Here is a 109,811-nt window from a genome sequence, read left to right as displayed (position 1 = left end):
AATAAAGCTAGCAGTGATTTATATAACTGGGATCTCAAAGAATGAACTTAACAATGTAAAGGCGACAAAAACCAGGCTTTTAACTATTATATCCATTCCATTACCTTTCAGGGTTTGCAGGTTGGTTTCTTAAAATTTTATTTTCCTTGATCGATTCTTATTTTTCTTCATGTCTTCCATTTCAGGTCGTTTTTATCTTCTCTTTCAGAAAAAGTTACAATATGTTCTTCTTGACATTTCTGCTTAGATACGTCTTATCTACTTAGATATGGCTCTCCTCAGCTGGCCAAGAGGAAAAAAAAGCCAAAACTACTAATTTGTCCTGATGAGTGTTTTCATTCTTTCTTTTTTCAATGACCGGTTGTGCTGCGTCCTGGACTTCTGCAGGAGCTAATAAGTAACGCCTGATGCCAGAATAACTCCTGATTCCAAAGGTTGACAGATATCATTTGAGGTCTCGTTTCAGAGGTAAATGACAGCCCTTTAACCCAATTATAGTCCAGTGTGGCTCATAATTGGACTCATTTGTGATCCTTTACCAACTGGCTACTGCAGTTAATTTATGAAAAATGGGACAGTATTCCTTTTTCAAGGGGAATTAGAGTCTATTATGCTTTCATTTATACATTGTTTAGAATGCTCCAGACTCTTTCTACCTTAGCACCAATTTTTCCTTTTCTGCATCTGCTCATTGTTTCCTAATTCCCTTTTATTATACTGAAATCTATTACTTTTGTGTTAATATGCTTTACAGTACTTTTCACTGAGACATTTGGAATTTTTACTTTTGTCACAGTGTCCCTCTAATTAATATGGCCAATTTTACTATAATTTCAAATGCTTTGTGGAGTATATAACTGTAATTGTGACTATCATCTAAATCTGTTCCTTATTGCACTGCTAGCAATGCAGCAGACCACTGTCACTAGCATCAAACTTCCCTGTAATTCTGACACTGAAGTGAATTCCTTCCCAACTGGCAATAAGAAAGTCTTACAGAGCTCTTTCTCTGCTTGAGTTTTCTGTTTTCTGGATCGTGAAATTATCCTCTGCATAATTCAAGAACTGCTTCATGATCTATGTTTGGCAGAATTTGTTACCCAACAGATGTCTGGACAGTTAATGACCTCTGTAAGTACAGCCCTGTGATATCTTGCTACTGATGGTCCAAGAATTTTTAATCTATTCTGCTACAAGTCAGCACTTGAGCAGCATGTCACCTTTTATTATAAAACAAAAGCATAAAATGTGTATAAATATTCTTTTCAGAATTGTGCTGCCTACTCAGAAGTGGTATTTTCCCCTCATTTTCTTCTGAGTCTTTGTTCATGTATGTGTACATGCAATGCACAGATGCACATAGCTCCATATTTTCCCATGGCCAAAATCAAAGGACATGAATGAAAATCCCTGAAATTAATCAAAATATAGTTTCAGAGAAAAAGTACTCCTATAAATACAAGTCAGAACTCACACTGCACACCTTTAAGTTGGGGAAAGGGCAGATACCTAGAAAGGTCTATGATAGCAAAGCCTTTTTGACTGTCACTTTTACACACAGTCTTCTATGTCTTACAAGAGGATTTGAAGGCACTGGTGTGATGTGTTCACAGTATGAAATCATGCTGCAGCTGCACAACCATTCCTTCTTGCCTCTTCCCCATTCAGATCAGGTTCTAGCCCATCCCTGCATAGGAAAGTTGTCCTAGTTTCTCTTCTGGATTGTTTGTTGTTTTTTTGGTTTTTTTTTTTCTGTTCAGTTATCGGCACTTGTGAGGGGAAAATTGTCAGGCAGGATTGTATCAAAGAGGAGGTAAAGGAGTCCCTAACATCTGGCACTCATCTCCCACAGGAGGGAGTCAAGGAATTGAATGCTGATTGATACAGGTCCAGTCAGACATCCCTGTGGAGATACTCTGCAAGCCAGGTGCTGAAGTCCCTAGAACATAAATCTGCACAGTGAAGTGCTTGAGAGGATGGCTTGTATTTCAGTGTGTGCCACTGTGAAAGAGAGAAATTAGGCTGCCTGCATACAAGTGCTCCTCTAGCAGTTGGGGTCCTGGCAGCTGCCTGAGGCTCTCCCCACATCGTTTCTGAAGTGCCAGGAAGTTTGCTAGATACCTCACTGGTACGTACTTCTGCAGTGGAAGGGTTGTAGTGGCTAAACTGATGGATAGGAAGGCACCAAAACCCTGGAGAAAGGTTCATCAGCTGGATCCACACTGGTAAGGTTCAGAAGCCAATGCTCTTGCATTATATGCAGAGCTCTTGCAAATGATGTATAGGCAGTTTTCTTGGCAATTTTGGCATGAAACTCCTGGCAACCTTTCTGATGATACATGGACCTGGCTTGGAGGAGTCATCATCACTTTTGGGTGAAGAAGAAAACATTGGTTTGTTTGTTTGTTTGGGGGTTTTTGTTTGTTTGTTTTTTGTTGTTGTTTTTGTTTGTTTGGTTGGTTGGTTGGGGTTTTTTTGGTGGGGGGAGTTTGAGGATTTTTGTTTTGTTTGTTTAATTTAAGTGTGTGCCTACATGCATATCTACTTTTGGTTTCCTTCAGATGGAGAAACCTGTTTCCAACATTCAGTACAGTTTAAAGGGTCTTTACATGTTCTTAATTACTACCTCTCCCCTTCTTCAGCGTCTTCTCACTTGAACACTTTGGGAGACATGGCCAATTCTTATTGTTTCTTATCATGGTTCATTGGCAAATAGCTATTGCCCTTGTCCCCTCCTGTTACTGGGAACTGATCTAACATGCCAGACAAGTTCTTTTGATTTCAAGAGCATCGCTTTGCCTCCTATGGAGTCTTTTGAGCACCTTTGTCTTTTGATAGTGATACCTGGTTTAGAGACTCTGTTGAAAATTGTCCCATGCTCACATTAAGCATACAATACAGAGAGTATTCTGGGGCTAGTTAGCCTGAATTTTGGGGGCTAATGAAAACTACTGAGAGTGTAACTTTTTTTTCCCCTCTCTCCTAGCTGGACTGACTGAAAGGTTTTCTTTGTTTTCCCATTTGGAGTTTCCTCGTGCACTTTCAGAGGTACAAGCTGTACACTCATCAGTTCCTCAGTCTTCACAGAAGTATTTCTACTATCTTGTCAGATGATATTTTTATACGAGGAGGTCACTGAGTTACAGATGACTGAATAATTGGTTTTGCCCTCCAAACACATGTGGCGTCTTGTCTCTAGAGCATTTCCTATTTTACAATAAAGAGTATTTCTCCCACTTTCATGAATTTTCACATTTGGTGGATGTCCTGTGGTGGGCCAGTGCTTTTACACCCACTCTTGTCCCAAAGGAAGTCTCCCTAAAGCAGCTAAATTTGACTCAGATATGGTTCTCTCATCAAAATCAAAGGGCACTCTGTAGATTGTGACGATAAACATATGGGCCTACTACAGTGCAAGATGTTCAAAGCAATCAGACATTCTGGCTGCAATTTATCTAGAATAAGAATTAACAGGAGTGGCCAGGAGGTAATCAGAACCAAATGCTCTACAACATCATCCATGACAATGCCCATTTAAATGTGGCTATACTGGGATGTCTATGTGTGCTCACAGGCTGAGGAACCCCTTACCACAGTGAAGGCCAGAAATGGTGATTTGCCTGCTAAAGACAAGGTGGAACATAACACTGGCACAGAATAAGACATGCAGTTTGATTAGACAGTCTGGGATTCTTTTTTAACTCCAAACGGCCCTGCAGCAGTGAGTCATAAGTCCCTGTATAAACTGAAACTTCTGCAATTTTGCTCTCAAGCTGCTTCTTGGGACTTCTTTGCAGAAATAATTTTCTACCGGAGGGATGAGTTCAGCTGCCCTGCTTTAGGAACCACAAGCTTTTAAAGCGATCTTTTGTCACAGGTTTGAGTTGACAAAACTGGCAGTTTAGTGAAGGTTCCGCCTATTTTTCAAGGACTCAGATGCTTCTTTTGTACAATATGGAGCTTTCCATGCAATTGCAGTGAGGGGTAAAAATGGCTTGACTGCAAGAAAACTTCCCAGCTCCAAAAGCTTTCTATGTAAAAGTATGTATTAAAATGATGCCAGAGCTTTGTTAGCAGTAGCATTGCTAAGATCTTTTGGCCATAAGTTGTATCAGACTTTTTGTATTGTGTAATTATTCCTTCATTCCTTCTTCAAAGGCACTTTCAATATTAACAAGCAATAATTTTTCTACATTTTTATCAGTACTTTATATTTTAATAGTAGTTTTTGTGTTTTTCTCTTTGTACACTCAGATTATAGAATCACAGAATGGTTTGGGTTTGAAGGGACCTTAAAGATTACTGAGTTCCTAGCCCCCTGCCATGGGCAGGGACACCTTCCACTACACCAGGTGCTCAGAGCCCCGTCCAACCTGACCTTGAACACTTCCAGGGATATAGCATCCCCAACTTCTCTGAACAACATGTTAGTGTCTCACCACCTTCCTTGCAAAGTTTCTTCTTATGCCTAATCTAAACCTACCTTCATTTTAAAACCCTTGCTACTTGTCCTGCCACCGCAAGCCTTGGTAAAAAGTCTCTCAGTCTTTCTTACAGGCTCCCTTTATATATTGAAAGACTGTAATAATGTTTCCGTGGCACCCTCTCTTCTCCAGGCTGAACAACCCCCAACTTTCTCTGCCTTTCCTCACAGGAGAGGTGTTCCAGCCCTCTGACCATTTTGTGGTTCTCCTTTGGACCAGCTTTAAGAGGTCCATGTCCTTCCTGTGCTGGGGATGGCAAAGCTGGATGCAGCACTCCAGGTGGGGTCTCAGAAGGGCAGAGTAGAGGGGCAGAATTACCACCCTGGACCTGCTGGCCACACTGCTCTTGTCGCAGCCAAGTGTGTCTGGTTTTCTGGGCTGTGAGTGCACATTGCTGGGTCATATCTAATTTTTCACTCACCAGTATTCCCAGGATCTTCTCTGCAGGGCTGCTCTCAGTCCATTCATCCCCTGGCTTGTATTGGCAATACACTGATCTGGGTGCAGGACCTTGCACTTGGCTTTGTTGAACTTTGTGAGGTGTCAGATGGTTGAAAGCATTTTGTCAATCTAACAGCATAGACCCATGTGTAATAAAAGTGAGAATAATAATAATAATAAAGCCAAATGTACAAAAGTTATTGTAAGAAGTTGTTCCTTGATATTCCCTGGATATGTTCTTAATTGCACACTTTAGATGAAAGAAAAGGAAATACTTCAAAGCTTTCATATAGTTCATGCATTATGTAAGATAAATTTATTTACCTTTCATGCAGGTTACACAGGTGATTTTAATGCATTTTCCAGATACAAAATTGTGTTTGCTGATAATACTTTATGATTCTTCAATATCACAAATGGACGATTTAGGGAGGAAATAAAAAAGTCTTAAGTCCTGAGGCCTAGAAAAATATAATAACGAGCTTAGAAGAATTAGTGGTCAGAAAGTTCTACCAAAAAGACAATGAATTAAATTACAGAGTTTTTTTTTACAGAAAGTTGGGAGCCCAAAATGTGAGTAATACTATAGCAGGATCAATGAGGACAAAGGAAACAGCAATAAGACTGCATACAATGCCAGAACTGCTTATGGGGCAAAATGTATGAGCCAGGAGTTCTCATTTGCAGCCCACACACTGACACAGCATCACTTTTTTGTTCTCACATGTTCACAGTCAGTTACAAAGCCAACAGCACTTGCATGGCAGCTAAAAATGAGTATATATTTTCTCGAGAGGGTGCTACACAGTGGTACTGCCATGTTTATTTTTTAATTCTAATCTTTCTCTCCATAACTTGGACCCAGAGTAGATTCAAGCTCTGTTTCTCATAGGTCCTCATTTAATCAATAAATTGAAACTAATAAAATATAAAAAAAGCCCCTGACACAATGAGCATGTAGGGCTTATTAATAGAAATGTGATAGGTGTTACACTATTAATTGTGTGACTGATAAATACCTGGAGCAAAATAAGGAGCACTGATTAAATCTGAGGGTGCATTTTTGTAACAAGTTTCATATTTTTAAGCAAGATGGACAAGTAAATTTTCCACAGAACATTTTGGTACTTCATGAAGTTTGCCTTCCTATATAAAGAGCTCATCTATATTTGTTTCCCACAGTCTTCCAAGAATGATGTAGCATATGAAATTAAAAATATTTTCAGTAACTATTTTATGAAGGCTGTCACTGATGACAAAATAGGAGAAGAAGAGAATTTTAAGCATGCATTTTTGCAGTTGCACAGAAGTGCAGGTATAGAGGAAATTGTAAATCCCATATATTGTAAAGCTAGAAAAAATTTAGTTTACAAACAAGCAGAGAAGAAAAGCATGAGAGAGAGTAAAACACTGTATACAATGACTATCGAGAGGCAACTCTACTTGTTGCCAAGTGGTTTTTACCTTTTTTATGTGGTTATCTTTTGTGTATATAAGTTCTTTGATTTTGCATGGGTGATAAAGGAAGAGGCCTCAGAAGCCAAAATCTGGCTTGCTGTCAACAGAGTAATTTTAAATGTAAGCACTGAATCAGTTAAAGTGCAGTTTTGCTCCCACACTAGTTCCCTTCTTACAGGGTGAGAGCAACTGGAATCAGATTACTCAATGGCTCAAAAGGGCATGAATAATTTGGGCCGAAAAATTAATCACCATAAACCAGTTTTTCTTTATTAGAGGCCTCTTTACATGACTTTTACTACTACTTTTATTGTTGAGCACTTTGTAAAAGGGCTGTTTTTCATGGCATCCACAGAAAGATCAATCTGTTTATTAAATTGTCCTAGGCCTATTCAGTGCCCTAGTGCTTGACAGATACAGCTGAAATGTATGAGAGATGTCACTTACATTGGCAGATCATATAATGGTCATAGCTAGGCAGAAAAGTACAACTACACCAAAACAGAACATGTTGCTGTGGGTTTTGGTCAAAGCATTTCACCTTGTCTTGTAACAGGAGTAACAATCTTGCAGAACAGGAGAATCTATAAACACAGAGCTGACAGCAGAGCTGGGAACCTTCAGCTCCCTCCTCTCTGGGCCACTCTTTCCTTCCGCAGGTCAGGGTTCTCTCTGCTTGTCTAAACTGTCACACAAGAGGTGATTACCCATTTTTTAAAACAACTGTAGTATGTAAAACTTAGAAGAATCTCACCCCTGTATGTCAAAATAAATAGACAAACCAATCCCAAACCCAACCAACCAAACAGAAGATGGAGCCAGAGAGCAGCTTTTAAAGCAAATCGCCAGAGAAGATAGGGAATTCGGTTTGCTCCAACTCCTGATCTCCAAACAAGACTGCAGATAAGGAATTGGAGAAAGTCCTTCAAGACTCTGGTGCAGTACGAGGGCATGGAAAGAGGCTCCACCGTGTGTGAGCGCATCAGCCCGAACCAGCACAGCTGCTTCCCCTTCTGTCCTCAGCCTGCACATGAATAACATGAGCCACAACTGCTGCTTAGAGGCAGGGAACCTTATTCTGCTCTACCCCAATCAAAAAGGGGAAAGTCAGTCTGCCTCAAGAATAGAAAGGCCAAAACTAACAGAGGGATGGATGTTTCATTTACCGTGGTGTCATGCCAGAACACAGAGTAAGAGAAATTACACTAATAGCCAAGGATGAGGTGTATTAATTAAATATAAAGTAAGCTGCATTTTTCAGCTTGATTTTCGTTCAGTCTTACTGGTGGATACATTCTTTCAAGAAAGTTCACATAATCCAAGCATCCCTACTAGACAAGAAATAGAAAATTAAATGATGACATCATGTAATTTTTGAAATTTCCTGCAAAAAGAAAATACCAGAGGAGCATTTTATAATTCTTAATCCTACAACTTTTTTTTTTTTTTAAGGGCAGAAAAATAACTGAATAAGCTTGCTTTTCTTGGCTTCAGATTCAGATACTAAGTTGTCGTGTTTTCAGTCCTAGCAATATTTTTAATCCATGCAATCTGACCTGCAAGCTATGACAGAAAATGAAAAAAGATATTCTAGGAAGTATTTGTGAGATTTATTCGCTTGATTTTTCTTTTCAGTTAAATGGGGAAACACTTTTCTAAACTTTTGCTTCTCATTAAACTTCTCATTAAACTTGATGTCTACAGCAATTCTTTGAACTGTCACACAAGACATGATTACTAACTTTGTCATTATAGTAAAATTGTTTTTAAAAAGTTTTTGATTGTTTTGTGTGACAGTGGTAGACCTGGGAGGACACTCAGGTCTTGTTGGTAATTTCCATGCCTTTTCCACCATCACAATACTCTTTAAGCCTGTTGGGGAGAATGCAAGAGGAAGCTCCAGGTTCTCACTTTGAAATCTATTTCCTCTCTGTCTCCCTTACTCCTCTCCCCAGGTTTCCATACATTACTTTTCCTCCCATCAGTCATAGCAAAATTGCTTTTGTGTGCCATAATTTCCCAACCCTATTTCCCCATCTCATCAGGGAGAATAGAGCACTGACCCCAAGTTTGCACACCTGCTAAAATGATGTACTAGATCTCAGGACATGTTTCTATTATTCAAGTACTTTCCTGGTCTTGCAGAGAAAATCACTATTACAGATAAGCTTTAAAAAAATGCCCCTCAAGAATTTTATCTTGAATAGCCACTGGAATTCTGGAATCTCTCTTGCATTTTGTTGTCTTTTTTTTTTTTTTCTCCTTGCTTTCTCCCCAAAGGATAATTTATTTCCAAAGACCAACCATTTATACAGAGCATATATTTTATTTTATTTTATATTATTATTATTTCACTTCATTCCAAAATGTTTGCCTGCCTTTCAGTGTTTTCCTCCAAACAGTGTCTTAAAACTTGAAGGAGTAGTTGTCCCTGGAAATGTTTAAGGATATAGGCAAGACAAGATTAATAGGAAAGAGTGATGTTTCAGAAGGCAACAGGATAATCCAGCTGATGTGGGAGATATGTAGGACCACCTGCCAGTCCTGTGACCCACACCTTTGCCTATCAAGACACTAATTTTCTCAACTACTTTCTTCTTTAAAAGCCTTTTTGGAAAATATATTCTTGGTCTCCCAAGAGCCTGCAGCCCACTGTCTACAGCATACAGTCAGCCAGTGATCTGTCAGTGATGCACAATGCCTAATCTTGAGAGCAAACTACTGCAAGGTCAGTAGACTTTACTAGACTTCAGTTTGAAATACATTTTTAGATATATTCTGAAAACTAGCAAGTATATCAATCTTCAAAGAATACCCCACACCTCATCAAGTAGCGAGACCAGCATTTCTATCTGTACGGATAGCCTAGGACTGCAGGATCATCCATAGCAGTAAGAAGGTGGATCTTTGACTCTTCAGTAGTAGCTCCCTTTTAAGAATTATGAGGAAGAGGCATTATCTAGTCCAATCACACATCCTCAGGGAAATAGTTTGAGACTGCAGATTCATTTCCTGTAATCCAGGTGTTGCTGACCAGACCTTTCCCTCTACAGTACACTGGTAGACCTGTCATGTTTAGTTGAGAAAGCTTAAATGTCTTGCTGTGCTCCTGCAGACACTGTTTAGCAGAACAGAGATTACTAAACATGGTGAAATTTAATTTCTGCCACAAGGAATTGACTTTATCTTTCCTCTGTTACATCTACTACATAGGCAACAGAAGTGTGAGTAGGCAATCAGGATTTGTTCTGTTGCAGACGCTGTTGTATTCCACTCCTGGAGAGTAAATTTTTCTCTCTTGGATTTTTTCATACCTGCTTTTTCTGCTCCCTGTTTTTTTTCTTCCCCACGAGAACTGCTGCTCATTTGGCTTAGTGTAAATTTAAAGTTGCAGCTGAAACAGCGCTTTCCAACGACTGACAACTTCTGCAATGTAGGATAGCTGTTCAGACACTGAGCATGATTTTCCAGAATCTTTCGAGACGGATTGTGAAAGTTTGGCATATGCCTCGGGAGGAAGTTGCCTTTTCACTGGTTTCAGCGCAGAGCTTTGGGCAAGTGATCTGACTTTCTTGGAGCTCAATGAATGTGTCAGGAAAAGCGAGTGAAAAGAAGCCGCTCGATGAAAACGAGCTGCTGGAAGTCTGCTGCGTTTCCCTTAGGAATAAGCTTTCTGAAAGACAATTTCTGCTGGCGCCGCGGTGCAGCCCTGCCTGCCAGCGTCCCTGTCTAATGCAGCAGCAGCAATCCCATGTTTACCTTCAGCAAAAACTAAGACAGAAAAACGTCAACAGAAGGATGCAGCGACTTTCACAGCAACATTCTGTTTAATCTTTCCTCGCGTCGGGTTTTCTTTTTCGCCCGGCGGCCACATCAGTGTGGGACGGACCGCACGGTGCCAACAGTCCATAACCGGGTCCGGGTCAGAGAGGGACCCGCTCCCCGGGCTGTTCCTGCGGCGAGCCCGCGCCGCTGGGAGGGCAGCCCTGGCAGGAGAGGTGCGCTCATACCTCCGCCGGACCGCAAGCGTCCCTTCGCGAAGCCGCGGCTCCACAGTCCCGCTCTGCGAGATGGCGGCGGGCGGCCGCCATTTCCCGCCCCTCAGAGCTCCGCGCCCCGCCCGGCCCGGCCCGGCCCTGCCCGCTCGGGGGCGGTGCCGCCGCCGCCGCCGCGCTGTTCCTGCTTCCCGGGGGGCGCCCGGCTCCGGCAAGTCCCTCCTCCGCCTCGGCGCTGCGGGCCGCCTCCCTCCCCCGGCCGAAGCCTCCTCCGGCGGCAGCGGCGGTGTCCGCCGGCCCCATGGCGGCGGAGCCCCAGCCCAAGGCGCTGACTCGCAAGCCCCTCCTGCTCAACAAAGTGGAGGGCTCGCAGGAGGTGGTGAACATGGCAGCGATAGTGCCCAAGGAGGATGGGGTCATCAGCGTCTCCGAAGACAGGTACCGGGGAGCGGGTGTTCAGCGGGGCCGCGGCGGTGGTCTGTCACCTCCCAGCACTGCTGCCGGGGATGGGGGCAGTGCTGGGCCCGCGGCGCGGGGTCCTGGCTGGTGGTCCCCCATCGCCGGTGGCACCGGCGGGAGCTGCTGGGTCCCGCCGGCGAGGGGTGGTGGAGGCAGACCACCAGCATCCCTGTGCGACTGGAGACTCCACCACCCGGAGTCCTGGCAAGCGTCAGGGTGGCGGTGGTCCAGCATAGGGACATTGCTTTAGGCAGACACATCCCCTCCTGGAGGGGACGGAGCTCGGAGCAGGGGTCTCCAGCGTGGCGTCCCGCTCCTCCTCCTGCTCACCGCTGTGTGGGTCAGGACAGTGACCCGGCCGGGGCTCCGCTGAAACTTGCAGGACTTGAGTGACTTTTCTTAGCGTGGGTAAAATGGGATTTGAGATCCCCTTCATCACGAGGATTGCCGGGGAGTCAGTGGAGATCTTTGACCTTGCCTAAGGCTGAAACAGTAGTTTTGGTTCTCCTCTCCGTTTCCCCTCTCCAAAGGTTTCTTGGTAATTATTTAAAAATGCCATGTACCAGTGATAAGATCTTGGAGTTAAATCCCGTGTTGAAAAGCTGCCAAGGAGGAGAATGCGTTCAGGCCCTTTAGCAGGGCTTTTTCTCAGGGAATGAGTCTGCCCAGAGGCAACTCTGTCTCTTCTGAAAGAGCTCAAACTTCATTCAGCCCTGCAGCTGGAGCTTCAAAATTCTGTCTTGAAAATATTTTATTTCAAAATAAGTGCGTATTTTTCTTGCCATGTCCATAAATAGTTATTTTAAGCAAGGTTTCTTTGCGGCTCAGGTGTACTGGGTGTCCTGTGTCCTAAGATTGAAAGATAGATGTTCTCGACCAGTGTGTCAATATGTTTTGATACTCACGGGTATTTGGATGGACTGTCTCATGGATGCCTGCTGTTCTGTTGAGTGTGTGCTTTTATGTCTCTGCAAGCTTTCGGAAAAACTGGCAGTATTTTCTTTCATCTTTCTCCTCACTGTGACTTAGTTTTCAGCTGTCAAATATGTGCAAATTTAAGATCATTTAAGTTCACCTAAGCTGAGGTCTCCAAGTGAGCTGTCATATGCCTGGTAGCAAGAGGAGCTGAGCTACTTAAAGCAAGTATACTGTCAAAGGAACTTTAAGTAGAGTTTTACATTGTTATGTACTCACAATTTTATTGTTTTAGCATTTTTTTATGTATTTAAAGTGACATTGAATAAAGCTTGAGCTTGTTTTGGTTCATTGTAGCTTGTTAGGCTTACTGAGCCAATTCTTTTTACCTATAAGAAGGAATTCCTGAAATTTATTTCCTCTCATATAGATGTCTCTCAATCTCTGCATCTTCCCTCACCTTAGCAAAAACAAGTAGTTTTAGTTGTTGATAACAGGTCGATGCTCCAGGCTGATATTTCTGTGTAGGAAAAGGGGTTGATGAGACGTCTTTATTTTCACTAGTAACTGAAATGTCAGCTTGAAGACACAAGCAGTGAAGAAGAAGCCAGTGGTTTCATGCTAGGAAAGTCAGGAGGTTCCCAGGCTATTTTCTGTTTAAAGGAATTAAACAGGTAATGTGCCTTCTTGCAGCATCCTTGACATGCTATAAGCTATGATCCTGCCTTTTATTTCTTTAGGCAGGAAGATGTTGGTTGATTGGTCTTTCTATAATTTTCTACTTGCATTAGCATTTTTATTATAATTAAAAGTTTAAGAGTCTATAACTGACTTGGAAGGAAAGCAGACTAGGAGTCTAACTTGCAGGTTTTAGGCTACCTGAGGTGAAAGCATAATTTGCCAGGCTTTCAATACCTATGTATTGTGATTAGGCGTGTGCAGATCCTTTTGGCACCTTTTCCTGTTTGGACTTGCCTTCTCCTGTCAGTGTTGACATGGTTGTTTAATGGCCTTGGAATGTGGAGGGCTTTTAGAGCTTCCTAGAAACTGTTAAGGATGGTTATGGAGATGTCATCCATCCCTTTACTTCTTAACCAAATAAGTGATTTTTGTCCACATTTCCCAGTCTGTAATATGCACTCCTCCTATGAGGAAAACTTTCTGAAACCTCTGCAGAGAACTTCAGCTGGAATGACTTGCCATCTCCAGCACTTGCTTCAGGCTGGGACACCTTCTGTAGGGTGAAGGAGAAATTGTTTTGCTTGTTAATGGCTGACCACATCATTATTGAAGTTGCTGGTAGGCTTTGCATGTGCAACAGCTAGGTGCAACTTTAAAGGTTTCCTTTGCTGCATCATGTGGCCCTCTACACGTAAATCTTTAAAAGCAGGAGCTAGCTTGGTCTCTGGTCTCAATTTTGTATGGCACCAGTGGTGTTACCTGGTTTTAAAAGACACAATAATGGTTTTAGCTACAGCTTGCAGACATAGTCATGGATTATGTAGCCCTGCATGTTTGTAGCACATATGTTCATATATTTTAAGAAATAAAATGAGAAATAAACTATGTAATGATAGAGAGTGTGGTTATTCCTCATAAAGAAAGACAAAGGCGGGGGGGGGGAAGAAGGAATCGGTGGGGCGGGGGGAGGGAAGTGGGTTTACATATTTAACTAGATTCTCAAAACTCTGTATGCCCAACAAGGTTGGAGTTCCTTTTTAGTGTGTGTCATTTGTGCAGATGATGCACACAGATTTTCTCTTCTGAATCCTGGTCACTCATGATAATTGACTAATGCTCATTGTGTCCTAATCTTAGTGGGTTTTCTGATTCTATATCTGGGCAAAATAGACCTGAGCCTGTATCTACAGTACAGCTGGTTTGCATTGGAAGGATAAGATATTTTGTGTTTTTCTTCTAAGGAAGAGGATGCACCTGTCTAGACAGGTGAGAGGTAAAGTAGCGGCAAAATTTGATATCCAAGAATGTATAAATACAGTGCAGGATGACTCTAAGGAGTTACTAGCTTTCATCCATGCTCTTTCCCTGCCAGCAAACACGTGGAATCAACAGACATATATAGCCAAACATGTAGAGTCTTGAGTGATCCATAGCACTCTATGCTCATGTGAAGCGAGGGTGGGATTTTCCTGATGTGCACAGCTGATCCTGAGTTGTCATCAGCTTCCTCAGTATTAAAAGCATGCGCTACCGTTTCCAAATTGCAGACCATCCTTGTCTTTTTTTGCCTTCAGAGGGAGTTGTGGGTATTGGGCATGTCTGAAAAGTAGGTCACTGGCATGTCAAGTTCAGACATATCTAATTCCATGCTCCAGAGAAGATTTAGTGTCATTAATCTTACCTGAGCATGGGATACAGTGGGACAAGTGCACTGGCTCACCCAGCTTTCAGTGCAAGCAGTTCTGCTCAGTGCTGGCACACTTGGTGTTTCTCAAGAGCCTGCCTGTGCTGTGAGTGCTAATTCGCTGGGCCTCTGATGGTGAGACTGGCAGGAGGGGCTGGGTGTCATCCTGGTAAACCTGCACTTTGCCAATAGCCCTCCTTTCACCATCAACTGGTTTGTAAGTGAGGAAAACTGTCACAGAGGCTGATGTAAACAGCTTTCCTGGTCTTTATGAAGTCTGGTCTGTCTGTGCTCTGTTGTGGGTGGGAGTTCCATGCTCACTTCCATGCTACAGATCTTCTAAATGTAGGTGTTGCAGTCAAGTACTGTTCTCTTTGAAGTATTCGCAAGATGTAAAAGTTTTCACAGTCAACTGAAAATTGTCAAAATCCTTTCATTTTAAAAAATGGGCATTCTAGTCTCTTAGAAGGTGACAAGACCTAGGAGAAAAATATTTATCCCTTTATCCCATGGCTTTTTAAATTTTATTTAATTTTTTTGTATTTTTTTTTTTTTTTGTATTAAGAGAGTAGAGACCCTTGTCTTCTCCATTACTTGGTATTATCCTAAATTCTTTTTGAACTCAGATGTCTCAATGTCTTCATATGGATCACTGTATAAACAGTGAGCCCAGACTGCTTATCTTATTAGTGTTTTCATCTCACATTGAGAAAACTATGCAGAGCTTGTATTGCTAGGTTTGGTTTACAGTTTGAGGGTTTTAAATACAGATGTGCACTTCAGCTGTTGTCCAAGGCTTGTGTTCTGGGTGTGCTAACTAGCAGGGTTTTTAGGGAGCACCACAACTTAATGTCCATCTTGTGTAAATGAAAATCTCTTTGCTGAACTAACAGTGGACTAGGAATGGGAATATGCTTATGTGACAAGAAATGTGGGAGTTGTCTTTGGCTTTGTGCTGATATGACTTCTAGCATGGAGAACTGTGATCTTTCCACCTTTAAGTATATCAAAAGCAATCTTTTTCTCCTTGTGGTTTTCCTGTCCAGATCCAGAACATTGAGCATATAGCGTCACAGTTCATGCCTGTGAAAAAGCTCTAATGGAAAGGTGGGATTCTTCATGCAATGCTGCATTTAGGCAGCATGGAAGGAGCCACAGACCCTTAGTAAACTGAGTTTCCTTTCTCCTGTGGTGGAGTGGTAGAAAGTGATTCCTTTGCCCAGCAGTGTGGTTGCAGTACAGGTCTGTAGTTCTTATCTAAGCTCAGGGTTACATCACTGATGTCCGCTCTGCTGTATGCGTGACTGTTGGCTCACAACAGCAGAAGTGCAGGTGCTGTGAGAACTGATTTTGATGCTGTCTGTGTATGCTTATCAGTCTAAGCCTGTAGGTTTCACACCCAGGTGATTGCAGCATGAGCAGTAGCTCAAGCAGTGCAGAAGGTGGGGATGCTCTTCACAAGTGTAAAAGGACTTGTTCCTGCCTGGAGGTTCTTTAAATTTTGATAAAAACATCAGTCACCAATAAAATTGTTGATAGGAATTGAAGAGACCTAGTGCTGTAGATGCAATTTGGTTGCTTTTTTTTTTTTTTTTAACTGAATTTTTTGGGTATGTCGTAATTTGATGAGTGTGTGTTTGGAATAAAGGTTAGGGTGGAAGTTTGTGCTGGCTATTTGCAGGGAAGAAGCGGATGCTGGCAAGAGGCTTAAGACAGAGGATAGGCAGTCCAAAAGCACTTGGAATTAGACATTGTTGCAGATGTTGAAAAGTAATTGTTCCTGATTTGACTAACATGTATCCTGTTGAGATGCCAAAATCTGAGACTCGCACTTAAAATGTCTTGCTGAGTGCTTGTTGGGAGTGATAAACTCCACTTAGTAACTTGTGAGAGAGTTTGCAATGTTGTGCTTTTTTAACCCTCTGTGCCACTTTCTGCCACTGCTTGTTGAAGTTTGTCCAAGCTTGTGGATCCCTTGCCTTAAGATGCTCTCCTCCTGTGTGTCAGTTAAAGATTTAAAGCACAAGCATTTAGCCTCATCTCTCTGATTTGAGCTATCCTGAAACTACTCGCTCATGTAGGTAGTGCACAGATTGATGAAACTCCTGCAGTTGCATTAAGTTTGTGTCTTAACTGCAAGACGACTGCTGCAAAAACGTGCTCTGATGTGACTTGGACCACAGCTTGTACAGACCCAGCTTCAGCAGCACAGTTGGGCAGCATAACAGAGTGGAACCTTAGGTGCTTCAGCCTTTCGAGTTAGAGGTGCAATGGCTTTTACTCTCCTCTCTGTTTTAGAGATTATTCCTTCTATAAAAGATGTGGGTGCATATGTCTTGCCTTACCAACTTTGTTTGGAATAAGAAGAGCTACATAGTATACCTTCTGTCTGCCTCCTGGTAACCTCTTTTTCTGCCTGTTGCTGAGCAGTGCTCTTGAGTTGCAGCAAGTTTCAGGATGATGCAGCTTCTTCCCATATTAACCAGTTCTCATTTTTCTGCTTGTCTTCCCTGACCCCATCTTAATTTCCCTGGCATCTGCTTACAGAGAGACTGGCTCTCTCATCAGTGTGTCTCATGTCTGTCAGGCTTGGTGGCCTTCCCCTGCAGTCTCTCCAGCTCTGCAGCTGAACAGTGCTTCTCGCCAAGAGGGGACTGCACAATGCCACCTCTGTGTGTGGCCTGTGGACTCTGGAAGAAAAAACAAATGCCAGTTATGGAGTCCATGCAGTACAGAGATGGCGTATAACTGAAAATGCATGGTTGCAGGAAACTTGTTGGTTTTTCTCCTCAGGATGTCTAGATGAGGCAGTGATGCTGCAACACAAAATGGCTGCAATACCTTAAACTAAAGGAATTACAACAGTTTTGAAGCTATTGAGCTATTTAAGTAAGGCTGACCTTTCATTGTGGGTCACTTAGCAAACTGAAGGTCTCAAACAGCGTGTGACCATTGTAGCACAATAGAAATATGTCAGTAGCTTGTTTGAGCTACTTTATAGTATTTTGTTTACTGAGGCAGACTCTTTTCTTTCTCTCTCTCCAGCTGCGCTGGTGCCTGCATGGTATCTGCTAACACTAATCTGTGCATAGGTTTCCCAGCAACATCTTTCAGCTGTGTGATACTACGTGGAAGAGAATTGCTCAAAAGTGGCACAAGTTTTGTAAAATGGTGCTTGTAACAGCCCTGAGAGAAGTCAGAAAATACTTGGCAGCTCAGAGATCAAATGGAAAGGAGAGAGTAGGAGGGTGTAATGCAGGCACTGTGTTCTGTGGTCAGGAGCTCTAAAAGCTTCTTAAATGATGAGCAATGCCCTAAGGGAAGCAACTGGCTTTTGTACAAGCGTCTTCTATGCATCACTGTGTTCTCTGCACTGTAACCTCTCAGACACTGAAAGAATATTCACATAAAAACACTGCTTTGCTCTTTTGCTTCAGCACACACTGCCTAAATATGAGTGGGTTTGTATAAAACTTCTGGTATCTGCATGTACTTGCCCAGAGATTTGTTAAGAATTGCAGTAGTCCATAATGCAGTTTGCTGCAAGACCAGAAGCAGGAAGGTACCCTTGCAAGCTAGGTTTGGGTGAGTGGCTGGAGCAAGCCTGGAGGAGGAAAGAGACAATTTTGTGAAAGAAGAAGCAGGAGAGGCAAGTTTACCAGGTGATCCTCCAGGCAGGGACCTTTACATAATCACAAAGACATATGCATCTCTTTGGGTTCTTCATATGTCACAGTCTGCATGCCCGATGTCTTGAAACTGCACATAAATAATGGCCAAAATTGATATTGGCCTATCAGAAAACAAAAATAAATTTTACAAATTAGACTGTGCCAAAATTTAAGATGAACAAAATACTGCCTTCATCCTCCTGAGAGGGAGAACAGTTGTGGAGGCTGGGCTAAAAAATGTGGTGTTTCAATTTTTCTCTTAGTCAGGCTGCAGGAAATAGCATTGTGTAACTAACCTTGGCCAGATTTTGAACATATGGGCTTTGCTTGTCACATCATGTGTAGTTGCCACTTAAATTAAGTTTTTCAGGGAACTCTAAAGGTTTTGAGCACTGAATCGAAGGCAATGCCAAAGCACAGTCCGGGGTAGAAAGCACTGCTGTTCTGCTGCCAAGTTTAATGCAAAGTTTTGTCTAATGTTGTTTTCCATTCTCCATGTCCTGCACCATTCCCTTCTACTGTGAGGTGAAAGATCAATGTACTTAGCAGGTTTTTGCAATAACAGTAGTGATCGATCAACCCCAGAAAGAAATGCTTTTGGCCTTTACAGTTCTGTAATCGTGGTTTCTTAGGAGTTGAGTCCTGTGGAGAGAAATCTGAGAAAAAGCTGTCCTAATGCGTAGTGGCCTATTTTGCCATCAGGTTGAATTATCTGGATTCAGGTGATAGAACAAGAACAGTGCTTTGTCTTAAAGGGATATGGAGAGAAGATCCTTGCCAGTATTGAGAATGTAACAGATAATGAGATTTTACACTTCCAGCAGTGAGTGCAAATGTGGTAAATTTACCTTTGGTTTCAAATTCACTTATAATAGCAAATAAACCTTTAATTTTATTCTTAGGCAGGACGTGCATCTGCTTTGTGGGATACTTTGGGGCCTTAAAGTTTACACTCACTTTGTTTGTGTGCCAAATTATCCTTACTTTGTTTTCTTCTTAATCCTAAGTGTTATTAAGCTGTATTTTTTCATTCTCATACCCCATTCCTTTTCCCCATCCAATACAGAGAAACTCGGCCCTCCTCTCAGCTCTGTGTTTGCTGGAGCAGATACAGGCTGTGGAGTCATCCAGTGAGCAGTTGCGATTGACATTTCAAAGGCTTCATGTTTTGCAGCGCCGTGTGCATTCCGTTGGATAGAATGAAAGTAGGATTTCCAAGAAGATGCTTTCAGCTTTGATGGCCAGGGCATAGCCTGTGGTCCAGCCTAGCTTTTGCTGCATGCAGGGTTGGCTAAAGGCAGCTCCAACATTTTGATGGCAGTGGGGGTCCTCTACATGTCTTGTCTGGATTTAGGAATCTTGCCTTGGCTTCACTTGCTCCTTCAGCAGCTCCACCAACAATAAGCAGTTGTCAAAGGATGATTGCCCTTCTGCAGTTACTGGAAGTCCAGCAGGAAAGGTCATGCCTGTGCTGTTCTCCAACATCAGGTGTACAGCCTTTGTGCCTGTTCTTGTCACAATGCTTCAGACTCGTGTGGCACAGGAGTCCTTGATTAGGCCTCAGCATAGCTTGAATTCTCCTGGCCAGGAGCTTAATGGGAGGTAAAAGGGTCTTTGCTGAATAGTCTTGTGTGTGTCTTCTAGAGATAAAGATCTCTATGCTTTTGATCTGCCATGGGAATAATTTATTACAGCATAGGCAGAAGCAAATAATGATAAAAACTAGAGATCTAAATAGGGCAGTGTGGTAGTACTTATGTGGGGAAAAGAGGACTAAAACAGTCTCAATGTTAATTGTACTAAGGGCAGAGGGTGAAGAGATAATGTATTTGTCAAATCAAAATTGACACCTTTGACTTTATTGTCCCCTGATGTTATTTAATTACTGAAATTAAGAAGTTAATACTTTTTGTGGCGGTTAAGTGACATGTTTTATTCTGTTCCACTGAGACTTATGTCTCATTCAGTCAGAACAAATATAATTCACCCCAAAAAGAGTATTTTGGGTCTACCAAAGCCTTGCCTGGGCTGTTGTATGTGCTGCCTTAGCAGCTGAGACTTTTAGTGCTGTGTGATATTACCTCAAGTTTTCTAAGTTCTGTTGAATTTGAAGTTTTTGAGACTGTACAAGCTGGTGCTGGCAGCTAAGAATGGACCTATGCTGGATTCCCTCAGGCAGGAGCAAGCAGGGAAAGCAGTTGTGTAAGAGTGATCAGCTGCAATGGGTGGTAGACCACTGTACTTGGCACAGTGTGTTACATACAGGGGTTGGTTACACAATGTATAAGCACAAATCCATTTCCAAAGAAGAATTCAGTCTCCTCTCCTCAGGAAATGCATCAGATTTCATAAACTAATCTCTTCTTGGTAATTTCTGTGACTGCCAGTAAATGAGTGGGAATAAATTAATCCATCATCATTCTTTGAAAATATCAACTGATAAAGGATCCTGCCAGGTTTCCAGCAGGGACAGACCCATACAAACATTAAACTTCCAGCTTCACACTCTGATCCCTGTTGTTACCACGTTTATTTGTAGCCAAAAGGCAAAGCAAATAAAATTTCAAAGAGCTTGCTATGGTGCACCATGGGAGTCTGAGCTATAAAGCTCCAGCAGATGAGGAGCTGTTTTGGGATGGGCTGTTGCAGAGATCTTCTCCCAGCTGTCCTGCAGACAGGATTTGGGTCTGCTGCCCAGCTGCAGGCTTTGCTGTGGGGGAATCTTTGAGACCTCTGTTTGGCATTTCATCTTTCCCTTTGCACACTCTTTATGGTTGCTAATATGGTTGGAGAGCACAAGATTAGCGGGAAAGGAGGAAGACCCTCAGTAGCTTGTACCACTAATTCAGGTTCCAAAATGTTGATCCTGGAGTGGAAGATGAAAAGTAAGGGTAGGGGTTTTTTTGTTAAACAAGAAATACTGTGAATACTGTTGGTCACGGTCCTTCGGTTTCCAGCAATAAGCTTTTCCAAAAACACTGTCGCTAAACCGTATTATATACCAGAGAAAGCAGTAGGGAAAGGGAGCTATGAATGTACTAATTGTTTAAAAAAAATTACATGCTGTAGTGGCTGAAAAATGCATGACTTTTATCTGAATTCTGAAAGCTCCTCTGTGATTTCAGATGCTTCTGCTCCTTCTTTCCCTCCTTCCTTCATTCTTTAATAGATGAGAGAGAAGCCTGGTGAAGATTTCCTTAGTAAGTTTTTGTGACCAGGAAACCAAGCCAAGAAGTCATCATCCCCGGCTAGTTTCATCCACAGCACTCTTTTGATCACAGCTTAAATTCACTCTTTAAAAACCTGATGACCTAAAGGCTCTTCTTCAAGGAAGCAAGCATGAACATTGTTGTCTGATTTTTATGAGGTATGAACATACCTGAATGGATGGCCCAAGGATTGCAATTATTGAGGTCGCCAGCAGGAAGCATGGCTAAACATAACCAATAGCTTGGTCTGCCTCAGTCATTGTTTCCCGTGGTCTTTCCTGTGCTCTAAAACTGAATTTGCGTTCACATGCCCTTTTTGACATGTGACATGAACAGACATTTTTACATGGTGTTAAGAGTCAAATTCTTTTAGAAACAAGTGTAACTGTTATACAGGTGTTAAGCACAAAATCTATATTAAATGTGTAGGCAAGTGTTTTGTATACAAAATGATACAGGAGAGGTAGATAAACAACCACTTTGACAAAAATTCTGGAGATAGGAAAAGCAAGTGGGATGGGTAATTCCTTACTGATCTGTGTTCGTGTTTAGTATGTGGATTAAAAAGTGCAAACAGAGGTTTCAAAAAATAATGTGTGTGCATGTACTGACACCTCAGACTCAATGGTATTTTTCCAGAAATAAATGATACTGCCTGTGTTTGAAGGCAAGCTCCTAATTTGCAAGCTGGTTGTTGTGATATTCTGAAGCATTATCCTAGCAATGGTCATCTTTTTGTTTTGAGTTTCACGTCCCTTTATTGCTGTGTATGATAACTTCAAGCCAAAAAATGGTATTTATTCAGTTATTGACCAATGCCATCATAGTGACCTCAGGCTAATAAAAATGAAGGAGGAAAAGTGGGAAAATACAGACCACCTTGAGATATTATCGTGGTGTACAATGTAACAAGAAAGAAGAGCTCTTGTGAGGGTAAGCAACAAACCTGTTGTTCTCACTTTCCTGTTCTTTTAGACAAGCCCAGTATTGCACAAGATGGTTGATGTATACAGGGATCAATACTGTTTCCTTTTTTTAATGGCTCCATGAACAAGCTGGGAGAAATGGGCAGCTGAACCCATGGCCACTGGCTATAGTGAATGTATTTCTAATAAATCAAATAGTGCAAGAGTATGTTTCAAGCGTAGGGATCTGGCTGGCTGTGGTGTCTGGTTGTTGGTATCAGGCACTCTTCTTGTCATGAGCCAACTTGCACAGCATCAAACAGTGCTCACACAGGGTTTGGAAGTCAGCTTTTACCAGGGACTCTTTCCAGTACATAGCTTGGATGCAGCTGCTGGTTTCCCTGCCAGGTGGCCTCACTGCCAGAGGCTGGTCCCAGGCCTGTGTCACTTACTAATGTAGCTGTGTTTCACATCTCCAGAGCACCCAGGTCATGTGGCTGTTCCTCCTGGTGGGAGCATTGCCTACAGGAAATTGATTCTGTGATTAAAAAAACAAAACAACCCAAACCAAGTAAGCCACTGGTTTAAACAAGACACAGCCCTTGAAACTGTCATGCCTGTAAATGTTTCTGGTGGTTGGAGATCTGTAACAGTAAGTTTAAAAAACCTGAATTTGAGACCAAAGTAGTTTGAGATTAAGATAACTTCAACCAGACATCCAGAAAAGGACAGGTCTCCCAAGGCCCCTGTGCTGAGCAGAAGTGCATGTGCTTGCCAAATTCCTGTGTATGACTTTTGCCAGTGACCTGCAGGGCTGCAGCCAGGGCTGGAACTCAGCTGGAGCACTGAAGTTGCATTCACAGCCTCTGTGGCCAAGTTCTCCAGTCAGACATCTGCTCACTTCCTGCACCACGGGAGGCCCAGGCATTAGACCTGTAACCAGTGTGAATGCATCTTCTGGCATTCCTCAATAGCTGTCAAGATATGTTTTCTCATGAACCTTTGTTTCTGACACCCAGGGATGTATCTTTGGGCAGTCTGAGCAGAGCATTGCATGTCCTGTAGGTCTGGGAGATGGGATATGAATGCTTCCTTATATGCCAGGTCCTTCTCTGCTTACACCATCCCGGGGAGGCATCCTTCCAGTCAGCTTCGTGTCATTGCAGCTGCACTGTGCCAGCCAGTAAAAGTACCAAGGTTTGTTCTAAAAAGTGTGTCAGTCCCTTTACTGTTTCAGGCCACGTGGAAGCTTTGGTCCTGTATTTTTGAAGTCACAGAACAGTGCTAAGCTGTAGTAATGACCAGTTTTGAAATACAAGTCATCAATCATCTGCATCTGAAACACAGACAGTTGGATGTTAAGTGCTGAAGAGAGAGTTCTTCATCAGGGACATCCAAATCTAGAGCATAGCTTGGAGAAGATCAAGGAAGTCCAGAGACCCTCTGCTGTGAAGTTTTCCCTAAGCATTACATCTTCAAAAAGACCTTCAATCATAAAAATGACATTTGTGCTCCTTTCAGTTCTTAAAATACTTGAAATAAAATGGATGTACAGTGGTGAGAGACCTTACCCCAGGCAGTTTTCTGCCCATACATTTGGTATTGCTGCCAAATGATTATAGAAAACTCTACTAGGTTTTGTAGGTTGCACTGTAACTTCAAGGAGGACAGAAAATAAGAAACTTCCATTTCCTAGTAAAACCGGTGATGCCATATAGAAACTATAAAGAGGAAATAGGCTGCCTCAATAGCTTGTGAGCTCCTCTACCTGAGAAAAGCAAGAAAACTTCAGGCACAATGATTAAATTAGTCTTCAAAGCACATTTTCAATAGAAAGTACTTACAGCTAGAGATGCCTGTTCTATAACTATCACATAGGTCTTTCTGCCTTGTCCAGTTCACCTGACACTGATAATGTAACAGAAGTTAAAGGTGTTGTGGCAAAGTCTTGTGGAGAGTCTCTTCCATAATCTTACAGTTTTTGTACAGACTGTTTCCATTTCAGTGTCTGGTAGATGATTCACACAGTATTTCAGTCCTTCTCTTTTTTCTTCTTCTTTACCCACTGTTTTGGGGACAGTGATGTGTCTCCTATTAGGAAGAAATAGTAATTTCCTTTTGCTTCAATATGCAAAGAAACACCAAAATTGTCATGGCCAGTTTCATCCTGCTCCAGTGTCACTTGAGAGTTTTGCTGCTGACTTGAGTGGGATCAGCTGAGTGTTTCAAAAGGACAGGTAGTACTTGGATTACTGGAGGAGTGAATGCATGTGAAGCTGCACAAGGATTATAGGTTTCCCTTAGCTGTCACTGCCACAGCAATTGGGATGGGCCGCAGCAGAGTCAGAAAGTACATGTTGGATGTGGCCTCATTGCTTTGACACTCTTTGGCATGGTGCTGCGCTGTGGCAGTTGTGTTCTCCTCCTCTTCCTGAGCTTGGCCAAAGTTGTTAAGCTGGGTTTTGTATCTTGGAGCCAGGCTTTCCAGTGGCAAGGATTGTTGGACTTGCCTTGTCTTCCACAGTATGTTGTTCCCTCTGGGATTGTGAAGGAATTTATATATTCTATTTTTTTTTCCTTGTGTGGAGTGTCTTGTAGAAGCCTTTTGTGTTTTCTATGAAAACTTTATTGTTGAATTTTTAATATTATTTTAACTGTTCTCAAGATTGTTGATCTGAAATTCTCTGGTACCAGTCCTCTGATGCTGAGGAAATGGTGTCAGAGTATTTTAGCCCAGCCTGAGTTGTAAGATTATGATTGGTTTTTGAAGGCATCAGAGGATTAAGAAAGCAACAAAATCTCCTTTAAATTATGTATGCCTGGAATACCTGGGGCATAAGAGTTGTACAATGATTTTTATAGTACTTTTCTACAAAAAAAATGCTGCTTTTACTGTACCACAACATTGCACTGTCTTACTTTGGACACAAATAGAAATTCTACTTGGCCTCCATTGCATAAAATCTTGTAGAAACAACAATTTTAACCACAGACTAAGAGAGAGAAGCATATTTTGAGTCAAATAAAATTAAATTACAAATAGCTATCAATTATGTAGAAGTAACAAAAATAAGCAGAACATGATATCTAACTTAGCTCTCTCCTTCCTGTGAAACTAAATTAATACTCTTTTCTGAAATCAAATCAGAGTGACACTGGTGTTGCTATTTGGGAACATGATATGGTTACATATTATCTGAAAAAAAAATTGAAAAAATCATCTGCTGAAGCTGAAAGTTGAAATAGAAAGGCTTCCTTGTAGAGAGAAAGAATGGGATGAATGTGTGATTATCCATCCTGCCTTGCAGAGTTTACTTCTTGTTCAGTCAGTGCATATTCAGTTTTGATGCTATGACAAAATGTAACTACTACATCTTTGATAAGCTTGTATAGTGTGGGTTGGCTTGCACTGTGGTGTTCCATAAGAATCCCAATTTTTCACTACCTACCTCTACAGTGGAAGCAGAACTCTCGCAACTGTGCTCCTACCTTAGACCTGTTGGTGTTTGGTGTCACTGTTTTAAGTTCTCTTGTGGAACTGGATTGTGGTGCTGCTTTCTCTGTATGTCCGGGACTGATTTAGAAGCATCTCAAACAGATGGTTTTTATCTTCCACTAAGAGTAATTTTTGTAAATATTTCCTAAACAGAACTAAGTTTGATTCTGTGTGTTTGTTTATTCAAAAGCTAAGCTGCTTTGAACAGAAAAATATTTCATTTTTGAGACCCAGTAATAACTTGACTCAAGTTGGGGAAGAAAAGAGAGTAGGAATTTAAGAGCCAGGGCTGAGACTTGAAACTTCCCATGAACCCTGCAGTGGAAGGTGAGAGAAGTGGAGCTTTTTCTCTTCCTTAAAATATGCACACATTTTGCAGTATGCAGTTGGGGAAAAAAACACTTGACATTGAATTTAAATAGCCTGCAATGGTCATAACTTCCTTTTTCAAACTGTTGTTTATTTTTCTCTATGCTCATTTCACTGCGATAGATAATGAACCTTTGTTTGTCTTAAATGCAAAAAAACAATTCCTGTCTCTTAAAGATAAACAGAACCTAAAGGATTTAGTGTCCCGAGTAACAGAGCAAGAACTTTGTATTTGTGAGGTATCAAGGTAAGTGCGACTGCACTTTGGGGAAAAGCCTTAATGTGAGAAATACTTTGCAATTTACAAATTTGCAGGGTAGCTGTTGGAGTGCAGCTGTAGGGTTTTCATTGCCATGTATGTCACTAGGCTGCTTTGTAAACGCACAGTGTGGAGCTGGACTTCTGCCCTTTCTTCTGGTGAGAGACAATGAACGTGCACAAAGCTGCCCTGATACCACAGTAACTGGGGTGGTGGGAGAGTCTTGGGATTTGAAGGATTTGTTTTCAGCCTGTTACCTCCATTTGGATAGACCTGTTATTACCAAAACACCGTGCTCTTTCAGTTTCCTTGTCAGAGTGTTACTGAACCAGACATTTGCTGCCATCCTTACTGCATATACAGGCTTTGTATAGCTTGTACTTTATATCCTGTTTCCTACTGCTGTTCTTCCCGTTTGTGTTCTAATTCCTCTCAACTCACTTTCTCATTTCCTCACCTTCCTGCTTATTAATTCTCTCAGTGATCCTCCTCTTATCAATTTGGAATTCAAAATAGGCAGGCTGTCTCCTTCCTGCATGAACTTGGAGCAGCTGCACATCCTTGCTAATGCTATTTAATATCAATATCCAAGTCAGCTGATATGAAAGTGAAATGGGGCAGCTTGGATCAGAAAAATCATAGCATCAGAAATTGGTAAAAACCACCTTGTGCATTGGTCATGTGAAAAGGCATTTAGTGTGTTTAGCTGGTTCTATCTGCCAAGTGTTGCCTTCTGAGAACCTGAAATGCCTCCTCTATGCTTCTGTGGTCCAGCAGCAGGCCACAGTAATTCCTGGTTTATTACTGGTTTTTTTAAAACTTGTTAAAGTATTATTAACATGCATTGAATTGTTATGCGTAATTGAGAGACGGTGGATGTGTGATGCCTCCCAGGCATGAGCGAGTGGGATGGGATGCTACAAGCAGTAGAGAAATGGAAATCAAATGGGAAGAGATTCTTTCATTTGCAGTGGGTGGGGGGCATGGCAATATTTCCCTCTGCCTTGCTGCTTCAAAGCTGACTTGATGAGGAAGGCAACATCAGCTGCTTGGGCAGGAACGTGGGCTACCTCTGCAGTTGCTTGTGGGGCTGCAAATGCTGAAGGCTTGCTACTGCCAGGGAGAGGTGACCTTGGTAGCCTCATACCTGCTGGGGAACGGGTGTTCCTGAAAACAGAAAAACAGGGATGCAAAGGGAGTATCTGCACCTTTCCCACAAACACATACGCATCTGAAGCTTAAGTTCTTGCCAACAGCATGAGTAATTTTAAAAGGCTAAGTCTAGCAGGACTTGTAAATTGCTGTCAGCTCTTGTTGAACCAGATGCTGGAGGCAAAACTCTGGGGAGAGAAATAGAGTGGTTGAAATGTGTGTAAAAATGAAGGGTGCCAGAGGAAGAGACAGTGTGGGAAAACTGATGGGAGTACAGAAAAATGTCCCTAAGCTTTTAAGTGCATGGCTTGGAAGTAGGCTACTGGACTGTTTTCTTTGGTTCCTGTGTTATAAATAGAGTAGGTAGTTGACCACTGGGAAAGGTAGGACATAGATCCTCAGGCATTCACTGGCTTTTTAATTAGCATGTAGCTGCCATTTCATGAACCTTTGTTTCCTTCTACAGAAATATTTTCCTTTCAAAAATTGATCAAACAAAACCATTAAGTACTCTGAAAAAAAGAAGTGATTAGGAAAAGCAAAGATGAACCTTGATCTTTCAGATTTAAGAGTATGAAGTAAGTATTTTAAAGGTGCAGTGCCAGGGGGAAAAGTGCATTTGTGGAATGATATGGTTGTGCATTTCTAACAGCCTTTGTTAGCTTGCAGTTATTTCCACTGGGCAGTGTAGATGATGAGGATGTGCGTATTTCCAAAGCAACCCATTTGTTCACTGCAGTGTTTGAAGTTGTAACTGCTCTCCGTTTTTCTCGTAAACTTGCTGTTCCTGTCTATTGGTGTTATTTAGATCAAACTGTCCATCTGATCTGTTTTAGGGTCCAGATACTGTCCAAAGAATAACTCTGGCTAATATTTTCTCCCTCCTCCTCCCCTCCAACTGGAATAAAAATTGATTCCAAGTACTGGCCTCCGTGTGCACTGCCTCCCTCTGATGCTCAGTAGTTGGGACATCTCTCAGTTAAGTAAACTACTTAGCCTGCTGGAGATTGTTAATAATTACATTTCTTGATAACTACTCATAAATTGCATACATTCCTCCAAAGCTCACCGTGTATGCCTGATAAGGAGACACAATTTACTTCTGTTAGATATGACATGTGGAAGAGACTTACTGGACTGTCAGGTCATTCCACCTGAGTGTTTTCAGCATGTCTCAGATTCCAGGACAGGAGGAACTGCTTGACACAGCAGAACATGCATGGATTTTGAACCAACAGAGTGGGTTTTAGTCTATGGGACATGTATCTTGTGGCTTGAGGTAACTGGACATGTTGTCTCTTTGCATAGTAATTTAACAGTCTGTAAAGAAAGCTGTTCCTCCCCTCCCTGCCCTCTGTGTAAGAAGCAATCCTGTCTGACCTGCAAAAAAAATCAAGCCAGAATTACAAACATGATTTAGTTTTTCAGACAGTGCTGAGCCTGCAAGGCCATGGCATCAAAAAGGACCCTTCTCTTATTTACTGCCTGTACCCCATCTCAGCTCATTATTTTCCCCAGCAGATGCTGTGAGCTGATTTTATGCTTTACCGAATAGCACAAGGATTTACTAGCCCAGTGAGTTGTCTCTAGCTGTCTTCTACCTTGTATTACCAACTAAAATCTGGTGTCCTCTGCCAAGGTCAGCTATAGATCTGGTCTGCTTCAATCTGCTGTCATTCTCTGCTTCCAGTGGCCCGTCAGTAGGCCGAGTCATTACTTCAGACACTTTTCTTTGCACTACCCATGCCTATGCTAACTAGTAGCCTTCTGCAGGAAGCAACATCCATAGATGCAAAATGCATCCATAGATGCATTCCTCATCCCTGAAAGTGTTGTAGACCAGGCTGGATGGGACCCTGAGCAGCCTGCTCTAGTGGAAAATGTCCTTGCCCATGGCGGGGGGGTTGGAAATAGGTGGTTTTTAGCTCTCTGGTAAGGAACTTCATCTTTATTCAGGATGGGAAAAGTTGGTCAGGTTTTTCCAGTGATCATGTAGAGTTACTATTTAAATCAGCAATGACTTTGAAAATCCTTGCTTTGAAATTATTCTGTCTTGAATCCCTGATTCCTGTAAATATATAAATACTGACACCTTTATTTTAATTACTATGTCCAGTAGCATCACCTAGTAAGTACTTACTACTTTTGAACCTGCGGATGTTATGTTTTGTATTAGCTTGAAATAAAATTTACAAGTGTGAGGCTGCCAAGCAGAGAAGCAGATCTTAAGAGATGACTTTATCTCTACAGCCTCAAATCTCTTTCTTCCAAGATAATACTGATATTTCCCCTTTGTATGGCAGCAGTAAAAATCTGGAGGATGCAAGCAGAGAGCATCTGGACAGGAATTGCAAAGGACTCTTCTTGTAACCCTCTAAAGAAAAATGCCAGTAAAGTAAGGTCATAATAAGGTGCCAGCAAAGAGGTTTTTTCAATATTTGATGCTTTTGCCATGAACCAGAATCTGTCCCTTATAGCAAAGAGGAAGTTATTTGTGAGACAGTGACCAAGTAATTAAACAGAAGTTGCTACAAGCTTTATTGGTTTGGTCAGTCACATAAACGGTGGTCTCCTGTCAGGACACAGTTCCACCAGGCATCTTTACAAGATTGCACTGTAATATGTTGCACCATTTCACACATTTAAAGAATGTATTTTTTTTTTTGTACGTGAAGAGAGATGCTCTTGTGTCTTCCCTATGCTGCTGCAATAGACATGGCTTTCCTGTCCTGTTTTCACAAGGGGAAAGTTTGATGCAAAGGGTCAAGGTTTTTCTTGGTATTTGATAGTCTCTGCCTATTGCTCTCCTTTATAATTTTCTTTCCACCTCTCTTACCAGAAACATGTGGTTCTGGGATTGCCCCTGAGAGCTGTGGCTGATGAATCCTCTGTTCCCTTCTGTAACAGTCTGGACTAGTTGTCTAACCCAAATTAGCAGATAAGCTGATTGGGTCTGGAGAGATGCGAAGTGCAGGAGAACTTCCTGCTGGATAGCAGTGTATTGCAGAGAGAATCTAATATTGGTAAATATATTTTTTCTTTCATCCGTCATAAGTTTCTTAATCCTGCCAGCATGAATAAAAACCACGTACAACTGCTGCAAATAAACACTGCTAGGGTATGTATGGGAAGAAGATGCATGAAAAAAAGAATGATAATGCTCTTATAATCTAGCATGTTTGTCTGTGTCTGGGTTGCTGCATTTGGTACAGTAGATGACAGTCCAGACAGGATATTGTCTCATTAGAGGGGTTCGAAAGCAGGTAAGGGGAACCGAACAGAAGAACAGCTTTTCCAAGAGACTGGAAAGATTGATTACCTTAAAGAGGAGGCATGTAAGAAATGATACGAGTATATACAGCAACTGACCAGTGGAGAAGGCAGAGACAACAGAACTTCTAGTGTTGTAGGAGGAGAGCAAGAGAATGTTCATTGAAATTTGCCATTTAAAAATTGAAATTTACTATTTTAAACATGATATAATAAAATTACTACAGTATGAAGTTGAATGCTGAAGAATGGAAAAGCTGCATCTAGGCCACATGAAAGAACTAGCTGGATGTAAAGAGGCCCTGCATGTTTGAGAGAGATTTTTTAAATAATAAAACCTGAAGTTTACAATGGAACATTCAGTCTCATAATACAGGTTTGAAGATGGTTTGCGTGCAACTCTGTTGACTTCCATCTCCCCATGCAACCCCCATGGGAACAGAGATGACAAACTGACTGTCTTTTAAGCCCTTGAAATGCCAGATCAACTCTAAATTACAGAGTCAGACATTTGAGTTTTGCTGGGCTTTGCTGGCACCTTACAACACACTGCAGTAATGCATGATAGGAAGAAATCTGAGAGCCCTTGGTAAAGCACTACAGTTCCTTTGCAGCTTTTGTAGAAACCTTTCAGGACAGGTTTCAGCATAGCTTTGCCCTGCATTCTTCATCCCTTTTTCCTGGTGCTAATCCTGTTGACCTTACTGGTTTCCTTCCTACGATACTGAGACTCCTCAGCCAAAGTTGTCCTGCTGGGTCAGAGCAGCAGAGTGGCTTTTTATCTCCTCTAGAAGAGCAAAGCCAGTTGGGGTTCTGTTTGTGTGAGGACAGTGAAAATATCTCTGAGTCAGGCTGACCGGAGAGGAAAATGGCAATAAGCAGAAAGCTGAAGGAACATCTTATCACCCATGAATCATTGTTCAGGTTCAGCTGGAAGAACTGGAAATGTGATTCATCTGCAGAAAGTCCTTGATGCCTCAAGGAGAGCATTTGCAGAGGCACCATGGTGTGGCATAGAGCACACAGATACACATTTCAAGTAGATATGTTTGTTGTCTTTGAAAAAAACAGTGCTGTAATTGTTCAGCAGTATTTAAAAACCGAAAGCCTACCTCTTCTTATAGAGGGTGTTTCAATAACCTTTCAGCGTCTTCAGCTGCACGTGACAAGCTGATTGTCCTTTTTATTGGCTAAGGAATTTACCTATACAGTACGGGTATGGGTTGGGTTTTGGTTTGGGTTTTTGTCATGGTTTAGCTTCAGGAAGCAACCAGCCACCAGACAGCTGCTCACTCAGTCCCCCCATGGTGGGATGGAGGAGAGAATTGGGAGTGTAAATGTGAGAAAACTCATGACTAGAGAAAGACAGACAGTTTAATAGGCAAAGCAAAAGATGGGCACACAAGCAAAGATAAACAAGGAATGCAGTCACTACTTTCCATCAGCAGGGAGGTGTTCAGCCGTCTCCAGGAGGGTAGGGCTCCGTCATTTGTACCAATTACTTGGAGGGACAAAATGTCATCACTCCAAACACCCCCCACTTCCTTCTTCCTTCTCCAGCTTTATATGCTGAGCATGAGACCATATAATATGGAATTAACTCTTTGGTAAGTTGGGGTCAGCTGTCCCAGCTGTGTCCCCTCCCATCTTTCTTGTTGACTCCCAGCCCACTTGATGATGGGGTGGGATGAGAGGCAGAAAAGGCCTTGGTTCAGTATAAGCCCTGCTGAGCATTAGCAAAAACGTCTCAATATTATCAGCACTGTTTTCAGCACAAATCAAATCACAATCCCTTGCCAGCTACTGTGAAGAAAATCAACACTCTCCAGCAAAACCCAGCACAGTTGTTTTGGTTTGGGTTTTTTCCACAAAGAAAATCAGAGAAACAATCAATTAAAGTGCTAGTTCATATAATAACAGAAATAAGTGTGCACATTGAGAGTGAATGACTTTATGGGAAATCTGTGGATGCTGAGACTTAATAGCTGCTTGCTTCAAAAAGGATTTATTTGCATTGGGATATGATGCTTTTCTCAAAATCCAAGAAACACAGGATTTCCCTTACAACTTCGTTACATGAATTAAATGTTGAGCGTTTTCTGACAGAATGTGGTAAATACACTGTCAAGTCAAAATAACATGTTCAGAGCTTCTGCATGGTCTTCTGTCTTTGCATCTGGGAGCCTCTTTTCTTTACACCAGGATTCTGAAATATCTTCAGTGAATGGTTATACTCTGTTTAATACATCAGATATCTTGCAAGAAGCAGGGAAGTAGTTAATGATTTAATTTACTCTCTTGCAGTGAATGAATGGACCTAAGTAGGTCCAGAAATGAAAATGCTGAGAGAGGGCATCATCCTATACATGTGGAAGTGCGGCTTCCTTCCTCTGAGTAAAGGCATAATTTACTTGATGTTACACTGCATAGTTAACCAAACATTTATATGAAAAATAAGTTGAACCCTAAGGGTATGATTTAATTTAGTACTTGGGATCAAATATCAGCCTTTCCTGTAAATTAACCTTTATGTGACTGTAATTTATTAGAAAATGCTGTACTGGTGGTATGTGTGTTGAAAATGAGTATGTTCAGCTTTGATTTTACAGATCCACTTTTTTATCAGTTGAATAATGCATTCATGTTTATGCAGAGTGAAGCATACATAACTTAAAAATTATCACTAAGTTGATAGCCAATAGGAGTTTTGGAGAAAAAAAAAAAGTGTTGTGCTTTGCTGGGCAGATGTTCCATCCAGGCAGCATGAAGCAGGACAGTGGTGGTTCTAGTTCTCTTCACCTTTGCTGCATGGGCAATTTAGAGGGGTGTAGGAGAGTTTCTTTCTTGCTAATTCTGGATCTACTGGGTATTTTAAACACGATTCTACTGAGTCACTTATTGCATAGCAGGTCTGTATTTTAATCTAATGAGGATCTTTCTAATAACTTTCATTAGTGAAACTTTTTGAATGTGAGAAGGAGGTAAAAGTAATTGGATTGCAATAATTAAATCATCCAATGCAATTTCCTTCAAAAGGTTGTGTGTTTATGCTTCCTGAATGCAAACCGGAATTGATCAGTACAGGCAGCTCCAAAGCTGCATCTGTTCTGGAAGGGAAATCATTTGGTGGGGTATGTGTGAAGGAGGTCTGTGGGTAAGAGGGCAGTGAAGATCATTTTGGTACCCCAAAGGTCTGTAAGGAAGACTGGTGCACAGGTTTTAATGAGGGAGGTAATTTTGAAACTTTGCTTGAAAAAAGTCCCAATGTGATGTAACACTTGTTGTTTAATTCTTTCTATAGCTGTAGGTTGATGCTCACTGGGGACTCCAACCCTGCATTTACCTGCATTTGCAGAAAAAGTTAGCTTCTCTACACCTGGAATGTGGTATAGTCACTACACTGCTTCTTATGACACATGATGAAAACTGATTTTGTGAAGCTGCTGAAGACCTGAGGCATCTTCACTACCTGAGGCCAAGATGGTTATTTATTCTAGTAACCTCAGCATAACAGAGTGTTTATCTGTGGTTGTGACTTACGGTTCATTTTTTGTGTCTCTATTTGACCAAAGTTTCTGAAGTGGAAACTGGTCAGAATCTGGTTTTTGTCCCACACCTGAAGAGCAGAGCCTGCACTGCTCCCAGGCATGTATATTCAGGTAACTGGAAAAATCACTGAACTGCACTGCTCATTGTCCAGAAAACTGAAAAATGGGTGGAGACTGTTGCACAGCTGAGTAGTAAAGCTCTCATGTCACTATCTTTCTTTTTTTAAATCATAAAAATGCATTTCTCCTGATATTGTCTTCTATGAATCTTTGTTTCTTAGTCACTTCCCACGAAAAACCCAAAAAAGCTTTCTATGTAAACCAAAACTGTGTTAAATAAAATGGTGTCACTTTCTCTGAGGTCTAAGTACCGCTGATGAGTATAACACCATGAGAAACCCATGCAATCCTCTAGCTGCATTATAACCTACCAAAACTTTGACATTTTCCGTTATGCAATGTGCATCTGCATTTAGTTACAGCAGCATGAATTAAATGAGGAAACATCTTACTAAGCATGGTTTGACTGCTTAATATACTTTGTGTGAAAAAAAATCCTGCCTTTCAGTCAATCTGCCTGCTTGCTTGGCACTCTGTTTTGTGCAATGTTTTCTTTTTATCACTGGGTGGGATTGACAGTGCACTTGAATGTTCAAGTGCTCATGAGACTCCTTCCTTCCTCACAAGGGGTGCCTGAGCTACTGCTATTAGATCCAGCTGCCTTCATGCAGATTTTTCTGTTCTCCCTGTGCTGTTCACATCCAGGACTGTGTGAAGTCCCTGCTTGGTTCACCTCCCTTTCTGTGATCCTGTTTCTCTGGTGCTTCTGAGCTTTGTTGGGTTTCTGGATTGGTGACAATGGCAGCTTTCTTTGGTGCTTCTGAGCCTGAGGGTTTCTGGATTGGTGATGGTGGCAGCATCGTTTTGGATACAACAGCAGGATGTCAAAAGTGCTGGCTGTTGGGAACTGGCCTAGGTTCCTTTTGAAGTCAGATCTTACTGCTCCTATGGCTTTGTTGCAGGGCTTGAGAGATACAGAGTAGGGAGTGCTATCATTATTCAAAATACTTTCATTTTCTAGGAAGCTCAATGATGAGTTATAGATCAAGGTTACAATGAGGATATTATATCTTCTAAAATGCCTTTATGTAGTCACTGCTAAGAGTGAACGTTTCTAAAACAGCCCTGAAATAAAGTCCATCCTTCAGAACTCTTTAATCTTTTCCCCAGGCATTTTCCCCCTTTCCTGAACTTGTAGCTCTTGCACTTTATTTCAGAAACTGAACCTGCCCTTTTGTAATATAAAAGACCCTAGACCAGATCTACAATGATCATAGAATCTTTGGGTGTCCTGGCTTGGAAGGGACCCACAAGGATCATCAGGTCTACTTCTTGACCTGCACAGGACACTCCAAGAATCACACAGCATACCCGAGAGCTTTGTCCAAATGCTTTTTGAACTTCGGCAGGCTTGGTGCTTGACCAATTCCCTGGGGAGCCTGTTGCAGTGAAAAACCTTTTCCCAATATCCAACCTAAACTTCCTCTTACTCAGCTTCATGTCATTCCCTCGGGTTCTATTGCTGGCCACCTGAGAGAAGAGATCAGTATCTGCCCTTCCACCTTCCCCTCAACAGGGAGCTGTAGACTGCTATGGGTGCCCCACTCAGTCTCCTCCAGGCTGAACAGGCCAAGTAACCTCAGCCACTCCTCACAGGGCTTCCCCTCGAGACCCTTCACCATCCTAATGGCCCTCCATTGCATGCTCTCTAAATGACTTTATATCCTTCTTATACTGTGCCTGTATAGCTGTACATCAGTCTCAGAAAAAGTGCAGTGAGTTAATCCTTGACTAGTTCCGCTTAAATCACACATTTGTTCATCAAAATTGGGGAAAACAAGGTAGCACCTGGAATGTGCCCCAGCATTTCAGGGTATATGCAGAACCCTCCATCACAGTTGTGTGATAGGCTTTGTGGGAATTAGTATGGGTGAGTCTGAGTGAGAGACAGTCATGCATTTCCCTGAGCCTTTGGTGTTGGGTTTGGTGGGGATGGCGTGGGAGTACTAGGATTTCGTCTTGATTTTCTTTTGCTTTTCATTCAGGAAGGCATAGGATAAGGACTGTTAGATAAAGTCCTCTTGTTGCCTGAGGCTTTGCCTTTGCTATTACATTTCTGTTTGTTTTCCCTGGCCCAGAAACTAGTTCTGGTTTTGATTTTTGCTTTCATATACTCGCTTTCAAAATTTATTGGAGAGATGAAACTCCTCATCACTGGTTCCAGTACACTGGCAGTGGTTCATGAGCTGCCACTAAGCCTGAAAGATCCTTTATTCACAGTAGGGCTCCATGTCACTAAGCAGTGGAAGTCAGAATCTCTTCTTATCTCTTGCCTGCAAAAATCTCTGGAGACATTGGGGAATTTAGAGTATTGTATAATTCTGTTTAATGCAGTTGTTAAATAATTTTCCTTATCCTACTTCTAATGACAGTCTGTCACTGCTAAAGGCAATAAAACCAACAGTGATGTACTTGGGCTTCAAAGGCTACTGTTGTCACATTTGTTTAATGACATCAGGTAGAGCTGTAGAGCTTTTGCCGTCACAAATGCAGATATTTAGTTTGTAAAGAAACACGTCTTTTGAATACTTCTGAATTGTCTGGTTTTGGATATTTAGCAATAGGTGGAGTTTCTTTTTAACACTAAAGAGGTCTTCAGTGTATTGATGATAAGAATATCTGCTAATACTCCATTAGGTATGCCTGAAACCTCACAGATTGCACTAATGCATATATAATATCATCCTAATATCTTTTTGTTTCTTCTGTCAATGAATAGCTGGAGGACTGTTTTAAAGGACTTTCCGGAATAGTTTAGTGTATTCCTTTTCCTTTTTCAAAACTGTTCTGAAACTCTTTTAAATCAGTTCTGTAGCTGGAACAGCAGACAGTAGTAAATGTTTATTTTTAACCGTGTCATTTGCACTGTTGACATATCCCCTTTCCCAAGAAGCTCTAATGTGCAAAGGGTCTGTGAATAAGCCTGATGACTTCAGAAAGTGACAGGTGAAAGTTTCTATACCTCTGTAATTTGTGTCCCCACTACAAATAAGAATAAAATTATAAAATAATAAAATAAAAACTTAAATATAATCTCACGTTTCATTTGATGCTTACTGGTTTTGGTCACTCACCAAGACAAGAGATAAAATAATCCCACAGTATATGGTCCAAGGTACAAACAATAAGGAATACATTAAAATGCCATTTAAAACAATTTCCTGAAGCCCAAGAATACCTATGAAATAATGTAGTAAATTGTAAGTGTCGAGGGTTACCTCTGCTGTGTTATACTCTGATGTATGTCTGGGGCATGAAGGTAATAATGTTATAGAAGTGCATCCCAGCAAAGAGAAACTTTTTAAAAAACAGCAGTGACAAAGAAAAAAAAAAAAAAGAAGAAAAATGAACAGGAGAGGAAGGATCTGTAATGGGAAACAGATTTCCTCACTCAGACTGTGAAGTTAGAACTGGTGGCTTTATGGATGTTCTGGAGAAGTGGAGTGTTGCAGGGATCTTGTTTCTTGAGGTTATGGATCTCCCTACCATAGATTTCCCAGTATCGCAACATACAAACATCTTGCGCCAGTGCTTTGACACATCAGTACGTCTGTACTGTATGCAACACCAGTTTGTCTTTTGCCTTGATATCATGCAAGGCACAAAGGAGAAAAGACAGGAGCCCTGCTATGAGCCACTCGTAGAAACTCAACTCCAACACTCCACGTAGCACTGAGTTGTCCAGCAGTGAGGTGATTGCTCAGGCCAGAGTAGTGATAGAGTAGAGAATCTCGCATCCAACCTGGCAGCATTGTGCAGATTTTCACAAGGCACACTGCAGCCTAGATGCACAAAGTTGGGTTTCTATGAACAAATTGTTTTTATCAGAAATGAGATACCAGAGACTGAATAAGTTTCTGTAGATGATGACGCACAGAGCTGCCATGCTGAGGTGGACGTGCTGCTGTTGACATGGGCACCTCCATGAGTAGTAGGTGCTCAGGTGAAGCCCACCTTCTGCACAGCTGCACAGCCTGGCAGTGTGCTTGAGACCTGCTGGTACATTCACAGCCACCTGGACTTGAGGCACATTCTCTTCATCATAACAGAGAGAAGCAATTTTTCTTTTAAAATAGTCAGTTTTCACATCCCCTTAATATATGAAGACATAGCCTGTCTTTTGTATGGCAGAATTATTTCTGTATAGCCTGTCTCATTTAAAAATAAATCATCTCCGTTATGAAAAGACTAAAAGAATATCCATCGATTTGACAGCTTCTAAAAATCTTTCCAAGTCAATTCTCTGGCAACAAAATGAAGGGACAGCTCATTTCCATGGTGATGCTGACTGAATCACTCTAGAGCAGCTGAAGAATGAATCCTGACCGAGGTGGGTTCTGGTTAAGTCCAGTAACTGTGCAAGCAGCAACTACTCCTCGTGCAGGACATCCATAAAAAAAGCTTATTTCCATTCATGCTTGAGTTTTTTTCTTTGCATTCTTTAGAATCTCCAAAGGCTCTGGGTTTCACATCTAGTTGCTAGTATTCTGTAAAGAAGTATACAGAAATGTGTGGAACTTCAGCTGAAAAAAGATGTGCTCTTCCAAGAACATTCGGCTTCTCCCAAACTGGGTAGTTGGGATGGTTTGTTCTTTAGCCCAAATCTACTTTGAGAAAAAGTTACCTGGGAAAGGTTGCTGAATTGAAGTTGGTTTTTCTTCTTTCAATAAAATGTTTTATCTATTTCAGTGATCTTAAGAGGAGAAAATTGTGAATCGTCATTTCCTGACACAAGGAGTAATTTTCATGCTTTTACATGAGCTTATACATAGGTATTGGAATTCCATTATAATGCTTAATATAAACTTTAAATGTTTGCTTTAAAGACATGCATAGTAATCATCCTTAATTTTAAAGGAAATTGCTCACAAGATCATTTATTTTCTTTTATTTCAAATCATTTACTGGGAAGATACTTATTTCTTTAAAGAGTTACATGAACTGACTTGCTGGTTATGTTCCTTTTCAGACACCTTACAGTTAGAAGACATCTTTTCATAGTATTTTTATTCTTAGAATGCTTTGTTTCTCATTTAGTTCTCGTTTAGTCACATGATTTAGCCCTTGAATGGAAATATGTTTGACTACACTAAGAAATGAGCATACTGTGTACCTATAGAAGAGGCCTATATTAGTAAAAGTAGTTTCATTCTTAGCACAACCTCCAGCAGTTTTTTTCTTTGTGTTTTAAACTTTATTAGAAAATATGTTTTGCTTCATTATCATTCATCTAAAAGTCTTAAAATTGATGTAATTGTCAAATTGATTAGTAATTCTGTAGTAGGTACAGTTTAATAAACTATGACAAAACCAACCCAAAGCATTCAAATTACTGCCATTTTTGCATATAAAATTCATTTTTATTTCCTGCAGCTTTTGTAAGATCTGTTCTTCTACACAGTCCTTTCCTTGCAAGCTGATTTATTTGTAAGGTGTTGTGCTGGATTTATTGTTTGCTGAAGCCTCAGAGTAGAGAGGAAAGGCAATGTTGTTGAGGCCTGGGGGTTTTGAAACTGATAGCACTCGAATACATAGATTGGGATGGTCAAGAAAGTCAGGTCTCACAGGTGCATTTCCTCAGGGTAGTTTCATATTCAGTTGTTTCAGCTCCCTGTGATTCATCCCGTTATTTTTTGTTCGCCCTCGTTCTTTGCCACAATTACTTCATTTGGACAAACACATTTGTGAGAGCTTATCTGTTTGGGAAACAGAGTGGTTGATGTCTTCCAGAACTCCTGGTCAACAGCTGTGGTCAGATACGGGGAGAAATGACAGGAGGATTTGTCTGTCCCTCTCTCGATCAAAGATAACGTCAGCATTGGTATTGGCTGGTGAATTGTGCTTTATAAAAAGTTTTGCTTCAGAGCTGCTGCTGTGTTCAACACAGAAAGGCCATTAGAGTTAGGAGATAATTATAATGAATGTTACATGTTTTGAGTAATTTGTGAGAGATTTCTAACCTTGAGACTTGTTAACCCTGTCAAGTGTTAGTTTTTAGAGCAACATACCCTGTCAAAGTGTGTGCTTGAGATATTTCTGCAGTGATTCAGCTTGTGTAGTGCCCAGATATACAAGGCCTCAGAATTATTTGCTGCAGAAAGAGTTTGAATGCGGGGTAAGATGAGCAGAAACCTGATTTTGGACATTTGCAACACAGGAAGACAAGGTGGTGCAGCCTTTAGTTTGAAGTTTGAAGGATTGATTACTAGTTCTTGAATTGCTTTATTATGCATGGCATCTCAGTTCAGACTGTATTTGTGTATGTAATGCCTTAGATTAATTTATATTCTATTATGATATATTTCTTATATTTCTTATTATATTGCTCTGAACTTGTATTGACTAAAGAGGGCTGCAATCTTCTTTTTGAATAAAATGAGGTAACAGTAGAAATGATCGTGCAGTCTCTTCCATAAGCTGTATTTCCATTGTTTCATATACTGGAAAGAGCCATACTTGCTTATTTCTTTTTCCTTGATAGTATCAAGTGCAAGTTATAGAAACAATAGTTTCTTAGATCCCTTCTGCATCTGCTGTAGCATAGTAATTTTGATGGAAAAGACTAAATAGAAGTAGATGATGGGTCAAAATCTATTGTGCTATGCTAACATGGTTCTGTCTCGGATAACTATGTTTTCTAGAGATGGTTAATACATTTAGTGTAAGTCATTAAAGCATGAATAGAGTATTATATGGAGAGTTTTCTAGTTAACATTAGATACAAGGATTAGAGGATCAGTAAGAGAGGTAACAGGTGGCTGTAAGTGCAGTGACAGTGGGCTGTGCAGGAACAAGCAAGAAGTTAATGCTGCTTTAACTGTTGATACTGTTACTAGACATGTTCTGGTGAAATTAACTGATGAACTGAAGTTAAGAGAGAGCTTCAATTACGAGGAGGCTTCAGAGACTGGACCAACAAAGCAAATGACAGTGAGGGCTGAAATAATAAATATTTAATGACCCAGATGGTGCATCAGTCCAGATCCTCCACTTGGAAACAAGCAACAAATGTCTCAAATGTCTGGAGGACATGGATGGAGTAACAGGGATCTGACAGTATAATATGATTATGAGAAAGCAAAAGTAATCCTGAGATACATTGGGAAGATCTGATAGAGAGGAAACTGCTGTTGTGTTTGTAGGGAGCACTGTGTGGTTCTAAGTGCTTCTATTCAAAGACAATAACTCCAAACTGATGAGGCAGAGGAGACCTGCAAGGCTGCTTGTCATGTTGGTCATCCTCTTCAGAGAAGGATAAATTTGGTTTCTTTGTGCTCCGTGGCTTCTTCTGAGAGCACTCTGTCTGCATGGAGGAGAGGGAAAGGTCCTGAAGCTGAAGAAGTCATTTTTGGCACAAATGGACATAATCTTAGTAATAAGCAGCTGGACATTTCAGAACCTCCTTTTTCGTAGAGGTTTTCCTGAAGCAGAACAATGAAATAACAGGCAGCAGATGGGCCAAGGCCTACCCTGAGAGCAGGGGAAAGGTTTCTGCAGAGACTGGATGCACTGATACAAGAATGCTCTACTGGGCTACCTGTGGTGTCCCAAATTCTCACGTGAAGTGTTGAATGTCATGTTCAAGTCTTTGTAAAGGCAAAGAACTAAAAGCCATAGCTGTTTCCAAATACTGTTGAGATATGTTCAGCCAAGATGTTGAATACTGCATGGAACCAAGGAGTGGTCCACCCTCATTACAGGGGTTAATGTAATGTACATTAGCTTGATACAGCTGATGTATCAAGCTGGTGTAGGAGTTCACAGGTTTACTTTCCTTCTCACCAAAATAATTTAATTTTGTAGAACATCTTGTACATTCATCATGAATACACTTTGCTTTCATTCAGTCATGATTATTTTTTTAATTCTTCCTAACATGTATGTTGTGTTCTTTCTTTTACAGAACAGTTCGTGTCTGGCTGAAGAGAGACAGTGGGCAGTACTGGCCCAGCATATACCATGCCATGCCATGTAAGTATAAGGAGATGTTCAGTATCTACTGTGGATTTGCAAAGTGGTTTTGATCAAGCTTCATGCCTATGACTGCGAGCTTACATCTCTGTATCAAATGTTATTATTGAACAATCCTCTTGGTACAAGTGAAGCTTTACAAAGTTATATGCTAATGCTTCTGAGAGGTATCAGAGATTACAGCAGCAAAAGGATACAGACATGTTAGTAAGGGATGAGCATTTAATGCAAACATAGGTTTTAAAATGTGGGAACTCAAAATGTAGTCTTGAATTCTGCCCCTAATGGAGTCCATAAAGCTTTGTAAGTCTCCAGTATAAATCACTCTGCCCTTTCTACTCTGTGTGCTCAGTCCATTAGAGTGCAATGGTAAATGGTTTTATTTGGTAAGAACTTAATATTCCATGGCAGCTAATATGATAGAGAGGATACTAGACAAGGAAGACAGCTCTTCCAGTTTAGAAGCAGAATCATTTTACCTCTGCAATTAAATGTGGAAAACCAAATTTCCCTGATTAATCCCTCCATTATGTCTCCTCTCCCAAAGAGAGTGTCCATGCTTTGAGAAACTGCAGATCAATGTCTATTTTTCCAAGGGAGAGTTGAAGAAATGACAGCCCTTTCTGTTTGCTGTAACCCCTGTGTTCAGGAATATACTTTTGTAGGTCATCAGAGGCAGGCATATGCTAATGCTCTTCAGTCAGCTTCAATCAGATGTGCTGGGTTAGCCTGTCTTTGGAAAGCTTGTAAAGCTGACCTTAAATCCAGACTGGGGAGCATGTATCAGGTCTCATGGAGGTATTCATACTGTCTGGAGAAAGGATTATTTTAAGCTAAGATAGGTAGATTTGGAAGAGACATCTGTCTCCATGATAACTAAAATATTTAATAAGTGTAAGTTTTAGTACAAAAAAATCAATGCGGGACTCTAGGGCAACTGTGGTGTTTGCTTGGTTTAACAAAACAGTTTGGTAGAAAGGAGGACCCCTAATCTTCCTTTGGTGCTGAACTAGCTCATAAGAACATGTCAATCCTCAAAGGTACTTCCATCTCAAGACTTCGCCCAAGAAGGTATTGGAAACTAGCTAATGACATGGCAGTCTGTGGAGCTCTGTCATGATCACTAGCAGTGGCCTGAGTTCCCTTGACCTGTCCTAAGAGGTTTGCTTTCCCCAGCCAAACTGTTATGAAGTGGCCCTTCTAGCTATTTGGCATTGATACTTCTCTTTTTCCGTGTGGTATTTTTGCATACATTTGTATTTTTGAATCTCATTAGGTTCTCCTTTGGTTTTAGCAAAGCTGTGTTATTGCCAGTAATAACAGCTTCAGTGGAAATGATGGAGTAGATCCAGTTCCACTGAAAGGGGACTATTTTGAAGCTCCTTAGTAAATTTGAACACTTGGCAGTGCTCCTTCACTTCAAAGGCTGGTAAGCTTTTGAGGCATGAGATACTGAAATTATATTGTGTTATTCAACAATTTCAAGAATCATCAGGTATAATTAAGAACTGAAGCAATTACAATCAGTCATACCTTTAAACTTGGAAATCATAGAAAGGGCTCTGAGTCACAATCTGCACAAGTCTGCACTTGACTGGAAATAATGGTTTTGTCTGTTTCTGTGTTGATCACTTTTTTGATGGTGCTCTGCTTTAGGTTCATATTGGGTTTTGTTGTTTAAAGAACAATGACTGCTGAGAGTTTACCTGTGTAAAAATGTAGTAGGCACAGTGGTGCCTTTGTGCTGCTTAGCAAGCTGCAAGTGGCAGTCCTACCTATAGATACCCCATTAACATGACTTGTGACTGACTGTCACAAGTGGTGATGTGTGACCCAATCTATTATATGATTTGATATCAGGTAGCCTTAATAACTGAGTTTTCAGACTAGGTCCTCTGGGAAATGAGAAGGATGAGGAGTTAGGTTAACTCAGTGATGTGCTTCGGTCAAGTTCTGCACCCAAACAGGGTCATCAGTGCATTCTGAATGTGAAAATCATTAAATACCTAATGGTAAAAAAAGGTCAAGATTATAGATTTCCTCTGAGTTTAGAGGTAGGATTTCTCCTAATTGGGAAAGTTTTATGTCCTGCCTGTGGGTGATTCTATGGTCAAAAAATTCAGGACAACACAGTGGCCATATTTTTGATCATCATCTCTAGCCCATGAGAAAGAAAAGAGCTCCAGCTGAAACCTTGCCAATCTATTTACTTCACAGCATTGCCTCAACAGCTGATTAACAACAGACCTCTGTGAACACATAACCCTGGTTTAGGTGTGTTTTCTTGATGACATGTGTAACCATGGTTAGATTTGTCACTTTGGGCACAGGATTTAAAAAACAACTTAGCAGACACAAATTTCTGAAAGGTAAAGAAATTGTAGTCAAGAGTCAAGTAAACTTTTCCAATTAAAAAAACAACAAAACTAAAACACACAAAAAGACCCAAATGCAACCAAAAAAACCCCGTTACAGATGTGGAACAGAGTAGAGGATTTATTTTACTGGGGAACAATGTAGTATGCAGTCTTTGAGGCAGATAATACACTGCTTGTGTTATGATGGTTTTCATAACTAACACTTTCCTTTGAACAGGAGGGTAAAAAAACTGCAATGCAAAACATGCTCCTTTGGTCTTGAACCGTGTCATGTTTAGGTGCTTCAGAGGGGGGTCCCAGAAACTGCAGAGACAAAGTCTGTGTTTCTCCTCTGATTCTACAAGAATCTAATAAAGGTGACATACTTTTGAGAGCATGAAATATGTAATTGGGATTTTCCTCCGTATTTCATATTCTAAAGGCAAAAAAAATCTGCGTGTGTTTGCCCTGTATTTAAGATAAAGACTGCAGCCAGACTTCTGCATCGGGAATATCCTGCTTATCCTCCATAGTAGTTCATATCAATCTTTTTCCAGTTTGAAATCCAAATCCAGTCTGAAGTAGAGAGTTTCCAGAGTGCTGTTATTTTTCCTGGATATGTTTTTTAAAGAGTTTTAAATATCTCAGAAGCTTAAGGTTCCAGGTTTTTGCTTAATTTTTTCTTTTTTCTTTACTTCCCACTTCGCCTAAATCCTGAAGTACTTGAATATTGTCTTAATTTTACCAGAGTAAACTGCTACAGTCTTGTTACAAGAGGCACAACTGACTACATCAGTGCAGCTGGTATGGACATAGTTTTAGTGCTGACATAATGTTTTTTCTATGATGTTACTGAAGAGTTCCCTTGGGAAAATGATTATAGCAAAATAAATATCTTTACACTGCTATGACTGTGTACACACAGGTCTGGAATTCAGAAGTTACTTCTTTTGTAATCAGAGCTCATGCCAAGCAATTGCTTGCATCATTTTCTTCTGAAGTGTTTGGGAAAAGCATACTTCAAATAATTAATTTACCTGAGATGACTTCTCTGTGAGCTGCTCATTGCTTTCAGAGATACTGGTAGCTCTTTCAACGTATGCACCGTGCCCAGCATTTAAAAGCTGCTGTGTAATATGCCTGTTGTGGCATTAAGTGCCTTTAAACTTATTTGATTGTTTATTATGCTTGGAATTGGAGAGTTTTCTGTCCTTTTTCTTTTCTACAACTCTTATTCTGCTGCATTATTATTCTACATCTTATTCTGCATAGAAGCCTCAGTGTAACAGTAATGCACCACCTTTGGAAGGGATGATTCCAGTTTGCCTTTTCTAAGGGAGAGGTACAGGAAAGAGCAGTTTTGTCACTGTTACTTGGCCTGATTTAATTGTTTCCATTCTGTCAGTTTCCTTGAACTGAAGCCTTTTCACTGATTCAATTCAGTCAGTCCTTCCAGGAAAGAAATAAACTGAGGTGCCTGCCTGGATGTGGATCTGATGGGCTTTCTGTTTATGGTTACTTCTCCTTCAGGAAACATTTCAAGAGGGAGTCAATACTGAAGGTGAAACAAGTTTTATTAAACAGTCAACATTTACTCTTCTTCATATAGCTTTGCTGCCAATTAAACTATCAAGGAAGATTTGCTAAGCTGTGGGCTCTTTAGTCCTAAGAGAGACATTACACAAACTGAGAAGATACTGGATTACAGTACTGCAAAAGAGAGGACTCCAAGCTTGTTAGTAACACAAACATACAAGTAATCACAACAGAGAGTAGAAACCAAGAGGGGGGAAAAAGCAGAACTAAAAGTGCATCTGTCTGTACTCTATATTCATCGTAAGAATATGGTTTATGAAGCACTCTTACTGATATCCTCGCTTCAGTTGGCAGTTGCTGCTGAAAAATAATTCCTGAAGGTTTCTGTTGGGGCAGCAGGATTCCCAGCTGCATGCTGCTGTGTTGGGCAGTAAAAGCCGTTCCTGCTCTCTGAATGTAACTTCACAATTTTTCAATTAAACCAAGCACAGCTCTTGAATTCTTTCAAGGAAACTTGGTTTTACCCTTGATACAAACCCTGCCAGATCCCTGAGGGAGCAAACTGCGATGGTCTTGTGTGAAATTTCAGGATAAATCCTGATATTTGTTAGAGTAATGTCAATGTAATCAAGCAATGGCTAGTTTTAGATACAAACTTTTATTTTGACCCTAGCATGTGATACTGTCATAGTGCTGTCTGTGATGGAATTGGAGTAGGGGAGTAGTTGAACTCAGTCCTTAATATTAGCTGATATGTTGATTCCTACTGGGGAATTTTCTTACTGCAGGTATAGGATGCAAGCCTCTGACATAATGTAGTGTTTTGTTTTATTGTCAGCACAGTTCAAGCAAATGTAAAAAACTAAATTATTCAGCTAAGTAACCTCTGACTTATACTGAAATATCAAGTGCCCGTTTTATCAAAACAGCATTATTGCTCTTATATAAAAGGCTTGTTTACAGATAACTAGTAAGAAAAAAAATGGAGGAACTGGAACAAGAAATAGCTGGTTTTCCATGTCCTAATAGGATAGGGTTGAATGAATTGCATGAGCACTTTTATTTAATTGCTTGTCTATTGGTAACTTCAAAATGCTGCACAGCATCATAAAGCATGTTAGCTAATTTTAGGCTTTCCAGAACTTCAAGAAAATGAGAATGGCAGTTTTGTTAATTTCATCAACATGTTCATTTTTTTCAGCTCCATGTTCATGCATGTCTTTTAACCCGGAAACCAGAAGGCTGTCCATAGGTCTAGACAATGGTACAATCTCAGTAAGTACATCCAAAGATTTCTAGTTGAAATGCTTCCTTTTTGAGAAGTATGTGTGTGATGATGTGGTGAGAATATTTTTGCTAGTGTTTGGGTGACAGACTTTTTAATGATACAGGAACTAAATCTGTAGTGCAGAAAATGTTCAATTATTAAAAATTTTATTCCAGCTGCCACAAAGAGATTGAGTGGGGTTTACAGTATTTATTAGGCAAGTCAACAAACTGTCTTAATTTGCATATCTCTTAAAAATAACAGAAAAACAGCTGTTGCTTTATTAGATTTAAGTGACTTGTTAATTACATGATACCAAAGTTTTCTGGAAGCAGCAATTAAGAGGAGGAAAAGTCATCTTCTTAGAGGTGGAAGGTGGATTTCTGCTCCATGTCTGTCTGCTTTTCCAGATTTAGGGTTCAGATTTTGTTTTCCTCTCCCTTCAGAGGAGTTGCTTCTAATTGGCAGGGAGGTTGCTGAGAGATTTGGTTCATTAACATCTGAGATAGAGATGTGTGGAAAGGAAGTAGAATATTAAAAGAGGAGTGTGTCTGTTGGATCTATAATAGAGGGTAGCAGTTGACCTTATTAATTGGATTTTTCTTGTGGGATAATGAATAAAAAAGCTGTATCACTTTGGAAGAGTCATGGGTCAGAGGTATTTTTTACCTATGCCTCATCAATAGATTCCTCTTCCAGTTGAGGATCAGTTCACCATCACTTCAGATTTTTCTGCTGTTATCTCTGCTTTATGGGCCTTATAACTGAACGAGTGTTTCTAGGCTGACTTAAGGGCAGCTGTCTGCACTAAAGCCAGTATGGTGTTTGGGAAAGGGGATGTGACCCTTTTAGCTGTTGCCTGTAAGCTCCATCAAAGATGTGAAGGTGTTGACCTATAAAGCTATTAATGCCTAGTACAGATTTTTTTTGTGTGTGTGTGCCTGTAGGAGATTTTTCCTTTTGTATCTAGGAGATGGGACAGATTCCAGAGAATTTTCTGCAGCTCTGAAATTCTCTCCTTCCCACTCTGAAATAGCTGAAATTTGCCAGTCCTACTAAGCACTTTTGTTTTCACCAGGCCTTTGAGGAATGTGAAGGCAACTGTAAATAAGGTATTTAAATACTCTGGCATGATGGGAGATATGTCCTTTGTCTTGGGGGCATTTTGTTTTGAAGAGGATGCTTCAGAGTAAATGAGGTCAAATATTTTCCATTCTGAAGCTAAAAAAGGTAAATGAGATATGCAGGTGATAAACCTACACGTGACTTTGGATATTTATAGGTTTATATTGCCACGTCTAAGGCAGATTCTATTTGTTGCGAAGCTGGGTTTTTCTTTTCCCAGTCTTCTGGATACAAGTATATAGGAAGGGGGAAGTGCTTGTCTGTGTTGCTTGATTTAGTCCTCTGTAGCTGCAAGCACTTGTGTGGTAGGGGAAAATGCACTCCACAAATTTGTTCAAAGGATGAAATGTTTTCATCTGTAGCAAACCTAAGACTTACTTGTAAGAGAAGCCACAACTGTAATGTGCTGCAAGAAATGGTGGAGGTAGGAATGGAAGAGCAAGGGGAGCCCCATATTCAAATCCCAGCAATACTGGGGTGTAGAGAACATCCCCGGGTACTTGAACATGGGTTACAACAACCCTCTGGAGGAAAGGATAAATTTTCTTTCCTGGGCCCAGCTACGATGATTAGTTTAGCACAGGAATACATAAGCAGGGCACATCAACCACAAAATAACAGAACTTACTCCAACAAGGTGACCTTAGTACCCTTATTTTAGTTTCCTCAAAGGGAAAGTACAGGCAGTTTGCTTGAGTAGCTTGAAATATTTGGGAATTAGTCAGCTGTTCCACATTAGCACTTCTGTAATGCCCAGCACACTTGTGTCTGCTGGGTGCAGGGCCGAAAAAAAGCCCAAACAAAAACCCATCCAGTCATACCAACAAAACCCTGACAATTATTCTGCACTTTGGGTAGGAAGAAGGGATTCCTGGTAAGGGCTGTGAGCTGATAGTCATGACAGTGACACATAATCTAAAGTGATTTTTTTTAGAGTGCCAGGAAGTACTTTCAGGTGTAAATGGAGATAAAAAAGTGGAACTGCCTTTTTTTAATCTATGTGAAACTTTTGTAAGCTGCGTGGCACCTCGGGAATGCATTTGCTGCATTTTGAGAAGGATGGGCAGCAACACTATTGGCACAGAAAGAAGTTCCAGCAAAGCCACCTGATGTGAGCTTGTGTGGCCGCCTCTTCTGTGAAACAAGGCAGCAACTTTTGCTTCTATGGAGAGGAAGAGATTGTTTTTAACCTTTTGTTGCTTCTCAGCACGAGGGCTGCACAAACACTTGTGCAACACAGCACACCATTATCTTGAGTGAAGATTGTCTAGCATTTTGCTTGAAGAGTGGTGGCACCTAATGTAAAGAAACCAAACTTTCTGTGGTCTGCTTTTTTTACACTTTGCAAACCTTCTTTTGAGAAGGAATGACATTTTAGGGACTGCTTGAAATCCCTTTCGGAAGCCAAAAGATTTTATCCTGGATTTAAATTCCATGCTCAGAATTGGAAAAAAACATATTCTAATGGCTGCAAGGCTCTTAAGGTACCACAAAATCAGAAGGATCTTCCACTTGCAATAAACAGGAGACTACTGCCAAAATGAGACTTCTCACCTCATTACATCTATATGAAAACTCATTTCCTAGATAAAGTTAAGCATTAGGTTCTGCAGCCAGTGAAGGAGAGATGGATTGTCTTTGGATGCACCCATATTACTTTTTCTAGAAACTGTTATGAAGTGGCATAAATTTCTCTCTTCATTTCTGGGGAGACTGAAATGAGTGACTTAGTTTTTAGGTAGCTGAAGATGAATTAAATTTATCTTTTTTTTTGCTGCCCATGCCTAAGTTTATATGAAGCTGTTACATAGTTTGAGCAGAGCCACAAGGACAACAGGGCAGCAGAATAACCCCTTCAGAATTCTTCCTTGGGAATGGTACTTATTAAGATAAATTCATCTTCCACCTCATCTGATCTTGCAGCTGTTTACAAGTTTGACCATTAACAGTATTTTGAATACCTGAGACTGAGTCAAGCTCTACCTGCTGATGTACAACCTTCCCCTCTGCTGTTGTGGGGAGTTTAGTATTTTTTACCTCAATAAACAAAATGAAATTATATCATAAATAAAATGAAAATGCTGTCATTATTTATAGAGGTTTGGTTTTTTCCCCAACAGATGTAGATGTAGTGTCTGACAGAAGATTTAAGAGTTTTCATTCTCTTCCATTTCTGAAGCAGGTTTGTTGTTCTCTGGAAGACCTGAGAGTGCAGTCAGTCACTTGTGTTAACAGGATAAAGTCAAGCCTATAAGGAGATTCGTAGTGTGTTGTCAAAATGGCATCATCTATCAAAGAGCAGACTGTAAATTCCCTGGGATGGGAACTAGCCTGTGCATGGGTACCACATAACTAATATATAAAGATTATTAACTCAGAAATGGATTCAGCTGCTTAAGGAGAGTTCTCCTTTTTGCCAACTCCATCAGTTGGCATATACCTGAAGCTCTGGGAAGCCATGGATCTTCCTTATTTCCTGGACTATGTCACCCAGCCCCATGGCCAAGGACTCTGAATTATTTAAATGAGATGCTGATACAATTTCTAGGATGAGGTTTTACAGAAGTCTTTTGCTCAAGAGAAGTTTGTGGTGGGTGTATGTATTGCAGTGTGCGGGAGATGTGCTACACAAGGGAATAGCTGGGAGTCTTTGTACATTGGTGGACAGCTGGATTTTGACAGTTTTCAAGAATTTTCCTTTGTGTTTTGTGAAGACTTTCATAGTACCAAGTTGCTTTTTAATAATAAGCTTACCTGAAACAGGCAAGTCTGACCATTAATGTCTTAAGTATGACAAAAGGTAGTAAAGTAGCTCCAAAAAAACCTCTGAAGGATAAATAGTGATCTTGCCAGAAAAGTTATTTTTAATCCCTGCAAGGAGGGTGTTTTGGTTTTACCATCCTGAGTGCTCTGATGTGTCTCAACCCCTCCTGTGTAGAAGGGCTTACACAGGGCACAGAAGTCTTTCTCTGTTCTGTTAACAAGCACTGACTGAGCTGTGTAGGTGACCCCAGCTTTTCCAGCTCATTAAGAAGAGCCAGAAGCTGCCTAATGAGAACTGAGCGTCAGCAGCTCTGAGAGGAGCAAAACATCTACGTAGGCAAGGATAAAAATCCAGCTTCTGCTGGTACATTAAAGAGATGTAGTTGGTGTTTTTGTAGTGCAGATGACACATTGCATGTGCAATAGGGCATGAATTTCTTGAGCAAGGTGCCCTGTGCTAAAATACCTGTCTAGTGACATAACTAATGCATTCAGCCTGAAGAGGGAGAGGGTAATTAGTGCAATGGAACTTAAAATTGAACTAGAGAGTGTGAAGGGGGGCGGGGAGACCTGCAGAAAGATTAGAAAAAGCATCACAAATTATCCTATGCTTTCAAAGGAGAAAATGATATGCAGGAAGTCTTCAGGAAAAAAACTTATATCCAGTATTTAGGTTAACTGAAACTGTGTTTACCTTGTACTGTATTTGTTTTTATTTTGGATGGAGCAGTGTATTGACAGTACCTAGCTGTAGTTTAAATTAAAGAATACAGTGGTAATCAATACTTGGATACACCTTGCAAACCACACGTTTGATTTACTATATTATAATGGAGATATTCAAAAGCCTTTTCAGTCTTCCACTGAAACTGTGGGGCTCTTTGGATCACAAAACAGAATGGCCACATCAAATTTATTAAAAAAAAAATGCAAATAAAAGTGAGAATGCAATCCACTCTCTACATCCCACCTGAAATCACCAGCATCTGTGTGCCACTGCAGTCAGAGACAAGCACAGCCAAACTGGTGGGAAAGGCAGACACATCTTCCCATCACATGTTGCAGCAATTAGAGCAATTTCTCTTTAGGTAACAGTAGCAGAAAGTTAGTGTTCTAGCAAAGGGTCCTGCTTCAAATAGGCTTTGTAATGAAGCATTTCATGTGGTGATACAGTATTCTTCAGGCCATGGTTAACGAAAACAAGTTCCTTTGTTAGTAGCTGGAAAGGCGTTGCAGATTTCAAACTTTCTGTGGTTTGTGGAGCTAGGGTGACCCTGGCATAGAAATGCATCTGACTTAATTTGTTACTGCTGTTTAAGTAACACTCCCCACTGTAGTCCTCAGCTGCCAGGGAAAACTACTGGAAGCTGGAGCAGATTAAGGAAAGGAGGATGAAGTAGAGCAATTTAAGAGAACATATTTATAGCAAATTTATGAAAGATAGAGGGAGCAGAATACATATCTGCCTCAAATAACTCTCAGTTGTTTTTCTGGAAGCTGGGTTCAGTAGATGTTCTACAGATGAGTACTGTAACCTTTCCACCTTGGTGCCAAGCAGTAGAAGTGATGTGTTTGAGTAATTCTGGTGCTGAAGGCCAGGCAGATTACCTGCAGTGACCCAACAGAAAATGCAGAGTGACTTCTTTTTAAATTGTGGTTTGGAAACTGGGGGGAAATACTGGCTTGTTTGGGTTAAAATGTCTTTAGCTCTTTTGCATTAAACATTTGGTTGGCCTTAAACATAGTCTGTAGGCTTCTGAAATCCAGTTCTCTCCAGTGCTTTTGGCATGTGCACAAGAACATTTCACAACTGTATGTTTATCAAATTCACTTATCTTGTGTTTGTAATGTTTGTTTTAGCTTTCCATCCTATTTCATGTTAAATAAGTTAGGTTTTACTTCTTCCGTCTTCGAGGCAGATTAGCACAGGGAGTTTCTGTGTAGTTTGCTATAAATTATTAAAATGATGTGGTTTTACATACCTTCATTTTTCACTTTGTGTGTCTCTGAGTATGTGATGTATGTACATAGATACCTGACAGCTCTCTGAAAGCTAATTCATGTGGTGCTGCCACAACGCTTACCTTTTGCATGGGTGTTTCCTCCAGAGAGATGTTGCAGGAGTTTGGTTGTGGCCATTGTGTTTCCCCAGTTTTGAGTAACTCTCCTTTTCAAAGCAATCTGAAGGAACACCTGGTTGGTCAGCCAGTCCCACATGACACTTCCCCAGGAGCCGAGGCTGCCATGCAGACTCTTAGCTGCCATGCTGAACATTTCCCCATGCAAAAGCCATATTGGAAATTGAACAGCAGCACCAAGACAACAGAGTTCATCCCTATAGGTGTGCTCTTGCCTGGACACAGAAGAGTTTGGGTTTCTGTTTGTCTGAAGCACTCAGAGGCTCTTAAACAGAAACCTGAAATGCATTCCATTCCATCACATATTGTTGGTACCTAGTCTGGACTGAGAAATTTGGAGGGTCTCTTACATATTTATATTGCATTTCCTGAGTGTTCAGGTTGGTGTGTAGTTAGTGTATGCCCACACATGGATACATGTGTATACACAAATGTACATGTGGGCACACATAACTGTGCACACATGCAGGTCTCTGCCCAGGCAGTCCTGAGCAGCAGGTGTTTGCCAGGTCTCAGGTTCCTTATTTTGTGGCACCACAGCTCACAGCCTGTCATTTCTGTCAGCTTCTTTGACTTCTTTTTTAATGGTTCCTCTTTTATCCATTCCAGTCAGGAGCACTCCTAATATTGTCTTAGGCAGTTTAAAAGTTGAAATAATTTAGGTTTTTAGGTACTCAAAATTATTAAAAGTATAGATGGGGCTGGGGTTGTGAAGAAGGGAGAGCTTACCTAGGTGAAGTATTCAAATGTAAACAGTCTCAAACACTTTACATCTCTAAGCCCTGTTTCTTTTGTTTTTTCTTTCCCTCTCTCAGGAATTCATTTTATCGGAAGATTACAACAAGATGACACTAGTCAAAAGTTACCAGGGTAAGAACCACGATCCATGTTAATTGGTTTGTATTGTCATTAATTTTTATTAATATTTTCTTAAGAAGTATGAATGGAAAAGTTTCCTTACAATGACAGATTTTTTTTTTTTTTAACTAATGTAAATGCTGGATTTATCAATAGATCTATAATGTGCTTTGTTCTGAGATTACAGGATTTTTAAAGGAGCTGTTTCATGTTCTGTTTTTCCTTTTAAATGTTCCTTTGGAATATCACAGTAGACAGTAGACCGTCCATGTTTGGGGAATAGGAGTTTTAATTTTCAATCTTCAGGAATCCAGTGTATCTACTAAAACAACTTAGGAAACTAAGCCATCTTTTAAGGCTGAAGCTCTTGGGGTTAGTCTGGTTATATTTCAGTAACCGTCAGTTCCAATAACCACAAGATTATCAGTGAATACCTCTCCTAGTAAAAGGTCAAGAAATGCCCGTCCATACCTTTTCTAATTAGAGACTGGTGTTCACTAGTGTGATGTTTTCAGAAACAAAGCTATTTATCCTTTTCAGACCTCTAAAGGACACTGTTTTGGGCAGGTATTCTTATAAAAGTAACAAATACATATGACAATTTGCTCTTATATATTTTTTTTTGCTGTTAGACTGTGAGGTGGTATGATATTGTATACTAAGCATTATGTTGCTATAGAAGCCTCTGACATGTTAGCTTGACATTTCTCACATATATTTTAAAATGTGTTCTTATATATTTTGAGTTTTGTCCTTTAAAAGATTGAGAAGGTAATTTAAATCTCTAAATGGAGGCTCTGGGGATCACTTTGTAACATTTAAATTTTGAGGTATGAAGAGAATCTTGATTTTCGTAGAGCATGGCTACCATGTGACTGTTTCATGAATGCCTGGTGTGTTGCAAAATTAGGCTAGAATGCCAGCATTTTTTCTTAGCTTGTAAAAACTGAAGAAAAATATACAATTATGATTAAATCTGTATATGTGAATCTTAAATAAGATTGCTGCGGTCTGACTGTACAGGTCTGACTGTGATTGCTGTGCAGTCACCAAAGTTTAATGCAGGTAAGTTTCATATTTAAATGTGGCACTAAAGAGGGTGAGCTGAGGTCTTTTCTTCTGTATATGCAGACCAGCATATGCACAAGAACAACTTTCTTGATGAGTTCTTCAGGGAAAACGCTGAAAATTTTGGAAGAGGGGAATGGATTTCTTGGCAGTATTTCAGAAAAGCCAGTTGGCTGTGACAGCCAACTGAAGGTTTGGGGAAAAACTCTCATAAAATTCAAAAAGAAAAGAAGGAAAATTAAAGCTGTTCTTGTGGCTTTCTGCAATGTGCCAGATGTGTTACAAACATCAGAGGAGGCCTTTGGATTGGAAGATGTCATGGAGAACCTCCATGGGTTGTCCTGGGGGGAAATCCAAGAGCTCAGGTTCCCCAAATATTGGAGACCAAAGGATTCTAATGAGTGTCCACTAACATCAATGGAGAGGTGGTGCACCTGACCACACTCCTAAATAGAGTCACCTTCTTCCTAGCCTGTCTCACCATGGGAAGGTTTTCTATAGGATCACAGAATGGTTTGGGTTGAAAGGGGCCATAAAGATCAGTAAGTTCCAACTTTCCTGACATGGGCAGGGACACCTTCCAGTAGACCAGGTTCTCAAGGCCCCGTCCAATCTGGCCTTGAACACTTCCAGAAATGGGGCATCCACAGCTTTTCTGTACAACCGGTGCCAGTGTCCACACCTGCACAATTGCAGTGAACAGTTTTCTGACAGTGCAAGGCAGGAAAAAGAAAAAATCCCAAAGAGATTCCCCGCTGTTTCCAGGGCACCAATGACCTGGGGCTGTCCACTGCTCCACAGCAGAGTGCCTCCCACCACTCCCCTCCAAAAAGACATGTTCCTGGATTCTCCACTCTTCACACCAGGTGTTAGTGAATGATCTGGGCTTACCAGCAGCCTCACTGGGTCCAAAGTCCAGCTGGGACACAGCGTGGAGGAAAGAGCCACATTTTCAACATGCTGTCTGGGAGAATATGCAGGGAAGAGCGTCGTAGTCCCTTGGGTAGGTATATCAAGATCCAACAGAGATAGACCTTCCTCACATAGTCCAATAGGACTCCCTCCACAATCCTACCCCTACAGTGCACCTTCCTCACGTGGCCATACTGAGTTTTGGGCTTGGCATAAGCATCTTGGTAAAACCCTGGGCAAGGAAAAATTAAAATTAAAAAGGAACAGGTGGTTTTGTTGGGTATAGTGGCCTTGTAGTGGTTCATTTGTTTAAAGTTTTTTAAAAAGTCTTGCCTAAAGTTTTCAAGTAAGACCTTTATGTTCTTCAAAAGTATTTTAGGGGGAGTAAATAATTTTATTTAGTCTACTAAGTGGCTTTAGCTGAATCATGCTGGCTGGTTTTTTGTTTGGTAGCTTTAGAAATTGTCAGCAGTGCTCTTGCCCAGTGACTGGTGGGCTATTGATCATCTCCCACAAAAGGTATTTTTATAAATAGCTGAGGCTGCTGTAGTGATTAAAGAGCATTTATTGTGTCTTGAAAAGCCATGAATATGTTGGTCAAAAGACCTTCTGGCAACAGAGAACGACAGCACATGGACAGGTCGTTCTTTGGTCTTGGTAGGGGTGTGCAGCCTGGTCTCGTGGCTTATGGAGCCTGGCCTTGGTGGTGTACATGGCTGGACATGCTCTGTGGAGGTTTTGCTGCAACACTGTGTCTGGAGTTGAGAAATCTTATTTCTTGAAAGAGATCTGAATGCAGAGTTGGAGGGTGTGACACAGGATTAATCAGGACTTCAGGGTGGGTCTTGTGGCGTTGGCCTCCTGCAGGCACTGACTCATTCCCTTGCATAAGGAGGAGTAGTGCAAGCATTTGATCAGTGCCATTTGGGATGCTCTGGGAAACTAATTTTTTTCATTGTATGTCTGTCTCTCATATCATCATCCCCTCTTCTTCAGTCACAGCACCAGCTGATGGTGTAGACAACCTCTGCTCTCTCCCTGGGCAGCTCCTCCCACATTCCTGCAAGAAACCTTTCCCTCTCCTCAGCAGCCTTGGCTTCCAGCCCTCTCTAGCCCCTCACAGGCTGGTCCATGTGACTGTTGCTGCTTCCTGTTCTTTATGGCCTTCTCTACCCTGCCTCTTGTAACTGGACCATCTTGCCGTGCTCCCTCTGGATGAGATAACAGCTCCTGGTTTAGTGTTATATTTATTTATTTATTTGACACACTCTTTTTCTGCCTAGCCAAATTTGTAGACCTGCTTCTGCCCCATGTTTTGTGCAGCCTGCCTGTTTCAAGGGTGTCCCTCTGGCTCTCTGCTTTCAGGCCAGCTCACGTCATGCCCTTACTTCTGCTTTCCCCTAAGCACAGCCTCTTCATTTGTGCTTTTCTTGCTCATGCTAAGCTTTTTTTTCTTCCTGTCAATTTCCACCTCTGTTTTGGTGTTTGCTGATACTTTTTACTGTTGTAACCCCTCAGAACAGATTCTTGCCCAGCACTGTGTGGCTGTGCACCGGCCATGCTTCTGAGACTTTTGCTCTTATGCACAGCACTGAGCCTCCATTTCCTTTGTTGACATCTTGCTGTGCACCTCCTGGCTGCAGCTTTTTTTCTCTGGGCACAGCCTTTCTATCCTATCTCCATCCTGCCCTTTGCATAGTGCTCACTGCTGCTTTCTCATAGAGGAGAGCAGCCACCCTGCTCCCTCCCGCCCTCCAGCTGCACATGGACCTGTGCCCTCCTCCTCTCTGCTACTTCTCTCCCTTCTGTACAGCATGATCTTTCCCCACAAATGGTGCTCTTCTCTTTCTGGCTTACACAGATCTGCTCTTGCCTGGTGCCTGTTGAGAGTTTTCCTGTGCTGTGACCACATTCACACTCTATCCCCCATCTCCATCCTGCTGCTGTTACAAATGAGTAGCTTTGGAATTGTTTGCTCATTTTTTCTGCATACAAATGGTGATCAAATCTTTAGTAGATGAAGGACCAGCTTTTTGTTTGCTGCTTCAAGACGCTGAACCTGTGTTAATCCTAGGACCCAGACCCCTTCCTTGCTCTTCTGTCAGCTTCCAATCTTCTGATGTTTTGCTTCTTTAAGCCTCACATGAGTCAAATTCCCTCTTAATGGCAAGTGACTTTCTATTTGCATTTGTCCTCTCCTTGTCCCTTTACTTAGATGATCTACACTGTGTACTACTTGTTTCAGGTATGTCTGCCATCAGCGTGTGTGTGGTGGCAACAGCTAATATGACCAGGTGGACAATAGAGTGCTGAATTGAAAGCTATTTTTGGGGAGGGAGGATAAGCAAAGTTGTCATGTACACCCCATCATCCTCTTGGCAAGTACCATTTTCTAATGTCTACTCTTTACTTGCCAGAAAGAGCTGCCTCAGCATCCACAGGCAGTACTTCTACCAAAAATTACAAGCCCTGTCTTTTAGAAGTTTTAGGAGGTAGAACAAGATTTAGGAGAGTTGAGTGGTGCCAGCTATCCTCACAACCAATTCAAACCTTAAGAAGCTGTCACTTGCAGTAGCATTTGCCACATGCTGAGAAAACATTCCTGGACAGGCCTTGAGCAGTCTGATCTTGGCCAGCTTTGCACATCCCATGGAAATGCATGGGTGTGTCTGTGGCATTGATGGTTCACACAACCTTGAACATGTTTGTGAGCCCATGAAGTGCTTGTGGCAGCAGTGGTGTCCCTCTCTAAGTGCAGCATTCCATTGGCTGGTGCAGGTGTTCCCAGAGAGAGCAACAGATGGGTAAAGATAAGCATGAGCCACCCATGGGACCACTGAATTTCTTCCCAGAGAAAGCAAGGGTAGACAGAAGATGACATCTATTTGAAAGAGTTCAAGTGACTCCTGGATGGTTCCCATTCTTTTATCTGGAATGTAAAAGTGTGTGGACATGACAGCCAAAATCTGAGCTCTTCTAATAGGCAAGGGTGAAAGCATCTGGGCACAGTTCATGCCTGACACCTTGGTTTAGCTGCCAATCACCGTTATGGCAAGTTGTGTCAATACTTCTATTGACTTTTCTGCTCAGGGAATCTCAGTCTGAAAAAGCAGTGTGGATCAGGGCCCGTGTTGCCTCTTGGGAGCCTCCTGTGCTTTCCTGCAGGTAGTTCCCCCTTGAGAGGTTTGAACACAGCTCTCATATATGCTGCATATTTGCAAAGGGCAGACAGCAACCTTCTGTACTGTTCTGAGGAGATTCTCTGCATTTCAGATGGAGGCTTGGGGCTGGTTTTAAGCTTCTAAACATATTCAGTCCTTCTTTGTGTCATCTTTTACACAAACAAATATAAGCAGTCTGTTTTGTGCAACACATGCTGCTGCATCTTAGAACTGTAATAAACCAGTGGGGCTGTAGATTGAGGAGTGTGGCATTCACCATTAAGTTAGAGCTGGGAATAGTTCTGTATGTCTTTCCAGCCACTTGTTTTATTAGAATATCAGCTCAATCAGCACTTCATGACCAAGCCCACAGGTCACTCATACAAAAAACAAGCATGCGTTCCCTTGTTTTAATGAAAACCTTCTGATGGCTTTATTTTCTTAGCAGCAGAAATAAATTCCTTCAGCTGTTTTATTCATCTACTACAGCTGTGATATTTTCTTTTTATTTAATTTTTATTCCAATAACCTTTTAATGCTGAAACTTCCCTTTGGTGCAGCATTGTGCCTGTGCTGTAATTCATCATTCTACCACAGCCCAGATCCACCAAAACTTCACAACAAGAGGAGCAGCAGTGTAGGCATTTTCACTGCCGTGAAAAAAATAGCTCAAAGGAGGTTTAAATGGAACCCCAAGTCCATTCCACAGTGCCAGCTTTGTTAGTGATGATACAATGATGGAGGGAAGACTTGTGCTGCTGTAGAAGATAAATGACTGCAAAAAGGAATGGAAGGAATTAAGTCTTGCTTCCACTCTTTCTCATGCAAATGCTGAACATGCAGAGCAGAGACCTTACAAGCTTCCATGGAAGCTGATGTCAACAGGATTATTAAACACCAGCTGCTTCTGTAGGGAAGTGTGAGTGGAGGAGTTGGGTGCAGTTGGTATTTGCAACGGTTGTCTGCCCCCATGTTCTTCTCTGCCATGTGATTATATGTTTGTCTGCTTATCTTTCAGCTCATCAAAGCAGGGTCATCATGATTCTGTTTGTCCTGGAGATGGAGTGGGTGTTGAGCACGGGACAAGACAAACACTTCACGTGGCACTGTTCAGAGAGTGGCCAGCGGCTGGGCGGGTACCGCACCAGCGCGGGCGCCTGTGGCCTGCAGTATCCTTTGCTGAGCTCTCAGTTCTATTTCTGCTCTCTGGCACTCAAATAGCCCTTTTAGTTTATTTGTCCAGTTGTCCTCCAAATTTTGTGCCCTGTATGGATTCACTGCTTTGTGAGAGAAACTATTATTTAAAGCCAATTTAAAAAACTGTCAGTTCTCCTTGCTTTGTCTCCTTAATGCATTGTGGCATATTTAGGGCTAAGCATTTTTGAGCACCACAATGGGCAATCTGCAACCTATTGTGGTCTGCTGTTGTAATAAATATGGATAGGGCCTTCATTTAAACATGCAGTGCATGCTTTCTTTAGGGAATTAATGGTAGCAAAAGTAGGTTGGTGATCAGGTCAGAGTGCCTGTGTGTATGCATGGTAAAAATTAAATTACTTTAATATAAAATAATGAGCACTTGTCCTTCACTCTGGAACTGTTCACTGTGTATTGGGAATTTGGGTTAACTAAAGAGTAAGTGACTCCAGAAATGGCACTCAGGTGGCTTATTCACGTAGAGCTGCCCCAGCTGCCTGACAATAAAAGAAATATTAATTCAGCTTTATTGCAAATGAAAAGGGAAGTGGAAAAGTATGAGCTCTTAGGCTGAAAACAGGGTTTAGCATAAACAGATTTTTTAATGCCCCAGAATGTATGTGGTATAGATGATGTGGGTTTTGCTAGTTCATGAGAAGTGACACTGACTCAAAATTTTTGTTCCAAGATGCACATTATTGCTTTACATTATCTGGTAATTCAGCCAGTCTGTATGGCAGAAAGACTGAAAAAAATTAAACTAAATTAAAAATTACTTTTAAATTCATTGATAAATATTTTTGGAAGCATGATGCAAGAATTTGCCCTGTGTTCCCTAAATCTCTCTAGAGAACAGCCAATTTTGACTGATTAAAACTTTTGGAGGACAGTTTAATTTGTGTCATCTGATTATGATGGTGGAGAGCAGTGGAAGCAGTGGAAGGGAGAATCATTGGCAAATACTGCAAAAATATTTGGCATAACCAGGAACAGGATTGGGGTTTTTTGTTCTGCAGTGTGCTTAAAATCAGTGCTCCTTTGTATTTTGGATAATTTTGGGAAGGGAGAGAGTGGATATCATCCAACTCTAGCACTTAAGTTAAAAAGCCTGAGGAGGCAACTCTTATGTTCATGGCAAAGGGCTACTTTAATGGTGTTTCATAACAAAACCATGAATTGTGTCCTGGAATAGTCTTGTTTTTTCACATCCAGGAATACTGCACTATTAGTATGAGCAGGTAGGAGCATTATTAAGATGAACAGGTGCCTGAAAGTACACTCTAAATACCTCCTTGAGACTGGAGCACTATTCACAGGATTGCAGTATACTCATGTCAAAAGAATTAGCAAGTCATGAAAGGAATGCAAAGCTTGTGTAAATACTATGTTTTCCTCAGCATCTATCCTTCAGATTTGATGTGGAAACCCGGCATGTGTTTGTTGGTGACCATTCTGGGCAAGTGACCATCCTCAAACTAGAGCAAGAGTCCTGCAGCCTTGTTACCACATTTAAGGGACACACAGGTAAGACCTCAGGAGGAGACCCAGAAAGGTGCTCTGGAGGGTCTTCATAAGATGCTCAGCATCATGGTGGTTTGAATGTCCTGTGATACACTAGGATGGCTTGTGGCAGTGCTTAGCATGGAAGGGACATAGCTCTTAAACTGTCCCAGCAGTTCAGGGAAGCTCTGTTGGTAAAAAGAAGAGTGATCAGAATTCTGAGCAGAACACATCTATGGCAGAAAATGCCACAATCCGTAGCTGCTACTTACAGCAGAGTGAGACTTGAACAAGTTGTGGCAGTTCTGGGAGGGAGAAAGGATATTGCTAAAGGCAAGATCTGTATTGGCAGACACATTATCCCAAGTGGAACAGGCACAGCTTGGAGGCACTAAATGCTTGTTTCACTGCTGGGACTTGTGCCCCATCACCCTTTGAAAAGAGCAACTCTGGATATGATCCTACCATCTAACAGAAGAAATGCTGTCATCCCTCAGCATTTTTTCTTCAAATTCCTCCTCTCTAACTAAGTGCTAATAGCTCAAGGTAGCACAATGTAGTTCAGTCCTTGTGCTAGGATACTGAGAAGATGCCCATAGCATTCCATACTTGCTTCTTTTTTAATCTTCTTAAAATTTTGGAGATAGAAAGTTGTGTAGCTCCCACTGTGACCATTCTTCTTCCACACTCAGTGGATTCACCCATGCAAACACCAGCGAAGCCCTGTGCCCACAGAAGAGCAGGATGGGGTTTCAGTAGTTTTTCTAGACTGCTTTTTTCCACTGAAGACACATAGTTGCGTAGTCTTTGCCAAAGAGATCTGCATTTTAATCACTCCATATTTTTTGTTGTATCTTTATATTTAGCTACCTTCCAATCTTCCACTTTCTGTAATAAAATGACTGTTGTGTGTGCTCCTATTGCAGGTGGTGTCACTGCTCTCTGCTGGGACCCAATACAGCGAGTTTTATTCTCAGGCAGTTCTGATCATTCCATTATAATGTGGGATATTGGAGGAAGAAAAGGAACAGCCATCGAGCTGCAAGGACATAAGTATGTTCAAAGTCCTTCCTCCTGCTTTCATAGGATAAAAGCTGAATGCAGAAGCCACATCTGGAAACAAACAGCCCAAAGGTTCAGTCTTCACAAGCCTCAGTCTTGTATGTGTGACTCCCTCTGGTCCATATACAACAGGAATAATTTGCTTATAGTAAGTTTTCCAGTGTTGGGCCCACAGGCTGTTTAAAGAGTCTGCAGAGGGTGATGAAGGAAAGCACAACATCTGTAGTCCTGAATGTGTTATGCTAGAGCCTGTGCCTATGTTGGAAAGAGGAGGCTCCTCAAATAACAACAGCTGCAGGGAAATTCTTGGATTTTAGGTGTCAAGGTCTTTCCTTCCCCTAGAGGGAGCATCGGGCTTAGACAATGAATCCCTTTTTCCTCCATGCTTTTTCACCTACAGCCTGAATTCTAAGTGATGTGCTTTAACCTTTAACCACAGCAGCCTTCCCATCTCCTCAGTGCAAAGAGGCATCATCTTTGCAAGTACGTTTGCATAGCCATAGGTGTCTTTGAAGACAGGTAAGCCCATGCTGGGCATTGACTATACATCAGAATGGCTCTAGTGGCAATGACTTCCTGGCCTTTTAACACTGGCAATGCAGAAAGTTGGTTTCAGAGCATTGGGACTGCATATATGTGGGACTTGCATGCCAGGCTCAGGTCTAGAGAGACAAAATCCTGTGGCTTTGAGCTAACAGTTTCTTACATATTCATGCGTTTCTTTTGAGTGATGCTACACTCTGCTGAGTGATTGGGATGCCTCTGGGATTTCAGAGCACTACAGAGCTCTAGCTGAAATTCCCAGATCACCCTCATACCCTACCAGTGGTGCTTGCTAATGCATCACTGCTTGATTTATTGCTGTGGAAATCAGTTCTAATATGAAGTTAGCCTCTGGACCTTAATCTGTGTGATGGCTGTCAGCTGGAACTGTACAACACAGCGTCCTATGAATCATGATGGTGCCTCTGGTGTCAGCAGGCAGGCACTGTGAAGGGTGGCAGTGTTTTCCCAAACTCTCCTGTGCGTGCATTGCCCTCTTTAGGTTCAGCCATAGGCACCAATGAATGTGTTAGCATGCAAGTCCTTTTGGCAGACAAGACCAGTGGTGGTAGCAAAAGAAACCAAATGTTGTGCATAATTTCCAGTCACAGTATGTTCAGTTCCTGTGTCTTCACAACCTTGGTTTTTTCCATAACAGTGTTGTACAGTCTTTGTTTCCCAGGTTTTAAATAGCCTGAGATGGGGCCTGAATTTCTTTCTTTTATGAAGGACTGAGCCCATCTTTGGGGTTTTAAACTGAATTTTTCCTCCCATGTTTTTTTTTCATTAAAAGAGGAAACAAAAGCACCTAAATTTTCCACCTTACTGTGAGAAGGCTTAGGAACAATTTAGTGATTCCTACATTGTTTTTGAAACTCCTTATGCTTGTTAGTGTCAAAAGAAAATCTTGAGTAGCTTCTCAGTGATTCATTTCTAGATGTTGCAGAGATTTACAAAACAAAGTTGTTACTGACATTCTGACAAGGAGGTATCTTACCAGGGCTTTGATTATGCATCCAGATGTGCCTTCAGAAGCTGCAGCCCTGTTGAGGCTTCCCAGTGCAACTGGGACTTCCTATCCTGGGAGCAGCAAAAACAGTTACCAGAACAGGTCTTTGCTTTTGTGGATGCTGCCCAGATGAGCAACACTCTCATTCTGGTCCCAGTCTGACAGCAAAGACTGATTTGCATCTGATGGATGCAATGAGTGGTTGAGGAAAACATATGGGCAAACAAATGGTTTGTACTGCTTTATTGACATTCTGTGCTCACTTGTGCAGTAGCCATAGGTGGTTGATTGCTAACTGTCTTGTTTCTTTTTCAGTGATAAAGTTCAGTCTCTCTCCTATGCTCACCACACTCGGCAGCTTATCTCCTGTGGTGCAGATGGGGGAATCGTCGTCTGGAACATGGATGTTGAGAGGCAGGAGGTAGATGCTTAATTCTTGTCAGTTTGGTCTGAAGCAGTCCTGGGAAGAAGGGCCCTTTCTAAAATGTGCAGCTTTCAACCTAAACAAGATCATTCCAAGCTTTAAAAATGTTTCTGGACATGCTCCAGTTGTCATACAGCAATTATGCCGTGCCTTTGATAATATGCTGCAGGGGAAATTGCCTGGCATAAAATTCGTATTAAATAGGCTTCTAAATGGCTCTTGCTCATTACATTACTGCTCTGAAACATATTCTGTAAGGAGGGTATTGAGATGCTCTGCTGTGTTTTTCAGCACGTCATGAGAAATATCAGTTCAGATGTAAATGGATGGACTGATTGATTCATTCTGGTTTTAAAAAAGTAAAACAAGAAGAAGGTTCTTGGTCATCTCCAGAAAAACACAACCCAGCATTTTTTTTTTCCTCAATAAGAAGTCATTTAACTAAGGCTTTAATCTCACCTGCAACTTGGTCTTGCTTCCCTCTGGTGTAACCACATAGAAGTGGGGTAAATTATGGCTTTGCTGATCCAGACAGTAAGATTTCACCTACACATTCCTAATTGCTTTTGTGCTTCATGGCCAACAAATGTGAGCGGGTGCAAAAACACTCCCCAGGTCTTTGGCACTGTGGGAGCAGCCCCCGCTTGGCAATTTCTGAGTCCTGACTCAGAGAGGGGGGAGTGAGCTCTGTGCTGGCTGAGTCAGGCACCAGCCCTGCGCAGGAGCTTGGCAAATCCTGGTGCCATGAGTCACAGCAAACCTGTGCCCTCTTCCGGTAGGGGGTAGGTCAGAGGAAGGCTTTTGGCAGCATGGGCTATCACCAGCTTTGCTGGTTCTCAAGAGTTGTGGCCTGCATGGATTGAGTGTGTCTCCCTTGAGGGAGGAGAAACACTAAGTGGAAAACTTGATTTAAAAAAAAACTATTGAAGCAGGCATAGGCAGAAATTGAGCTCCCTTTTTAGCATTCCAGTTGACTCTCTTTAATTGCTAATCCAGGGGCCAAGTATGTCATCAGCTCCTAAATTGAAATGAAAGCAGAGCGGTTTCCTCCTTCCCAACAGATGTTTCCTTTTTGCTGCAACTTGAACATCCAGAAATGAAAACCTTTATTTATTTGCTGCCTTCAAAAGGCTACAGTAAGGGTTGAGATTTGCTTGTCACCAAATAGGCAGGAATGCTGTGAGAAGGATGGTTAAAAAAATGGAGGAGAAATATTATTAGTTAAATAAAGGCCAAGCAGCAGGTGCTAATGGTGCACAACTTTCCCAGACTATAGCTATGTGGGCCTGTTCTTGTTGTCAGCAGCACAACAGGGTGTTCTTGGTGCTAAATCACCCCCAAAACATGAATCTTTGAGATTATAACATCAATTCTTGGTTTGGGGTCCTACATCACTTCCTTTTGGATTTTGGCTTTCGTATCTTTGCCCTTATTTAAGGATTTTCTCCATGTAATATATGCTCAGTACTCATTTTTTTGCTATCAGACTTTCCCACATCAATGAGATTGTGTTAGAGTCACTTGAGCCATTTTAGCCCTTGATTCTTTATTTTCAACTCAGTTTTTAAAAAGCTGTAAGAAGACATTTGAAAGATGCTATAAACTCTTTCTGTTTGACTACAAAGTGGTTACTTGTCACAAACAAAATGTTGTCTTCATCTGTAGTGTTCAAATGCCCAAGAGATGGAAAGTTATACACAGAGATGTTAATCTGTAGGCATTAAAAAGAAAGACAATGTCCCCAGCAGAATGAACTGCCTTCAGAATAACTGGCAGAAGAATATGAAATGGGTGATTGCTTTATTGCTGGGGGTCAAAGCTATCATGGGAGCTGAGGGTCCCCATCCACCCTTAACTTACCTTTGCCTGGCTTTTCTATTGTTTTTAGTTCCTAATCTTGGCTGTGTTTCTTGCCATTTTAATTTGCAGCATATGAGAAACCAGTGGCTCTGACAAGACAACTGCAGTTTGCTAATAGCACTTCCTCACGAAGTATTAAACAGTATTTTGTGTTTATTTCACTCCATGGGTTGATGAGGGAAAAGAGCTTGGGTTTGGTTTCGGTCTTAGGCTTGTTCATATGAATCACATCTTTCTCATCCCTGTATGTGATTTGTAGCATGGGCACTTCTGACAGCAGGAACTCCTCTTAGGGTGTTAAAGAAAGAATATGAAAAAACCCAACCACATCAGCATTTCCCATAACTTCCCTTTCCCTTCAGATGAGTTGCTTGCCTATTGGAAATGGCAATTGACTAAATGACCCCAGCTCCCTCAAGAGGGAATAGCAGATGGTAAATGCTGTCCCGACAGGACAGAATAAAATATTTTTATATGTATAATTTCAGAATTGGGTTGTTTCTATGGTTTTATTATCAAACTCTTCTTCATGATTTGGGTGAGAACTGTTCCTCTCATGTCCTTCAAAGCTCAAAGCTAAGCCAAAAAAGACATCCCAGGGAACAAATATCATCTTGTCATGATCAACAACAGTCAAAATGGCATCTTGTGAAAATGGAGATATTAAATCAAGCTTAGCTGGCCATATTGCCACACCACAACACATCTTTTTTGTCCTGTCTCTAGCCTCCATTGGAAATTTTTCTGCTTGTTGCTCACTTCCACTTCATGTTTATGTGTGTGTGTTGCAGACTCCGGAGTGGCTGGATAGTGACTCCTGTCAAAAATGCGATCAGCCTTTCTTCTGGAACTTCAAGCAAATGTGGGACAGTAAGAAAATAGGCCTCAGGCAGGTTTGTACGTGCTCTTTGGTGTGTTAACATGGTGCCATTAGGCTTTTCTCTCATAATAGATTCTGGTAACCTTTTCCCCCCTAAAGCTTTGAGAATTTGCACTTTGTTCTTCCACTAAACGCTCAGGGGTGGGAGAGAGGGTTCCCCTCTGTGGCTTGATTTTGTGGTTGAAAGGAACACACTGGGGTTTTTTCCAATCAATCCCAATAACAAATGCATGTAATATGCCTTAGGCTGAGCAGATCTGGAATCTTCCATGACTTTAGCCATGTGGGACTTTGCTCATTGTTAGTCAAATAAGTTACAGAAAGATGTTTACAGCTGATTTTTGGAGATTGTGCTGGAACCAAAGCTGTTTTCAGTGAGATTGGATAAACATCTGTAACAGCTCAGGCTGTATTGGGAAAGCCTTACTGGTCTGCTGGAAACATGCTGCTGTGTTTTCCTGCTGAGCAGCAGAGGGCTGAAGATTGCAGACTTTTACTAAAGGGGTGGAGAAGTGCTGCATGTGCTCATGGAATTTGAGAAATGAGGTGTCTGGGGCAGAGCTGAGCTGTGTTGTGTCTTGCTGGAGTGAGATGGTAGAGCCAGTGGACCTGAGCAGTGACCTGGTCTGGGTTTGTGGCCTAAGATGTCTTCCTGCATGTTGTCTGCTACAGCATCACTGCCGGAAGTGTGGGAAAGCCGTGTGCGGGAAGTGCAGCTCCAAGCGCTCCTCCATCCCGCTGATGGGCTTCGAGTTCGAAGTGAGGGTCTGCGACAGCTGCCACGAGTCCATAACGGATGAGGAGTAAGTGTGGACACTGAGTTGGCTTGCGCTGCAATAGGGGAAATCTGCATCTGGAAGGGCCTGGGTGGGTGCAAGGCTCCAGGAGGGAGCAGCCTGGCATGGTGGTCCCTGGGCTTTCTCAGCAGGATAAGGAGGAGATCAAGCCAGGAGAGATAGAGAGCCCCCCAGCCCTGTTCCTTTCTTGCCAGAAAGGTGTCAAAGTGTAGTTTACAGAGTGGTGGCTTACAGCAGCAGTCAAATACTTTTTTCCTCAATAGAGAACATTTTGGGGGAAAATGCTGCAGTTACCGTTCTTGCTGATTTTTGGATTTCTTTCTTCAGGCGGGCGCCTACAGCTACTTTCCATGATAGTAAGCACAACATTGTTCACGTACACTTCGATGCCACCAGGGGATGGCTGCTGACCTCGGGGACAGACAAGGTTATTAAGGTAGGAGCAAGGAATGTGCTCTAGCTCCTGCATTTCATTTCTTTTCCCTCTCCCGTGTGGCTGCAGGATGTCATACCTGCCTTCTTTGACTCAGAGACTTCTCACTTGGGATTGGGATTAGGATTTCTGCCCAGTAAAGACCAAGGAGGTCTTGGTCTAGGAAGTTATTGCCTGAAGGGGCTGAGACAAGTGCTCACTGTAGCTTTCCCTTGAGGAAGACCAACTGTTTTTTTAACATGCCAAATCTCAGTGTAGCTAGATAAAGAAATAGCTAAAATAATGACTAAGTTATAAGAGCTTGAGAAATTTAAAAAAGCAGAACCCTCACAATGTGTTATGACTGATCATTGAAGTTCATAATGTAGTGGGAGTTTCTTTTGTTTGTTTCTTTTAAGGCCAGCTATGAACCTGGCTCATACAGGTGAAAGCTGGTGACATACAGAATGTCATTTCATCAACCTCCACCACTCTGACATAAGTGCTGGAAAACTAAATCAAACTTCTTCAGACTTGCTGCATCCAGCTCTAACTATTTAACCCTTCTTAATTAAAGAAAAAAAAGGTGTAAATTATTTAAAGAGTCTATTTTTACTCTATTTTATTGTCTTTTATCATTATTCATTGTGTTGTTTTATTTTATTGTATTTAACAGTTGTGGGATATGACACCAGTAGTGTCTTGATGTTACATCAGTGGAACTTGAAAGATGGTATTTACAGAAGAAACAGATTTCCTAACCCTAATTATACTGCAGAAGATAGATAACACTGGGCGCATACGACAGATGAGAAAGGAACTAATGTGTTTACAACAACTTTATGTCCTCTGCTTGATCCAGGCTGAACATTTGCACGAAGACTCTTTCCACTTCTCAAAATATACAAGAAGGTATTTTTTTAACTAACGGTTTGTACGATCTGACTTTGGTTGTCTTGAGTTTGTTTGGAAAAATCTGAGTGCAGTGCAATTTTTAGTTTTTATATTTCACTATGTCAAGATACTTGCTGCTTTGTACAGATGGTTCTTGGGTTATATCTTCCTCTGTGAGTTTTCGGTGTCAACAGACTATGTAAGGCAATCGGCTCTCCCTGCAGCCAGTAGCTGTTGGTTTGGGATGGTTCTGCTGACCGTGCTCTCTCCAGAGGAGGAAATCCAGGCACTGTCTCTGGGTGCATCACTGAGGAGCTGATGGACTATTGCAATTCCTAAAAGGGCTCTACCATCTACTTGTCCTAGTGGGCATCATCCAGAGAGCATTCATTGGTGTGTATAATCTTCCTGCCTCTTTCTTTGCTGCACAAGTTGCAGAACCAGGGGTCAGGTTATTCAGCAAGTGATTTCTACAGAAAACTGAAACAGTTTTCCAGCTCACAGCATTACAAGGAGCACACAGACTTTTTTGAGTTTGATGATGCTGACAGTCTGATTCAAATGAAATTATTGGCAACAGGAACTTGTGGGAGTGTGTGCATGGAGGGGGGCAGATCTAAAACTGGTCTAGGTCTGAAAAGTCTGGTTTCTCTCTACCTCTACCTCTACCTTGCACAGCAGCATTTCAGCATTTATACCTGTCTGTGTTGTTGAAGATGAATTTTGTTTTTCCTGTTTTCCATATGGTTAGTCATATTTATTTTTTAAAATGCTGATGGTTTTTATTAATTTCCTCTATAGACCCAAAAGTGGTATTGCTGAATGATGCCCATTGTCCTGTTGTCATACTTTACAGTTTCTCTTAAAAATAAACAGTATTTTAAAAACCTGGATTGACCAAAATTACCTTTTTAGAATGACATTGTCAAGGTGAATAAACTAAAGAAGCCCTTTTTCCAAACGGACCTTCCCTGAAGAGCCAGCTCTCAGTTCCATTAATCCATATTACTTTTCATCATGGTATTACTCCTGGCACTTCAAAGAAACTGGTGTAGAGAATAGAACTGCAGACCAGACCAAAGGCTTTCCTGCATCTCCTGTTTCAGCAGGCCTTGTGGTGTAGCTGCTGTGACACAGAACACTGGTGGTGCTCAGTCTTGCCCCGTTTTGGACTTACCTTCTTCCCTCTGTAGTGGGGAGGCCATGACATTTGCCACTACAGAGCACATTGCTACCTGGAGAAGCCTTGTGTTCTCCCTTGAGAGAGAATGCCAAAAGAAAATGAAGCTTCTCCTCCTCTGTTTGCCCAGCAGCAATTCACTTTTGAGGAAAAAAAAAAAAAAAAGGTTAACTCAATCCATGGCATTAATTCTGGTCCAGTGAGCTGCTGCAGTAAAGGGTGAGTGGACTTCTGTGTGCACATCACAGGACTGCTATGTATTTTCAGGGAAAATTTTCTTCTTAATCATTCTGTAACCTGTGATGAAGCATTTTGCAGTCATGTTCTCTGAAATAACACCACCTTGGGTTTTCTGATCATACAGCCTGTTGTTGGTTCCCCTCTAGACAGCATATTTTCAAACATAATTCACACAGTACTATTATTTTTCCAGCTTGAAAGTTGTTTTCTCAGTCCTCCCACTTTCTCTCCTGGAAACTAGATGCTTGTTTCCTCTTGGAATGCTTTTCATTACACCTTGTGCATGTTTTCTGATGACTGAAGTGTTCTTGGCTGTCAAAGCTATGCAAGATGAGCAAGTAGCCGGCCATATTTCATTCCAGCTGGAGAACATGTACAAAGCTTTGCTGGACTATGGTGTTCCATGTTCCCTTGGGCTCAGGGCCTTTTGGTCACAGACCTGACTCGTGCTGGGCAGGGAGCGCATCTCATGGTGACAGAAACACGGGTGCACCGAAGTGAATTTAAATTTCTGTTTAGTGCTCGGTTCCTGAGGAGACAGCAGTGGCGTCAAGTCTGGGACTCCAGCAGGAATTGTGTTCACACTGATGGAGTGGTGGAGTCAGCAAGCTGAGGATCTGTCTCCAGGGTCGACACTTAATTCCTGAACATGTGATGTGCAAACAAAGGTGAAGAACTGATTCCAAAGGAGACTACATTGGAGAATGACTTGTTTGGACTGTTCTGCAATAAACTCGTGGCCACTCTCCCCTTGTCTTCCAAGGAGTCATGGTTTCAGTGTTGCTTATGTATGGATGTGGGGTATGCAGAACTGTTTTGTAGAATTTTCCTGGCTGTTCTTTCTGACTGAATGACTTGCAGTGTTATCTGGATTTAAGCTAAACATCTCTTTATCTTGCAGTCTCAGGACAAACTGCTCTGGGCTTAGAAAATTATATAAGCTGCAAGTGAAGCTGAGGGGGGAAGGAAAATTTGTACTTTTGCAGTGCCCTTGAGAGCTGTAATATGAAGGCAAAATAGATGTATCTAATTCAATAATTCTTTTACTTTCCAAATGAAACAAGAAGGATTTGACACTGGGAGAACTAAAATGCCTGCCTTCCCCTTCTTCTGTGTTAGAGTAGCAATCTCAGTTTCTTCTGTCTGCTAGATCCATACGAAAAGGGATCTCTGTTGCTTGGTCCTTTTTTTCCATTTTACTTGCTGAATAACAAATCTGAGCTATTTTTATGAATTGCCTTATTGGAGGATGGGAGGAGGGTGTGTTTTGATACAGGTGTATCAAAGGGCCACTGAGATGGTGGAAGGTACTGGAGCATATCTGGGAGAGCTGGGACTGTTCATCTTGGAGAAAAGAAGGCTCAGAGGGATCTCATTAGTGTGTATAAATGCCTGAAGGGAGGGTGCAAAGAGAATGCACTGGACAGGGCCAGAGGCAATGGGCACAAACAGAAACACAGATTTCCTCTGAACATCAGGAAACAATTTTTACTGTGAGGGTGACTAAGCACAGGCACAGATTGGCCAGGCAGGTACTTTGTGGGTTCTCCATCCTTGGAGATATTCAAAACCCAACTGGACATGACCCTGGGCAGCCACCTCTAAGTGACCCTGCTTGAGCAGGACCAAATGACCTTTGAAGGTTCCTTCCCACCTCAGCCATTTTGTGATTCAAAGTCCACTTAATGCCTGTGTCTACTCTCTTGCTTAGAGAAGGAAAAATTAAGTATCTTTCCTTAAATCTAAACTACTATCAAATTAAGTCAGTAACAAATATTAGCAAATATTACCTATGTCTGGCCTTACTGTTCCAAAGAGGATTTGCATACCAGCAACCAAAGTTCTGTTTTGTAGCACACAGGAAACAGGGCTAAAATTTATGGTTTTACAGGCCATGTCCTTTCCAGGAGACCACACTGAGCATATGGGATGTTTCCAATTAGGACTTAGAAGATGCAACAGTAATAACAAACTTGATCCTTTTTTCAGGATGCATTGATGTGCTGAGTCCCTTCAGTGATGACCTCTTATGTAATATTGAGGAAGACAACATTTTTCTCTTCAAAATTGTGTCTTGTGAATGTAGGCAAGGAATCTTTGCTCCTCAGAAGGAAAAAATGTAGTCCCTAGTTTGCCAATAACCTGAAGTTCTGAGATTTGAGATTAACTTTGTGTAGTCACATGTGACTTTTCATTGCATTTTCCCAGTTTGGGTATTTTCCCTTGTGACCAGTCTTTCACCATCTCTGAAATTTTGTTTGCTGCAGGACACATTGTACTGCTCAGAAAAGAGAGATTGAGTTCAATTGAAACTGCTGCCAAATAGGGACATTGAACTCAGACTAAAATTAAAAGAAGAGAGCACAGTCCTGGCAAAATCTGTGCAGAGAGGGGATACCAAGAAGGAATGTTACCAGCATACAAACAAAACCTAAAAAACCCAAACTAAAACAAACAGCACCTACAGTATAGAAATGAATATTCATCACAACTGTATAAAGCCAGACTATCCCCCCCATCCCAGTACTGTAAGCCAGCCAGCAGCCATGGTCCAGATCCAGAAGCCACAAGGAACATAGAGTTGTTCCAGTCTGTGAAGATTTGACTTCCATTTCTTATTCTTTAGTTCAATTGCCAAATAGTATTTATCTACCTCAAGTAGTTTTTTCAGAACTGCATTAAAGGCATAAGCACTTCAACATTAAGAGGATGAGGAAGAGATGCATCACTACTCAGGTGGTGCAGAAGAGGTGTCAGGCCTTACGAAGATAGTTTTGCCTCTCTCCAATTATTTGTTCTTTAGACAATAATCTGAATTTATTAAAGGGTTTATCACCTTTATACTTCCATTTTCTAACAGGTCAGAGCTTCCTTCAGATGTGAAAGACCCATTACTAACACCCCTATTTTGTCCCGTCCCAAGCAAATTCTATGGGGTTGCCATGGCCAAGTAATTAAGAAATTTTCACAAATAAACAAATACACAAACTTCCCTGCTACATCTTGGTCATTAGCACTAGTTTTAGCTGTGGTTAGCTTTCCAAAGGCTGAGCCTTGTTTCTAACTGTTTAGTAAGTTAAGTTCATCCTGACCAACATCGTGTGCTTTGCTGTCTTTTTGATTAGAGGGATTTTATAGGAAAAAAATGATCTTACTGGCTTTTGTTCAGGTTAGTGTGTTGAGGAATGCTGCTCAATAATTTGACCATCTTTTCTACCAACTACATTGTAACACTTTTCAGTACTGTTCCATTATGTAAATAAGTGTCTCTGATGTAGCTGAATAAACTGTGGTATCTTAACCCCACTAAATTAATTTCTATCAGCTTTTGGCTATTTCTTTTCCTTCCCCATGTATGTGATGAGGAATTTGGTTTACTGAGTTTTGACTGGACCCATTCACCTGCCTGTTCCGTGAACTGTCATAAAATTGACAGCTGTTGTATGGAAGTGTCCTTTACCAGGACAAATTCTTGCCCTGAATGCCTGGCAGTGGGCGAGCAGCCCAAAGGAAACAGTGTCCAGGCAGCAGAGAAATTGCATCACTCCAGGGCTCCCTGTGCATTCTGGATTCTGAACTGAAAAGTAAAAGGAAGGTGCTCAATATTCTTAACCATCAAAAAAATGGCACCTCCTGGGACCTCTCTCCCTGAAGTTCACACAAGTGCAGGTTTTACCACTCCTCCCCTGTTTGGACAGTATTTTCATCTGTGAAATGGCACTGGCACTGCTGGTACAGGAAAGGTTTGAGTTGTTTCTCCTGGCAGCGGGGTAGACACCTGTCCTGCTGAAGACCTTTGGCCAGGCTGATACTGTATCCCTTTGTAAAGCTGAGCACTAGCCTATGAGAGAGAACAAACTTCCTTCAGAGGAATAAATAATTTTTAAGTTTATCTGATGACTCCCTCTAGAGAGAGGAACATAAATGCTGACCTACTTCACAAACTGAAGTTCTTGGATTGGATTGCTTTCAGTCCCTGAAGTATTTTTGTTGCACCTGCTCCCTTATCAGATTTGGTGCATTTTCAAAGCCTTCTTTCTCTCATTGTCTAGATCAGTGCTTTTTGGGTGACTGCAGGAACAGAGAGTTTTTGAGTCATCTTAGTTGCATTTCAAAATTATCTCCTGTAATCAGTCGCTGGCTCTGCCCAAATGTGCCCAGAATTACCTCTTCCAGCAAAGCAAGAGCTGGAAGGCTGAGACAAACAGGGAAATACTGAGAGCTGAGCTAGGGGAGATGTGACGCTTTGTGCTGCCAGAGTGGAAACTGCCTATCTAAAATGACAGTGGGTGGATGTTGAGCAGCACTAGTTTTAGATAAGCATGATCCAGTGTCATGAGATGGGGTGTTTTATTTTTGCAGGGAGGGTGAGAGAGTAACATACAGAGGAACTTACAGATTAAACTGCTTCATAGCTGCCCTCCTCCACTGTTCCATCAGGTTGTTCCCTGAAAGAGTAACTCTGTTCACTCTCACTAAGTTCAGCATTGCTTAATGAAAACCAGTACTGCTCCAAGTGCCATGCCTTTTAGAAAGGCTCTGTCATTACAAAAATACAAATTAGTGCTTGTACTGACAATTGAAATGGCTGGGACTGCCCCCCACCAAATAAATTTATTTACATTGAGGTTTGCAGGACTGATTTATCAGGCTATAATGAACGATACAGCAGAAATCCCTTTGAACCCAGGCAGTGCATGTTCAACATCCCACCTGAGCCTTGTTTAACAGGAAGGGGTAGCCCTGCTCACACCTTGTTCCCACTCAGTGGAACACAGAACCTGGAGTGTGTTTTACTGCAAATGCCAACAACTGGTATTTGCAGTTTACTCCAAAACTGTGAAGTATGTATGGGAGTGTCCCCATTCAAAGGCTAACAACAAACAATTTTTTTACACCTTTACTCAATAGCAGGTTGATTGAGTTTATTGGTTTGTTATGGTTTGTTTTAACAGTGAATAAAGATGACCCAGGAATGAAACTTAAGACAAAATGGAGTTTACAAAATTGTTTGGTACCTGTTACACTGACCTCCTAAAATTTTCATCCAAGACAAAAAGAGAAGTTGCAGTGGTCCCTGCATCAGTGCAGTCAGTCCTGCTGCACTGATGATGAGCAGTGCCTTTCCATTAGGATGTAGGGAAATGACCAACTCTGCATGTCCTCTGTGGTGCTACATTCCTGTGCAAGATCCCTGAGAGCAAAAACTTCCCAACTATGTGACTTCACAAAATAAAGAAAAATGTGAAGCCATCAGAGTGAAGTCTGTGTCATAAAAGCCTCAATGCTGCCACAAGTGTTGGGCTGTGAATGGACAGGAAAGGGTGGCAAGAGTAGATGCTGTGCTTGTCATTCCATTCTCATCAACCAGTTCTGCTCTCTAACTCCCACTGTGCACTGCTTAGCAAGGACCTGTGCCACCTTCATTTTCTGGTCATCTGTCACTGGATGCTATTTTTATTTTGCTCATAAAGTTTTAAAAGTGGAGACTGAGAGGAGACATAATCACTTCCTTGTGAGGGGAAGAGGAGGGGCAGGCACTGATCTCTTCTCTGGGGTGACCAGTGACAGGATCCAAAAGAATGGCCTGAGGCTGTGTCATGGGAGGTTTAGGTTAGATATTAGAAAAAGGTTCTTCACCCAGAGTGTGGCTGGGCACTGAGCTCCCCAGAGAAGTGGTCACAGCACCAGCCTGACAGAGTTCAAGAAGCATTTGGACATTATTCTCAGGCACATGGTGTTACTTTTGGGTGTCCTGTGCAGGGAAGGAGTTGGACTCCATGATCCTTGTGGGTCCCTTCTGATTCAGCATAATGTGAGTCTTTAAATGTATTCACTTACGCAAAGGTGCAAGTCATTCTGGATTGCATTAATGCAAATCCTCTCACTGGCTTGCAGCCATGTGCCATGTTTGCTCTCGTGGAATCAGGCTGAAATAAAGCATCAGCAGGATCATAATACCAAAGCGTGTAAGACTCTGGACTTTGCTTCTAGTTGCTGTTCCCATGGTTTAGTTCCTTTTTGAATCACAAGTGCTCTTAAACCATAACATGTTGCTCTTTGACACTGTGACCAAACTTTGATTAAAGCAGTTTTCTTAACTTTGGCTTCATTTTTAAGCTATTCAAATACACTAGTGCAGAATGTGGACTAAAATGTGTTAAATATATGCATATATAGTGCAGAGTTTTTACTTTTATAAACTATTTAAATACCAGTCATTAAACTTTTCTTCTGTACTGCAGATCTGAGAAGCAAATTGATGTAAATACTAAATAATGCAAATGTTTTTATTAGCCTTGCAGCTATTGGGTTAAGAAATCTAGTTACTACATATGCTTCCAGCCATGCTCTTCTTTTGGGTAACTGTATTTAACAGTTGAAACCATAGAAAATGTTAATACCAGACTTGCAGAAAATAAACCTCTGTACAAGCCTTGCTGTTGTTTTCTTTCACTGTAGTAGAAGAAGGAGTTAAGTTTATAAATGAGGTAATAGTTTGAATGCTGACCCAGCCTCTTCAGGAGGAGCTGTGACAGCCTGACTTATCATGGAGCACTGCTTATCATGGGAGAATTTTTCTCAGGACCTCTCTGACAGTGAAGTCTTTATTTCTAAGGAGATTGACAACAGGCTGAAAAAAGCAGTTTTTTCTTAAGGTGATACTTAATAGGAGATCTTTGAATAATGAGGAAATACCATCAGCCAGAAGGAAACTAAATTATGTAAAGCAGACATAAACAGCTCTCCTCTGTCCATCAGAAGTCTTTAGCTGCAAGTCACTGCAGAGAGCTCAAGAACATCTGTGTTATATTTGTGTTTACGTCCTTGGTCCTACCACACTGGTGTGAGCCACATTTGAAACAGTGCAGCAGCTTGGCTGGGTTCTGAAGGCAGTTGGCTAATAAACACACTCAATTCAGGAGAAAAGGTGTTACCTTTGTTAATAATAGTCCTGGCTTTGCAGTAAATCTGAAATAATTAAGACAAAATGAGTCCTACCAGAATGTGTTAGTCTGAGCTGATTGTCTTCAGCACTATTACAAAGATGCAGCACTGTAGGTGGTGTTTTTTAAACTAGATCTGGTAAATCCCTGTGAAAATGCATGTTTTTCCCTCTATTGATTTATAGTGAGAAACTCAGTGAGTAATTCAAATGTCCACAGATCAAGTAAGATTAATCCTCTTTGTCTGGAGGTAAACAGATCCAGACAAAATATAAGCCTCATCAGGAGGTGGATTCTCCTCTAAAACCTGTGTCCCACCAGTGTTGCCTTCCCCTCTTAATCCATTCATAGTGATAAAACAATTCCCTTTAATCTCTCACAGAAATGGCAAGCAGGTACAGCTTAGCATGTTGTTTCTTTTTGTGTCTACAGTCGTGCAGCCATTTCTCTGCTGCATCCAGCCATGTCTGGGTGTGTTATGTTGAAACCTCTTACTTCATGGTGTTTTGATATAAATGGGATAATGTTTAGCCCTGGCGCCATAAAGTAATGTGGAAGGCATTTGGCAGTGTTCCTAAATTCTTGCTGTTTAAACATGAGGAAGCAGGTCACTTCTGCATACCAGCACTAATTTATAGGAACTGAAGGCTGTGAGGAATCCTTCCCTTTAAACTAAGCAGGTTCTGCAAGAGAGTTCCTGCCTTCCCAGTTACATGGTTGAGCCAAATCACCCTCATGCAGTGAATGAAGCCACCAACCTGTCACATTCAGCAGTTAAAAGTTGTTTAAAACATTCCCACTTCTTTCCTGAAGTCCTTCACGAAGGCTACTGAACGTACATTCCTCTGCATTTCTCTATGCTGAGTGTTTTAAATTATTCTAGGTAACTTTACAAAGTCTCAGGGTTTATTTAACGCCTCTCAATTTTTCTTCTAATCCAAAGAACACGACTTTAGTGTGTCTTGAGGCAGCAGCTGCATATTGACAATGGGAGAGACTTGGCAGCAGAAAAAAATTACACAGGTGCCACTCTACCACCTCATTATGAGAACACCTGAACCTAATTCATTTTTAACAGGCCTATGGCATCCTACTTCACCTCAACAGCAGGTTACTGTGTAATTAGAAGATTTGTGGTGACACTGTGTCAGCAGAGACACTACATTCTTGGAGCAACAGATTTAAACTTCTGGGAGAACTCTTCTAGCACCTCCATTAGTTTCTCTTCATCCTCTGGTGGACTGTGGGTGTATGCTAGGGGTAAGTGTGTAGGGACTGGTTGCCTGTCTGGAAGAAAAGGAAGAAAGAAAAAAACAACCTTATGGGTACACTTAACTCTCTTATAGCAAGGAAAGCTTCCTTGTGGGGTTATGCCTGTAACTAGTGCAACACATGCAGGCAAAGAGCAATAGCTGGCGTTTGTTGCTGCAGGCAGAGGATGCTTTTGCACTTGAAACATTTTTCCTTGCCTCCTGGATAATATTTCTAGTACTGTACAGATCTCCAGCTGGGACTTTGTCGTTAGGATTATTTTAAATCTTAAATCTCTTTTTAAATTTAAATCTTAAAATGCTTACTTTCATCCTTAGAAACAATGGTTAAATTCTAAATGCAAAAGAACTTGGACTTATTGCTCATTTGCTATAAGTGACACATATCCAACCAAGTTTGCTCAGTTTGATGCTTTGCTTGGTTTTCCAAATCTCATGCCTGTCAGTCACTCTGTAACTACAGCTGTTACCACCATCCACTCTTAGGGATTTTCCCCTCCAAAAACATGGAATCTAGATCCCTATGAGAATGCTGGCAGGTGTCTGTGGAACAACAGTCAGAGCACTGGCGCAGCACTGTTAAGTCTATTTAGTGAGCCCAACTTCTGCAGCAGCCAGCTGAGACAAAAAGAACAAACTGTTCTGGGCAACCCTGGGCTGCAGATTTCCCTGAAAACCTATCAGGCTGCCACTGGGTTTCCCAGGAAAGCAGAGATATTTGCTCTCTTAAGAGCAAATGTTTACCTGACTGCACACACCACATAACTTCTGCTCATGGAAAGCTGAGGAGAGGGAAACATGCAGAGTACTGTTCCCTTCTCCATCACTGATTATGATCGACTTCCCACCTAGCCACAGTGCTTCCAGTAGCCTGTGGGAAGTTTGGGAACTAGGTATGAAAGCCAAGTTCAGCATCACAAAGAAGATGCTTCTAGACTTTGGAAAGCAGGTCTCTGTTAAACATTTTTTATATATTTTAGCAGATGCAGGGGATTCTGGTAGTACTAGTCATGTTCTCACTTCCTTTTATTATTTTCTCAGGGGAAAAAAAATCTGGCTTTGGTTTGCTCTCAGAAGGAACAGTAAAAGAGAATGCAGAAAATGGAGGGAAACTGTGACTAATTTAGAAAATGGCTGCCTAGGACCAGAAGCGTGGGATTTGTGGCAAAGTGCCCCTGCACCCCAAACCCTTCACTGAAAGGGCCTGAAGAGTGCCCATGCTAAGCTGTGGCTTCCAAAAGGCTGTAGGAGCAAGAAATAACTGACTTCTCCACTGTTTGGTAAGCACAAGACACAGACTCAGAACTGCTCTTGCAGCTTTAAGAGCAGTCATGCCATGACCAAAGCTCTCAAAAGTCAGTAGCTTTAGCTAAAGAGCCAGGGCATGTTCCCTGTTTACCAAAGCTGGGGGTACACAAAGGCTATCAAGAAACAGAACAACTGAGCAGAAGCATTAGGACCAAAAAATGTGACTGAAGTAAGAGAAAGGCAAAGCCTAGTTCTGCAGAGAAAGCTGACCAGCTGGGATGTGGGGTTTCCACATGCACCACATACTGACATGAAAAATGTCCATTTAAGTATCTGTCAGTCAACCCGGTGTGACTGTCTGTGAGACAGAAAGGACAAAGTCAACCCAAATTCAGAAAAGTCTGAGCTTCCTGCATTCTGTATAGAAATTCAGTGAATCAGGATTTGACTGCCACATCCAAAAGAAGCACTCAGCTTCTCTAAGAAATTACCCTGAGTTTTCTCTTTCTGGACTGACCTGCATCACCATTGAGGCATCCTTGCTTCCAGCTGTTCCGACAAAGATGCCTGTCGTTTGCCTGGGAGAAGAGAAAGGCTCTGCCCTACTTTTCCATTCCCTAAGCTCACAGTGCCAAAAATGCCACTGTGCTCAAGTCTTCGCCTGGTGTTAGAGAAAGGGGGAATTGGCAGTTTCAGCTAGCATGGAACCGTAGGAAAAAGAACTTGTCAAAGCAGAGCCAACTCCCAGTGCTCTGTGAGAAAGATGCTCATTTCCTAGCATCATAGAAAATGCTGTTTGACTGCTGTGATTCACCTTCCCTTGGCACAGTCCTACATGCAGCCATTTTCATTACAAAAATCCCCAACCCTCCCTAAAGAAATGCTTTGAAGTCTCTATCAGGTACTTTAGAGGACAAAAGCAGGGATGTAACGATTTAACACGATGTTCAGTCAAACACTTAGACTTGAAACAACTTTGAGGAATGCTTTATCCTTTGCACAGGCTGCCTGGTGCAGCCTTCACCCCCTTCCAGGCCAGACAGGGATCCTAAGCTTAGGCAGGCTGGGGACCTCTGTGCCCTATGAGACACTGCTCCTTACCTTGGAAGAACAAGCCGCTGGGCAGCTTTGTTGCTTCAGCTGACACTGCCAACCACAGGACGGTGTCAGCTCCCTGGGCCTCTGTGCGCAGCGAGTTCTTCATCCTCTCATAGAAATCGGGCATGGACGACCTCACAGCTGGAAAGGATAACAATGGAATGGTGGCCTGCCATGCAAGGCTTTTTTGATTCCAAAAAAAAAACCCCAAAAAAACCCAGACCAGCTTCAAATTGCCATTTTGTGTGTAGGAATGAGAGGAGGCATCTCTTTAGCTTATGGAAGAAAATTAGTATTTCCCCTATCTGGGAGTAGGATGGCTTGTGGGAGAATAGCACTAAACTGCCAGATGATCCACTACTTGTTTGTTTGGGTCAAATTACAGGGACAAAACTGACAACAGGATCTGTAAGAGATTCCTCTGCCAATTCCATTCTAAACTGTAAAGACGACAAACATGGGGGAAACAGAAATTCCAAAAAGCAGGATTCTAATGGGATTTTTAGCTCCTATTTTCTCACCAGTTTTAGGAAACCAGTAGCAGGACTACATTTAAAAACTGCTTACTTCCTGTCTAAACTGGCTTCATTTTATTTTGCCCGACAGATGATGACGGTGCGCCCATCCACTGTAGATGTTTATTTTTGGGGGTTGAAGAGTCTTTGTACTTTAAGGTGGGGTAACTTTATGGTTCATTAAGTTTGAAATCCACAAAGGAGAAGTGCAAAAATAAATGCATTTTAAAGAAAAAGAAATACCAGGATATTTAGTTGGAAAGGGCTATTTTCAAGCATAAAGTAGACAGGGTAGATGCTTCTGTTGTCAGAAGCAAAGTTTGGAAACTGCATCCCTATAAAAGACCTAGAGATGTAACTGCTATTCTGCATCCCATGCTTGGGCACCGGGAGCTGGAAATATTGGGGAATGCAACATGCATAGTGCATGACTGATGCTGGCCCACCTGCTCAGGCATGGTCACTGAAGAACAGCTGCAGCTCAGACAAAGGGCTGAATGGCCAAACTGCTTCTCAACAGCAGTAAATGTTTAGAGGAAGAGTAGAAGGCTTGTGCAATGGTGCATTCTCCTACATGTCCTCACAAATTCCCAGTGTCTGCATACTGGTACAGAAGCAGAAGCTCCATCTGTGTGTTTAACAGTTCCACTACAAATGTAACTTAAAGGTTACCTTAAAGAACTGTGCCTCTGCTGTGCAGTTGTGCAGGGCTGGAAGCATTCACTGCCCATTATTATTCTCTAGATATACACAGCTAGCAGACACTGTGCAGAATAGAGCCACCAAGGGGATATAAAACTACTTCAAGCACCAGTTTGGAGAAAAGAAATTACTGCACCTGTTGGAAAAATATACTAGGAGGCTTCATTTCTCTCTGCTTTTAGACTAATGCTGAAAAGAAAAAAAATAGTGTCAGAGTGTGAAGCAGACATTACCTGGAGTGTCTGCCCAGCCGGGGTGCATCACAGAGAAATGGATGTTTCTGTGAGCCTTTGCCCACTGTTCTGTCAGGACAACTTGCTGTCTCTAGGATAGAGCAGTAAAGTGAATGCTAGCACCAAGTTCAACAGGCTGTCCACCAAATTTGTTCCCAGGGAATTAAACTACATCAACTGTGCCATAAATACCACAACATTGATGTACAGCAAAAATATACCCTTGCTCATCCTGACTAGATTTATTGGATAATTTCAACAGAGACTTCCACAGTCATTGCCATCCATACCCAGGCCACAAATTTACTTTTAAAGCAGCTGCAGTGCTTTTACTGACCACGTCTACTTGCTGCAGACTGTGGGCAAGAACAAAGCAGGTAGACAGTGCTCATCAGCTAAAGACAATGTTCCCCCCAGGGACTTCTCTTATATCAAATGAAAGTCTAACCATGCTCTCCTCCATGCAAGATGTATGCACTCCTAACGGCATGCCATCATACTCCTGGAGATTATTGCCTGAGCATCTGCTTATGGGTTGGATGCAATGGGAAAGCAAGAGTGACCAACAGGCTTTTTGCAAAGTAGATGGTATGAGCTGCCTAGCAAAGAAGGGCTGGGCTTTGTTTTCAATCCCATGGACTGTACCTTGTTCTGTGCATACACCATAGTTCCATCAAATGGCCCATTTCCCGACTGCAAGTCAGATATGTTTAATTTTTGAACTAGCATGCCCCCAGAAGAGACAGTTATCTGTAATGAAATGAATGAAAAACAAATAAATGAAAAGCAAATGAATGAAAAGCAAAACCAGGAACTCCCCACAGATGCACTCATGCATGCAATGTACCCTTCAGGCCATAGCTGGAAGTCCCTACAGAGCAGGATTCCTCTGCACACTCTGCATTATGCTTATGCTCATGAGTACAGCATACCTGGAGAGAAGGTGGAAGATACGTAAGTTTTTTAAGAAGTGATTTTCATTCAAAGTGATGTTGATTAATTTCAGGAATTTTGTGCTTCTTCCTTTTGAAAAGTAATGGGGAGAAATAAAATAGCAGAACAGCACTATTTGCAGTTTGTACGTTTAGCATTTACCAAAGCTAATTAGAAACCATATAAAACTTGGGAAATTTCGTTTTTAAAAATGTACCTGCTGTTGTATTTTACACTAAGATCTGTAAAGTTCTTCTAAGCCTATACTCCTCTTGTACATATTTTGCACTCTGCTGCAGGAGCTAACTTGCCCTAGGGAATCTAAGAGGGTAAGTTCCAAAATGAAGTGTTTTACTCTGATTTCCAATGAAGGGTTGAGAGCAGCAGGCAGGAGCTTTGCCTTAGAGGAGGAGGTTGTTAGCAAAATCCAAGAGGATTTTAGAGATCCTTATAGCATTATAAGTAATCTTGCATTGCTAACACAGTCAAAGAACTGCTGTCACAAGCCAGAAGGTAAAAATAGTAAAACACCCCTTTTAAACAGCATCACAGACTCACCACTCTGGCATCAGCTGCTTTTTCCAGGAGGGGCACCAGGGCAGTTGTCATGATGTAGGTACCTAAAAAACAGACAGGCACCAACATTAACCTTTCCTTTTTAAAAAAGCTTTTTTCTCTCTCCACCCTCCTTAAAAACCTAAAGTCTCTTTATCTCTGAAATCTGATCTGAATTTCACAATGATTTTTTGTTGCTGCTTCACCTGCAGTGTGCCAGCTCAACAGGTAATGGTTCACATTGCCATATACTTAGCAAAAGGCTTATTTTATTTTACAGATTTTCATAATTGTTTTACCTATAGGGAAAACAGCTCAATACATTCATCTGTGAGAATCTGAAGGCAAAACAGCTCAGGTATGGAATTCCTTGGGTGAGGGAAGGTGATGCCAGTGAAGAAATGAGGAATGCATTTCCCTTGCAGGTCTGGCATATACACGCTAAGCTGGGTCATAAACAAGAGAAGGAAACTACCCTTCATACTTACAGTTCTTAGGGCACTGCATATACACTTAATACTTGTGCATTTTTCTCTTCTCACTATGAAATCACTCAGAGTACACTAACACTTTTTGCGTTGCACACAAACCCCACACCTTAAATCCCTAGCACGACCATTATGGAAGATAAGGAATCCTTGGGGGAAAAAATATTAGTGCTGCTTGCCCAAGGCTGAGCTAAGATTACTTGGGGAAACTTAATTGTGTCCTTCCCTGCTTTCAATCATGTTTGTTTAGCAAGAATTTTTACACACCACACAAATATATTCCATTACCATGACCAGCACAGTTTGTTTTTACAAACACTGCTCAACTGTCAGTGTATTTGATTCAGACACACAGACACACCTAGCGATGTTTCACGCAGCCAAGTGCAACACAGAGATTTTTTTCAGAGATTTTTTTCTGTTTAAATGTATTTTTTAAAATTTTATTTAATTGAAAATGAATCTAGCCCCATTTAGTCTAGTGTTTCTGCATCTACTTCCCTCTCATGTCTTTACAAATGGCTCTAGTTCAACAATTCTAACAGTGATAAATGCATTCCTTTCCCTGAGCTACCGAGGCCGTGTTTTTCACTAGGCATGAAGACTTCAGCATGTCTTTATAGCCTCTCTTCTACACAGGCAATGAGATCACCCAGTTAAAATACAGCATGTTTATAAATATGGTACCAAAATCGAACATGTTACATGCTTGGTGAACAAACCATTCAGTTCCCATCAGTCACAGCAGCCTTCTCTTTCTCTATATAATCAGAAGTATATCCATACACACACAATATATTTAAAACCCTGGCAAATCAAACAAAGCAAATGCACTGCAGATGAGTTAATGCAGCCTGTCTTCAGCAGAAAATGTGAGCAAAAGCAGTTGCCAGCGAATAGCGAGAGCCCGGCCGTGTCCCCTGGTAGCGGCGGGGAGACTGAGCTATGACATCACCCGCACAAGAACTGCCGCTGCCTGTCAGGGGAGGCTGCCACGATGTGGGGGAAAAAAAAAACCAAAAGAAAATCACTTAAGTACAAGCTGAGAGCCTCGTTTTAATGTTGTTTGGCTGTGGATTCTTCAAAAAAGTAACATCGTGTCTTGGTTAAATAAGCTGCATCCCCTAAAGGCAGAGCTGCAATGCACCAGTTCTGACGATGTTCCATTTTACTGTCCTGCAGATTAATTTACGCTTTTAAGGGGCTTCATGTTGATTTGTTAATTTTAAAGAGCTGCAAAGATGAATGCACTAATGTTGCCTCATTAAAAACAGAGTTTTGTTTTGCAGCTGAATAAGAGAAATGTTCAATGCAAAAAAACCTGCTTAGAGCAACTACAGCCTGTCAGAAGTTTATGTGCTTATTTAGAACCAAATTTTACTTATTTAGAAACAAAGTAACTGCAAAGCCCACATCTCCTCTGTTCCTCAAGTTTATTAAGAATTCAGTAAATCCCACAAAGCCAGAGCATTCTATTTTTTTTTGCCCCACAAAACCACTTGCTCATTTGCTTTGAGACAGAGCGGAAACAGAGGAGTTTTGATCACAGCTTCCTATGGTAAGCAACAGTATCTGAAAACACACAGACACAATGCATCAGACATTAAGGCTGCAGCCTTTCTTTTCTCCCACTGCTGGATATTTCACCGACTACTGTCCCCATTTTAAGTGTTTGAACACAAACTCCTCATTCCTTTGACAGAAGTACTTAGATATGATACATTCTTATTTTCCTGGGCTGGTCTGCCAGGTAAAACAGCCTGGAAAAGAAATTTAGAATGGTAACAGTGGAACAGATCTCCTTTATTATTGCTGGTTAGAATACATCATCAGCTGAAACCTCCCTATTTTTATCAGTGCAAAAGCTGGCCTGTAGTTTGATGGTGACATTCAAACAGCCTGGGAGAACACTCAGTATGGTCACTGGCACAGCCATGCACCTCACAGCAGGTACTTGGCCCAGCACAGCTGTATCGCAGCAGGCACTAACACAGAAATTAATTCCTGAGTAAAACGGGAAGCAGCAAATGAAGGTATTGCCTGCCACTGTCCTTATGAAAACAAAACAAGGAGATTTTTCTTGTTAAAAAAACTTTGCAAGGAAAACCAAGACTGATTTGGTAGAAGAAACTACATTCATCTCTGCCCCTATGTAATCAAATCAAGGCAACATCTGAACTGTATGTCCTTTTGCCAATACTTGATTACTAACACCAATGTGCTGGATATCAGCCTTTCCAAAATGAGCACTCGAGCATTCCAATAGATCTACTTGATGCAAAAAAAAATTTGTCTGTTAAAGGAGAAACTTCTTCCCACAGAGCTTAGTTGAAAAAGGTAAAGCATATTAAATGTGGTTAATGCTTAATTATCACAGTGCTCAAACTGTGTACGTTATAGTTTGAGGTTTTTGTGGTTTTTGTTTTGATTTGGTTTTTTTTTAATGGTTTAACACAAAAGTACATGAAAGGAAAGGCAACCTTCAACAGTGCTGTGCCTTGCACTGAAAGCAGGAATTATTGGGTATCTCCTTGTCCTGGGCTGAAGTATATTCTACCACCATCTTCATGAACTGTTGAAACCAGGTGAGGCAGTGCTCCCTGCCTCCCCCACTCTGGATTATCTTCTGTTAATGGGCCCATCAGCACCTTGCCACACGACTCACAGATAACCCCCTCCTGGACTATCTCCTGTTAATGGGCCCATCAGGCCTTATCACATGACTCACCATCCCATTGTGGGATGCTCCGCCCAGAGGGAGGAACCAAGCATTCCAGCCTGGATATAAGCTGAGACTCTGACCACCAGAGCAGCACTTACCTACAGGACTCCCAGAAGACAAGAGCTACTGCTGGATCTTCTGACCCATTATTTCTACAGGATCACCACTTCAACAGAACCACTCTGCTTGGACTACTACCACCATAGGGTGTCAGGTTGTATTCTGTCTTTGACAGGGTTCTTGTACTACTGCATTTATTTCTTTCTTTTAATTTTTTCCCCATAAAATTATAATTCTGACTTACGATCTCCCACTGGTTTGATTTCAAACTAGTACACTCCTGCACATACAGCTGGTACTAGCTGCATTTAGGACTGTGTGACAGGAGCCTGATTTGTGCCATCACAATTTCCTGTCACTGGAAGGTCCATTGTCCACAATGGCTTGAAAGCTTGTCTCCCACTGATGTAACAGGGGGAAAAAAGATCAGTGAAATAAATGGTATACAACATTTCCCTCTGATGAGAAGTATTTGCTGTGATACAAAGGAGTCCAGCAAGATGATTTTGGGAGTTTGCTCAGAAGCAGAAGGAATGCAGAAGAAAGTGAGCCCTGTCTATCACACCCATATAAAGGATTTAATCCTGCCTGCACTGAACTCTGTCAAGGTGAAAAGTTGACTTGCAAAACCTACTGGACAAGCTGAAGCCCTGTTCTGTGTAATGAGGTTTGACAAAGTACTGGCTGGCCATGTTTTCTCTAGTTAAAAAGGCTCCTGGGATAGATATACAATTCATTTTAAAGATAAACAGTCCCTTGACATTAGCTTTCTTTGAAAAAACTTCTGTAGGCTTTATGCCTTGAATCTGATCTCCCATAATAGGATATCACATATAATACCAAGTAATTAAAACTTTTCTATAGAGCAACACCATTACACACCCTAAACCAACTTCATCATATGGTAAAGTAGACAGGGAGTTGCCAATCTATGCAATAAACATGGTCATTCCAGTTAAAGTAATGAGCATGGCATTTCATGAGAATATACTTTATTCATGCATATTAATATTTAAGTTTTGTGTTTACTTGAAAAATAAAAAAAACCCCACCAAAAATGCTGAATCACTAGGCATTCCCTTGCCACCTGTCTAGTAATCGCTCCACCTGCTCTGAGATGTTTTTCATTTAGTTGAGTAATCTGATACTGTGCTCTACCTAACAATTCAAATTTTTGACTCCATACAGTGAACTCCTCTGCAACCTGGATAAGCACTAATTCAGTGGTTCCACAATCACAGAGTGAAATATTAAAGACATATGTGTAGGAAATGAGGCACTGTTATGGAGATACACATTTGATTCATCTAGTAAGTTGTTTTTTAAGAAAAAGCCCCAAAACTACAAAAATCAGCCTGACTACCTCATAGACTCCTAAATAAAGTTATGCTACTTTTCCCTTGACATGATGCAGAAGCTGAGGGGACTTTATGGAAGACACTATTATGAGGTCTTGTGCAAAGTTAGCTCTGCACATTCTTTCAACAGTTACTCCACTGTGGGTCTCATGACATGAACAAAATGAAAGCTATCCTAGTGCATGGGACAGTATTAGACACTGGTCTTTCACACAGAAAACTGCAAGTCTTGCTGTACTATAACAGTTTTGGTTTCTTTATCCTTCTACTAAGGTTGGGATAGAGACACACGGGAAATGTAGATTTTGAGTTTGGACTTGGTTGTTTATTATATTTTATCTATTTATAGTATTTACAGACTCACGAGCTGTGAGCACAACTAGTAAGCTAGAAAAACGAGGTAAAATGGAGTCCTTCTCTATCTTTACTAGATCTTTTCAAGGACAACTGTCCCAATTATGAAATGCCACTTAAATTATTTTTATTTAAACCTAATAACAAACTACTTGAAGTCTGCAATGCGGACTCCATCAACCAATTACAGAAAACCACCTAAACCCATGAAGAAGGAAGATGAAGGTGAAGAAGGACTTGGACAACACCCAAAATCCTCCATCTTAACTCACACGTATTACTATATACTAGTATCTTAAATCTGAATTTCTAGCATTCCAACACTGTACTGGAACATGAAAGTAATCAAAACACAGGCTAGCCCTAACAGAAAGTACAAACAAACACTGTGCATGCAGATTTCCAAACTGCTGGTGGTGTAGATCAGTCTGCCAGAACCAGGAGAAGACTCCTTAGGATTCACGTATTTCACACTGAAAATTAACAGGCTATCACATAAAATAAAATACTCTGATTTGCCTTAAGATTTAGTGTGACCCTAAAATCTGTACCTTATAAATCAATTTTGAAGAAAATTATGGTTTCAGCAGAAGTAATATTGTAAACCCACTACCTACTTACAACATCAAATTAATTGATGATACAATTACTGTGGACCCAAGTATCTTGGTGGATTCCAGAATGTTTTTTTTGCTTGATGGTCTATCTAGCAATTAGTGGCACACTGCTGGTGAGGTTTTTGCCCTGCTAACATTCGAATAAGGGCAGGCAGCCAGCACCATACTCAGTGAAGTTTTTCATCTGCCTGAGCTCTGTAGTATTATTAGGAACAGTGTTACTTCAACTGTGAAAAAAGTGGGAACAAAAAACCTGAACAAATAAACAAAAAAAACCCCAACACCACCAAGAAACTTTTATTGTACAGATTTCAATGGCTCATTCATCTGGTAGAAATCAGTTAAAACTGGCTGGCTTTTCTTGAGTCCAGTAAAAACAAACCACAGAAACAAACCAAACCACCCAACAAAGTGACATTCTTTGTTGGCCTGATTATCTTTTCAAGCCTGCAGTTTATGCAGTTCCCAGTAAGAGACATCCCTGAGTCTCTTTTCCTGAGTGAGAGATCAGGAATGAAGATTTTAGTGTGCTGTCTCTGAGGACCAATTCCACTGCACTAGCAGTAACTGAGAGTGAATGGGAAGAGTTAATGAACATGAAACACAAAACAAAGGTTTACATTTCCCTCAAATGACAAAGCTCATCTCAATAAGGGTTCCTCTGTCTCCTGGGAATCAGGCTTCAGTACAGTTAGTGCATGTGCAATTATATTCAACCTTATCCTTTCACATATCACCTCTGATCCATAAGTCTCAAAGCTCTAAAGAAAGAAAATTGGAACAAAAGCCTTCTTTTCACAGATGAGGTTGTCTTGCCAAAGATCAGGCACTGAACTTACGGCAAACTGACAGCTGATATTCAAGTTGTTTGACTTCCAAGTAATTCAGAACACTAGGCTGCACTGGCTTCTGTGAAACACCAGTTAGATGCAGTTCAGGCGGAGGGGAGAGATTGACAAACATCCACCCAGGTTAGGCAGTTTGCCATAGATGGGCTACAGTGTTACTATGACAGATAAACTTCCTCTGGCTCTAACCCTCCTTGCACAGAGTGGAAGTATATGTCTACATATTATTAAAACATGAGAGCACATTAGATCGAGGAGAAGATGCATACCGGGAGCATCATTTATCTCTCAGTGTGTTTTAGCACCCCCTTGGCTGGTAAGAAGCAATAAAAAAGTAACATATATGCCATTTTTCCACGTCAAGCAGGAAGATATGTTGAGTAAAAGCAAAGTGAGGCAGGCAATAAAATAGAGAAAAAAACATTGTTTCAGCTAAATGTCTAGTGCTTCAATAAGAACATGCTTCTTTTGCCTCCACTTGCTTATCAATGCTGAAGTTTTTTTTCCAAAATGACTGAATGCCACCAGCTTTAATAGTCTTTGCTGGGAGTTACACCAAAACAAGTAAAATAAAATTAAATTTAAAAAAAGTTTTGACTCAGAAGTCTGCAAGACTCATCAGAAGAAATGATTGCTTGTTGCTGCCCAGCTCCTGGGTACAACCTTGAGTACATGGTCAGCCCACAAGAAGAAATATAAGGGCAACATCACACAAACTAGAGGACAGAGAAAAAAGTCTGCCCATCAGGACTGGCAGGTCTGCAGGAAATCTGCCCACATTACCCCAAGCAAGTCACTCCATTTGGTTTATTTGAAAGTGTGTTTCAATCAGCAAAGTGCTATTTCAGACTCATGCCTGGCCAGTGCTCCCACATTACAGTCTAAGTGTTCCATTCTGCTCTCTACACTCACTGAGCTCCAGCAATCAGACAACAATTCTTGAGCCTCTGGCAGGGAAAAAAGGAAAGGTGTTTTCATTTGACAGCCACAACAGAACCAGAATGAGCCATGCAGCATTTGTGCCTCAGACTCATTGTAAGGGTGGCACAGATGCAGCTGCCACCACCTGCTCAAAGCACTTTACAGTTTGAACTTCAATATTAAACAAACCATACAAAGCCTTAACTGTCAACCTGTATTTTACATTTTCATGAACTTCATCCACCTGCATATTCTGACATCACCAGAGAGGACTATGCACCTCTTGTTTCAGTTGCCATCCTCAATTAGCCAGTCAGGTGGTTTTATTTAATTAAGGGAATTTTACTTTCTATTCTAACCGCTGTTATTTTTGCACATATTCATACAGGAGGACTTATGCAGTCACTTTCGTCCCACGTATGTCCAAGTCAGATCATCAGTTAGAACTCAACACTGACATCCATTATGCTCAAATATGGACTAACAGATCAGTTGAGAGGAAAACATTCCTAGACTAGATTTAAAAGTTCCACAGCATTTCAGACACCTAAATGAGCAACTTTACAGCTTATAGAAATGTTAATCAGATATCAAATACAGAATTCAAAAACTGTGTCGTGCATTTAAAGCATGTTATATTTCAGTCCTGCATTTTTAAACAGTTCCAACCTACACACTCCTTTACTAGACCAGAGATCCAGGGTAGGGAAAAAAAAGTGAAAGGAACATGGAAGGAACACCCTAAATGTAAAGATCTGCAAAAGATATTGATATTACTCTGTCTTGTAAGTCAAGTGAGGGGCAATTGCACATTTTCCAAACAAGGGCCTTGAGCCCATGTCACCCTTCAGGCTTTAGCATTATTGGGGCAGAGAGGGGAACTTAGTTTGTCCTTTCAGACCACATTTGAGTTTACAGCCAACCTATACACCAGCCATATCTAATTTAGCCAGGTTTTTTCTCTGGGAACCTATAACCACAGCTAGTTACTGAAACAGAAATAACTGCTCCCAAGTAAAACACACCCAAAGGCACCTAGTACTTAGGGAAATAACACAGCATCTACTCTGAAGGTCTTTCTCCGCACATCTTTCCCCTGATGTTATGATTTATTACCCTATCCCTGACTTTGAAGAAAAAAACTGTGGTTTGTAGTTTTGGTCCTTCATGTGCATCTGGCCTGCAAGCACAGAAGCTTCCTGTTGCACTGCCAGCTTCTTCCAGCTCAACCAAGTCCCACTCTGCTCTAAAAAGATTCAAAATTTAATTCTTACTTTTGTCTAGAGAGAAGCAGTCTAAGCAAACAACCCCGTCCTTGTCTGAACTCTGAAGAAGCTGGATAACAGAGGATGATTTACCTCCTTACACTTCTTAAACAATCATGCAGCAAGTGATACAAGAATGAATAAGGGAGATCTATAAGTAACATCCACAAAAGATAATACAGGCATTTTCCTAGTTTGCTACAACAATAATTCAGCTTTCTCTGTGCAGCTGTATACCTCTAGGAAGGCTGATTTACAGCTGGAAAAGCAGAATTTGCTGCTTCTACCTGTGCAATAAAATATAATTCAAGTGATGCACCAGTATGGCTCCTCAGCACTTAATATCCTCAATGTCTAAAACTAAACCAAAAAAAAAACTAAACTAAAGCTTTTGTATTTGGACTGTTGTGTTTGCTTCTCTCTGGAAGAACTGTACCTTTGCACTTTGCTGGGTTTTTGTGTGAAAGACCACAAGAGAATAAAAACTTATTTAAGGTGAACAGATCCCTCAAGGTAGAAGTTCTTGTACTTGTGGAGCCAAGGGAAATTTGTTGGCAAAATAAAACTCTCTTTGAATTTTTTGACCATGAAAACACAAGAATGTTAGCAGAAGCTTAGTCTGAAGCAAATGAATCTGTGCCTTTATACTTGATTTAACAGTCAGCTTAATGTATTCAGACTTGCAGAAAAATGAGCTGTATGCACAGTAACACTGAAGCACAAGACATTTATCCTAAAATTTTAGTTTTCAAACATAAATAAGATTTAAGGAACCAACAGAGGAAAAAGGCTAAGAATAAAAACCAAAAATGGTTTCCAGGTTACACTAGATCTATAAATGCCTTATCTTTAAAGACTAGGTTCCCCCCCTCCTCATTCCAGATACTGATGAACAGGAGGAAACACAGAAACAAAGCACCACAGTCTTTCCCTAAGGTGTTACTTTTGAATATATTAAAGACAGTCTCTTGAGACATCCACTTACCCTGCACAGAGGCAGAGGGGAAAGAGTTCCAGGACTGTTGGGTTGATGGAAGCACCAGGTATCTCTTTGCAAGAGGTGCAGCTTTCAGCCTTACAGATATCAGCAGTGTCAGACAGCATTCTCTCTGGCTGTTTGCTCACCTTTTCTCCACAGCTTCTGTGGGGAATCCTTCCACTTGGGTCACCATTTTCCCCTGCTCTTCCATACCTCCACTTTCCCTCTTGACTTGCTTCCCATCATTTGTCCCTTTTACACCACTGCCACACAGTTCACACACAATGCCCCTTTCAGATGGAGCACATACCTCACAAACCCAGCTATCAAAACACATTTCTGTAGGCAAAATAGGCACATTCCAGAATTAAACCTTCAATACTCACCCAAAGTGTTTGTTGCAAAGTTTTTTTCAAGTCCATCTTCAGTTAACTCTCTGGTATTCACCATACATCCTGCATTGTTGATCTGTAAAACAACTCCTTTAAACAAAAACAATCTACACAAATATCTACAAGGAAATCCACACATGAGCAGTCTATGTTAATTTGTTGTTTTCTGACGCTGCAGAACAAAGCTACACGTTGTAACTTTTATTTGTTCAATAAAACATGACTGCAAGCTGTGTGCAGCTAGCATAGTCTCTGACACATTTCTTTCTCTGCCTTACCTTCCAGAAGGAGCTCAGACTTTTCTTTCCCTCCTCAAAAAAGATCTGCCCCTACACACCCTCCTGTGTGTTCACTGCCATTCCTCAAAAGTTATTTCCTACGTTTTTATCAGATGTTCCTCATCTAGTAAGCACCAAAAGAGCTGCTCCAGGTGTCTCAGCTGTAGTACAGCCCCCGAGCAAATTTTCACTGTTAAATAAAGGGGGAACTGCACTGAGCCCCTTGCCAACCATGACGATGAAATGTTTCCTCTCTCCCTGCCTCTGTTTTAGTCTTTGGCCTTTCTGCAGAAGTTTAATCATTCGGAAGGTCTAGCTTTAAGAGGGACAATGTTATTAGCAATGAAGGTCAAAGAGAAAATGTATGGTGTCTCCAAAGATGCAGCTATAAAATTACTGCTTTTCTCTTTTTTTTGTAGCACATCTGTGTTAACTGAGAAGGGACAAGAACAAGCAAACCACGGACACTCCTGGAAAAAAAAAAACATTTAGAAAAAATTAAGGAGAGAACTGTGGGCCAAACTGCCAAATCTACATGACCTGTCAGACAAATACATAGGATACACACTCCCAAGACAGACACACGTGATTAAAGTACACAAACTTACCAACACATTTAATTTATGTTCATTTCGGAATTTTTCAGCAAAGTTCCATATTTCCTTGGGATTAGATATATCCACAATGTGCAAGAAGATATTCTGAAAGAAAAGAAACTAAGTCATAATCAACACAGAAAGTGAAGAGAAACCCTGTTAAGGCCTGTCTAGATGAAAAGGTATTTAATAGTATGAAAAAAATATTGTCTCCAGAACACAATTAATACATGCACAACTGCAAAATTTAACTCTAGTCCTTAAGACGTGTTTAGTCATTGAGTCAGCTGCTTCTGAGACACAGATTTTTAATGCCAAAGTTATTAAGAGAGAGTCCTACTCAGATAAATATATGTGACAGACAGTCAGGCATAGCAGAGGACCAAAAAAATATTGCAAAGCTTGCAAAATTTTGGTTTAAACAATTTAGCAGTTCAGTTATTTGACTGAACTTTCCAAGGAAATGTTCAAGGTCACAGCATTAGAGAATAATCTAGGCTGGAAGAGACCTCTGGAGGCTGCTTGGCAAACATGGAGATTCACCAGCTTGTCTGAGCCCCCTGCTCTGAGCCTCCAGCATTTGATCACCCTCATGGTGAAAACATTTTTCCTACTGTCTACTCAGAATTTTGCCCCTGATCCAATCTGTGTCAGCTGCCTTTTCTCTTCCCACTGCAGACCTCCAAGCATGGTAGTGCTTTCCCTACACATTCCCATCACATGGCTGTAGAATACAGCAAGACCCATCTCAGCCTTCTCAACACTGAGCAGAATCAGTCTTCTCAGAGTCACTTCATACATCACACATCCCATCTCCCTAGTCACCCTCTGCTGGACTCACTCCAGGACATTGACGACTTCCTCATCCTGGGGAGTCCAACACCATGCACAGGACTCCTGTTGTGGTTTTGCAAAGGCTTAATAGAGAGGAAGATGCACTCCACTCAGCCTGCTGGCTAGACTCCTGTTCATACAGCCTGGGGTATGGTTGGCCTCCCTTGCCCCAGGACACTGCTCACAGACCAACAGCTTGTCACTCCCAGTCCCTTTCTGCCATCTGCTTTCCAGCCAGCTAGACAAAGGCTGCACTTCATTCTGTCACCTTGTGCTCTTTAAGATATCATCAGGTTTTGCCCCTGTAGTGACTCATGGGGAATGCCAGTAAAAATCATTAACAGAGCAGCTCTGTACTGTTGATTGTTACTTTTGAAGCCACATGTTCTGGGCAGTTTTCCACCCACCTTTTCATCTACCAGTTCAAACCACATCTCTCCATAATGGCTACAAAGATATCATGGCAAACCATATAAAAGGCCTTGTCAAAGTTAAGGAGATCACTGCTCCCTGCTTGTCCACAGGCAGAGTCATCTCACCAAGGGATCAGGGAGAGAATCAGAAGGGTAACAGATAGAGAACTTGTGGGGTGAGATAAAGACAGATTAATAGGGAAAGCAAAAGCCACAAACAAAAGCAAAAACTCCCAATCCTATGAGCATACCACCCTGAGAACACCCAATCTTGCCTGATCTCAGAAACTAATCAGGGCTGGGCCTGGTTAGTACTTGGATGTGAAACTGCCTGGGAATACCAGGTGCTTTAGGCTTTTTACAAGGAATTAACTGACTGCCTCCCATGGGCAGGCGTTCAGGCATCTCCAGGAGAGCAAGGCTCCATCACACATAATAGTTACTTGGGAAGCCACCACCCCAAACATCTCCCCGTTCCTTTTTCTTTCCCCCAGCTTCATATACTCAGCATGATGATGTCATATGGTCTGAAATACCCTTTGGTCAGTTAGTCAACCTGTCCTGGCTGTGTCTCCTCACAACCTCCCATACAACCCCAACTTGTTCTCCAGTGAAGCAGTACAAAAAGTAGAAAAGGCTTTGGCTCTATGTAAGCCCTGTTCAGCAATTGCAAAAGCATTTCTGCATTATCAGTCCTGTGTTCATCATAAATCCGAAACACAGACCCAAACCAGCCACTGTGAGGAAAATTAACCCTACTCCAGCCAAAACGTGTACAACAAGCAGGGGCATACATCCCCTCCAGCACTCTAGTCATGTCAACTATTTCTGTCAAATCCCACTGAGACCACAGCTCTGCAGTCATGCATGGACTCCTGCTTCCTATGCCACGTGTACTCATGAACAGGCATTTGAAATGGGATCCCAGACATGCTGCTTTCTCATGAAAACTGTGAGAGCTTCCTCCATTTTGCTGCCCCCTAGCCACATACTCACTGTTCCCATAACTCTACTACTCTTCTACTCATTGGTCACTACAAACCAATGAAACCACTTTAAAGCCTCCTCACCAAGCTTACCAAACCTGTTGGCAAAGACACTCTTGCTCCAATTTGTCATTGCTGCTCAGCAAAGCTCATTTAACAGAGAAGGTCCAAGAGGCCATAAAGGCTAAGGCCGAAGTGACACCAGCTGAACATTCAGGGGTTGACCTGCAGGGCATATATGCTCCTACCCAAGCCCCTCCCTTTCACTGTATGGATTTAGGAGACCAATACTAGGGCTTTCATGCCCTTGACTCTCTGGAAACACTCTTGATGAACTCCAGGTCCCGCACAATGTCATGGGTACCCATGTGGTTGGGCAACAAGAGGCATCAGGCCAAGGTCCAGATCAGACTCATCAGCCACTGCAATACTTACATCTGAGTCCCCAGCAAGTGACAAACCTCTCAAGTCATCAAGCCAAGACTGCAGACGGCTGCCTGCATCCCCCACAGGAAGGAGCCTTCAGACATCATCACCCACGACTTCCTCCCACTGTCAACAACTGTTCAGGATCATCTGTCTCCAACACCTCCCCTGACAGAGCCTGCTCTTCCTCATCTGTTACCATGGCACTATACCTATCCTGTAAATGCACATCTGCAGGCAGAGAAGGAGCTGCCTTCTGTTGCCAGCATTCACAAGCTTTTATTCCTTCCCATCTTAGAAGTCTCTATACACAACTTATTCAAATGCAGCTTCCAGCTGTCCCTCCTTCCATGCAGTGTGCTCTTCTACTCTCTGTAGAGACCCTGTCAATCTCCTGTTTCTACTCCCTGTGGTTCTGCAGCTTGCTCATCTCCTGCTGTTTTATCACCTGGCAGCTCAGCACCCTGAGGACAGCAGAACCCAACAGATGAAGCCACCATCACATGCTGCCCCAGGCTCAGGGAAAAGTACCAGTCACTCCCTGCAACTCAACATCTGCCACATTATCCCTCTGGAGCTCTCTCTGAGCTAGTGCCCCATGTGTCAGGCACAGTTGCTCCAGCCAGGGTGGTTAAGAATGCTTTCAGGAGCATCACTGCACCCACTCCAGTTGTCTCAGAGTGCTGGGTGCCCTTGCATGCTAACTGCTGCATTAATTGCTAAACCCTTGATAGTCACTCCATGTCACAACACTGTTGCAATGTTTTGCAATACTATGGCCAGCATTGTGGACACAATAGAAAGAGGGAAAAAAAAAAAAAAGGTTTGACATAGAGCAAAATTATCATTTTCTAAACCAGTAAAGCTAGAAGTAATTCCTCCCTCTGAAACATCAAAAACCTTTTGCTGTTTGCTACAGACAATTCTTTTGCTTTTTGCAGATTTGCATTCTCCATAGTACAAGCACAGTGGCATTCACCAGCATACAAAGGCACATCAACTCCTACTCTTCTCCTAGACAGCACTTCGTCTCAAAGACACACCACAGATAGTCTTCTGACGTATGCCAGAAAAAGATTTTAAAATAATTATGCAGAGGATGTGTTCTCTTGCAAAACAAATAATCATTAAAGGGCCTCCTCTCTTTCCAAGTTGTTTCTTTAAATACTCATTATACAAGCAAATGAGAAAAGTGAAAAAGCTGAAGAAATGATATGGCATTATTCCCTGCCTGTAATTCTGCTTCCCTGAAGATAAAAAGCACATGACTTTCTCTCTAGCCATTTGTTTTCAGCTCCTTAGCTGAGCTTGGATCAGAATTTTCTCACTGTAATAATGTGCTCTAGGATGATCCTGCTTGATCAAGGAGACTGGACCAGATGACCCACTGTGGTCCCTTCCAACCATATCCATTTTGTGAATCATTTCTGACCAAAAACTTGATACTGCTCTGCTGGTTCAAGCTGGATACCTCTTTAAAACTTTCTACTTTTAAAACTAATACCATTATCTACTGGTACAGAAGAGGTAAAGTCTTCTGGGCAGATGTTCAGTATTACAAGCGATTTCAGATATCTAAAAAGATCTAAATCAACACTTGTCTGCTGAAGACGGTCACAATGACTCAGGAAAGGGATGTTCAGGCCTGTTCCCTATAAAAGTCCTCAATGGTAGCAAAGGCATTTTCAAAGTAAACCTAATCTCTGTGACTTGATCTATTTTAACAGATTAGGAGAACTTTCCCATTCCCAGATCTAGGGGCAGGGGACTGCCAGATAACTCCATTTCACAGTATATGCACTCCAGCATATACTGTGAAAGCTGAAAAAAGTCTTCGGTGTATACTATAACAGGATCTCCATCCAAATTATCAGGAAGAGCAAGTTCAGTCTGGATACAGCTTGTCAAGTTGCAGATAAAGCATTTTATTATCTCTCTGGATTGCTTCTGAATGAGCACTCATAAAGAAGGATGTTCTTGTGGGCTCCTTATTAAAGTGCTCTTCCCAGTGCAGCCACGTGTCCCACAGGGCCTCTTGTACAGCTCATCTAACTCTGCACTGCGAGCTGCTCTCTGCCCAAGTGCCCTGTACCCAGGGTCACAAACAAGTCCTGCAGTGCCCTCACACTCTCTCATGACTACAGAAATTACAGGTCTGCAGCCTACCAAAAAGTGGGAATGCAGTCATTATGCTGCTTTTAGAGGAAGAATATTATTTGCCTCATTTTTTTTTTTTTTTACCAGATGACAGAAAACAATATGAAGGAACCTTCAGAGGTCAAACTCACCTCTCTCCCCAGGCAGCCTGACTGCAGTTGGAGAAGGAGGTAACACAGTTAATCACCAGCCTTACTACAGCCGTGGGATTGTACAGCTATAGACAGCTGGAAAGTATTTATTTCTACTAGGACTGATCTAATTCACTTCCATTAAAGAACTGAAGAGTAATGCTGGTTGTGTCACACTAGGGAGCTGAAATTAAAGAGCAGAAATTTAGTCAATATGACATCTCTAACCATAAAAAAGTCTTCAGAATTTTTGATCCACATTAAAAACTATTACTGGAATCAAAATACTGTGTACAAGAGACAAGTCATTATTTAAAATGAAGACAAGTTTCCATCCAAGTGCTGTGTGTTAACCCTGATAGGTAGTTCAGCCCCATACAACCCTATTTACTCCACACACTCCACTCCCAGTGGGAATGGGGAGATAAATCACAAGGACAACACAGGCAAAACTTGCTGGCTGAGATAAAGACATTAACAAGTGATGCAGAAACTGAGTGTGCAAACAAAGTAAAATAAGGAATTAATTCACTACTTCGCATTGTCAGGCAGGAAGCAATCCCAAGGAAAGGAGAACTTCATCCCATGCACCAGTGATTTGAAAAGTCAAACACCATTTACGTGAATGGCCCTTTTACTCCTCCCTCCTCCCAGCTTCTACTGCTGAGCAAGATGTCATATGGTGTGGGGTGTCCCTTTGGCCAGCTGAGCTGTCCCAGTGTGACCTGTCCCATCTTCTTGTGCACCCCAGCCTGCTCACTTGGTGGGGCAGTGTGAGAACGAGAATAGGCTTTGATGCTGTGTGAGCACTGTTCACCAGTAACTAAAACATGGGTTGTCAACACCGGTTGGGTCACAAATCCAAAGCATTGCACCACTGGAACTGCTAGAAAAGAAATTAACTCTATCCCAGTCAAAACCAGGGCACCAAGACAGAAAGATAACAACTAGTGAACTTCTCTGTAAGCACACCCCCCTGAACAATTAACAAAAGCAACAGTGACAGACACAGGGGTGTACTGTAGAGTGATCTATACGGAAACAAAAAGAATGTGCAACAGAGGGAACGAAGAGGCATTACAAGAAAAGGAGATGAAAAGGCATGCAGAGCACAGGATTAGGACCACAAACAGGACTTCACAGAGCAGCCACCCTTAGCAAATCAAGAGTGTGTTATTCAGACACATAAAACCTTCAGCTCCAATGCTGTAGACTCATAAATGTTGTTGCAAGAGTGTTGCAATGCATTAACTTTTAAAAGCCTCAGCCATGTAGTTAGGAATAGTAAGTAGGACATCAAAAAGCAAATCAACAACAAACATTACATAAAACAGCATGCTGCTGATGATGTTACTAATCACAGAATATATCACCTAATGAAGTTGGGTGATTCAAATGGTTTGAAGTTAATCACCTCAAATCATTTGAATTATAAACTGCTAGATGTTTCCATGTCTGTATGAAAATACTATTAAAAGCACAACAGCAAGACGTTGGAAGAGTATTTCAAGGCCTCTGGGGTCTTTAATATTAACAACCTTTCTAAGAGTAAACAAAAGACTAAAAAACAACTCACCTGATTGCCCGTTTCTGACACTATTTCCTCCTTGGCAACTTCAGCCCGTTCCTTATTTCGGCAAACCAGATGAACCGTGCCACCTGGTGGATTGCGAGGAGAAAAGCATTTGAAAATTAATTGCTAACTGCATTTGGGAGAGACATCAGCATTTTAATTAGGTGAGATACTGGATATAAGAAAAAAGCTGGAATATTTCTGCTTGGCTCTGGTTCCTGTGAAGGCAGGCAGGGTCATCACGCAAGGCTACATGTACGGAAAAGGCCACTGCACTATCAGTAGTGTGCTCAAACTAGTTCTGACAAGTCTGTACATCATGTTTAGTGGGTGAAATACCAGAGCTAAATGCGAAATTGAAGCCAAAGCATCTGTATCATAGATGGTTTTTTTGGTATATATGCCTTAGGAACTTCAGTAAAGGGTTTGAACAACACAAGTGACTAGAATTGCTCTGTGAAAAGGAAATAAAAGCTTCTGGTATTCAGATACCAGAATTCTCAGCAGTGGGATATATGACAAGAACTACGGCCTCAATTGCAGCTTGGGAAGCTCAGGTCATCTGAATTATTTTTCATCAGAAAAATAATTTTCTGAAGTTTTCTTCTCAATAGACCAGGCTTTCTCAAGAAGACACATAATTTGCATCCTTGTGGGTATCAAGCAGCAAGAGACAGCAATAACTGGTTTGATCCACTGTTGCCAACAGTCCTGCTTCAAGTGAGATGCTGGACAAGGTGACCTCTGGAGGTCTCTTCCAACCAACTTTTCCATGAAAGGAAGACACAAGGCAAAGCTCTTCTCAGAGACCTGGAAACTTAACACAATCTCATCACTTAGCCATATTAAAGAAAGCCTTCAAACACAAGACTAAAGTACAGCTAAGCAATTTTTTTTTCTGACACTTCATATGCTCTGATTCTTACAAGTCACGTGTAAATTTCAATCATAGGAATACCTATACTCTTTACTTTTGCCTGTTTGTAAAGGTGTTTTAGGGATTGCTAGCAGTCCACCTCTAGAAAGCTCAAGCAATTAATCCCTAATGGAAACATAATTAATCCATAATAGAAACAACAACTGTGTTGGGTCACACTTTTAGTGCCCAGAACCCAACTGCAAAACACCAATTCCACCTCAGGATGATACAGTCACACACTGCACAGCCCAGTCTGGGGTCTGATAATGAAACCTTTCTACAGGAGAGGCTTTTCCACTGAGCACCAAGACAGGGGGGAAGTTTAGGTGTGACCGATACACTAGGAAAGGAATACACTAGGAATTTAAATGTGTTTTCTTTGGTAAAGATTCAAACTATTTGAACTTAACACATGGGAATAGTCAGAGTAGTTGGGAGAAGACTGTATCAAGCTGGAAGTGCAGTTCACAAGACATACAGGAAAGCCCAAATCCAAATATCTAGAAGACACTAATTTGGAGAAAAGCTGAACTCAGACTACAGAAATTGTCAGCAAGATCATCATTAGTTAGAAATATCCAAGTGCTTGAAGGTAAAGCCAACACAAGCTTCATTATTCTTCTGTTGAGTCAGAATTCCTTATTTTCTTGTCATACTTGAAGAGATTCAACTGGCAGCCTGAGCCCCAACAGCTAACACTGAGTTTCAAAATGAGATATTCGAGGATGGGATCAGGAAGGCGTTTTAACTTCATATGAACACCAATGTCAATACAACATATCAGACATGCAGTCTGAGCCCAAGGTTGTACTGCTAAACACAAGTGACCAAATCCCATACAGATCCAGCCAGCTTTCCAGCTTGCAAAACCTGGTAGAGATATCCATTTGTGAGCAAAACAGTCACCTGACAAAGCAATACTTACATAAAGTGATTATGTACAATAGCAGTTGTGGGAACCTGAAATCAATCACATGCTGGCACTGATGTAGATCTTTAACCCAAAGACTCTTTGATGCTTACAGTTTTGAATTAGTTTCATTTAACTGAGTCGCCACTTTCCTTCCTAAGACAGTTACGAAACCTAAGCAACAAAGCGAAAAGAGCCACAAGCTCCTCCCTTTCACTCTATGTGCCAGAACTCCTGTCACTCTTGCACAACAGGAATTATTTTGTCAACTCTGTAAGGGATTAGGTTTATCCTTCAGCAGCAGCTAGGCCCAGTTCTTACCATGTCCTTGCGTACAGAGAACATAAAAAAATAATTACATGTAATCAGTCAAAGGGCACAAACTCCAGGGTATTATCATTAAGATCAAGAACAGCCACATTTTTCTTATGCTCTCCCATCTCATTTTTGTAAAGACAATTGTTTTCTTTCGTCGTATGATACATCTGCAGATACCTTGGTTCAAATTCAGCCAGGCAGCTACTCGCACCAAATTAGCCTCAAATACTGATCCACCACCAACATCCTTAGACGCCACTATAACATGGATAGTTTTGGTAAACATGCACTTGAAAAACAATTTGCACATCCTCTCTGCTAATTTGGTTTCCTTATCCCAGTTTTCACGGCACTGATTGTGCTTAAACCTCTAACCCCACTAAGAGCCTTGTGATAGTCCCCTGCATCCCAGGGATTTGTGTTTGTGCGTAAGTGCTGGAAGGCCAAACCCGCTTCCTTCCATCTTCTCCATAAGCCCCCTGGGAGCTCCAAGGCAGCCCCGCTCACCTCTCCTCGCTATCTCCTTGGCCGTGGCCTTGCCAATGCCACTGTTAGCACCAGTGACCAGGAAGGATCTTCCAGCCACATCCACCTCCACATCAGCTGGGTTGAAGTGCTTGGAAGCAGACTCGTAACCACCTCTGAACAAATCAAGAGACACCTGTGAGAAACTAGAAGAGAGCTCTTCCAAAATAAACACACCTATGGGTTGAAAAACACTTTCCCCTCACAGCTCAGCATCCAGCAATTACCCTGTTTACTCTCTGTACCCATGGGACAGGCCATGAATACCGCGATCAGCAACGTATCATAGAATCATCAAGGTTGGAAAGAAGTCTTTAAGATCGTCAAGTCCAACCATCAACCCAGCACCACCACCACCACGTACACCCACGTCCTCAGCTGCCGTGTTCAGGCGTTTTTTTAACACTGCCAGGGGTGGTGTCTCCATCACTTCCCTGCGCAATCTGTTCCAATGTTTCGCAATGAAAACGACAACTGGCGGCGGCGTTTGGCCGCCCCGAGTCACCCAGCCCCGACTTCGACCCTCGAGGGGCGGCCCTCACCGAGCGGGGCTGGGATCCGCCCGCCTGGGCGGGGGCGGGCAGCCATCCATAAAAATACCCAAGAAACGCGGCCTCGCCGCGGGTGAGCGCCCGCGGAGAGTGAGGAACGCCCCGGCCCGGGCGCTGCGCCCGCCCCACGCCGCCTCCCAAGCCGCGGGCGGCCGCCGCCCGTACCTCGTGTACTCCCGCAGCCCCTTGACGAACCACACGGTGTTGCGGTACCAGGACATGGCGCTGCCGCCGCCGCCGCCCCCGCAGCTGTGCCGGCCCCGCCTCTGCCCTTACATAAGGCGCCCGGCCGGCCCTGCCGCGTTAGGTAAGGGCTGAGGGGCGGCCCGGCCCGGCCCGGCCCGTGGAGGTGCGAGGCAGCGCAGCGAGTGTGGCAATCCGGGTAGCGGTGCCATCTGCCTTTTTTTAGCAGCAGTTCGTGGGCTGGTTTTTCTTATCCTTTCTGCTTGCTCCCCTTCTTCGTTAGCCACGAAAGACAGCTTTAGCCAGCCCCTGCCTTGCTGCAGACGGCTGTGCCTGGCGAAGGTGGGAGCAGATGAAGGATGGAGAATTTCCTAAGGCTCCAGCTTGGGGCAGATGTTGTTGCCAGCTAAGCCGGGACTGCAAACAGGGTGTTGTGTTTTGGGAACGGGGAGCAGTGATACAGGACCTAGGCCTGCATCTTATGCCCTGGAAAGCTGTCAAATGGATGCTCCCAGAGAAACGTGAAAAATGACATTGTGCCACATGAAGTAGCATTTTACATAACAAATCCATTAAATACCTACTGATGGAGTGAAGTATTCCAGAAAGGAAAGGGTATATGACTGGCTGTTGCAGTAAGGGGAGTGAAATTCAAAATATCTTCAGTTTCAGCTCTTCAGACCTATGAAGCCCAAGAGAAGCACTTGGAGTTGCACATCTGGACAGCCTGTACTAGCCATAAGGAAATTGTCATTATAGGTATAATTATACTTTAATTACACAAAAGGTCTATGTGCTTAGAAAGCTTGGTGTGCAAGTTGGATAAATTTATGTATTTCATGGGGTATGCAGGGCCACATGCAAAGAAGTTGCTTTGGGAACCCTATCTAAGTTTTCAAGAGCTTAAGTTACCTGATTTCAATAGCACAGATAGTGGAGAAATGGGAATATTCTCTCCTTTTTGATTCCATATTATAGCCTGACACTTCTTTTTCTAAATCTCTAAATCTCTTTGCTCTGGCAAAGGCCTTGTACTAAAGTCTTCCTCTTTCTCAGCACGATGTGTGAGTATTAGGCTCATACAAAAGGCACTTCCCACCATGAAGTTAAAACTTTTGAACTCAGCCCTGTCTGCTTGTACTGTACATTACAACCATTCTTACAATCATTACTGTGAAGTAACAGTTCCTAGAGGGCAGAGACACATTTTCACAGTGATATTTTCTTCCATACAGAGGCCATCCAGCTACATGTTGTACTTTTTCATGACATCTAAAAATACTTGTTCTTAAAACAATTGAAAGACTATTAAAAATGTAAATGCAGTAAGACAGATTGTGCTTTATTCCCTTGTCATTTCTGTGTTTACCCTATTTTTTTCTTAAGAACTGTGATTATGGCTTAGTACAAGCAAAATGGGATGATGGCTCTGATGTGTTTTGTTTGTAGTTTCAGCCTGTGTTCTCATAAATTGGGAAGTTCATCTCTGCAGTCTGCCAACCTCTGAAAGTAAATGGGGTGCATGCAGATACACAGAATTCCTCACAGGCTGAACCATTTGGATGAGCACAATGCTGGATGGTGCAGCCCTGCGGAGGAGGAGACTCACCAATGTGAGTCTGTCTGGAAGAAGCTGTCCATGAGTCAGACGCAAAAAGAGATTATGGCAGGCAGAGAATGAGAGCAGCTCATAATATTTGGGGAGTTAAGCAGTGATGGGCAATTACAGCATATTACTCATGTAGAGATTACAGAAGATGTTTGAATGTAATGTTGGCTACCAGTGTCATTGTGATACATACACAATTTTTTCAGAGAACATTATATAAATACTGCAATGCCCCTACTGTGATGTTAGCTGTGCCCTTCTAACAAATGGCATTTTAAGGAGATTTTGTAAATGCCTTGAAGTGATGCCCTTGCCAGAGTGCACCAATCTCTGAGCACATTCAGCTGCGAGATTTCTGCTTAGAAACACTTGCTTTTCCTGTACTGAGGGGCTAAGCTTGCACCCAGAAATGAACTGTCACAGCACCCTGTCTGTCTGAGCAGCTTCATAGAATCAGTCATTAAGGCTGGGAAAGACCTGCAAGATCATCAAGTCCAACCTTCACATCAAAAGCAAGCTCTTGCACACTGTCCCAGCACCACCTAGATGTTTCTGTTGCCTCATTTCATCCCCTGTGGTGTTTTGCTTCTGTACTGTCGTTCCAGAGGCAGGAGGCTGTAGAGGTTGTGTAAGTGCTCTCTGCTAACCCAGCCAGCACAGTGATGAAGGGTTATGCAGGAGAAAGGCAAGAGGTACTTTTGCCAAGGGCTGGGCGCTGCTAATGAAGGGCCTGCATCTCAGCATTCTCACAGGCAAAATTTCTGCCCACTTCAAAGGTTTTGACCCCATATCTTGCCTTCAATACTGAATTCTAGGTTGATACATTTTGTTAGCTGAATTAGAACCTGTTCTGGAGCTTTGGAAATTCAAAAAGTTACTGCTTCTGGTTTCTTTCTTGACTGCTAGTCACTTAGCCATTAACTCCAACAGGACACTGCTCTGAACATGAGGGATTTTTTTAGACAAAGAATTCTTCTCATGGATTGGCATCCTACATCTCAGATCCCTATCTCAGCCTGCAACTGGTATATTTGTGTCATATTTAGCTGAAAGTGGGAGAGTCAGAGTCTCTTGAGATCCTAATATTTCCTTCATTTGAAGGCAGAACAAAATGGCTTCACTCAGGCTAATAAACACAACTCAGTGTTTATCCTTGATAAAACATATCCAAGTTAATTGTTACCCTTTATCTGTGCTATCAAATACTCCATTTCATATCCCCAGGCCCTGATCCTCTTATTGCCCATCGGCAAACAATTGTTGATGCCCAGGTCACAGTAGGTGTTAAGCAGATACTTCTGCCCAGAACAAGCTCAAATATCATCAGGGGAATAGTTTGTTCAAAAGGTAGTTTGTTTCCAAACACTACAGATGAGGGCACACCAGGGTTAACACTGCACACCTTGGCTTGGCACTGGTGGTCCTGCATTCTGCTGTGTGCATTTACCAGGCTACAAATGGCCTCCAAGCCTGTTACCTCCATGACCGCAGGTAATCCTCCAAGCACATAAAAATTCTGGAGTGTTGTGGCTGTGAGCCTCCAGACATGAGGATTTTTCATGGAGTATTGAGTTGAGAATCTCAATTTTTTTAAAACACAAGAGCTGGTGAAAAATACCTCTCTGGCACTCAGCTGGACTAACATGAAAAACACACCTTAGACTTGATCTGTCTTTGTGCCTGTCAAATAGCAAGGAGTTTTAAGCAAAGTTTTAATTAATTCCAGCACAAAGGAAAGTTGAAAATGCTGGTTGCTGTTAAGGGCTGTGCATTTCAGCGTGTTTCATATTTTCTTCCCAGGGGACAGATCTAAAAGTAGAGTACTCAAGAGCTGAAAAGCAATTATATATTATACAAGATGTTTTAAACGGCTTCAAGGCCATTTTGCCAATCTCTTTTATTATCCTCTTTTTTTCCCTTTTTTCTTGGTGAGAGGCTAAAATTTTGATCTTAGGGACAACTGGCTCCTTTGCTTGCTTGCTTCCTTCCAGAGATCTGGCAGGCTGTTGTGCATTCTCTCCTTTCCTTGCAGTTACTAATTTTCTAATTAAGTCTCTGTGCCTGTCCCCATTAAATCAATCAGAACTGATTCAGTCGCCACTGATTGCAGTGGGAACAGGCACAGGCTTTAAGGGCCATGTTTGCAGGAAAGCTCAGCATCTATAATTGGGGCTAGGTTTCCAAAGGAAGTGGCAACTGTGTGCAAGCTACTGCTGTGGGAGCTGCTCCCAACCTTGTTTTTACCGTGCTGGCCTCAGCTCTGGATGTAGAACGCTTGAAAACTCAGCTTCAGAAACTTGCACTGCCCCAGTCAGTGTAATAGCAATCAAGAGCTGTCAGCAGCCAGGGGAGAGGCAGTTGACACTTGTCCTGTTGTCTGGATGAAGCAGAGGGTTTTGTGAGTGGTTGAAGAGGAACATGACATCCCTGGGTCCCAGGGACATGTCTGAAGTGCTTGTGGTAGTAGCAGGGTGAGAGAAGCAAAAGCTGCTCATCCTGAATGCAGGGAGGGGTCGACATTCTGACCTGTGTTGTATTTTTGTGAACAGTAGGGTGTTTTCTTTGTTGTGTACTCAAGTCATCACCAGGTTTGCCAGCTGCTGTCATCAGCAGTGTTGTTTCCAGT

General features: G+C 41.7%; 2 protein-coding genes across 7 annotated transcripts; one reads left to right on the top strand and one right to left on the bottom strand.

Moving 5' to 3' along the window:
• Nucleotides 1-10,630: 10,630 nt before the first annotated feature.
• WDFY2 (WD repeat and FYVE domain containing 2) lies at nt 10,631-75,565 on the top strand. Of its 2 annotated transcripts, XR_010719392.1 has the most exons (13): nt 10,631-10,816; nt 42,020-42,087; nt 47,182-47,255; nt 54,089-54,143; nt 60,291-60,441; nt 61,881-61,993; nt 62,896-63,022; nt 64,899-65,004; nt 67,659-67,760; nt 68,420-68,550; nt 68,872-68,980; nt 69,633-69,868; nt 71,790-75,565. XR_010719392.1 is itself a non-coding variant. In XM_066176109.1 (12 exons), the coding sequence occupies exons 1-12, from the start codon at nt 10,680-10,682 to the stop codon at nt 69,660-69,662; spliced, it is 1,203 nt and encodes a 400-aa protein (XP_066032206.1). In that variant the 5' UTR covers nt 10,631-10,679; the 3' UTR covers nt 69,663-71,201. The 2 variants fall into 2 exon arrangements, 1 of the variants encoding a protein (XP_066032206.1); XM_066176109.1 differs by lacking the exon at nt 71,790-75,565 and having other exon boundaries at nt 69,633-71,201.
• On the bottom strand, nt 64,827-106,149 carry DHRS12 (dehydrogenase/reductase 12). Of its 5 annotated transcripts, none has more exons than XM_066176114.1 (10): nt 105,559-105,639; nt 104,825-104,958; nt 102,174-102,256; nt 95,663-95,755; nt 94,771-94,852; nt 84,776-84,837; nt 83,930-84,034; nt 83,285-83,375; nt 81,838-81,975; nt 64,827-65,083 (listed from the first exon to the last, which is right to left on the bottom strand). In XM_066176114.1, exons 1-10 carry the CDS (start codon nt 105,612-105,614, stop codon nt 65,079-65,081), a joined length of 849 nt encoding a protein of 282 aa, XP_066032211.1. In that variant the 5' UTR covers nt 105,615-105,639; the 3' UTR covers nt 64,827-65,078. The 5 variants fall into 5 exon arrangements, with proteins under 5 accessions (XP_066032211.1, XP_066032212.1, XP_066032207.1 ...); XM_066176115.1 differs by lacking the exons at nt 64,827-65,083; nt 105,559-105,639 and adding exons at nt 79,377-79,504; nt 105,890-106,149; XM_066176110.1 differs by lacking the exon at nt 64,827-65,083 and adding an exon at nt 79,377-79,504 and having other exon boundaries at nt 105,559-105,663.
• Between the last annotated feature and the right edge of the window lie 3,662 nt (nt 106,150-109,811).

This window comes from Chamaea fasciata, unplaced genomic scaffold, assembly GCF_029207755.1.
Source record: "Chamaea fasciata isolate MVZ Bird 193981 ecotype frontalis unplaced genomic scaffold, bChaFas1.0.hap1 SCAF_2, whole genome shotgun sequence".
NCBI classification, from domain to species: Eukaryota; Metazoa; Chordata; class Aves; order Passeriformes; family Sylviidae; genus Chamaea; species Chamaea fasciata.
This window is presented reverse-complemented; position numbering and strand designations above follow the sequence as displayed.

What these genes read in the sequence shown, in the direction of transcription:
- WDFY2 (XM_066176109.1), top strand. Translation starts at nt 10,680, where the DNA reads ATGGCGGCGGAGCCCCAGCCCAAGGCGCTGACTCGCAAGCCCCTCCTG. An exon ending in CATATACCATGCCATGCCAT is followed by an intron (nt 42,088 to 47,181) that starts GTAAGTATAAGG and finishes CATTTTTTTCAG; the next exon opens with CTCCATGTTCATGCATGTCT. An exon ending in GAGTCCATAACGGATGAGGA is followed by an intron (nt 68,551 to 68,871) that starts GTAAGTGTGGAC and finishes TTCTTTCTTCAG; the next exon opens with GCGGGCGCCTACAGCTACTT.
- DHRS12 (XM_066176115.1), bottom strand. Translation starts at nt 106,149, where the DNA reads ATGGATTTGTTATGTAAAATGCTACTTCATGTGGCACAATGTCATTTT. An exon ending in AACATAAATTAAATGTGTTG is followed by an intron (nt 94,853 to 95,662) that starts GTAAGTTTGTGT and finishes GTTGTTTTACAG; the next exon opens with ATCAACAATGCAGGATGTAT. An exon ending in AAGCAGCTGATGCCAGAGTG is followed by an intron (nt 84,035 to 84,775) that starts GTGAGTCTGTGA and finishes ATTTCATTACAG; the next exon opens with ATAACTGTCTCTTCTGGGGG.